The 114,430-nt window shown below is 37.0% G+C and overlaps 1 protein-coding gene across 1 annotated transcript; it reads right to left on the bottom strand.

Annotated features, from left to right (window-relative positions):
• Window positions 1-3,846: 3,846 nt before the first annotated feature.
• LOC111149383 (guanine monophosphate synthase) lies at window positions 3,847-107,604 on the bottom strand. Its single transcript, XM_022506405.1, has 16 exons — window positions 107,530-107,604; window positions 85,085-85,266; window positions 81,085-81,199; window positions 74,168-74,265; window positions 70,585-70,688; window positions 62,679-62,872; window positions 62,245-62,410; window positions 22,913-23,064; window positions 22,262-22,435; window positions 20,712-20,817; window positions 18,246-18,361; window positions 15,501-15,626; window positions 10,583-10,698; window positions 6,711-6,841; window positions 5,596-5,768; window positions 3,847-3,969 (listed from the first exon to the last, which is right to left on the bottom strand). The coding sequence occupies exons 1-16, from the start codon at window positions 107,602-107,604 to the stop codon at window positions 3,868-3,870; spliced, it is 2,130 nt and encodes a 709-aa protein (XP_022362113.1). The 3' UTR covers window positions 3,847-3,867.
• Between the last annotated feature and the right edge of the window lie 6,826 nt (window positions 107,605-114,430).

Here is a 114,430-nt window from a genome sequence, read left to right on the forward strand (position 1 = left end):
AGTGGAGAGATTTAAAACTATCAATAATTGGGACCTGTCAAGATTCTAATTTAATTGATTTAACTGTGGAGTCTAGACATTACACAGACTTAATTCCTCAGGTAGTAATAAAAGGCATCCAGGGTTGAGAACCACTGACAAAAGATCAGAGTTGGGTCAACTACCTGGGTCTCTTCAACACAGAAGACTAAGTTTGAGAGTTGGCATTTTGGCACTCTTTGAAGGGGAGAGGAGATTCCAAATCTCTTCACCAGTCATTAAATGAAATGGTCAGGAATATAAGAGCCAAGGATACCACCATTATTGTTGTCAAAGTCCTGAAGTGGTAAAAAACAAAAACAAAAAAAAACGGATACCCTGTTCCCTGTATCACCTGCATGGCTAACCTACTTCAGTAGGAACAAGGCAGGGGCCCTTTCCAAGGGTAGAGACATCAGCTTATATTCAGTTTTCTATTACTTTCTGAATTTGGGCCAATGAAGGGAATACCCACTGAGGTAATAGCAAAGGTGTGTCCTTACCACATTCCAATGAAAATTCAGGGAACAGTAGGAGACAGGAGGTGGGTATGGAGAGTAGTGGAGAGGAATAATAAGAAACAAAACAAACAAACAAAAAAACCAGGGGTACAATACTGGGCATGACAGAAACTACTACTCTCTTATTTTAAGTAAGGAGAGGATTTAAACTTTGGAAATAATTTATCCCTGTTGGGTCAATTATACAGGGAGAGCCTCCTGTTAAGCCTCACCTCAAAAGGCCTTAGAGCACTACCTCTTCAACAGAGAGAAACAGAAAAGCCTAGATTCTAGCTCCAGCGCTGCCAACAATTAGCTACAGATAACTGACAGTGGGAGACTTTGCATTCTATTAATGGATATTGTCCTAGTGTCATGGTCACAACAGTAAGATTCTCAAGTAGTCCAATTTTGCAGATCTATATTACGTCTTCAAAAAAACAAGGTAATTAATATTTGACTTTACAATGTATTCTGATGTTTACCTTTGACAGGGTAAAGTAGTATCTGATGTTGAAAGAACTTGAAACATAAAACCCTCAATTTCTCCATTCTGTCTCCTGCTATGCTTTTCTTTGTTGTTTAAGAAAAAATTATGGCTGGATTTGATGTAAATTTAATCCAAATGTCTCCTCTTACAGATAAAGAAACAGAAATCACTTAACCGTTCCCACAGCTGTTTAACGGCAGAACAAAAGCACTGAGGATGGACAGTCCCGCCTACCTAATCTGAATGCCCTCATTCTTGAGGGACTTGATTCAATTATACAGTAAAATAGGCTATCAGGAGATAAGCCCAAACAGTGAGGAAAAAAACTTTAATGATGCTTGTTTGGGTACACGCAGGCAGCTACCTCAGGATAAAGGGGCAGCAAAAGACGGGAAAACAGTGTAACCCATCTCCCAGGTACATCTAAAGACCTACCTTCAGAAATTATGCCAGGCTATGTTATCTCCAAAACAGCTGATGATTATAGATGGCATCATTAAGGTGAAACTGGGTCCTTGAAAATTCCTTTGTGTCTGCCAATTTGGGGAATAAATGATGCTTTGACCTGCCCTACCTACTCCTAATCAATATGAAGAAACAAAACATGTTTAATTTGATGGGAATGCAGTCATAATCTACCAAGGATCATATTTCATTCTGAATTTCATTAGGTAACCATTACTAGCTGAACTTGTTTCCTAAATGGAGAATGGACTATAATCTTCCCTCAGTTGCTTGGATGACATACTGTGAAGATACACAGTAATACTGTACAACACAAAACAAAAAGTACTTTTGCAAAGGAAGAGGGGGTTCCAAATTTTAGGGAATTTACAAAATCAAAAAATTAACATTTTTTACTATGTCATATCAGGATGTGTTCTGGAGAGACCATTTTTTCCCAGTATTAAGGATTATAAAAAGAGTTTAGCACACAAAGATCAGGAAAACATCAAGTTAAGAAAGTTTAACTGTTTTTCACATCAAAATTTCTCAGTTTGAATATAATGTACACCATGACTTTCCAAGACAGAAGGACAAGCAAACAGCGCTTTCCCAACTTCCATGACCATCTAACCCTTCTGACAAGGATCAGCTCGGTGGAGCAGTGTTCCATAGAACACACGCTGGAAAGAAAACATTCTTACTATATATTCTTCCTACTCTCCTATTTGCTCGAACACAAAATCGCAAGAAAATTCTGCTAGAAGAGGAATTTTTTCACATAAATGTATTTGTAAGCCTTTTAGAGGTTATCTATTCCAGCTCTAAAGTTACATGACTCCAAATCCGTTATAGCTTACATATCTTCTTTCCAAAAGGCCAGTATGAGTATCTCATCATCAGGACAGAAAGTGAACCCTTCAAGTTCTGTAGAAGTCAAATACTCCTTTGTTTCAGGTACAGATATCCGTTAAAACAGACAAAAGCTCCTCCCTTGCTGGTCTGGAAATACAGTGTTTATGTCCTCTAGGCCAGCCAAAATAAAAAGTAGACTTCTGGCATGCATAATTTTACTGTTTAGCTAATACTGAATCCCAAACAAAATTTTGTACCTGATCAATACAAAGGATCTTGAAAATAAAAGGCAGCAACCTGAGATGGGTTTGGTATGACACCAGAAATTAATCTGCTATAAGTCAATCACACCTCAATTTTTTTAAAAAAGGAAGAAAAACTCATTAATGTTCTTAAATAGCAACAGCTAAAATATTGAAAAATGGTTGTAGAATTTAAGTCTAGTACTATTTTTATAGTGCTTATATGAATGTAATAATCTGGTAGATCTGGTAGACACCAGTGGCAATGGCAAAGAGTCCTAGTCAAGTTCTTGAATCTTACAAATGATAGAAGATTACAAGGTGTGCCGATATCTTGCATGGACTGAGACTGGTGACAGTCTTCTGAGCAGTGAGTAATAAATTCACTTACAGATTACATCTAAGAGTTCATTTTACAACTCTTTACTAGATAGTCTAAGCTGCAGGCATGTGTAATGGTTTCTGTGGTCTCAGAGCTGGCCCTCTGCCCAAACGAGATCAAAACACTGACTTTATGCTACACCAGAGACAGCCTCTTCTGGGGAAGAGAACAGAAACTTCGTCACAAGGCCACAGGAACTGGCACCATGGGTGGTGGGGGCGATAAAGCTCCTCATGAGTGAACAGGCTGACAGTGAACACTATGGCATCTATGTGGGACAGGACTTGAAAACATTTTAAACTAAGACCAATCATAGCTTCTTTCTCCCACAGCTGTGATGTTACAAATTCGAAAGTACTTCAACAAATTCCCAGTGTTTTCCATCTTAAGGGAGCTTACATTTGATAGCCACAGTGTCCTGCAAAAGGGGCTGGAACAGCCCACCTACACCTTATCTCCTCCATCCCTCACCCCTATCTTCAGAGGAGTAAGGTTACTTATAAGCAAATTCAGATTCTCTGAAAGACATACATACTAACTCACACTAGTAAATAATGGGTGTTTTCTAACAGCTCTTAGAAACTGGCAAGGGGACAGAAGCCTATTACTACCCCCAAAGTCACCCACCTTCATACATCTTCATTGACAGAGACATTAATAGCAACAGTGAATTTATACATAAAGAACAAGTGAGGCAAAGGCAAAAGCAGTGCCGATCTGAGTGTAGGCAATGGTGCTTTGATTATACCCGTACAAGTGCTTCAGTTCCTTTTAGTCATCCCCAACTCAGCTCTTAAGCCGTAGATTTTTGCTGTAGAGAACTCAGATGTGATGCAGCCGTTCAGTAACTCCTTTCACAGTACCGCATGTCAATACTGGGAATGGTTTTTAATCAATTTAAACTGAACACAATACTTTAATAGAACAAGAAGTTTATTACTCCCACTCGGTAGTTCCTGGGGGCTTTGATGTTAAGTCATACATAATTCGAGAAATACCAGGAATCTTCTTAATCTCAGTGACCATCTTTAACACCACCTGTTATAAAACAAAGATCATAAATAGAAGAGCCAGGATCCAGGGCATGTCCAACAGACCTAGAAAGCTTCCATTTACAATTAAAATGTGATTTTTATTATCGTCCTCTATGTATATGGTATGGTCTCTGATTAATATTATGTAGTGAACCTAACTTCCTTCTATAGATTTAAGTGAATTAACTCAGTACTACTCAAAGTGTAGTCTGCAAACAGTTGCCAGTATGCATTTTATGTTTATTACTAGTCCATAACAAGTGTTTAGAAACACTTACAGCAATTTGAAACTGCTGTGACATCCAAACACCTTATACTATGTATTAAAAGCCAGTGCTTCACATATATTCTGTGCCTAAAACATACAAGTCTGAGGCCAGCACAGGGGCACATAATGCACTTTAATAACAATCACTACCAAGTGTCAAAGAGGAGAAGGCCCGGTCACTTGAATGGACAGAGATATGGCAAATTTGAGCTTAAGGGGAAACAAACTCTAAGTAAGCCCCACTCCTCAACCTAGCTATGTAGCTATAACCAGAGCCTTGCTTTAGAGAACAGAGCAGAGGTCCACCTAATAAAGTCTCACTTTGATTTTCATTTGCTACTATGCAAATAGCTCTCTGGAACACTCCAGGGGACAGAGAACAGGAGACGGAGATGGTGATCAAAACAGTTGGCAGTTGGAGCACCTGGGTGGCTAAGTCAGTTAAGCATCTGCCTTCCGCTCACATCATGATCCCAGTCCTGGGATGGAGCCCTATATTGGGCTACCTGCTCAATAAAAAGCCTGCTTCTCCCTCTCCCTCTGCCTCTGCCCCCTGCTCAAGCTTGCTCTTTCTCTGCACTCAAATTTAAAAAAAAAAAATCTTTAAGAAAAAAAAAAAGTTGGTAGCAAGCAGAGCATTAAGTGATTCATGGATGTCTAGCCACCATGGTATCAAATCTCACCCATATAACTCTTCTTCACTACCAGGGTTTTCTCCTTTACTTGGAAAATACTATTTATAAAGTAGAGGTTGGCAAGATTAGATAGAAATGTACATTAGAAGTGGTTACTCCACACAGTAATCAGACATTTAGGGGAGTATAATAAATTTAAGGTCTTTTCTAGAAAACTATTATAATTATTTTTTTTAATTTTAATTCAATTAGCCAAGTTAAAGTACCTCATTAGTTTTTAATATAATTTTCAATGACTCACTAGTTGAGTATAACACCCAGTGCTTTATTTATTTGTGGAGATTTAAAAAAATAATAATTATGTGGAGAATAAAAAAAATAATAAAAGCCTACAGGAGCCTGGTGGCTCAGTCAGTTGAGTGTCCTACTCTTGATTCTGGTTCAGGCTGGGATCCCAGGGTCGTGGGATAGAGCCCTGCCTTAAGCACCCCCCGCACCCCCGACACACTCCTTTCAGGCTCTATGCTCAGTGGAGAGTCTGCTCCTCTCCCCCTCGCTGTGCCCCTCCCCCCACCACACACACATATGCTCTCTAATAAATCTTTGAAAAATAAAATGAAAAAGCCTATCTTATAAACAGAAAACCAACCCCAGAAATAACAATTCTATCACAGCCTATTCCATTCACCATATTATAAAATGCACATGAGAAAAATATATAAGTTACCTCTACAGGGATTTCATTGCCAGGTGTTGCAAGTATACCAGTCATGAAATCACTAGTAATAAAGGTTCGAATAACCACAGATCTCTGGCATGAAGGCTGCTTCTGAAGTGGGTCCCGATCAAAATGCAATGGTGTCAAAATCACTGGCATCTGGCTAATTTTCCCAGCATACCCTAGAAAAAGGAAGTAAACATGTAGAACCAATGATCACACCATGGAAAAAGCACTCTAACCCAGTTCCATTAAATCCTCCCAGATAATATCTAAACTCACATACATAAACATACCAGTTAAGACTGTCATCATGCATGTTTTCAACTACTGTCATATTTGTAAGTAAACTCAACCACAAATATAAACAACAGAATTTGATAATTGCAGTGATGTTACAGTGATGAGATATATATGTAAGTCCATTCTTGTTACTCAAGGAAGTTATGGCCTACAATGCAAACACTGAATTAGCAAATTGTAAACCACTGTCCCTATGAGAAATATAAAGATTCTTGCCAAGCCTCTAGTCACATTTTCATCAACCAATCAATACATAACCTTGTTTTATGTGTATTTCTGTTTAAAGACACCCTATTATTTATTCTAGATTCATTAACTTTGAACTCACAGCCAACAGCACTATAATTCATACATGAATAAAGCTTATCTAACCCACACATTTTCTCTATAAGGCACATGACAGCCCTCCTGTGCCGAGAAAACTAGACAGCACCTCAGCACTACACCTGGGGGACATTTCAAACAGTAAAATCAGAAACAAAAAGCACAGAAATGCAAAAAAATATGGTACTGAATAAACTACAAAAAAGACACTTGTTTATAGTATGAGTGAAAAAAGAGAATATATATATAAAACCTCAGCTGGGAACAATGGGAGTCAGGTGTCTCAAATTTTTTGCTTATATGTACATATCCACAAATGACCATAAAGGTGAAAATTTTTATAACAGCAGGCAATATCACAGACCAATCCATAGAAATGAATAATAAAAATAAAAGCATCCAAAATTCAAACTCGCATCCTCCTAACTAGAAATCATAATGCCACATTTCCAAATTCTAGTTAGAGCATGTAGTAATAAACAAAATGAACAACTTACCAGACTCCCGGAGAATAGTATGGGCCTCAAAGTCAGCTTGGCGTAAAGTACTGAGCACCCCTGTTGTCAAGAAAGTGGGAGTAACATCTGTAGGAGGTTCTTTAACTGGTGGGCCAAATATATAGACAACTCTAGAAGGGGAGGAGGTAAAAATTATAGAGAAATGACATTTTAGTAGAAAAAGCAAGGAACATAGAATATCATTCTTGGGGTACCTAGGTGGCTCAGTGGGTTAAAACCTCTGCCTTCGGCTCAGGTCATGATCCCAGGGTCCTGGGATTGAGCCCCACATTGGGCTCTCTGATCAGCAGGGAGCCTGCTTCCTCCTCTCTCTCTCTGCCTGCCTCTCTGCCTACTTGTGATCTCCGTCTGTCAAATAAATAAATAATAAATTTAATAATAATATAATAATAAAATAATAAAATAATAAATAAATATTTTAAAAAAATATATCATTCTTTCTGTTAATTCTGCGGCCCCTCTCTCACCCACTTCAAATCACCACATGGGTAGGATAGGATATAAGATTATATATACAGGGGTACCTGAGTGGCTCTGGCATCTGACTTTGGCTCAGCTTATGATCTCAGGGTCCTGGCATCGAGTCCTGCATCAGGCTCCATGCTCAGGGGGCAGTCTGCTTGTCCCTCTACCCCACCCCCCACTCATACTCTGTCTCTCTCTCAAATTAAAAAAAAAAGAATGATATACTTTTTTTTTTTTTGAAAGAGACCATGCACACTTGGTGGGGGCGGTGCAGAGGGAGAGAATCTTAAGCAGGCTCCACACCCAGCAAAAAGTCCAACACAGAGCTCGATCCCACAACCCTGAGATAATGACCTGGACCGAAATCAAGAGTCAGACACTGAACTGACTAAGCCACCCAGCTGCCCTAGGATATAAGATTATATAAGGTTCTATGTTCTATGTACCTTCCTGAAAGTGTATTCTTCGGAATAATAGTATCTCAGAATATACAAAGATATAGGGGATTATCACAATTCTCTTTTCATACGATGTCCTAGGCTGATGTGTATCCCCCAAACTTCATGTCCATCTGGAATCTATAGGTTAAAAATAGGGTCTTTGCAGATGTAGTCAAGTTAAGATATGGTCATAATGGATCAGGGAGGCATAAATCTATGAAGGTGTCCTTCTAAGAAGAGAAATTTGGAAACAGACAAAATAGAGAGGGCCATGTGAAGGTGAAAACAGAGACTGGAGTTATATTGCCACAAGCCAAAGACTGCCAGTAAATGCCAGAAACTAGGAAGAGTGAAGGAAGGATCCTTCCCCAGAGCTTTATGCCCTAGAGAGCATGGCCCTGCTAACACCATGACTTCAGACTTCCAGCCTCTAGAACCATGGGAAAATAAATTTGTCTTAAGCCTCCTGGTGTGTGACAATTTGATATAGTACCCTAAGAAATAAACACACATAAGCCTGGGGAAACACTGAGTTGAACAAGTAAGTAGGTTGTTTTATGCCAGAACTTCAGAAACTATATGTACGAAACCTCCAAGATAAGGCTACAATGCATTTCCCAATTTGACTTTTTTTTCGCTTTGTGAAACACTGATCTCAAAGAAAGATTCTCTTTTCCCCATTATTTAAAATGTTACCAAAACAGAACTTGGTATCCTACTATTTGCTTCTAAAAGGAGTAACTCACTACTTCTTTAACTAACATCTGTTTGAAAGGTAGGAAGATATACTGCAGGTGTTAATAAAAGTAACGTTTAAAAGAACACAACTTGAGGAAATTATGATCAGATAATTACAACTCAAGAGGAATCCTACCGCTGGTAGGGAGGATCTGTTCCACAACCTTCCCCCAGAAAACAAGGGCCAGTCAGGATATAGATATGAATGCATCCTAGCACTCCCGACTTGGACTCCAGCCAGCACACAATCATCCCCTTTCTCTAGTCCTTTCTGTCTTAACCAAAGAAAATACATGTCTCTTGGCAAGTTCTACAGCGAAGCTTAATTTTTTTTCTTTTTTCTTAATATGTACTTGGAATAAAATCATAAAGAAAACAGCATCAGATAAAAACCACACTACCACCAACTAATTCATTGCCTCCTCCCAAACATACTATATAGCAAGTTTTTGTCCCATGTACCAAATGCTATACTTCTTTCTACTAAACAATACAGTCCCTGGAGTTCATAAATGATCCTTCAAGGATAAAGCAACTTGGAAAAAGAATGCCACGAACTTGCTCTCATGTTCATAGAATGCACAGGAATAAATCATCTTTCACATTGTACAGGACAATAAAACTGCAGCAGACCTTCTCTACACAAAGATTCCACAATGCAAATTAGGACAAAACTTGGCAAAAATAGAAAAAAATGTTTTTAATCATTTAAATTCCAATTCCCAAAACAGACCCTAGCAAAGAAATCTAAAGACTCTTAAGGCTTGCTAGGTTCGTAAATCTATTTTTTTGTTTGTTGGTTGTTAGACTTTATTTTTTTAGGGGGGAGGGATATTTGGGAAAGTAAGGAGGAACAAATGTGGGAAAAAGAAAACAGGCAGAAAAACCAGCATATAAAAGGACAGAGAAAGTTTAAACAAGGGTGAAGGACCTGTGGCAAAAGAAAAATAGAGAGATGAAAATGTAACAATGTTGTGAAATGAAAAACAGAAGCAGTTGAGTCAAACTGAGGGAAAGGGAATGTTCTGTATGACCTAAAAAGTTTATTTAGATATCACACATTCTCTAGAAGATCAATAATAAACCATTATTTTAACCAAGGCAATGAATTCCATTCAAAATAGGCAATTACAAATTTACCATTATTTATTAATAATTCACTCTTCTCAGTGTATTGATGGTGCTTCTGTAGGCCTTAGATTCATCACAGTAATAAGCCTTTCAGTGGGCATGTTACTACCAGCAAAAAACTGACTTCCCTCTGACTCCTTGTCTCAAAGGACAAACTATACACACCCTGCTGGGTGAACACAAATAAGTAGGTTCCTAATTCCTGTAGCAAACTTGAGTAAACTGAAACCTCAAGTAACTATTTTTGGTTAATTGTTTAATATTCATGAGGAAAATAAAAAAGTAGACAATGGTGAAATGAGAACATCTAATCAGCAATCTGGTGTGAGATTTTCTGAATTCTATATGGGACAGTGCAATGGAGCATTACACATAGATTATAAATCAGCTATAGACACATCCAACATTAGAAATTACCACGCAAGTGAAAGAAAAACTGGACCAGAAAAGATAAATTCTACATGTAGTAGAGTCATATGCCTTTTTCTTTTCTTTGATTTCCCCTGCGGTTATTATTAAATTAACCAAGTCTCTATTGGTAATTCTATCACCCATACATATTCCTTCCAGTGGAAGAAAACATACTACCATAAAACCAATAGCTAGGGGCGCCTGGGTGGCTCAGTGGGTTAAATCCTCTGCCTTCAGCTCAGGTCATGATCCCAGGATCCTGGGATCGAGCCCCACATCCGGCTCTCCGCTTGGTGGGGAGTCTGCTTCCCCCTCTCTCTCTCTGCCTGCCTCTCTGCCTACTTGTGATCTCTAAAAAAAAAAAAAAAACCAATAGCTAGTATAAGCACCTAATTTGGAAGATAGGTTTTTAAAGTGTCTTTAATATTTAATACTTAATTTTTTTTAATTTTTCCTATTTTTTGTTTAAAGAAAAGCAAACTTTTTTATTAAGCAGATGACTGGTGATAAAGGAACAGAACACAAGGTATTACTAAGTATCTGCTCAATTGTTACTTATGTGCATACCTATATCTATACTTTGAGTCTTCTGGTCTCTCCATAATGGGAACATCTTAAAAAATACACCCTTCTGTTTCACCTCACCTTTTGCCCTGTAGAACATACCTGTTAATGTTGTGACACATGCGAGGTATAAGTCTAGCCAGGAAAATAAGAGATTCCCAGTCAGGCTCATCTTTACTAGAGATTCCACACACGTAACTGTAGGAACGACAGTCACCCTGAAAATAAAAATACGGTCAATAATTTTTAATGGTTTTCTAAAGCCAAAAGATGGACTGGAAAATATTTCATGCATGGTAACACCACTGACAACTTTTTTGGTTGTTGTTTTTTTTAAACGAAAACCTATTTGAATATATAAGTATATATGAATATTTCTCTAATGATATAAACCCTAAATTAAAATCCCATATTAAATTCTACCTAAATCAGTTCAGATACAAAGAAAGTGCCATGGTAATATTAAAACTTTATTCAAACATGCCAGAGGTGCACTGGGATTTCATTCCAAGTATCTGCCCAAATGTATACAGCCAGCACACTTAATTTGGCAGATAAGATCTGCCCATGTTCTACCTCAACATAATAAAGGTTATATATGAAAAAAAACACAGCTAACATCATGCTCAATAGTGAAAACTGACAGCTTTTCCTCTGAGAGCAGGAACAAGACAATGATGTCCACCCCTGCCACTTTTATTCAATGTTGTACTGGAAGTCCTGACTACAGCAATCGGAGAAGGAAAAAAAATAAGAGGTATCAATAGTGGTAAAGAAGTTAAGCTGTCACTATTTGAAGACAACATGATGTTACACAGAGGAAATCCTAAGGACTCCACCAAAACTACTAGCAGTAATAAATAAATTCAGTAAAGTTGCAGGATACAAAATTAATACCCAGAAATCAACAGCATTTCTATACACTTAAAATGAAAAAGCAGAAAGAGAAATTAAGAAAATAATACCATTTACAACTATACCAGAAAGAATTACACCTAAGGATAAACTTAACAAAGAAGTGAAAGAACTGTAACTATGAGAACTATAGAACACTGATGAAAGAAATTGAAGAGGACACAAATGGAAAGATACTCCATGCTCATGGATTAGAGGAATTACTACTGTTAAAATGTCCATACTACCCAAAGCAATCTACACATTCAATGCAATCCTTACCAAAATACCACCAGCATTTTTCACAGAACTAGAACAAATAATACTAAAATTTGTATGGAACCACAAAAGATCCTGGATAGCCAAAACAACCTTGAGAAAGAAGAACAAAACTATGGTATTACAATTCCAGAATTCAAGATAAACTGCAAGACCACAGTAATCAAAACAGTATGATGCTGGCACAAAAACAGGCACATACATCAGTGGAAAAGAACAGAGAAGGCAGAAATAAACCCACACTTATATGATTAATTAATCTATGACTAAGGAGGCAAGAATATGCAATGGGGAAAAAAGCAGTCTTTTCAATAAATGGTACTAGGGAAGGTGGACAGCTAGATCTAGAAGAATAAAAGTGGACGACTTTCTAACACCATATACAAAAATAAACTCAAAATGGATTAAAGAGGGGCACCTGGGTGGCTCAGTGGGTTAAAGCCTATGCCTTCAGCTCAGGTCATGATCCCAGGGTCCTGGGACCGAGCCCTGTATCGGGCTCTCTGCTCAGTGGGGAGCCTGCTTCCTCCTCTCTCTCTCTCTCTCTGCCCGCCTCTCCGCCTACTTGTGATCTCTCTCTCTCTCTCTGTCACATAAATAAAATCTTAAAAAAAAAAAAATGGATTAAAGATCTAAATGTGAGACCTGAAACCACAAAAACTCTAGAAGAGAACACAGACAGTAATTTCTCTGATATTCGCCATAGTAAACATTTTTCTAGATATTTCTGAGGCAAGGGAAACAAAAGCAAAATTAAACTATTGGAACTACATCAAAATAAAGTTTTTGCACAGTGAAGGAAACCATCAACAAAACCAAAAGGCAACCTAGTGAAAGAAGTATTTGCAAAATGATATATCCAATAAGGGGTAATATCTAAAATATGTAAAGAACTCACACAACACCAAAAAACCCAAACAACTGAATTAAAAAATGGACAGAGGATCTCAATAGATATTTTTTCAAAGACCTACAGATGGCCAAAAAAGACTCATGAAAAGATGCTCTGTATCACTAATCATCAGGGACATGAAAATCAAAACCACAATGAGATATCCCCTTATACCTGTTAGAATGACGAGTATCAAAAAGACAAGAAATTAAGTGTTGGCAAGGACGTGGAGAAAAAGGAACCCTTGTGTACTGTTGGTGGGAATGTACAGCCACTGTGGAAAACAGTTTCTCAAAAAATTAAAAATAGAAATGCTGTATGATCCCATAATTCTACAATTCTACTAATGGGTATATACCCAAAGAAAATGAAAGTAAAAACATTAAGTCGAAAAGATATATGCACCTCTATGTTTACTGCAGCATTATTTACAATAACTAAGATATGGAAGAAATTTAAATGTTCATCATAAATGAATGAATAAGGAAGATGTGGTAGATACACACATACACACACAGAGAATACTATGCACCCATTAAAAAGGATGAGGGGTTTTTTTGTTTTGTTTTTTGGGTTTTTTTTTTGTTTTGCCATTTGCAAAACACGGATGGAGCTAGAGGATATTATGCTATGTGAGGTAAGTCTGACTGAGAAAGACAAATACCATATGATTTCACTCATATATGAAACCTAAAAATCAAATAAACAGCTAAATCAGACCATGAACACAGGAATAAACTGATGATTATCACAGGAAAGGGAGGGGTGGGAGGACGGGCAAAATGGGTGAAGAGGGAGAGATACAGTTTTCCAATTAGAAGATGACCAAGCACAGGAATAAAAGCCACAACATAGGGAATACAGTCAATGATATTATAATAGGGATATATTGTGACAGATGATAGCTATACTTGCAGTAACAAGCACAACACATAGAGAGGTTGAACCACTATGTTGTACACCTGAAAATAACATAATATTGTGTGTCAACTATACTCACACACACACAAAAAACTATTAAAATGAAAAAAGATCTACCCATGTTTATTAGGTGGATATTCTTAAGTATTCTTAAGTCAGAGATAAAAATAATTTCATAAACATTTACTATAAATTTCTTTAAAAATGAACCACTGAAAGTTAACTTAAAAATAAGTTAACTTATTAACTACTACTACCTACTACTAATCTCTGTCAAATAAATAAATAAAATCTTTAAAAAAAAGAATAATCTACTTGTAATGGCATGCAAAGATAAGAAATTCATGATGTCAAGTTTAAATGAAAAAAGATGACAATGCACATCTATAATTCCTTTATTTTCTTTTTAAAATTAATGTTTCTGGAAGGACACATATAACACAACTGGAGAATAGGTGAGGGAAAATTACTCTAAATGTACTGGATTTTTACTTATTTTTTTTATAAGTATGGTTTATTTTGGTATTTAAAAAATAAGGTTCATTGCTACACTAATCAGGAACTATGATTTTTTTTTTCTGGGCTTCCAAGGGTCTCACCTTCAAAAGCTTAAGACTAGAATAAACGAAGATATCTAACAACAAAAGAAACTTTTGTTTTGATGGTAAAAGTAAATAAGCTTCATTTTTAAAGAAATCATTCACCTAACATATTGCTTCAAACATCTATTCTTCTAACATTATTATCTATAATAATTACCTAAAAGGGGGAATAGGTAACTAATTCAACTTCCTGCCTAGCAGGAGTTAATATACAGTTGGAAGTTTTCTGTAAGAGATCTACTTAGGACTGGAAAAACTTTTACACATCAAATACCTTATCTGTTCTTCTATTTTTATACAGTAGGGTAATAGCTGCCTGTAAGTATCACAACATAAACTTCAAAATGAATCTGCATATAATGAGATAACCAAACACCACTGAAAGAAAATTATTTCTACAATTCCAGAAAGGGTTATTTTAATAGTGATTTAAAAAGAATATACGTAGCTTTCACATACAGCCTTTATAAAGAGGGGAAGAGGAAACAAGTTCAAAATAAGTGGACCTATCAAAATACCTTAAAGGCAACGATGAATTTTTATTGTCTCATTTACAAAAGAGCTACATGGATTCAGGAGAAGAAAGAATTTAAACTGATGACTCAACTTCATGTATTTAAGAAAAAGAGTATACTTACTAAATTTCAGATGAATAATCTCTAAAACAGAGCTAATTTCTTCCCATACATAAGGAAGGCCCAGTAACTAGCATTCATACCATTTTAAGTTGAATTACTGAAACCTTTTCTAGTTTTCATTTAACTAAAAACCCTAAGGGAATAGAAACTTTCCTCTTCCCTACCCACCCAAGCCTCTCCCCAGAAACTCACCTGAGGATCATATAAAGGAGAATTTAATATAATCTATTTATAAATAACATTTTGAAAGTAAAAACTGTATTATCTGCACATGCTTTTACAATTAAGAAAGACAGAACCATAAATACAAAAATGTTAGTTATACATGATTACAGCTAAGAGAGAACATGTTGAAGAGGCAGAGAGCACAGGTTTAAGGAATACACAAGCTGAGAGTAAGACCTAAATAGTGTAACATGTTCAACTGGGGGCATTCTTGCACTTAAGTCTTCTAAAGTCACAGTACATTTTCACACCAAGAAGCATACATGAGGACATGACTTCTGGGTACCTGCTCTTCAAGGCAGAAGCAAGCAAGTCAAGCCCATAGTAAACCACTGTGTTAGTATCTGCTTTTGGTTAGAGATGACAATGTTCCCCAACTACAAAATCTTAGCCTCAATATGTAGTTTCTATAACCCTAAACACTCTATAAAGTACCACCTTTTCACATTTCTAAATTTGGTGTATATACTTTCATATTTCATTTTCCTAAGTCACTCCTATATCAACATTAGTGGAAAGAATAAACTGCAAAAAGTTATGTCACAGATCAATGAATTCACCGAACTCACCTGCACACCTACAGTTTTAATCGGCAGCAGGAAGGCATTCAATGAATGCAAACTTGTAATTTGCATCAGCTTCTCCTGATCCTCTTCCGTTGTACAAGCTTTGACTCTTTGTAACAGTGTATGCGGCTGAGAAAACCAAACAGACATTTCTTAAGGTTTCAAAAGATAAGGTATTCTTTAGGTATCTGTTACTGTCTCATGTATCTACACTTACTGGTTTACAGCAGTAGATCCTATCTGATATTTTCTCTGACTTGTGTGTGCTATGCAGTACATCAAAATTTCACTCCTGAGAGCCAGGGCTATGAGAAGTCAAGTATCAGGATAAGAAACACAGATTATATGAAGTATACACTTCAGGGATTTAATCCTGTCAGTGGCAAGGGACATACCTCACATGAGTTAAACCTTTTCCTTATAATAAAACTTCTTACCATAAAATCACTCTGTCAAAAAATTAATATATGGGGTGCCTGGGTGGCTCAGTGGGTTAAGCTTCTGCCTTCGGCTCAGGTCATGATCTCAGGGTCCTGGGATCAAGCCCCACATCAGGCACTCTACTCAGCGGGGAGCCTGCTTCCCCTCCACCCCGCCTGATCGCTCTCTGTCAAATTAATAAGTAAAATCTTCTTAAAAATTTTTTAAAAAATAAAAAAAATTAATATATCTCCACCAACTTCCTTTTTTTTGGTGTATTAACCTGGTATATGCTCTCCCATTCTTTTACTTTGAGTCTATCCTTAGGTAAACAGACTATAATTAGATTTTACTTCTCAAACCAGTTTGACAATCTATGTCATAACTAGAGATGTCAGACCGTTTAACTAACTGTAGGTTAATAATATGATTGGACTTCATTCTACCATTTTATTCAGTAGTTTCTATTTGTCCCAGTTTTTAGGGCTTTTTTCCCCCCACATTTTTCTAAATTATTTCTCCCAGCTCATTTATTTTCCTTCTACTGGTTTTGAAGTTAAACCCTGTATTTTTCTTTTTTCAGTAGTTCCCTCTAAGTGTTAACATGGATACGTAACAGAAGAGAATCAACCTCTCTATCCTCCCAGCACACAATACAAGCATTTTGAATACTTTAACTCCAATCAATTTCCTGTGGCTTACATGTTATTTTAGCTGTATATTGTTATAATATTTTTAAACACACAAAATTTGAGATTACTTTTATTATATAGCCCGTGTTTGTTTCGGGCTGAGAACCACTGCCCTTAGTTCCTTAAGTAATGGACTGTTGACAGTAAATTCTGTTTATCTACAAATGTCTTCATTTGCCCTAGTTCTTAGAAGACGGTTCATCCCTTCCTTATTCAGGATTATTTTCTCATGGCACTCTGAAATCTTCATGTTTTTACTGTGCTTTCAGTATAATCGTCTTTCCTTCAAAGGATAAACAACCTTTCTCCTGCAGCTGTTTTGTCTTTGGCAGTCAGCAGTTTTGCTAGGTATACGAACTAGGGAGATGTGTTACATTTCCTGAATCTGAGGCATGGTGTCTTCACCAGTGTGGACAACTGTCTATTATCTCCTCCTGGACCTAAGTTAATATTGACCTTTTCATTCTATTTTAACCTCTTCTCTATATATTTTCTCTCTGATGCTTTATTCTGATTTCTGGATAATTTCTTAACACCTGTCTTTGAGTTCATTACTTCTTTAGCTGTTATTTTTTTATTTTTTTTAAAGATTTTATTTATTTATTTGACAGACAGAGATCACAAGTAGGCAGAGAGGCAGGCAGAGAAAGAGAGCGGGAAGCAGGCTCTCCGCTGAGCAGAGAGCCAGACGAGGGGCTCAATTCCAGGACCCTGAGATCATGACCTGAGCCGAAGGCAGAGGTTTAACCCACTGAGCCATCCAGATGCCCCTCCTTAGCTGTTTTTAATTTCAGTTATTTTCATTACTAGAACTTAATTTTTTTCGAAGCTGCCCAAGTCATTTTGATAGTCTTTTACCATATATCTCGTTCTTACTATCAACTGCTTCTCTTAATTCTACATACCTTACACTAACTCCAGTATCTGAAGTGTTTGAGGACCTTGTTCTGCCAGTTTTTTCTTCCACTAGCTCTCATTCATTTACCTTACTTCTATATATATTTTGCAATTTTTTAAGTTCATATATACTTATTGGAACTCTATATGTGGGGATCTTGCTACATTCCTAAGCCTGACACCTGGAAGCACTACCAACCAAGGCCCACTTTCGATTCTTAGCCTGAAGTTTTTCAGACAACAAATGAATTTCAGCACCAAATCTACAGGACTAGGAGACTTTTACATTCATCCTTAGATTGGAGTAAAAAATGCTACCCCTTATTTTCTTGCAATATATATAAAATACATTTTTTAACGATTTTAAGTAATTTCCACACCCAACATGGGGCTCAAACTCATGACCCCAAGATCAAGAGTCACAAGCTCTACCAACTGAGCCAACCAGGGACCCCTAAAATACTTTTAAACTCCCCTTCATATCTAGAATTTTTAGGGATTCAAGGCTTATCTGTTATAAGGCTAAAAAAATAAGTCTACATTTCCAAGTCTTTGTAGAATATTTTCTTTATACTCATTTAACATGTTAAATTACCCTGAATTTTCAAAAAATGAAACTAATAGAATTCATTGTAAATACTAGAGTGCTACAAGAATCCTTATTTACTCAATTCCTTATACTGATGAACTGTGACTATTTAAAGCTCTTATAATATATAAATTCAATGCAAATTATTACCTTCTTAACACTTGCAGAAAAATCAGCTACTATTTTCAAAATATTGTTGGTTTCAGGAAAGTCCTTACAAATATAAGGTTCTTCAGCACATATTACTCTGATTGCCAGGCCAGGACCTAAAGAGAACAATAACAATGATATTTAATATAAATAAATTACATATTTAATATAAAAATATCAGTTTCCAAATATGAAATCCTTCCAAAAATTAAAATCCATTGGCCATTTTAAGTTTTTTCTAGTTTTACTGAGATATAACTGACACATAACCATTGTAAGTTTTTTTTTTAAGATTTATTTATCTATTTGAGAGAGGGGGAGGGGCAGAGGGAGAGGACCCCAAGCAGACCCCCTGCCAAGAGCAGAACCCAACTGGGGGGCTGATTCTACCATCCTGAGACTATAACCTGAGCTGAAACCAAAAATGGGAGGTCCAACCAACTGAGCCCCTCCACTTTGCTTTTTTTTTTTTTTTAAAGTGTTTTACTTCAAATAGTTTTCCATCCAACTCACCATTTTTTAGAATGCTTTAGCTCTTTTTACAGCAATAATTTCTATGTCCTATTTTTGGTAGTCCATGTATTAAGTGTCACAAATTTTCCAATAAATATTAATTCACAATATATGCACCCATCTTTTTAAAACTTATTTTTTTCTTTCTAAAACTTATTAAAAGAATTTTTAAATATATAGAAAAGTAAAGAGGACAGTGTAAATGAATCACCTTATTATTCATCACCCAGGTTCAACTACCAACCTAATTTTAGGAAGAAGATTGTGGTTTTATAAAAAAAAAAAAAAAAAAAAAAAAAAAAAATTACAAGAGTGTCTAATTCCAAAAATGTGAACTGGTATTTCTATTTTACCAAATACTTAAAAGGATGAAAACGTAAGATATGCATGGGTCTAAAAAAAAGTGGACTCTACTTCTTTACTATAACAGAAAAGGTATCCTGTGAGATACCTGGTTACAGATAAAACCTTAGCCATCTTCCATTAATTCCTCAGTTTCATTCTTCATCTATAGGATAAACAGCTTAATAAAGGTAAGTAGTATGCCTATTTTTTTTTAAAGCACCAAAATTTTTTCCAAAGAAATCTTACATTAAAAAAAAAAAAAAAAAATCCAATATGTAAAAAGACTTTTAAAAGTCAAGTAACCCGAGTGCAATGATGACCAAAGGACCACTTGGCTCCCTCCATTACATTCATACACAATCTTTTGCCGACACACAGATTAGAGACTGAACATCTTGAATTCCCAGATTTGAAGTTTATTGATACAAACAGCACTAATCACCTTTGTAACACTGCTTATAGGACCAATATGATATTTAAGAGTACAAGCTCTGAGGTGAGACTTTCGGTGCTAGAATCCCAGTTCCAAACCTAATCTGCATTAACTTTTGGTGAACTGGGCTTTTCCCCCCAAATTTCCATATCTATAAAGCAGAATCATCCTAGTTTTATTTTGAGAATCAAATAAGACAGTATGTGTAAAATATTTAGCAGAATGTCTAGCACATACTAGTACTTAAAAATTGTTAACTTTTACTATGCTTAATTAGACCACTCAACTCATCACCTAGTGACTATTATAAAGAGCCAGAAACTGAGGTACAAGACGAACCCAAGCTCAAGAACTTATAACAAAAACAATTTAAGACTCTCAGTCCTAACTTTAAATAAATACCACCTCTAATAAGTTATTTTTCTATATGATAGCAGCAAATGACTATTTTAATTGAGTATTTTTTATTTGTTCATGAACAAGTTACATACAGCCCTATGCAAAGAAGTAATTCCTCCATTCAGATAAATCAACCATAGATTAGGATTTCAGAGAACCACCTTGTCTTTAACCTTGTCTTCCATGAAAGGCATCATGGTATAGTAGAAAGAACATATAAATTGCAGCTCTAACACTAAGAATTGTATGGCAATACAGGGCACCTGGGTCGCTCAGTCTGTTAAGCATCTGACTGATTTCGGCTCAGGTCATGATCTCAGGGTTGTCATATCAAGCCCCATGTTGGGATCCACACTGGGTGTGGAGGTTGCTTAAAATTCTCTCTCTCCCTATCCCCCTGCCCCTCCCCCTGCTCACTCTAAAATAAATAAATAAAATCTTAAAAAAAAAAAAAAAAAAGACTTGTGTGGCAATGTTATTAAAATTTCTCTATGCTTTGTTTTTCTCATTTGATGGCAACATTATAAGCCAGACTCACTGATACAATACAAATACAAATACAAATACAATGGAAAATAATTATGTAAGAAAATGAAGTATACACAATAGGTACTAAGAATTTTGTTCCCTACCCACCCTTTCCTTTTTCTAAAGTTACATATTCCCTGAGGTAACTGCTTCAAAATTGTCTGAATTGATTTTTCTTCAACATGGAAGTCTAATGACAAATCGAGCAATTCAATTCTAATTTTTTTTTTTTTTTTTTTTTTTTTTACCTGGAAACGGATGCCTGGAAACTAACTCTTCCGGAAGTCCAAGTTCTCTGCCTAAAATTCTTACTTCATCCTTATGAAAATCTTTCAGAGGTTCTATTACTTTTCCCTACAGAGGGAAAAGCCAATTAATCAAATGGGTAATGAAAAAGACATGGTAAATAAAGAATAATATATTATTGATCTCTCCTGTTGATTTTTTAACTAAGGTGAAAGATATTTTTTAAAATTTCATATCTTAAAGTATGTCCTCCTACTGTTCATAAGGAATTAGATGAACATTTTACTGACCTTCGTACTTCTCTCTGAAACACATTTTAAACATAAACCTTTCAAATGTAAGTAAATCAGAGCAGTCCTACCCACCATCTCTGATCTAGTTCTCATTAGAATACAAGGCAATTAGAAATCATACTAGTGTCTCAAAATTAAAGCTCTCCAAATGATACCATTAAGTGAAAAGACACCTATTCCTATTTGATAAAGGATCTATAGAGTGTATAAAGAACACTTACAATTCAGTAATCAAAAGATAAATAAATCAATTAAAAATGTGCAAAAAATCTGAACAGATATTTCTAAGAAAATATACAAATGGCCAATAAGCACCATGAAAAGATGCTCAACATCATTAGTTATTAAGGAAATGCAAATCAAAATCACAATGAGATACCACTTCCCATCCACTAAGATGCCTAAAATAAAGACAGATGTAGCCATCTTCATGAATGTGAATTACAAAAAAAAGACAGAAAATAACAGTTGTTCTTAAGGTATAGTATATTGCTGGTGGATTGTAATAAGATATAACTGCTATGGAAACATTAAGAAGTCCCTTTTAAAAATTAAAAATAGAACAACCATGGGGTGCCTGGCTGACTCAGTCAGTAGAGCATACAACTCTTAATCTTGGGGTTGTAAGTTCTCAAGCCCCATAATGAGTAGAGAGATTACTTAAAATCTTACAAAAACAAACAAACAAACAAAAAACTATCGTATGATCCAGCAATACTGCTTCTTGTATATAACAAACAAACAAAACCTGAAAACAGGGTCTTCAAGGATATTTGTCAACTCATGTCCACAGCAGCACAATTCACAATAGCCAAAAAGTAGAAGCAACCCAAATGTCCACTGACAGATAAATGGATAAACAGAATGTGTATACACATATAATAAAATATTATTTAGCCTTAAGAAGAAGAAAATCCTGTCACATGTTACAACATGGATGAACCTTGAGGACCTATGCTAAATGAAATAAGCCAGTCACAAAAAGACAAATGATTTCACTTTTATAGGGTATCTAAAGTAGTCAAATTCATGGAGACAAAAAGTAGAATGGTGGTTACCAGGGGTTGGGAAGAAGGAAAAGAGAGTACCTGTTGTTCAAGGGATATAAAGTTTCAGTTTTATAAAATGAATAAGTTATGGAGATCTGTCTCACAACAATACAAATATACTTAACATTACTGAACTATACATTTAAAAATGGTTCGGGGCAGGGGGGTGGGGAAGAAAGACTTTATGGCAAAGTTCTCATAAGCTTTTACCTCTTCTCTCAACTTTCTGATAAGCTCTGTGTCATTGTGATGGGTTTTGATGAGGTCAGCTTTGCCACTTGCAACAAGGGATGCACTTTCAATTAAATCAGGACGTAAAGTACCTTGGGCAAGGAAAACCTCCTCTGGTTTCAGGTTCATTTCTCCAATTACTTCATTAGCAATCTATAACCAAGAGGAGTAAAACAGTCTTTTAAGAGATGAATCTTTAAAAAAGATAGCATAGTCTTTTTTTATACTTTCAACAAGATTTCTCAGAATCCTTTTGCAATATTGACCAAGAGATAAAATCCATACCAACTCCCAAAGTAAACTCTTTCAAGAACATATACTTTAGAAAGATTCATAAAGATAGGCAAACATTCAAGAGCCTGAAAACTAGCCACTGAAATACCCAAAGAATTAAAAAGTCTAGTATCAACTGAAATACCTATTCTTAAATAGTTAAATAAAAGGCTGACAACATAAGTATACGTGTTTTTTAAAACCAGTCAGTATAACAGTAACATGCACTAAAGTACTTAATCAAAAAAAAAAAAATCAAAATTAGTCAGCAAATGATTATTTGACATAAGGACAAGAAAAAACACATACTAAAATTCACATCGAAAACCGTACAAATTGTGGATATTATAAAGGCACCTTAACAAAAGTATCCCCAATAATTTTTCTTTTCTCTTCAGGACTTGTTGTCATATTTAATGTTTTGCTAATTCTTTTTCGTGGAGTTCTATCTTCATCTGATATTGGTAGAGTTGTTGTTCCGTTGTAGAAAGAATGAGCAGCATTTATCACTGAGGAAGAGAAGAGAAGCACATTTTAAAACTAGTAGAAGATTTTAAACAACATAAATAATGGCTTAAGCTACAGAAAGAAAACCTAGATGGATGCTTTGATCACCCCTTACCTTGGCTACTATTTGAGAACTACCAATAAACCACAATTAATAGAGTCCAGACACAGAAACTCACTAATTTTGTGGGGTTTTTTGAGAATCCTGTAGCATTTGGTAATCTAAGGCCATGATATCATAAATTATGCCGTTGCTTTCCCTGTATTCAGTGCCCCACAAGAACAAAAAGCAAAAGCCAAAGGAAGAACCATAGCCCCAAGGGAACTGAAAGTAGTGGTACATACAGTGGGATCGAAGTCCTCCAAACTGCACTAGCAATCACTGGCTATCCTATTATTTTTTAAGAGCAAGGTACTTAAAAACTTACTAAGATCTCTACTTGGTAGTAAGGCTGAACAACTGATGAACTTTACTGAAATACAGAGGGCTATTTCACTGGGGGACACCAGTGAATTTGTAGTTTCTCTTAAACTGGTCAATTACCCCAGAAAAGACACCTCCAATCTCCTGCCTATCAGCACCTGATAAGGAAACACCAGAAGTGGCAGGGAGAGAGTCATCATTCATTATACAGATTTTTGCTTACTCCTACTGTTTTTAATGTAGAATCTTATTCCTATCCTCAACTATGCCTGGTATTGCTATGCCCAAGTCCAAAGTTTCTTTTATGTAGCCTCTTTAAAGAATAAATCCTGGGGCGCCTGGGTGGCTCAGTGGGTTAAAGCCTCTGCCTTCGGCTCAGGTCATGATCCCAGGGTCCTGGGATCGAGCCCCGCATCGGGCTCTCTGCTCAGTGGGGAGCCTGCTTCCTCCTCTCTCTCTGCCTGTCTCTCTGCCTACTTGTGATCTCTATCTGTCAAATGAATAAATAAAAAAAATCTTAAAAAAAAAAAAATAAAGAATAAATCCACAGTCTTCCAATAGGGAGGGATAGCAGCAATTTAGTCCTCTGTTAAGGAAAAGAATCTCCTCAGATTTTCAACCAATCTGTTTTAGGCTCACCCAGAGGACCACATCACACAGGGAAGCCAATGTTTCCAAATCTTGAGCCTCCCCACAAGTCCTGCTTTTGTTAGTTTCCTCCCCTTAGCAATGTATTACCAGATATGTCTCCTAAGACAAGGGAAAGGAAAGCAAAAATAAACTACTGGGACTACAACAAAATAAAAAGCTTTTGCATCAACAAAATGAAAAGGCAACCGACTAAATGGGAGGATATTGCAAAGGACGTATCTGACAAGGGATTAATATCCAAAATATATAAGGAACTTATACAACTCAACAGCAAAAACACAAATAACCCAATCAAAAAATGGACAGAGTACCTGAATACACTTATCTCCAAAGAAGATATACAAAAGGCCAACAGGCACATAGAAAGATGCTCAATATCACTACTTATTAGGGAAATGCAAATTAAAACTGCAGTGAGATAACACCTCATACCTGTTAGAATGGCCATCACCAAAATGATGAGATAATAAACACAGACGAGGATGTGGAAAAAAGGGAATCCATGTGCAATGTTAGTAAGATTGTCAATTGATACAGCCACTACAGAAGAGTTCTGGAGGCCTCCGGGGGGGTCAGTCAGTTAAGTGTCCAACTTGATTTCAGCTCAGGTCATGATCTCAGTGTTATGAGATAGAGTCCTGCATTGATCTCCATGCTCAGCGTGGAGTTTGGAGTTTGCCTGAGATTCTCTCTCTCCCTCTGTGTCCCCACCAACCCCTCCACCCCAGCTCACACTCACTCAATCTTTTAAAAAAAAAAAAAAAAGGAGTTTTTGGAGGATCCTCAAAAAATTACAAATAAAACTGCCATGTGATCCACAATTCCACTTCTGGAGATATATCCAAAGAAAATGAAAACACACGAAAAGATAACTGCACTCCCATATTCTTAGTGGCATTATTTGCAATATCTAAGATATGGAAACAACCTAAGTGTCCATCCATGTATGAATAAAGATGATACACACACACACACACACACACACACACACACACGGGAAAATTATTTTCCCATAAAAAACAAGGAAACCTACTCTTTGTGATAAAATGCATGGATCTTAAAGGCATTATGTCAAATGAAATAAGTCAGACAAATACTGTATGACCTCACTTATATATAGAATCTAAAAAATCAAACTCATAGAAAGAGATCAGACTTATCAGAAGTGGAGGGTGAGGAGAAGGAGAATTGGAAGAAGGTGGTTAAAAGGTACAAACCTCCAGTTACAAGATAAATAAGTACTAAGGCTGTATTGTACAACATGACAATTACAGCTAATACTGCTGGTTGATTCACAGAAAAGTTAAGAGTGAATCCTAAGAGTTCACATCATAAAAAGAAAATGTTCTTTTTTATAAGATGGATGTTAACTGACACTGCTGGGATAATCCTTTCAAAATATATTGCAAAAGCTAATCATCATGCTGTACCCTTAAACTTATCTCAATAAAACTAGAAAAAAAAAAGTGACTAGCTCTTCACTTCTCTTCTCTGTATAAGCCTTTCAGATTGTAAAGTAATCTGTACATCCATAGCTGTTGTAGGAAGACTTGGAAATTCTCATACATAAATAATATTATGGATAGGAAAAGAGTACTAAAAAAGAATGAATGCATAGAAGAGAACAGAATGATAGATGTAATTCTATTGATTTTTTTTATTGATTTGATTTTTTGGAATTTCTACTGATTTCATTTTTAAAATTTATACTGGGACCCATCTTGAAACAGATAATTAAAATGTAAAAGTAAAATAATTATAAGTTTATTGGAAAACCTGTGCTTCTTTGGGTGTTTTTTGTTGTTGTTGTTGTTTTTAAGATTTGAGAGTGTGTGTGTGCCTATGTGAGTGCACACAAGGGCAGGGGTTGGGGTGGAGGGATGAAAGGCAGAGAGAGAGAGAATCTCAAGCAGACTCCCCACTGAGTGTGGAAGAGGAGACAAGGCTTGTTCCCACACCCCTGAGATCATGACCTGAGCCAAAATCAAGAGCTAACTGGGGCACCCAGGCACCCTTTGAAACCTGTACTTGGTTAAGACAATGAGCTCACTCAAACCATAGGCTAGATATGATTTGTCAAGTAAGTCCTCACATATAGACTTTTCTGGGGACTCATCAATACCTTTGACCTGAATTCCAAGCTTTTTGAGGGCCTCTTCTACAGACTGGCTTTCTCGTTTCCTCATAAAGCCATTATCAATATGCACAGCAATGACTTGATCTTGGTTCAAAGCACGATTCAGCAAAGCTGTACAAACTGTTGAGTCTACTCCACCGCTGAGTAAAACCTACAAGGTGAAATTAAAAGAAAAATCATGTTGAATACAATAAACAAGAAAGTAAAATAAAATAAAAACTATCAGCTTAAATCAGTACCTTTAAAAACATCGTTTTTATCGAAAGTAGATGTAGTAATTCAAAAAGCGCTCTGAAACAGTGCAACTCACAAAACATCCGATCACCCTGCCAGCATTTAAGGGTTATGGTGATGAACCCAGCTCTGAGTTCTAACATTATTGACATAAATTTGTAGACTTTCAGATGTAAATTCCTTACCAAAACTTTTGATGTGCCTACTCTTTCTTTGATCTCTCGAATGCACTCGAGTTCTCTGTTCTGCACAGTGAAGGTCCCACTGCACCCCGCTATATCATAGAGGAAGTTCTTCAGGATTACTTTCCCATTTTCTGTAAGGCCAACTTCAGGGTGGAACTGTGCTCCATATAATTTTTTAGATTCATTTGCTATACCTTTATAGAGAAAATAATCACAAATTAAAAATGTTTTCATGTGGAAGACTCAGCTAAGTACCCATATTAATTCCTCACAATTTCTTCCTCTATAAATGTAAAAACTGATACAACTTAGTGCATTTTTAGCTACAGGGAAAAAAAAACGTAAAACAAACAAAAACTACATAGCCACAATTTTTCTTTAAAGGTCTTTGGGTACCGATTAGTGAACTATATAGGACAGTGAACTAGGTTCTACAGAGATTACCTCATAGTCCTTTCACTTCTCCACCATGATTACTTTATTTAATACAATGATAACTCAATTTTGGCTCTCAGTCCCACAGGGCTTCCATATGCAATATGCAACTATCAATTTTATGTATTAGAAAATCCTCATGTATTAGGCCTGTCAGAATATTCTACATATTCCTTTCTTAGATACTATTAACCACAAAAGTAACTTCATGGATTTGACTAATGTGTTTCTGACAAATTACGGATTATTTACTAAGCAAAAGATGATAGACTAGATGTTTTACCTATATATGCATTATCCCTGTTTACGGCTCTGAGATGTCAAGAAACTTATAACTGGTTAAGTAGTTAAACCATGCCGAGCAAGCTCCCAAATTCATACCCATTCTACTATACAAAGGAATCTCATATTTTCTTTTTTCTTTTTTAAAGATTTTATTTATTTACCCGACAGAGATCACAAGTAGGCAGAGAGGCAGAGGGGGGAGCAGACTCCCCACTAAATAGAGAGCCTGATGCAGGGCTCGATCCCAGGACCCTGGGACCATGACCTGATCCAAAGGCAGAGGCTTTAACCCACTGAGCCACCCATGCGCCCTCAAATTTCCTTTACTTGGGTTCTAGGATACCTCTCTCGGTTCATTTATTTCACTGTCTGCTCCTTCTTAATCTTTGTTGTTTCCTTCTCATCTTACTCATCTCATGAAAGTTGCCCAATACTCACTCAGCCCTTAAATCTCTTCTCTATACATTAAGTGATCTGCAACTGTCATAACTTTACATTCTACCCATATGATGGTACACCCCCAAATATATACCTCCAGCCCAATTTTCTACTCTACAGTCTAGACTCCTATATACAACTGCTTACTCATACCTTTTTTCCTATGTGTAATAAGGCATCTTGAATTTTTTTTTTTTTTTTGGCATCTTGAATTTAATCCACAAACTTGCATGACTGCATTCTTTCCCTTCAGGTAAACAGAAATTTAAACTTTCTGGATGGTTGTACAAAAAAACCTGGGAGTTAAAACTCAATTATACCCTTCTGTCCCCACTCCAAATGCAATCCAACAGCAATTTCTTTGTCTCTGCTTTCAAAAGATATCAGAATCCAATCTCATTTAAGACTAAAATCCAGGCACCTGGGTGGCTCAGTTGGTTAAGCAACTGCCTTCAGCTCAAGTCAGGATCCTGGAGTCCCGGGATCAATTCCCCACTGGGCTCCCCACTCAGAGGGGAGTCTATTTCTCCCTTTGACTCTCCCCCCTCTCATGCTCTCTCTTTCTCTCTCAAATAAATGAATAAAATCTTTAAAAAAAAAAAAAAAAGGAAGATTAAAATCCTATCCAACATCTTTTCCAACCACAATGGTAAAAAACTAGAAATTACAAGAACAAAACTAGAAAATTCACAAACTCACAGAGATTAAAAAACACGCTCCTGACAAAGGAATGGGTCAAAGGATAAATCAAAAGAGGAAAAAAAAGGCAAATAAAAATGGAAACATAACACCCAAAACTTATGGGATGCAGCAAAAACAATTCTAGGAGGGAAGTTTATGGCAATTAATAATTACACCAAGAACAAAAGATCTCAAATAAACCTAGACTTCAACAAAAGAACTGTTATAACAAATAAACAATTTCAGTAAGGTTGTGGAATAGCAAATCAACATACCAAAGTCAGTTGTGTTTCTGTAAGTTAAACTACCAGAGAAATTAAGAAAACCTTCCCATTTTCAATAGCACCAAAACAATAGAATATTTAGGAACAAACTTAACCAAGTAGGTGAAAGATACTCAAAACTCTAAGACAATGATGAAAGAGACTGAAGGCACAAATAAATGAAGTAATATCCTATGTTCATAAATTAGAAGAAACTGATAAAATGTCCATTCTACCCAAAGCTATATACAGATTCAATTCAATCTCTATCAAAATTCCAATGGCTTTTTCATAGAAATAGAAAAAAGGAATCCTAAAATTTGTATCAAACCACAAAAGACCTCAAAGAGCCAAAGCGATCTTGAGGAAAAAAAAGCAGGAGGCATCACATGTCCTGATTTCAAACATTAAAAAACAATAGCCATCAAAACAGTACAATATCGGCATAAATACAGACACAGAAACCAAAGAAACAGAATCAAGAGCCCAGAAATAAACCCTTGTATGTATGAGCAATTTACAACCAAGAAGCCAAGTATACACAATGAAGAAAGGTAATTCTTCAACAATGGTGCAAACCAGACAGCCACATACAAAAGAATGAAACTGGATCCCTACCTTATACCATATACAAAAATCAACTTAAAATGATTAAAGACTTAAACACAAAACCTGAATTCACAAAACTCCTAGAAGAAATCACAGGGGAAAAGCTCCTTGACTTAGCATGTCTTAGCAATGATTTTTGGATTTGACACCAAAAGCAAAGGCAAAAGAAGCAAAAATAAGTGGGACTGTATCGAATTAAAAAGCTTCTGTATAGGAAAGGAAACCACCAACAAAATGAAAAGGCAACCTATGGAATGGAAAAAAAATCTTTGCAAGCCACTAAAAGGTCAATATACAAAATAAATAAGGAACTCATAAAACTTAAAAAAAAAAAAAAAAACCAACAACCCATGGCCCAATTTAAAAATGGGCAAAAGACTTGAATAGATCTACAAAAACTTGGAAGACCTACAAATGACTAACACATAGGTAAAAATGCTCAATATCACTAGGCATCAGGAAATGGAAATTAAATCTACAATGATGTCCTCTCCCACCTGTTAGGACGTCTATTAAAAAAAAAAAAGAAGAAGAAGAAGAAGATCAATGCTGGCAAAGAGGCAGAGAAAAGGAACTCCTTGTAAACTGCTGGTGGGATATATATAAACTGGTATAGTCACTAAAGAAAAGAGTATGGAGGTCCCACAAAAAATTAAAACTAGAATTACCATGTGATCCAGCAATTCTACTTCTATGTATACACCCAAAGGATATGAACTCGTTATCTCAAATAGATGTCTGTATGTTCACTGCAGCATTACTCACAACAGACATGACATGGAAACAAGCTAAGTGTATATCAATGGATGAATGGATAAAGAAAATTTATATACATAAACACACACATAACATACATATACAAAATGGAGTATTATTCAGCTTTTAAAAAGAAGGAAACCCTGTCCTTTGCAACAACACAGAAGAACCTGGAGAGTATTAGGCTAAGTGAAATTAGCCAAAGACAAATACTGTACGGTATTGCTTATATGTGGAATCTTAAAAAAAATAAAAAGTTGGACTCAGAAATAGAGAATAGAAAAGTGATCACCAGGGCCTGGCTGGGGGAGATAGGGAGAGGTGGTAAAAGGGTACAAACTTTCAGTTGTAAGATGAGTAAGAATAAAGTCTGAGGACCTAATTAATAATATGGTGACTGTAATTGATAACACTGTATTGGGTAATCTAAATTTGCTGAGAAAACAGAACTTAAATGTTATCACACACAAAAAAGGCAAATATGTGAGGAGATGGATGTTAATTAATTAATTAATTCCATGAGGAAATCCTTTTCTTATGTGTACCTATATCAAATCAACACATTGTATACTTAATACCTTACAATGTTGTCAATTAACCTTAATAAAGCTAAAAATTTTTTTAAAAGGTTGAGAGAGGGGGGAAAAAATAAAACTAGCCACCTAGAATTCTGTACCCTGAGAAATTATCCTTCAAAAGTGAAGAAAAATAAAGACTTTTTCAGACAAGCAAATACTGAAGCTGTTTGTAGTCAGCACACTGGACTTTTAAGAAATGACAAAGGAATTTCTTGAGAGAGAAGGAAAATGATAATGGTCAGAAACTTTAGTCTACATAAAGAACATCACTCAAAGTTCCTGGCTCACAGATCCCAAAACCTTTGGAATTTCTAAGAGATGAGAGCGTAACAGTATCTCTCATATTAGTAAGGTGACTTTTGGAAAGCACCTAAGAATAGGGGCTGGTTGCCAGGGGAGATAACCATGTGATTAGAGGCTTGGAACTTTCAGTCTCAACCTCCTGGCCTCCATGGAGGGGAGAGGGGCTGGAGGATGAATCAATTACCAAGAAGCAATGATTTAATCAATCATGCTTATGTGATAAAGCCTTCATAAAAACCCAAAAGGATGATGTTTGGAGATCTTCCAGGTTAGTGAACACGTGGAGTTTGGGGAGAATGGTGCACCTGGAGAGGGGATGGAAGCTCCATGTCTTTCTCCATTCTCTTCCATCTGGCTGTTCCTGAGTTGTATCCTTCTATGATAAACCAGGGATCTAGTGGTAAATGTTTCTCTGAGTTCTGTGAGCCACTCTAGAAAGTTAACTGAACCGAGAAAGAGGTGATGCGAACCTCTGATTTACAGCCAGTTGGTAAGAATATAAGTAACTTGGACCTCTGACTGGTGTCTGAAATCCAAGTAGGGGGGTCACTGGAACTTCCAATCAACAGCTGCTCAGTCAGAGGCACAGGTGATAGCCTGGGCTTGCAACTAGTGTATGAAAAGTGTGTGGGTAGGGAAGGGGGGATGATCTTGTGGAACGCAGCCCTCAATCCATGCAATCTAATGCTACCTCTGGGTACAGAATGTCAAAACTGAGATGAGCTGAAGTGACGGCTCAAATACCATACTGGTGTATAAGAACTGCTTGTTGGTGAGGAAACCCTCCCCAACCCTCCCCACACTCTGGAAATTGCTCTCAGAACACCAAAAGACCAACAAAAACAGTGCTTAGAGGGAAATTTTCAGCACTAAATACATATATTAGGAAAAAAGAGATTTAAACACAATAGCCTAAACTTCTACTTTAAGAAATGAGAGAAGAGGGGCAAATTAAATCTAAGGTAACCAAAAGAAATAATAAAAGTTAAACAGAAATCAATGAAACTGAAAACAGGAAATCAACAGCAACCACCACCACCACCACCACCAGCACAAGCTGGTTCTTTGAAAAGATCAATAAAATTGACAAGCCTCTAGCCAGGTTAACTAAGAAAAAGGGAGAGGACACAAATTACTAATGTCAGAAATGAAAGAGGAGACATCACTACAGGTCCCATGAACGTTAAAATAATAAAGGAATACTATGAATAACTCCATGTCCACAAATTTTATAACACAGATGAAATGGACCAATTCTTTGAAAAAAGACAACTTACCAAAACTCACATAATAGATAATTTCAATAAGCCTCTATCAATTTTAGAAGTTACATGATCTGATTCAATAGATGCAGAAAGGCATCTGAAAAAAAATCCAACACCCATTCACGATAAAAACTCCCTGTAAACTAGGAATATAGGGGAACTTCCTTAACGGGATAAAGAATATCTTCTAAAATCCTACAGCTAAAATCATACCGAATAGAAACTGAAAATTTTCCCACTAAAATCAGGAACTAGGCAAGGATGTTCCCTCTCCCCACTGCTTTTCAACACCAAATAAAAGTCCTAAATGACGCAATAAGAAAAGGAAGTCAAAGGTATCCAGGCTGAGAAAGAAGAAATAAAGCTGTCTTTGTTCACAGATGACATAATCATCTGTATAGAAAATCTGAAGGAAAGAAAAAAAATCAACAGAAAAACTCCAGCAACTAGTATGTGATTACAGCAGGGTTGTAGGATGTAAGGTTAATACACAAAAGCTCACAACTTTCCTACATACCAGCAAAGAACAAGTGGGATTTGAAATTAAAAACAATTTCAAATAAATGAAATATTAAGGCATAAATCTGACAAAATATGTACAAGATCTGTATGAGAAAACAATCACTCTTGACCACTTCCACCTCTACCACACTATTCTTTACACTGCTGTCTCCTCTCCTGATTGCTGCAGGAGATTCCTAGCTGATCTCCCTACTTCTACATTTGACCCTTTCTCTTTTCTCCTCACTATGGCCAAGGTAATCCTGAAAGCAGATGATGAGTAAAGCCAACAATTTCATAGTGGCCTCAAATGGCCTGTGTCCTGGCCCCTGTGATAACCTCTCTAACCTCATCTTCTACTACTCTCTTCCAACCATGTAGACTTCCTTGCTGTTCCTCAAACACGGTCCCATCCCAGGAGCTTTGTACTGCTATTTCTTCTTCCCCCAAATATCTAGAAGGGTCAGCACCTACTTCCTTCATGTTCAGTATCATTTTATAGGAATACCTTCCCTGAATATCCTATATAAAACAGTAACAACCTTAATCATACATACTCTGTCTGCAACACTCTTCTCTTCCTGTATTTCTTTTCAATGCACTTAAATGCTATCTGACACTTGACATATTCTGTATTTGTGTATTAGCTGTCCCATCACTCCCCCCAACTAGAATGCTGAACAGAGATTTCTGTCCACTTTGTTCATTTCTTTACCCTTGGCACCTGGAAATGTTACTGGCACAAAGTAGGCACACAAATATTGGCTGAATGAATACAAATACGTAAGCCCTCTACCACTGTTAATCTTAAAAACATTTCAACTTACTGTTTAGTGGTGTTTCAAACAAAAAGAACTTTATTGATAAATCCATTTTTTTTTTTTTACTGACTTCCAGGATTATTGGTTATTATTTACACAACAACTATTCAAATAAGCAAGTCAAAAAATCACAAACTGCCAGAAAATCAATTCCTCTTCCTCAAAAAAGAAGAGAATAAAAATGGCTTTAAAGTACAGATTGGCGGGGTGCCTGGGTGGCTCAGAGGGTTAAAGCCTCTGCCTTTGGCTCAAGTCATGATCCCAGCATCCTGGGATCGAGCCCCACATCGGGCTCTCTCCTTGGTGGGGAGCCTGCTTCCTCCTCTCTCTGCCTGCCTCTCTGCCTACTTGTGATCTCTCTCTGTCGAATAAATAAATAAAATCTTTAAAAAACAAAAAATAAAAAAATAATAAAGTACAGATTGGCAAAATTTCTACAGAGGACTAAATCGTACAAATTTTAGGCTCTATGGGACACATGCATACAGTTCCTGTCTTTTATTATAACCCTTTAATAACATAACAGTCTATAAGCTAGATTTGACCCACAGCTCACAGTTTGCCAACCCTGCATCAGAGAAACATCCTGAATGCTTAGTCTGGTGTTTCACAGATGTCTAAGATATATGCCTATGTATACCTAAGAAAGGCATTTAAAAACCCAATTATGAATAAAAAGCACACTAGAAAAACAGACAATTCTCAAATTTTTCCTGGGCCATAAAAGTGGTGTTTTACATCCAGAGAACTTTTATTAGAATGAACATTTTTTAAAGTATTTCGGAGAAACCAGTGACTTCTAAATAATCTAATACTAAATTCCCTTCATAAATTAATATTTGATCCTATGACATTAACAATAACTTTTAGAAATAAAAAAGTAGGAAACAGTACCTCAAAGAGAAACATATTCTTAGACTCTTCAGGTAAGTTTTTTAAAATGAAATCTGCAAAAGTTTTAAAATTTTCACCTGCCACAATGTTCCCAGAACGTGCCACAACCTTGAATCCATCAGCCACTTTGTCTACACTATCTCCATGGGTAAGCAAAACAATTTCTTCCTTCTGAAGACCCCTAAACATACAAAAAATAAAACACAACACAGAAATATCTTAAAAACATGGTCAATGGGATCTTATGCTTTATTTTTTCCAACTTTATTGAAATATAATTGATCTATACCACCATGTAAGTTAAAGATGTACAATATGATATTTTGCTATAGATAATGAAATAATTACCACAATAAAGTTAGTTAACACATACCTTACACATCACATAGTTACTATTTTTTTATGTATGTGGAAGAACATTTAAGACCTACTCTCAGCAACTATTAAGTATACAAGACAGTGCTGTTAACTATAGTCACCATGCCTGATTATTAGATCCCCAGAATTTATTCATCTTATAACTAAAATTTGTTCTTTTCCTTTAAAATACTAACTCACCATATGTGTAAATCAAAAAAATAGAAAAAATGTAGGAGTGCAACACGGTTAGAATTTAAATTTATTCTATGCATTATAAATAAAGCCAATAGGAGTACTAAATCTCAAAAAAGGCAATCTGTAAAAATTGAAAACTGAAAAAATATATATTTAAAAGTTGGTGGTATAACCACATGCATAAAAAATTATTTCAAGAAGCTACAAAATAATAATTTCAACATTTTATCTCTACTAGGATTTATCTGAAGAACAAAAGGCATTTCAGAGATCTAAACATTCGGTAGTTTTGTATCAGAAAACTATAGTACCAACACTGATGTTATTTTACACCTATATATAGGATAAATATATGCATGTTATAGGTCAAAACAAATATTAAATAATTAGGAATTGAGGTTTTTTTCAGCCTTAGAGTAAGGAGATACAAAAATCAAAGTTATAAGATAAAAACCCATAAACTTTCATTTTAAATGGAATTAAGAGTATACACGGATTTTGTTTTCTCTGTAAGAATATATACTGACTAACTTTACTCACTAAAAAGGCCTAGAAACAAAGACAACCCAGTAGCAATGTGGACCTCTACTTCTCATGCCAAATGAGTTAAAGGCATGGTTTAAAGATGATATAAGTAACATTTATCAAATGCAACATGTGGACTTTCTCTCGATCCTGATTCAAACAAATCAACCATAAAAAGATATTTCTTACATTATGAGAAAATCTGACAGAGGACTGAATATTAAATATTGAGAAGTAAAAAAAAAAAAAGTAAGTTAAAAATAAAGCAAGAAGATAAACTACATTAAAGCCAAATGGATGTTTCATGTTTACTAGTGTTGTCATCGTTGTTGCTTAGGATTAATGCAGGTTGTGAATGAGTTCCAGAATTTTACAACTAGAAAGACAGAAAAACTTTAAATTTTAACCAGATCTTTAGATATCAAGCTTCTGCAGTAACATACCACCATGATGCCTAAAATGGTTTTCAAGACTAGTCACTTTAGATACAGAAGAATGTAAGCAGAACCTCTCCATTATGAAATGGAAGAAGCACTGGATTTCAAGTTCATTTTGGTAATGAGTAGCTTCAGTTCATAAGATTATTTTGAGCCACCATGGCTTTTTTATTCATCTTTATTAATCTTGAAAAACAAGAATCTTTGAACAGATATACTTATTTTTGCTCTACCTCAAAATTAAAGAGAAGCCAGTCACAGCCAGTTTTGTATATAAACTGGGATATCTCCATTTCAGATATTAAGTTTATAACTTTGCTTTTAAAATTTCTTATCTGTCCAATTTGGAGGAAACTATTCATTAAGAATTAATTTAGGCGGGGCGCCTGGGTGGCTCAGTGGGTTAAAGCCTCTGCTTTAGGCTCAGGTCATGATCCCAGGGTCCTGGGATCGAGCCCCGCATCGGGCTCTCTGCTCAGCAGGGAGCCTGCTTCTTCCTCTTTCTCTGCCTGCCTCTCTGCCTACTTGTGATCTCTGTCTGTCAAATAAATAAATAAAATCTTTAAAAAAAAAAAAAAAAGAATTAATTTAGGCACAAGTATGTTAATAAACAAAACATACCTATAACTAAAAATAATTAGCCCAATTAAAAGAAATGATAACAATAAGTAACTGTATAATAGACTTTAGGAATCACTATGTTGTACACTTGAAACTAATGCTAACATTGTATCAACTATACTTCAGTTATAAATAGATAAAAGTAAATTTCTTGGATTAACACACAAAGAAAGGGGTAACTGGCTCACTAACTGACATCACCTTGCATTTAATGCAGTTAGAGGGAAATGTAATTTTAAAGTAAAAATGAAATTTAAGGGGTGCCTGGCTGGGTCTGCCAGTAGAACATGCAACTCTTGATCTCAGGGTTCTAAGCTTGAGCCCCACCTTAGGTGTAGGATTGCTTGAAATCTTTTAAAAAACAAAAATTATGGGACGCCTGGGTGGCTCAGTGGGTTAAAGCCTCTGCCTTTAGCTCGGGTCATGATCCCGGGGTCCTGGGATTGAGCCCCACATCAGACTCTCTGCTCGGCGGGGAGCCTGCTTCCCCCCTCTCTCTCTGCCTGCCTCTCCGCCTACTTGTGATCTCTGTCAAATGGATAAATAAAATCTTTAAAAAAATTATTAAAAATGAAATTTAAGTCAAAATGAAGCAAGACAGGGGACATCTGACTGACTCAGTCAACAGAGCAAACAACTCTTGATTCTGGGGTGTGAGTTTGAGCCCTACACTGGACACAGAAATTATTTAAAAATTAAAAAAAAAAAAAAAAAAGGCAAGTGAGTAATCCTATCAATAGGCCAGTAAAATGAGCTTTACCCAAAACACGGAAACCCTCCCCCCCCCCCCCCCCCCAAAAAGCTTCTAGTCCCCCGGAAAATGAAAGAAAAAGCAGCCTTTTTTTTTTTTTTTTTTTTTTTTTTTAAGTCAAGCAGAAGATAAATGTTTCCAGGAAACTAGTGATTAGCTCATCCACCAATTTTTAAATAGATTAGAGCTAAAGCACCTAATCTGTTGTTACCTAGAACAAAAATCAATTAATACATTCACTTTATTAAAAGATAGTACACTAGGTATAGTTATGCTCAACACAGAGAAAGTGAGAAGGAGGGAAACATAACATATATTTAATAATGACTCCAACAAATTGGCTGTTTGCCAAGTACCGAGCAAACTATGAGGGAAGAGATATACACACACATTTGGTATATGCAAGAGTTTAAAACATTACCCATTTGCCACTTCTGGCACATTAATGTTTAGAATCACACTCCAAAGAGTGAAAAGGAAAAACTACAAATGCTGGCATCATGGTATGCAATCCCAAACAGGGATCCAAGAATGCACAGGTGCTTTTAAGTTATGTCGTAAGTGCTTTCCTTATCCCTACTAGCATCACCACCATCCTCTGCCACCATGACACTCAAACGGAAAACAAATATGACAGTTACACCTCTGACCACTAGTGTGGTCTTAATTTGTCTAAGAATTATGAATCTCTAATTCTTAAGAATAACAATCCCAACTTTAAGTCAGTCACTCTACTAACTGTTCTTACACATCTAAAAATATTTATAATACCTGAACAATGAGCACGTGTTGTCCACACTAATACTGAAGACTCCGTCTTCTCTAACACTTTTTTTGTGCACAGTACCTCCAAATACCTTATTCATCATCTGTTCAAAGAGAAAATAAGTTGACTTTAATATGAACCAAAAAGAATTACCCAATCATTTTATTATGCTAATTTAATAACTTATATTCCTGTTTGCAGGATATCTGCTATGTTCATGCCCCCAAAATAAAAGAGTTAGATAAATGTAGATAACTTGGTATTATTAAATGTAATTATACAGTTATTAAGAGGAATAGTTTTAAAACAAAACTAGATTAGAAATCTGACCTGAGGTTAATTTCTATTAAATACTGGCAGATTTTCCATTTAGTGCACTTTAATTCATCTGTGAAAAATAGGCATTTAATACTTACACCTGGGCTTAATTTAAAAACCTTTTAAAAGGTACTCTGAGCTTAGAAAAAGCTAGAGCAGGTGATAGGAAGAGCTGTGGTATTAAAACTAAGCAGGTACAAATTTCTCCAAGTAATCCACCCTTTGGCCACAAAGGAACAGTCTGAAAGCCTGCAGAGGCTATGCTATGGAGAGAGCATTGGCAAGAAAATCTGGTCTTTCAATTAAACTCATCTGTATAAATTCCATATACCTACAGACACTTATATCAAATTATCTCTTCATTCTGCCCCTCCTTGTGCCAATCAACCTTCTTATTTATCATTCACATGTGCCCGACACGCCCCATCCAACACCAAATAAACACACACAAAATTTCTACAGTCGTTAATTCTGCCTTGATATAATCACCACGACTCATCTTGATATATCTGTTCCACATCATAAGATACCTGCCATAACCGTGCAAGATACAAGCTGACCAAGCTTCCAACAAAAAGGCAGGCACAGGGCTAAATAAGTGTTCATTCTTATAATGCACAGTGGAATATCCTTCAAAATCATCAGCAAATGCTGCCCTCTACATTCTCCTCTTAAGACACTGACAATAAAGGGGCGCCTGGGTGGGTCAGTGGGTTAAAGCCTTTGCCTTCGGCTCAGGTCGTGATCCCAGGGTCCTGGGATCAAGCCCCACATCAGGCTCTCTGCTCCACAGGGATCCTGCTTCCCCCTCTCTCTCTGCCTCTCTGCCTACTTGTGATCTCTCTGTCAAATAAATAAAATCTTTAAAAAAAAAAAAAAGACATTGACAATAAAGGTTATTGCAATAAAGGTTGGGTTAAGTTCAGCAGGGAAAAAACCTGTTAACCCATTTAGCCCAGTACTTCACAAACAAAAAACCCAAACTCAGGTTATCAAATACTTTCTGAAGCACATTTTAGGAACACTGCTACAGACTAACTAGTCCCCCTGCCTCTAGTCACTTCTCTTCTTCTCCCCTATTCTGTACTCCAGCCATTTAAGTTAGTGTAATTGCCAAAACAGACCATGTTCTCTCCCCCTTGTCTTCAGGTCTCTTCACAGTCCCAGAGGCCTAACAAAGTATGTGGCCCAAAGTAGTTATTAAAAGTTACTAAATGAAAAATTAAGTGGGGCGCCTGGGTGGCTCAGTGGGTTAGAGCCTCTGCCTTCAGCTCAGGTCATGATCCCACAGTGCTGGGATCGAGCCCCGCATCGGGCTCTCTGCTCCTCGGGGAGCCTGCTTCCTCCTCTCTCTCTGCCTGCCTCTCTGCCTACTTGTGATCTCCGTCAAATAAACAAAATTTAAAAAAAAAAAGAAAAATTAAGTGCTTTCTTCTATATACTCAGTGAACCCTATGTAACTCTACCTCCCTTAATTTGCTGTTCTTAATTAGAAGACAGCTGAATGATCAAGATAAGTAAAACTGTTGGAACTCAATACAATCTAAAAGTCCACAAAATCTAAACTAAATGCTTTTACAAAGCCAAGGGCTTGCAATAAAATTTAAAGCTATCTCACCTGTTCAGAACCATAAGAGACTCAGTCTCAGGAAACAAACTGAGGTTGCTGGAGGAGAAGGGGGTGGGAGGGATAGGGTGGCTGGGTGATGGACACTGGGGAGGGTATGTGCTATGGTGAGTGCTGTGAAGTGTATAAGACTGATGAATCGCAGACCTATACCCTTGAAACAAGTAATACATTACATGTTAATTTAAAATAAATAAGTAAATAAATAAATATATAAATAACAACCCCAAAAAAAGAAGGCTTTCCTGTGTATTTCCAGTTCTTAACTATGCTACTTATGGTTGAAATGCAAAGAGCTGAACAACCAGCTAAGCTTGTGTTTGTGGGAGGAAGGGATAACTTTATGTATAATGAAACAATTTGCCTTCTCAAATTTTTGTTTTAATATTCTACTTTAACCTAAGGAAATGGTTCTCAGTATGGATTCCTCATAAACCCAATGTCCTAAATGCCTCAAAAGAAAACGCATGTAGTACTCCAGATCCACCATCCCAATCAGATCAGCTCCTCTGTCTTGTCAGTTTTACAATAAGGTTTAGAGTTCAGAATGAAGAATGGAAAGAAATTCCCTTTTAAATAAAAGTAATTTGACAAAAATCTTGTAAGACAGTGTGAGAAGAAACCAAACACTTATGATAAACACTTATGATATGCTTTCATAGAAAGCAAAAAAAAAAAAAAAAAATTACAACAATGAAGAGACAAGTCACAATCTAAAAGGTATCTGCTATATATAATTGGCTAACGACTGGCATCTAGCATATACAAACACAGTAAGACAGTGTAACAGAAAAATGAGCAAAACTCTTAAACATGCCTTTACAGTAAAGCAGTATTACTGGCAAATAAACATACAAATTCTACAATAAGAAGGAAAACAAACATTAAGAGTACAATGTGATCCCATTTAACACCTCTTCAGAGAGGCAAACACAAAAAGAAATCTGACAATGTTAAGATTTGACAGGGATACGGAGCACAAGGAATTTTTATAGACAGTTGTGGCAATGTAAATTAGAGGAAAATATAACCTAGTGAAGCCAAGATTCAGCATTTTAACTCAAGGTTACCCTGGAGAAAAGTTTGAGTATGTATAACACCAGAAGACAAATACAAAAATATTTGTGGCAATATTGTCTGTGATAGCAAAAAATGAAAAAGATCAGCAATACTAACAGTGAAATATATAATTAATCTGTGCTATTTAAACAATAAATTCAATAGTGAAAATGAGTAACTTAAAATTAAATGTATTAACATGAATGAATCTTAAAACCAAAGCTCATGGGGTGCCCGGGTGGCTCAGTTGGTTAAGCGATTACCTTTAGCTCAGGTCATGATCTTGGGGCCATGGGATCGAGACCCACATCAGGGTCCCTGCTCAGCGGGGAGCCTGCTTCTCCCTCTTCCACTCTCCCTGCTTTTTCTCTCTCTTTGTGTCAAATAAATAAAATCTTTAAAAAAAAAAAAAAAACCCAAAGCTCGTAATAATACATGCAGGATTTCATTTATAAAAAGGTCAATGGGCAAAACTAAATACGTTACTTAGAGATATAAATTTATGTATAAAGCTGTAAAGGGAAAAAAAGGGAATGAATAACAAAATTCAGGGAAAGTGCTGCCTCTGGTAAGAAAAGAGAAGAACAACATGAATGGAGAAAAATATAAAGAGTTTCAAAAGTTCTACTAATACTCTTATTTCTTACTCTGCGTGAGGGGATATAGAGATAAAAGGAGCAATGGGCAAGACAGACTTTTTTCTTCTAAAGAAAAGAATTACCAGAAAGCTATTAAAAAGGCTCTCACCAGTGAATGGGAAAGATGGTACATAAGAAATTGAAATATAATAAAATTTCAGGATGCTACTGGAAGTAAAAGCAAACACTAGAATGAAACCTTTGGTGCTAAACTTACCCAACTAACAGTCACTAAGAAATGGCCTTTAAAAACAGCATATTAGCTAGAGGGTGTCCTCTACACCAATATTTCATGGAAAGACAATTATTATCTAAAGGATATTTTATTTTATTTATATTATATTATTATATTTATTTTATTTTATTCAGCCTATTTTATTGTCCTAATATATGTAAATTCAGAGGACAGAAGGCAAACGGTTTTACATACTTAACATGAGTAGGCCTACCTGGGGCTACCATAAGATCTCTACTGAATGAGAGACGAGGGAGGCCTTACAATTACATAGGGGACTGGAAAAAGGGAGAAACAGTCACTAGCACTTAAATTAAGCATCATTTTCCAGAAAAAAAAGATATGTGAGACTCTTCCTTACAGAATGTTGTAATACCTTTCAGTACACTAAACATTTAACTTAAGTTGTGCTACATGATTAATACTGACTACTCTGGCATGGGAGATCAATAAATTATCTAAAAACTTTACATCCTAGGGCGAAGGTATATTTAAGGAAAAAAAAAAAAGCCAACCAGTTTCCAATGTTCAACTCAATCAGGATGTAGGCTCTTCTAAGTAAATGTATTCATTAGAATACTATATAAGAATATCCAAAGTAAGTTATTACCCAAGTCAAATTCATAATCCCACCACTTCACTTTTCAGAGAACTTTACCAAGAGAAAAAGAGTCTTTTACTAGAAAATGCTTGTTGCCTAGAGAAGAAAATATCCATTGTTGTAGCTTTTGTACTTCATACATCACATATGATCAGTATTTTCCTCTAAATCAAAGTGGAAAACTATAATGAACAATTAGCAAGAAATGAAATCTGGTAAAGCTGTTTTACAGAGGAGTGATTCCTAATATTCTGCTTTTGTATCATGTATTAGAACAATAAAAATATTCATTCCTAAGCAAACACTGATCTTTATTTTTTTTTCTTTGCTGAATGCTCCAGAGCCAGATAAAAGAAAATATACCAGTCTGCTCACTTTCTACCTTTTAAACAGCCTCCTTCTGTACAATATTCATATTAAAGCTCAGCAATTTCAACCATATTGTTTAAAAAAAAAAAAAAAGACTCCGTTTTGCTCGCTTACTAAAATTTCAGATTATCTTCAATCCGAGGACTTGAAACAACTTAGTCATTGGGAAAAAGAACACATCATCTTAAGCCACATATATCTGAAATCAAAAGTTAATGAACAATTCTCTATAATCAATTAGGGAGGACCAGAGTATCATGATGAAATTAAAAAGGTGATATTTTAATTAACACCAATTCCATTTGGTCAGTTAGGATCTTACAATTAGATATCCCACTTGTATTCTGACCCTGTCTTCCCTTCTGATTTAGTACAGGCTAAAGCAAAACGGTAGGCAAAAGGAAAGAGATCAAGATCATTCACAAACAAATGAATCCAGTCACTACATTTATTTGGCTATTCTTGTCACAGCAGAGAATTCTGAGTTTAAAAAGAAAAAAAAAAAACTACCTTGCTTCTGACACTAGAAAAGGCAAAATACTATAACATGTCAATCAACAATTATATTACTCAGGGAATACTATCCCAGCTAGCTCAATTTTCAGATGATATGGTTAAGTAAGATATATTGTAAGCAAAATGATTTTCTAGTTGAGATAACTTTTAACAATCACTAGGGATAACTTTTCTTAAATGTACTTATTTCTATTCCCACCTCCTTAGGAAACAGATCTTACTGAACAAATCATTCTAAGCAAGAACTTAGCATATTACTGGCTCAGTATTATCTTTCTATCATCTTACTCAGTAATCACATTCTACTTGTCCAATAAACCTATACTCCTCTAAAAAGGTAACAAAGCAGCCAAAACAGGTTTCTAAACACTTAACTTAGAGAAGAATAGTTTTATACCTAGACCTCAGTCCCTATTTATTCTTGTTTTTGATACGATTCTAAGGTATCCATACTCATTAACGATACAGTGGAGACACCTGGCAGACACCATCGTAACCAACTAATCAAAACTAACATCACCTGTCATGGCACACACTGACATCACGTGCCTTCTAATGAGCTGCTCTGAGAAGAGCACAGCCTCGCTTCTGAGCTACCCCTGCCAAAAATACATTACCTGAACCTAACAAGGAGGAAACATCAAATAAATCAAAACTGAAGGATAATCTGTAACTGGAATGTCTTTTTTTTAATGTCAAGATCATGAAAGAAGAAACGACTGAGGAATAAAATAAAATAAAAATAAAGAAGTCTAATAAAGAGACATGACAACTAAATATAACACATGATCCTAGACTGGACACAGTATCTACAAGGGACATTAAGGAGACAAACAGTGAAATGTGAATGCTGCCTGTGGATTAGAGGCAAAACTGAATCAATGTTAACTTCCTGATTTTGATATCTGGACTGTGGTTACATGGGAGAGAGCCCTAGTTCTTGGGAAATACAACAAGTGACAGGACATCATGTGTGCAACTTATCTTCAAATAGTTAAAAATGTCAACAGCAAGGAGGGCACCTGGGTGGTTCAGTCGGTTAAGCATCCAACTCTTGATTTTGCCTCAGGTGATGATCTCGGGGCGCGGGGTCATGGAATCAAGCCCCCCCGCCCCCCAACCTTGGGACTCTGCACTCAACACGGAGTCAGCTTGAGATTCTCTCACTCTCCCCTCTGCCCCTCCCCTGGCTCATGCACACAAGCAGGCTTGCTGTCTCTAAAGTAAATAAATAAATCTTTTTTAAAATGTCAACAGTGAGGGAGTTGAGTAAAAATATAGAGGAGCTCTGTGCACTATTTCTGTAACATGTAAATTTGAATGTCTAAGTTTTTTTTAAAGGACGGTGTTATGTTGTATGCAGAATATAGTTAATTCTCTAAAAACAGATTACCACCCAGGTCAGTTCTGCCATACTGCTATAACATTTGTAAACAATTGCAACATGCACAAATTAGCTCACCCATTAACTGAAGTACTCTAAAGACAGAAAATATTAATACAACAAGAATCACAAACAGAATAATCAGGTCAACTCTCAAGGCGAATTCACAGATGTACCTGCATGCCATAGCAAATCCCAAGGACAGGCTTGCCAATAGTGAATATCGCTGGGTCAAACCAGGGAGCATCTTCTGCATACACAGAATTAGGTCCTCCAGAGATGATAACTGCACTGTGGATTTAAGGAAGAGAGTCAGTGAAGAATCCACTAACTGCTCACTTTTATCCCGAAGTCCATGCCCTCTCTCCCTTGAAGCACTGAGGGAGACTCAGTACAGATGCAAAGATTCTGTTATGTTTCCAGTATCCTGTAGCAGATCCAGCCTCCTACACAACTCAATCACCTGTACTCTGCTTCACTGCAATGTGTGAAAGTCCATCAACTCAACATTCGCTTGTTAATAAGTACAAACTTCAAATACATAAACACTAATGTTTCTAGCTGTAAAGGTTTAGCATGAATTTGTTTTGTCCTCTGCATTAACGAAGGAGAAATGAAAATTCTAAATGGAGACAGAGAAAACAGGTCTTCCGGGAAGCAAGGAGTAGAGCAGGTCTAAGGAAGACCCTGGATGACACAGAATATAAATAACCTAACTTTGTCGCTGAAAACCTATCCAGCACTCCCAACAGGTGTACTTGAGACCCAGGAAAAGAAGCTGATATATGAATTTTGCCCATATGTCATTCTCTCAGAACCCAGATCAGTATTCTAACTTAAATAGATTATAATTTATAGAGCATTCTATGGGTTAACTTGGGAGTCAAACTATTACGAAAAGTCTCCAAACTGAGGCCTATGCTCTTCACGTGGCCACTGACAGATCTAATCTGGTCCTCAGCATACACTCAAAGGATTGAGAACATTTTAGTATTACGAATTTTACATAAAAATCCAGATTTCTGGGTTTCCTTTAGGAAGATGGGGAAAATATCTAGCAGCACTTGACCTTCATTCATGGCTACAAACAACTGGAATCACAGAGAGACCTGAACCTTCAGACTACTGCTCCCCAGTCTGCCACACATGCCCTCTTATACAATAGAGGCATACCTACGCTCATCACTTAATCTAAAGTATCCTCGAACTCATTTGAGATTTGAGTTTTGCAGGAATCCTGATTTATCTACATTCCTAAAGGACAATGCATTTTAATATCTAACCAAAATCTTACAAATTTAGGCAATTCACTTTATAATTAGCAGCTGCTTGCCATATAAAAATGCACAAACTAGGGGCACCTAGGTGGCTCAGTTGTTAAGAGGCTGCCTTCGGCTCTAGTCATGATCCCGGGGTGCTGGAATCAAGCCCAGCATCGGGTTCTCTGTTCAGCGGAAAGCCTGCTTCTTCCTCTCCCACTCCCCCTCTGCTTGTGTTCTCTCTCTTACTGTCTCTCTTTCTCTGTCAAATAAATAAATAAAACCTTTAAAAAAGCATACACACATGCACAAACTACAGGCTTGTAATACATCTAGAATGATGTACTAGTCAAATTCATAAAAATTATTCAGCAAGATTGGACATTTTAAAAAAAATATAACAATTCAAGTGAGTTCAAAGGCCCCACTCTTTGAGCTTTGTATTGCTAACTTGAATTATGCTATTCATCATGTTTGTTAGTCTATCTCCTGCAAAAGAAACTAAAGACAACCAACTCAGATGATAAATGTAACATCTTTAAGATAACAATCCTAAAAGGGTGTAGTTAGCCTTAAGGGTAGATATGCAACTCAGGTCTTTAAAAATGCATAACCTAAATTCCCTAAAACATACTTAATAAACAAGACCTCTGAATTTCAGTATATTATACTTAGTTTTATAAAAGATAACCACCATGGGACTGCCCAGCATCCCCCATTAATCTGCTAAACAACTCAGGACTGTAAGATTCTTAAGACTATTAAAAAGAAAAGGGAATGGACTTAGTGAAGGATGAAACTCAAGCAGTACTTAAGCCAATTATGAAAATTCTTATCTCAATAACTCTCAAGGAAAGCTAATCACTCTTTCTGAGTCTTCTAGTTCTACCCTGCAATTATTTTGAAACTAACTTGCAATTACAAAGCCAATAAAGCCACAAGGCATTCCAGGTAGGAATTTTAAGCAGGTCAAACTTCTAAAAACAAGTAGGTTAAGAGGTCTCTCCTCTCATAATACTAATATTCTAGGAAAAGGATGATCAACTAGGTATCTTAGCAGGCAGGATTATAGTAAGCAAAGCCACAGGGCTATAGTTCCTACACTCCTACACAGAAAGAACCCAAGCAGAACACAGAAAGACACAAGCAGGACCTAGGAATTGTGTATAATCAGGTGGTAGGAAAAACAATTAGCATTCTATTGCCAAGTATTTGACTACTTTATTCTTTTTTTTTTTTTTTTTAAAGATTTTATTTATTTGACAGAGAGAGAGAGCACAAGCAGGAGAGGGAGAGGGAGAAGCAAGTTCCCCACTGAGCAAGAAACCCAATTCAGGACTCGATCCCAGAATTCTGGGATCATGACCTGAGCCGAAAGCAGAGGCTTAACCATCTGAACCACCCAGGTGCCCTTTGGCTACCTTATTCTTAAACATTTAGCCTGGCTTAGTCTGCTGAAGACTTTTTTTTTTTTTTTTTTTTTTTTTTGAGTGAAAGGAATGAAGGAGCTTAGGTATGACAGGGCCATTCAGAATTCTCACAGTTTTTTGATTCCCTAAAACTGGTTCTCACTGGCAAACATGAGACAGTCGCATTAGAGAAGCTCAAGGGTCCCTTCTTACTTTAAAGAGTCTACAGTTTAAAAGAGACGACTGTTTTTAACTGTTGCCTTAAGACTACGACACAGTTAAATTTCAACCTGTCTTTTCTGCTTTCCAATTCACTCTATTTCAGAAACAAGAATCACAGGATAAACAGGTCTATGAAGCCTTTAAATGTTAACCATTTCTCTAATGGAAAAAAATTATGTTTTTGAGAAAAATTAAATATACTATATTTGGGAAGAAATAGAGCATTAATGTTTAAGACCCAATTAAAGTTACAAACTGCAGCTGTTTGCTTTTGATAACACTCTAATAAACAAAGAGCATCAATTCCATGAGAAAATGCATAGCATTAACCAGAAATTGTTAAAGGAAGAAACTAATATAAGTTGGCTATCATTTTGACTAGTTCTGAGTATGTAAGTTATTGAATTAGACCTTATATTAGACTTGAGAAACCTTTATAATTTTAGAAACTTAGTCTCCTGGGGGATGCCTGGGTGGCTCGGTCCTTAAGCCTCTGCCTTCGGCTCAGGTCATGATCCCAGGGTCCTAAGATTGAGCCCTGCATCACTGGGCACCCTGCTCAGCGGGGAGCCTGCTTCTCCCTCTCCCACTCCCCCTGCTTGTGTTCCTTCTCTTGCTGTGTCTCTGTCAAATAAATAAATACAAACTTTTAAAAGAAGAAAAAAAGAAATTTAGTCTCTTGGGATAAGAGGCAAAAGAGACACAGTGAACACAGAATTCTTCTCATTTAGGTATTCTGGCCACTGTATATATTCCTTTGGTCAAATGTTCTGGGATGAATGAATGACCATAATAGCCAAATACAAGTCTGACCCAAAAAGCCCAAAAAATATAAAATATTCAAATGAGAAGTTCTTAAAACTATGCAATTAAAACCAAGGCAATCTTTTTAACTAAAAAAATTTCCTTTAATTTTGTTTTAATCAGAACTATAGAAGAAAATTTTCTGTAAAACCATTTCATGTCTTATTTTCATATAAAAAATTCAGTGACCAGGGCACCTTGGTAGTACAGTTATTTAAGTGTCTGACTCTTGGTTTCAGCTCAGGTAGTGATCTAATGGTCCTGAGACAAAGCCCCAGGTCAGGCTCCACACTCAGCATGGAGTTGGCTTAAGACTCTTCTCTCCCTCCCTGCCCCACCACCTCTCCCCATTCCTACCTCAAATGCACCCTCTCTCTCAAAATAGATCTTTAAAAAAAAAAAAAAAAAATTCAGTGCTCAAGCAAATAAAAAATTCCACAATCTAAGCTCAATCTCATAGAAAATAGAAGTGAAAGGGCTACCGGAATCCTTGCTCTTTTATGGCAAATGCTGGGGTTTCCAAGGGAAAGATTTCTGACTGCACAAACAGTTCTCTCACTCTTCGATCTATGACTTTCCCATACTGGGCACCAGCATCCAGAATGACAACAGCTCCTTCATAGTGGTGGCAGCCATCCTTAAGGTCTCCTCCAGCATTCTCCAGCTGCAAATATTAAAGAAAATGTCCTCTTAGTTATATAAATTAGAGCCCCTTTTAAAAAAAGTGGTCACTGTCAGCTCCAAAAACATACAGAACCAAAAAACTATTAACTTATACATATCCGTTCGTGGGCATACACAAACACTTTAATGAAAGCCAGCGTTTACTGACTATGTAATATAGTCACTTTATGTATAAAAGCATCTTAGATATATTATCTAACATGGTAGGCATACAACCCAGCTATGCCAAAATATAGTCCTATTTTATGCCTGCTATACTGGCATTATTACTAACAGGGCCTCCTTTGAATCTCAAAAGCATCCTAGCTTGAACCATGAATTATATATGGTCACCCTATATAACAGTCACAGCATTCCTATGAGGGATATACTGATGAGGAACTGAAGTTTGCTGCCAGAATATAAGCATGCTCAAATTCACTTCATCAGGATTTTTTTGCTTTACCAGAGGAAAAGGCTATATATATACAGATATATATACACACACACATACATATATGTGTATGTGTGTATATATCTATATCTATGCATCCAACCCATAACATTAGAATTTTAAAAAGGTTTTTTAATCTTATCTCTGTCACCTATACATCGATAAGGCTTTTCTGGAAAGCAATTTGGCAAAATGTAAAATTTTTAATTATGTGTGCTGGAATAGTTACCTGGAACTAGCTTCAAATTATTGTAAGAGTAGGTAGATGTGGATGAAACAAGACTGTTTGCCTATGCACTGAAATCACCAAAGCTGGATGATACATACAGTCTTCATTTCAGCTAGCTTCTACTCTGTTTTTGTACATTTTACATAAGACAAAACTTTAAAAACATGTATGTACTCTGGAAAAACACTTGCAGGAAGCATATAATCTAATCCCATTTTAAAATATTTCATCAACAATGTATATATACAAGTATGAAGAAAAAACATAAACAGATATACACAAAAATATTAACAGCAGTTGTGTCTAAGCAATGAGTTACAGGTGAACCTACAATTTTTCCTTCTCATACTCTTCAGTATGTTTTAAATGTTTACAATTAACATTTTTGGGGATCCCCCCTCCAGCTGTAAAATTTGCACATAAAAAAGCGTAAACCTGTCTTTCAGATACTTACATATCTGAAATCTGAAATTATGTATCTGTAGCCATGCCTCTTCCTTTTCGATTTATGAGAAAAAATAAATGCAGACCTCACAACATCACTAACATTTCTGCTACAGTAATGAAAAAAGCAACAATCACAGCTATCTTATAGAGGACGATTTGTGAGAAGATCCGAACCACAGGCCAGAAAGAACTACTCTGATCACAACCATATGAATACTGAACAGTGTAGAAAAATCAGATCACAGAAAGAAGTCCATTAAATATATCAGAGTACAAGAAATGCTAAAACTTTTTCCTTTCAAACCTTTGTCCTTAGTCTACACACAAACGCACATACTACTCTTTAAAGAATTTATCTAAAATTCCTTAATCTTAATCTATTTTTTTTTTATAAAGAATAGAAAGTGTTGGGGTGCCTGGATGGCTCAGTTAAGTGTCCAACTCTTAATCTCAGCTCAGGTCTTGATATCAGGATAGGGAGGTCAAGTCCTACAGGGAGCTCCATGTCTAGTGGAGGAAAAGAAGGCAGGAGGAGAAGTGGGGAGCAGAGCAAAGAAAGAAAGTTTTGGGGAGCCTGGTTGGCTTGATCGATGGAGCACATGACTCTTGATCTCATAGTTGTAGTTTGAGCCCCATGTTGGCTATAGAGATTACTTAAAAATTTTTAAAGAGTGTTTTTGAAGGACTACTTTGTTAGTATGTAAATTTCTCAGATTTCAGTTCCTTTATTACTGTCAAAGTTTTTGCCAAATCAGTACAACCTGTTTTTGTTTTTTACATTGTAGGCAGAGTTCTCACTTTGCATGATTCTGACATGAATAAATTTCAGTTATCACAGTTTATATCAAGGTTAGTTAACTAATATCAGTCTGTAACAAGGCTCAAATTTCAGTTACCATATATTAGCTGTAATTACACTAAGTACAAATTTCGCTATCAGCTCTTCAATCCATAAACCACCACATAAATAACAAATATGATGGTCAATGATCAATGTGTCCTTTCTTTTAGAGTTTACTGCAATTGGATACTAGAAAACAAATAGCCAGAGAACAGCTGTATTAACTACTTGTTGCCCAGTGATAAATCCACATGACATTTTACACCTATGAATAATCCAAAGTGGGGGTAGACCAACAAAAATGAAAGTACAGCAAAAAAATGAAAACTTTTACACTGGAAGTGAAATATGAATCCACTGTGAATGAAGTTACAGAAGAAATTGCGGGCCATGGCAGTGCTGACACTGCTGTGGTTTGAGTGCCTCTAAATGTGCAGCCAGAGGAACTTCGTTAACTTATCAATTATCAATGGACAAAGCAACTGTGATGAAAAGGATTACAATGTCCCAGAGAAAGTAACTCCAGGAAAATCCTTCACATTAAAGAAACTCTTGGAAGGGCGCCTGGGTGACTCAGTTGGTTAAGTGTCTGCCTTTGGCTCGGGTCATGATCTCAGGGTCTGGGATCAGTTCCCACAGTTGGGAGCCTGCTTCTCCCTCTGGCCCTGACCCCACTTGTGCTCTCTCTCTATCAAAAGTAAATAAATAAAATCTTTAAAAAAAAAAAAAAAAAAAAAAACTCTTGGACATATTTCATGACATTTCAATCGTAAAGAATAAAAAGTCAAAAGCCAACAAGGCATAGAAAAGATGCAAAGGAAAGCACTATTCAAACTACTCTTGATTCATATTTCACAAAGAAAACAATTCTCACTGTGTTTTAACTTATACTAAACAGTTACAGTATTTTATTTCTCTATACTTGTATAATTAACAGGAAGATTTAATGTTTTAATGAAATATTTGAAAGGTCGCAAACATCGTAATCTTTCCACTGATTAAAATTGCTTTGCATGATGAGCACCCGGGTGGCTCAGTTAGTCATCAGAGACTTTTTTAAGATTTTATTTATTTATTTGAGAGAGAGAGTGCACAAAAGCAGGGGGAGCAGCAGGCAGAGGGAGAGGGAGAAGCAGGCTCCCCGTGGAGCAGGCAGCCCAATGTGGAACTTGATCCCAGATAGGAGCCAAAGGCAGATGTTCAACTGACTGAGCCACCCAGGTGCCTCTAAGCATCCAAATCTTGATTTCACCTCACGATGTCATGATGTCAAGGTGGTGAGACTGAATCCTGCAACGTGCTCTGTGCTGGGCAAGGAGCCTGCTTAAGATTTTCAGGGTGCCTGGGTGGCTCAGTCAGTTACACGTCGGACTCCTAGGGTCAGCGCACGTCATGATCTCATAGGTCGTGAGATCAAGCCTGCATCAGGCTCCACACTCAGCAAGGGTTCTGCTTGAAGATTCTCCCTCTGCCCCTCCCCCAACTCTTCTGCATGTGTGCAAATGCACGCGTGCACATGCACATGCTCTCTCTCTCTCTCTAAAAAGAAAGAAATAAATTACTTCTCCTGGTTTCAGCTTGCACAATCATTTTTATGGTCATTCTACTATTATGTAGTGAAGACTGTTGTCTGTATTTCTTTGAATCAACTTATTTTTACTTAATTGAATTTTTAAAGAAAAACATAACTGTTTTCTCACCAGTTTTTGAAAATGTTCAATCATATGACATCAGAGGTCATTGAGGAAATACTGAATCCTTGGCACATTCTTTCTACCTCAGCCATCAACTTGCCTATCTGGCACAAACTTCAACGACTCAGGGGGAAAAAGCAAAAAGGTCACCCGTAACGTAAGCAAAAGTTCCTTTCCCTCAAAACCTAGACTCCATTTACTCCTACTTCAGATTTATAAAGTTTGATAGACTTCCAAACCTTAACAGATTAGAAAAAGGACCCTAATGAGAAAAGAAACTGTTAGTCACTTCAATAGTAGAGATAAACAAAATTCAACACTACACAACAGAAAAATCTATTATGTATACAATTAAAAAGTAAACACAGGGATACCTGGCTGGCTCAATCTGTAGGGTACGCAACTCTTGGTCTTAGGTTGTAGAGGTTACCTAAAAATAAAATCCTTAAAAGAAAAAGAAACACAAAAGCCTAAAAGGTTCACACCCCTCTCAACTGACTCAAGTCATCATAATAAAGTAAATAATGGGGGTGCCTGGGTGGCTCAGTCTCTAGGCGTCTGCCCAGGGTCCTGGGATGAGCCTTGCATCTGTCTCTCTGCTCAGCCAAGAGCTTGCTTCTTCCCCTCCCAATCCCCCTGCTTGTGTTCCCTCTCTCGCTGTCTCTCTGTCAAATAAATAAATAAAATCTTAAATAGATAAATTTTTTTTAATTTTTTTAAAAAGTAAAAGATGTTCATAAACGTAACTTTTAAGACATTAATAAACAATATTAAGAAAACAAACCATATCAGTACCCTAATTTAACAAATAAGGCAAAAGAATCTGACAGATTATCCTAAGATGGAGATGGAATCATTTTGGGATCTTCCTGAATTTCCATGTATCACTGAACAACTAGACAGCAAAACCAAAAACTAAATGACAATTTATCTCCCCAAATCAATCTGGTTGGAATAAACTACCATTATTACAAACTGCAGTGTAACAGCATTTGGGTGGGAAACAACCCAGTTTCACTGAATAACTCTGAGAAAAGAATTCCAAGATAGTCAAACAGGTACTCAGTAAAAAGCACAGGGGTCAGGGCGGCAGGTGGCTCAGTCAGTTAAGTGCCTGACTTTTGTTTTCAGCTCAGGTCATGATCTCAGGGCCCTAAGATTAAGTCCCAATTTGGGATACAGACTCAAGTGGGGAGTCTGCTCAAAGATTTCTCACTCTGCCCCTCCCCCTACACATGCACACTCTCTCAAATAAATAAATAAATCTTTATTTTTAAAAAAGAAAAGAAAAGAAAGCACAGGGGTCCATTCAACTACAGCAGTTGCACTGGGAGAAGGTGTGCATACCCAATAGTACAATGGGTAGCAGGAGACCCAAAGTAAGGCTTAAAGGGATGGAAGGAGTTTAATCCCCATGAACCTCCTCAACTAATGGACCAGGTTCCCTTCTAGAACAAGGCTCACAAATGAGGACCAACTGCTAGGGGCAGAATCAAAATTAAGCAGGACAAGGGCAAGGAAGAAGGAAATAGAAGGGTCAAACTAAAATAGCTGGAAGAGGGGCGCTTGGGTGCTCAGTCACTAAGCATCTGCCTTCAGCTCAGATCATGATCCCAGGGTCCTGGGATTGAGCCCAGCATGGGGCTCCCTGATCAATGAGAGGCCTGCTTCTCCCTCTCCTACTCGCCCTGCTTGTGTTCCCTCTCTCCCTGGCTAGTTCTCTATCAAATAAATAAATAAAATTAATTAATTAATTAATTAAAATAGGGGGAAGAATTAGAGCAAGGAATCCTCAGAAAACAAGCTGCCATAACTTTAACGGAGGAGGGGGCTCTATAAAGCCATAAAAGTTATCTGAATTGAAATTGCTTCTAAAAACTCAGCAAAATTATATTCACATACAAGAGAAAAAAATTTTAGAAGTCAAATCCCATACAAAGTTACTCAAAATAAAAAAGAGAGAATAAGGAATAAAAACATCTCTACAAGAGCAAGCCAAAAAGGGAAACAACAGATCAAAACTGGAAAGTATAATTTCTAAGTGAACTAAAAGATATTAAGAAAATTATACGAGGCATAAAAGATTATGAATCAAAATTAGACTATGAACCCAGAATGACCAATCTCAAGAGTCTAAGAGTCTGTTTCTTGGTTTGCCTTTCTTTTTTCCCCTTTCGCTCATTTGTTTTGTTTCTTAAATTCCACATAAGAGTGAAATCGTATGTATTTGTCTTCTCTTATTTTGCTTAGCATAATACTCTCTAGCGTCATCCACATAGCTGCAAACGGAAAAATATGGACTGCTTCACAAATTTGCGGTCATCCTTGCACAGGGACCATGCTAATCTTCCCTGTACCAACATATATCCTTAACAAATTACTGGGCTTTAAAGAAAACAAACCTTACAATATTTTGGATAAAAAGCACACATGCCTCATAATTCACTCAACTATACATTTGTTGTGTGTACTTTTCTGTATCCATATTTTATTTTATAATAAGATTTTTAAAATAAAACAAAAAGGAACTAACATTTACTTCACACCTAGTATTTCATGTGCTTTACATATTATCTTATTCATGATATGTATTTCTATTTTACAGATGAAGAAAATGAGACTAACTGTATCCCTTGCCTAGGGACACAATGGCAGAAGCAAAAGGTAAATGTAGGCCTTTCAAACCCCAAAACAATTAACACTATAGAATTAAAGTGGGTAAATATTCACTATATTGGAAGACTACCTTCAAAGTTATCTTAATTTCTAATATTTTGGTACTTAAAAGAAGTAAGCTTTAATACTTTAGAAAGTTTGCTTACATGAATGAGATAATATTCTGCTGATGTCTGAGAAAAGTAGTATTACCCTATATAAATGATTTTGGAAGTTGAATTTCATCAGTACTAAACTTATTCAGGTATTTGCTCTTCAAAAAGACACTTTAGTAAACTTCAGTTGCCAAAATAAGTTTTAGGATTAAAAGAGATTTTAAGACACCCCCCCCACCACCACCACCACACACACACAGACATTTTAGTCATCTGAAATACTCAACTACCCAGAATAATCCTTTCATTTCCAGAAGGCGACTGGAAGTAGCATATTTACTTATTTAATCTCACCATACCTATAACTCAGGAAAAATTACATTTTCTTCACAGAATTATCTAACACCTTAGGTACTTTAGAAACATCAACAAACTTCACTGGAGGTTTTTCTTTTTTTTTTCTTTTTTTTTAAATTAACATATAATGTATTATTTGCTTCAGAGGTACAGGTCTGCAAATCATCAGTCTTACACAACTCACAGCACTCACCACAGCACATACCCTCACCAATGTCCATCACCCAGCCACCCTATTTCCTCCCACCCCCTTTCACTCCAGCAACCCTCAGTTTCCTGAGATTAAGAGTCTTCTTTATGGTTTCTCTCCCTCTCTGGTTTCATCTTGTTTCATTTTTCCCTCCTTTTCCCTGTGACCCTCTATCTTGTTTCTCAAATTCCTGGCATCAGTGAGATCATATAATTGTCTTTCTCTGATTGACTTATTTCACTTAGCATAATACCCTCCACTGAAGGTTTTTCTTAAGAAACTATCATCTCACATACAACACTGAATGAAGTTGGAGCCTTCAATTAAAGGGCTAAGTCAAAGAGTTAGACTCTCCAGCTCTTGACCTTATCATATGTTTGTGTTCTACCCTTTTTTTATTTTTGAGAAATTCTAAACCTACAGAAACCTACAGAAAGGTTGAAAATATGGTATAGGGTGCCTGGCTGGCTCAGTCAGAGGAGCATGTAACTCTTGATCTTGGGGTTGTGAGTTCAAGCCCCACCCTAGTTGTAGAGATTACAAAAAAAAAAAAATAATAATAATAATAATAATAATAATAATAAAATAAAATAAACTCAAAAATATTTTAGATTTAAATAAACTTTAAAAAAAGCTATGGCACAATAACCCCCCCGTCCACCTAAATTCAACAGTAGTAACATTCTGCCACATTTGCATTATTTCTATCTATATATACTTCTTCCTCTGAATTACTGGAAAATAAATTATAGATATCTCTCTTCCAAAAAACCTTCGCAGCATGTACTTACTTCCTACCAACAGAGACATTCCCTTATATTACTACAATACACAATCACACCCAATAAATTTAACACTAATGGTATCTACACACGAATTTCCTTAAATGTCACCACTAATGTCCTTTATGGTTTTGTTTTGTTTCATTTTGCAGACTGTAGAGCGAGAGCACACAAGCAAGTGTGGGGAGGGGCACACGGAGAGAGAGAAAATCCGGAAGCAGACATCCCCATCCATTGAGGGTGGAGCCTGATCCTAGGACCTTGAGATTATGACCTGAGCCCAAATCAAAGTCTGCCACTCAACCAACTGAGCCACCCAGGTGCCCCTGGCTTTTTTGTTTTGTTTTGAATTCCACAACCCTATCAAAAACCACAGACTCTATACTCACACTGTCATGTCATTGTCTCCTTTAATCTAGAACTATCTATTCACCTTTTTACAGTCTTTTAGGACATGGACATTTTTTTAAAAATTCAAATCAGCTTTTTGTAGAATATGCCTCAACCAGGATCTATTTGCTGCCTTATGATTAGATTCCAGACAAACTTTTGGCAACGATCTTACACTGGTGATATAACTATGCCTCTTCCTAATAAAACACAATGGCAAGGACACAATGTCATTTTGTTCCACTATTGATGATCCAGACTTTGATCAGTTCATTAACAAGTCTATGTGCTTAAAAGTTAAAAAAAAAAAAAAAAAATCTGATTTTAAGTCTTCCCCTGCTTAAAAATCCTACAATGATTTCCCCTCAGAATAAAGTTCAATTAAATCCAAAATACCTTCCAAGCCCTATAAAGCCTTGATCTAATCTTTAACCTAAATTGCTATTTAAACACCCCCATGATCCCACAGAGGGTAATGTCCTCTTTAGCTGAAAAATCCCAACATGGATAAATCAATCTCAGACATGCCAACTGAAAGAAGCCAGACATCTCTAAAATCACACTATATCTTAAATTTTCTATTAGCTCAGTGACACAGCTGTCACTGCCATGGCCATAGTTATGTACAATTTGACATAAAATCCCTCAAGGGAAAGAGATTCCCTGGAGTCTCAGAAAACTTCCCTTAAAGCAGAAAGATGCCCCAAGGATTAAGCAAAAGAAATATAGCTGAGCTTGGCTGAAATTCATCTAGAATAGATATTCTGAAGCTTTATATAACTCACCAAGTATGTCACTTCTCTATGTATTCTATAAACACTGAGCAAGACCCCTGGAGAGTATAGTGGCCTCTTACCCTAGTAGTATCACTGGACAAGTGCACCCCTTTAACATTTAAAAACCACTTGAAGGAGGACTGAATTCTGGTTACTACCTAAAAAACTTCCATTGACATCTTCTGGTAAGATCAAGGAAGTACTAGCACCAAAACTTGCAGAATGAGTCATCAATGGCCTGGAAAAAAATTCCAGAAGTAACTGAGCACTCTCAAGAAATGGTGAATCATCAAAACTCTTGATGGCATAGAGATGTGTGGAAAAACAGTTCTTAGACAACTCAGATCAAAAACTAACTTAAAAGTGTCAGACTAAACATGCAGAAAGCTTAAAAAATATCAAAACTAGTTCATATCTTTTTAATTGTACATGGTATATAATTCTCAAAAAAGTCTAAATCTTTTATGATATATATAAAAAATTCTAGGTGCAATTATTGAATACAGGTGACAGTTATGTAGCAGTTCATTTTATGTATATGTATGTATAGGAAAGAAGTTTGACCACATGCTTACATCTGTTTAGCTGGTTAGGAGCTTTATATTTAAAGCCTTTGCTCTACTTAGGCATGTTTTTTAAACAACTTTTTTTTTTTAAAGACTTTATTTTTATTTATTTGACAGACAGAGATCACAAGTAGACAGAGAGGCAGGCAGAGAGAGGAAGGGAAGCAAGCTCCCTGCAGAGCAGAGAGCCCAAATCGGGGCTTGATCCCAGGACCCTGGGATCATGACCCGAGCCGAAGGCAGAGGCTTTAACCCACTAAGCCACCCAGGCGCCCCAACTTATACATGTTTTTAATATTCTATATGTAACATTGTATCATTGGCCCTAATTCTTCACCATTCCCTATATCCATGCCATTCCTCATATGACTTTGCAGTTTATCTTGTTTTAGGCAGAATGTATTTCCTCACTCTTGACACCGCGCTCAACCATGAGATTTGTTTTGACCACTATAATAAGGGCTGAAATGGTGATTCTACTTGCATCCTGTGCGTCTGCCATTATGAAAACACCATCAACCTAGTAGTCCCAATAGACAGGTGACAATAGTGGAGCTCAGCAATGCTGAGCTGACCCACAAACCTGTCAGCACTAAATTAATTCACATGTCCTTCTGAAAATTTTTAATACCACCTAAAGTGAAATTTTACAAAAACTGTTTAACACCAAGGCATCCATGGCAGGTTCTCAATCTGTAACATACTATGATTCTGCTTTCCCTAGCCATATATAGTAGAAATACTTAAGAATACAAGGCAAAATTATTCAAAATGGCTATAATCATGCTTAGCTCTCTATGACCTTGTCCTTAAGATACACATTATACTGATTCTCTAGCTTTAGAAATTTAAAATATAAATGCATACTTATCTTTTTTTAAGGGGGTAACTAATAAAGGAAAGACATCAGGGAAAAGGAACCACTATTAATTAACCTCTGGAGAGGTAGGCCTGGTGAACCCAAGATTTACCATACCAGGATAATATGCCTCACGAACAGAAAGAAAAGTTCTTATAAAACACCTGAAAATAGTTTTTATATGCAAATACTGCACTAATGCCAAGGCTGCATTAAGAAAGAAAGAAAGAAAGAAAGAAAGAAAGAAAGAAAGAAAGAAAGAAAGAAAGGGGAGCCTGCTTCCTCCTCTCTCTCTGCCTGTCTCTCTGCCTACTTGTGATCTCTATCTGTCAAATGAATAAATAAAAAAAATCTTAAAAAAAAAAAAATAAAGAATAAATCCACAGTCTTCCAATAGGGAGGGATAGCAGCAATTTAGTCCTCTGTTAAGGAAAAGAATCTCCTCAGATTTTCAACCAATCTGTTTTAGGCTCACCCAGAGGACCACATCACACAGGGAAGCCAATGTTTCCAAATCTTGAGCCTCCCCACAAGTCCTGCTTTTGTTAGTTTCCTCCCCTTAGCAATGTATTACCAGATATGTCTCCTAAGACAAGGGAAAGGAAAGCAAAAATAAACTACTGGGACTACAACAAAATAAAAAGCTTTTGCATCAACAAAATGAAAAGGCAACCGACTAAATGGGAGGATATTGCAAAGGACGTATCTGACAAGGGATTAATATCCAAAATATATAAGGAACTTATACAACTCAACAGCAAAAACACAAATAACCCAATCAAAAAATGGACAGAGTACCTGAATACACTTATCTCCAAAGAAGATATACAAAAGGCCAACAGGCACATAGAAAGATGCTCAATATCACTACTTATTAGGGAAATGCAAATTAAAACTGCAGTGAGATAACACCTCATACCTGTTAGAATGGCCATCACCAAAATGATGAGATAATAAACACAGACGAGGATGTGGAAAAAAGGGAATCCATGTGCAATGTTAGTAAGATTGTCAATTGATACAGCCACTACAGAAGAGTTCTGGAGGCCTCCGGGGGGGTCAGTCAGTTAAGTGTCCAACTTGATTTCAGCTCAGGTCATGATCTCAGTGTTATGAGATAGAGTCCTGCATTGATCTCCATGCTCAGCGTGGAGTTTGGAGTTTGCCTGAGATTCTCTCTCTCCCTCTGTGTCCCCACCAACCCCTCCACCCCAGCTCACACTCACTCAATCTTTTAAAAAAAAAAAAAAAAGGAGTTTTTGGAGGATCCTCAAAAAATTACAAATAAAACTGCCATGTGATCCACAATTCCACTTCTGGAGATATATCCAAAGAAAATGAAAACACACGAAAAGATAACTGCACTCCCATATTCTTAGTGGCATTATTTGCAATATCTAAGATATGGAAACAACCTAAGTGTCCATCCATGTATGAATAAAGATGATACACACACACACACACACACACACACACACACGGGAAAATTATTTTCCCATAAAAAACAAGGAAACCTACTCTTTGTGATAAAATGCATGGATCTTAAAGGCATTATGTCAAATGAAATAAGTCAGACAAATACTGTATGACCTCACTTATATATAGAATCTAAAAAATCAAACTCATAGAAAGAGATCAGACTTATCAGAAGTGGAGGGTGAGGAGAAGGAGAATTGGAAGAAGGTGGTTAAAAGGTACAAACCTCCAGTTACAAGATAAATAAGTACTAAGGCTGTATTGTACAACATGACAATTACAGCTAATACTGCTGGTTGATTCACAGAAAAGTTAAGAGTGAATCCTAAGAGTTCACATCATAAAAAGAAAATGTTCTTTTTTATAAGATGGATGTTAACTGACACTGCTGGGATAATCCTTTCAAAATATATTGCAAAAGCTAATCATCATGCTGTACCCTTAAACTTATCTCAATAAAACTAGAAAAAAAAAAGTGACTAGCTCTTCACTTCTCTTCTCTGTATAAGCCTTTCAGATTGTAAAGTAATCTGTACATCCATAGCTGTTGTAGGAAGACTTGGAAATTCTCATACATAAATAATATTATGGATAGGAAAAGAGTACTAAAAAAGAATGAATGCATAGAAGAGAACAGAATGATAGATGTAATTCTATTGATTTTTTTTATTGATTTGATTTTTTGGAATTTCTACTGATTTCATTTTTAAAATTTATACTGGGACCCATCTTGAAACAGATAATTAAAATGTAAAAGTAAAATAATTATAAGTTTATTGGAAAACCTGTGCTTCTTTGGGTGTTTTTTGTTGTTGTTGTTGTTTTTAAGATTTGAGAGTGTGTGTGTGCCTATGTGAGTGCACACAAGGGCAGGGGTTGGGGTGGAGGGATGAAAGGCAGAGAGAGAGAGAATCTCAAGCAGACTCCCCACTGAGTGTGGAAGAGGAGACAAGGCTTGTTCCCACACCCCTGAGATCATGACCTGAGCCAAAATCAAGAGCTAACTGGGGCACCCAGGCACCCTTTGAAACCTGTACTTGGTTAAGACAATGAGCTCACTCAAACCATAGGCTAGATATGATTTGTCAAGTAAGTCCTCACATATAGACTTTTCTGGGGACTCATCAATACCTTTGACCTGAATTCCAAGCTTTTTGAGGGCCTCTTCTACAGACTGGCTTTCTCGTTTCCTCATAAAGCCATTATCAATATGCACAGCAATGACTTGATCTTGGTTCAAAGCACGATTCAGCAAAGCTGTACAAACTGTTGAGTCTACTCCACCGCTGAGTAAAACCTACAAGGTGAAATTAAAAGAAAAATCATGTTGAATACAATAAACAAGAAAGTAAAATAAAATAAAAACTATCAGCTTAAATCAGTACCTTTAAAAACATCGTTTTTATCGAAAGTAGATGTAGTAATTCAAAAAGCGCTCTGAAACAGTGCAACTCACAAAACATCCGATCACCCTGCCAGCATTTAAGGGTTATGGTGATGAACCCAGCTCTGAGTTCTAACATTATTGACATAAATTTGTAGACTTTCAGATGTAAATTCCTTACCAAAACTTTTGATGTGCCTACTCTTTCTTTGATCTCTCGAATGCACTCGAGTTCTCTGTTCTGCACAGTGAAGGTCCCACTGCACCCCGCTATATCATAGAGGAAGTTCTTCAGGATTACTTTCCCATTTTCTGTAAGGCCAACTTCAGGGTGGAACTGTGCTCCATATAATTTTTTAGATTCATTTGCTATACCTTTATAGAGAAAATAATCACAAATTAAAAATGTTTTCATGTGGAAGACTCAGCTAAGTACCCATATTAATTCCTCACAATTTCTTCCTCTATAAATGTAAAAACTGATACAACTTAGTGCATTTTTAGCTACAGGGAAAAAAAAACGTAAAACAAACAAAAACTACATAGCCACAATTTTTCTTTAAAGGTCTTTGGGTACCGATTAGTGAACTATATAGGACAGTGAACTAGGTTCTACAGAGATTACCTCATAGTCCTTTCACTTCTCCACCATGATTACTTTATTTAATACAATGATAACTCAATTTTGGCTCTCAGTCCCACAGGGCTTCCATATGCAATATGCAACTATCAATTTTATGTATTAGAAAATCCTCATGTATTAGGCCTGTCAGAATATTCTACATATTCCTTTCTTAGATACTATTAACCACAAAAGTAACTTCATGGATTTGACTAATGTGTTTCTGACAAATTACGGATTATTTACTAAGCAAAAGATGATAGACTAGATGTTTTACCTATATATGCATTATCCCTGTTTACGGCTCTGAGATGTCAAGAAACTTATAACTGGTTAAGTAGTTAAACCATGCCGAGCAAGCTCCCAAATTCATACCCATTCTACTATACAAAGGAATCTCATATTTTCTTTTTTCTTTTTTAAAGATTTTATTTATTTACCCGACAGAGATCACAAGTAGGCAGAGAGGCAGAGGGGGGAGCAGACTCCCCACTAAATAGAGAGCCTGATGCAGGGCTCGATCCCAGGACCCTGGGACCATGACCTGATCCAAAGGCAGAGGCTTTAACCCACTGAGCCACCCATGCGCCCTCAAATTTCCTTTACTTGGGTTCTAGGATACCTCTCTCGGTTCATTTATTTCACTGTCTGCTCCTTCTTAATCTTTGTTGTTTCCTTCTCATCTTACTCATCTCATGAAAGTTGCCCAATACTCACTCAGCCCTTAAATCTCTTCTCTATACATTAAGTGATCTGCAACTGTCATAACTTTACATTCTACCCATATGATGGTACACCCCCAAATATATACCTCCAGCCCAATTTTCTACTCTACAGTCTAGACTCCTATATACAACTGCTTACTCATACCTTTTTTCCTATGTGTAATAAGGCATCTTGAATTTTTTTTTTTTTTTTGGCATCTTGAATTTAATCCACAAACTTGCATGACTGCATTCTTTCCCTTCAGGTAAACAGAAATTTAAACTTTCTGGATGGTTGTACAAAAAAACCTGGGAGTTAAAACTCAATTATACCCTTCTGTCCCCACTCCAAATGCAATCCAACAGCAATTTCTTTGTCTCTGCTTTCAAAAGATATCAGAATCCAATCTCATTTAAGACTAAAATCCAGGCACCTGGGTGGCTCAGTTGGTTAAGCAACTGCCTTCAGCTCAAGTCAGGATCCTGGAGTCCCGGGATCAATTCCCCACTGGGCTCCCCACTCAGAGGGGAGTCTATTTCTCCCTTTGACTCTCCCCCCTCTCATGCTCTCTCTTTCTCTCTCAAATAAATGAATAAAATCTTTAAAAAAAAAAAAAAAAGGAAGATTAAAATCCTATCCAACATCTTTTCCAACCACAATGGTAAAAAACTAGAAATTACAAGAACAAAACTAGAAAATTCACAAACTCACAGAGATTAAAAAACACGCTCCTGACAAAGGAATGGGTCAAAGGATAAATCAAAAGAGGAAAAAAAAGGCAAATAAAAATGGAAACATAACACCCAAAACTTATGGGATGCAGCAAAAACAATTCTAGGAGGGAAGTTTATGGCAATTAATAATTACACCAAGAACAAAAGATCTCAAATAAACCTAGACTTCAACAAAAGAACTGTTATAACAAATAAACAATTTCAGTAAGGTTGTGGAATAGCAAATCAACATACCAAAGTCAGTTGTGTTTCTGTAAGTTAAACTACCAGAGAAATTAAGAAAACCTTCCCATTTTCAATAGCACCAAAACAATAGAATATTTAGGAACAAACTTAACCAAGTAGGTGAAAGATACTCAAAACTCTAAGACAATGATGAAAGAGACTGAAGGCACAAATAAATGAAGTAATATCCTATGTTCATAAATTAGAAGAAACTGATAAAATGTCCATTCTACCCAAAGCTATATACAGATTCAATTCAATCTCTATCAAAATTCCAATGGCTTTTTCATAGAAATAGAAAAAAGGAATCCTAAAATTTGTATCAAACCACAAAAGACCTCAAAGAGCCAAAGCGATCTTGAGGAAAAAAAAGCAGGAGGCATCACATGTCCTGATTTCAAACATTAAAAAACAATAGCCATCAAAACAGTACAATATCGGCATAAATACAGACACAGAAACCAAAGAAACAGAATCAAGAGCCCAGAAATAAACCCTTGTATGTATGAGCAATTTACAACCAAGAAGCCAAGTATACACAATGAAGAAAGGTAATTCTTCAACAATGGTGCAAACCAGACAGCCACATACAAAAGAATGAAACTGGATCCCTACCTTATACCATATACAAAAATCAACTTAAAATGATTAAAGACTTAAACACAAAACCTGAATTCACAAAACTCCTAGAAGAAATCACAGGGGAAAAGCTCCTTGACTTAGCATGTCTTAGCAATGATTTTTGGATTTGACACCAAAAGCAAAGGCAAAAGAAGCAAAAATAAGTGGGACTGTATCGAATTAAAAAGCTTCTGTATAGGAAAGGAAACCACCAACAAAATGAAAAGGCAACCTATGGAATGGAAAAAAAATCTTTGCAAGCCACTAAAAGGTCAATATACAAAATAAATAAGGAACTCATAAAACTTAAAAAAAAAAAAAAAAACCAACAACCCATGGCCCAATTTAAAAATGGGCAAAAGACTTGAATAGATCTACAAAAACTTGGAAGACCTACAAATGACTAACACATAGGTAAAAATGCTCAATATCACTAGGCATCAGGAAATGGAAATTAAATCTACAATGATGTCCTCTCCCACCTGTTAGGACGTCTATTAAAAAAAAAAAAGAAGAAGAAGAAGAAGATCAATGCTGGCAAAGAGGCAGAGAAAAGGAACTCCTTGTAAACTGCTGGTGGGATATATATAAACTGGTATAGTCACTAAAGAAAAGAGTATGGAGGTCCCACAAAAAATTAAAACTAGAATTACCATGTGATCCAGCAATTCTACTTCTATGTATACACCCAAAGGATATGAACTCGTTATCTCAAATAGATGTCTGTATGTTCACTGCAGCATTACTCACAACAGACATGACATGGAAACAAGCTAAGTGTATATCAATGGATGAATGGATAAAGAAAATTTATATACATAAACACACACATAACATACATATACAAAATGGAGTATTATTCAGCTTTTAAAAAGAAGGAAACCCTGTCCTTTGCAACAACACAGAAGAACCTGGAGAGTATTAGGCTAAGTGAAATTAGCCAAAGACAAATACTGTACGGTATTGCTTATATGTGGAATCTTAAAAAAAATAAAAAGTTGGACTCAGAAATAGAGAATAGAAAAGTGATCACCAGGGCCTGGCTGGGGGAGATAGGGAGAGGTGGTAAAAGGGTACAAACTTTCAGTTGTAAGATGAGTAAGAATAAAGTCTGAGGACCTAATTAATAATATGGTGACTGTAATTGATAACACTGTATTGGGTAATCTAAATTTGCTGAGAAAACAGAACTTAAATGTTATCACACACAAAAAAGGCAAATATGTGAGGAGATGGATGTTAATTAATTAATTAATTCCATGAGGAAATCCTTTTCTTATGTGTACCTATATCAAATCAACACATTGTATACTTAATACCTTACAATGTTGTCAATTAACCTTAATAAAGCTAAAAATTTTTTTAAAAGGTTGAGAGAGGGGGGAAAAAATAAAACTAGCCACCTAGAATTCTGTACCCTGAGAAATTATCCTTCAAAAGTGAAGAAAAATAAAGACTTTTTCAGACAAGCAAATACTGAAGCTGTTTGTAGTCAGCACACTGGACTTTTAAGAAATGACAAAGGAATTTCTTGAGAGAGAAGGAAAATGATAATGGTCAGAAACTTTAGTCTACATAAAGAACATCACTCAAAGTTCCTGGCTCACAGATCCCAAAACCTTTGGAATTTCTAAGAGATGAGAGCGTAACAGTATCTCTCATATTAGTAAGGTGACTTTTGGAAAGCACCTAAGAATAGGGGCTGGTTGCCAGGGGAGATAACCATGTGATTAGAGGCTTGGAACTTTCAGTCTCAACCTCCTGGCCTCCATGGAGGGGAGAGGGGCTGGAGGATGAATCAATTACCAAGAAGCAATGATTTAATCAATCATGCTTATGTGATAAAGCCTTCATAAAAACCCAAAAGGATGATGTTTGGAGATCTTCCAGGTTAGTGAACACGTGGAGTTTGGGGAGAATGGTGCACCTGGAGAGGGGATGGAAGCTCCATGTCTTTCTCCATTCTCTTCCATCTGGCTGTTCCTGAGTTGTATCCTTCTATGATAAACCAGGGATCTAGTGGTAAATGTTTCTCTGAGTTCTGTGAGCCACTCTAGAAAGTTAACTGAACCGAGAAAGAGGTGATGCGAACCTCTGATTTACAGCCAGTTGGTAAGAATATAAGTAACTTGGACCTCTGACTGGTGTCTGAAATCCAAGTAGGGGGGTCACTGGAACTTCCAATCAACAGCTGCTCAGTCAGAGGCACAGGTGATAGCCTGGGCTTGCAACTAGTGTATGAAAAGTGTGTGGGTAGGGAAGGGGGGATGATCTTGTGGAACGCAGCCCTCAATCCATGCAATCTAATGCTACCTCTGGGTACAGAATGTCAAAACTGAGATGAGCTGAAGTGACGGCTCAAATACCATACTGGTGTATAAGAACTGCTTGTTGGTGAGGAAACCCTCCCCAACCCTCCCCACACTCTGGAAATTGCTCTCAGAACACCAAAAGACCAACAAAAACAGTGCTTAGAGGGAAATTTTCAGCACTAAATACATATATTAGGAAAAAAGAGATTTAAACACAATAGCCTAAACTTCTACTTTAAGAAATGAGAGAAGAGGGGCAAATTAAATCTAAGGTAACCAAAAGAAATAATAAAAGTTAAACAGAAATCAATGAAACTGAAAACAGGAAATCAACAGCAACCACCACCACCACCACCACCAGCACAAGCTGGTTCTTTGAAAAGATCAATAAAATTGACAAGCCTCTAGCCAGGTTAACTAAGAAAAAGGGAGAGGACACAAATTACTAATGTCAGAAATGAAAGAGGAGACATCACTACAGGTCCCATGAACGTTAAAATAATAAAGGAATACTATGAATAACTCCATGTCCACAAATTTTATAACACAGATGAAATGGACCAATTCTTTGAAAAAAGACAACTTACCAAAACTCACATAATAGATAATTTCAATAAGCCTCTATCAATTTTAGAAGTTACATGATCTGATTCAATAGATGCAGAAAGGCATCTGAAAAAAAATCCAACACCCATTCACGATAAAAACTCCCTGTAAACTAGGAATATAGGGGAACTTCCTTAACGGGATAAAGAATATCTTCTAAAATCCTACAGCTAAAATCATACCGAATAGAAACTGAAAATTTTCCCACTAAAATCAGGAACTAGGCAAGGATGTTCCCTCTCCCCACTGCTTTTCAACACCAAATAAAAGTCCTAAATGACGCAATAAGAAAAGGAAGTCAAAGGTATCCAGGCTGAGAAAGAAGAAATAAAGCTGTCTTTGTTCACAGATGACATAATCATCTGTATAGAAAATCTGAAGGAAAGAAAAAAAATCAACAGAAAAACTCCAGCAACTAGTATGTGATTACAGCAGGGTTGTAGGATGTAAGGTTAATACACAAAAGCTCACAACTTTCCTACATACCAGCAAAGAACAAGTGGGATTTGAAATTAAAAACAATTTCAAATAAATGAAATATTAAGGCATAAATCTGACAAAATATGTACAAGATCTGTATGAGAAAACAATCACTCTTGACCACTTCCACCTCTACCACACTATTCTTTACACTGCTGTCTCCTCTCCTGATTGCTGCAGGAGATTCCTAGCTGATCTCCCTACTTCTACATTTGACCCTTTCTCTTTTCTCCTCACTATGGCCAAGGTAATCCTGAAAGCAGATGATGAGTAAAGCCAACAATTTCATAGTGGCCTCAAATGGCCTGTGTCCTGGCCCCTGTGATAACCTCTCTAACCTCATCTTCTACTACTCTCTTCCAACCATGTAGACTTCCTTGCTGTTCCTCAAACACGGTCCCATCCCAGGAGCTTTGTACTGCTATTTCTTCTTCCCCCAAATATCTAGAAGGGTCAGCACCTACTTCCTTCATGTTCAGTATCATTTTATAGGAATACCTTCCCTGAATATCCTATATAAAACAGTAACAACCTTAATCATACATACTCTGTCTGCAACACTCTTCTCTTCCTGTATTTCTTTTCAATGCACTTAAATGCTATCTGACACTTGACATATTCTGTATTTGTGTATTAGCTGTCCCATCACTCCCCCCAACTAGAATGCTGAACAGAGATTTCTGTCCACTTTGTTCATTTCTTTACCCTTGGCACCTGGAAATGTTACTGGCACAAAGTAGGCACACAAATATTGGCTGAATGAATACAAATACGTAAGCCCTCTACCACTGTTAATCTTAAAAACATTTCAACTTACTGTTTAGTGGTGTTTCAAACAAAAAGAACTTTATTGATAAATCCATTTTTTTTTTTTTACTGACTTCCAGGATTATTGGTTATTATTTACACAACAACTATTCAAATAAGCAAGTCAAAAAATCACAAACTGCCAGAAAATCAATTCCTCTTCCTCAAAAAAGAAGAGAATAAAAATGGCTTTAAAGTACAGATTGGCGGGGTGCCTGGGTGGCTCAGAGGGTTAAAGCCTCTGCCTTTGGCTCAAGTCATGATCCCAGCATCCTGGGATCGAGCCCCACATCGGGCTCTCTCCTTGGTGGGGAGCCTGCTTCCTCCTCTCTCTGCCTGCCTCTCTGCCTACTTGTGATCTCTCTCTGTCGAATAAATAAATAAAATCTTTAAAAAACAAAAAATAAAAAAATAATAAAGTACAGATTGGCAAAATTTCTACAGAGGACTAAATCGTACAAATTTTAGGCTCTATGGGACACATGCATACAGTTCCTGTCTTTTATTATAACCCTTTAATAACATAACAGTCTATAAGCTAGATTTGACCCACAGCTCACAGTTTGCCAACCCTGCATCAGAGAAACATCCTGAATGCTTAGTCTGGTGTTTCACAGATGTCTAAGATATATGCCTATGTATACCTAAGAAAGGCATTTAAAAACCCAATTATGAATAAAAAGCACACTAGAAAAACAGACAATTCTCAAATTTTTCCTGGGCCATAAAAGTGGTGTTTTACATCCAGAGAACTTTTATTAGAATGAACATTTTTTAAAGTATTTCGGAGAAACCAGTGACTTCTAAATAATCTAATACTAAATTCCCTTCATAAATTAATATTTGATCCTATGACATTAACAATAACTTTTAGAAATAAAAAAGTAGGAAACAGTACCTCAAAGAGAAACATATTCTTAGACTCTTCAGGTAAGTTTTTTAAAATGAAATCTGCAAAAGTTTTAAAATTTTCACCTGCCACAATGTTCCCAGAACGTGCCACAACCTTGAATCCATCAGCCACTTTGTCTACACTATCTCCATGGGTAAGCAAAACAATTTCTTCCTTCTGAAGACCCCTAAACATACAAAAAATAAAACACAACACAGAAATATCTTAAAAACATGGTCAATGGGATCTTATGCTTTATTTTTTCCAACTTTATTGAAATATAATTGATCTATACCACCATGTAAGTTAAAGATGTACAATATGATATTTTGCTATAGATAATGAAATAATTACCACAATAAAGTTAGTTAACACATACCTTACACATCACATAGTTACTATTTTTTTATGTATGTGGAAGAACATTTAAGACCTACTCTCAGCAACTATTAAGTATACAAGACAGTGCTGTTAACTATAGTCACCATGCCTGATTATTAGATCCCCAGAATTTATTCATCTTATAACTAAAATTTGTTCTTTTCCTTTAAAATACTAACTCACCATATGTGTAAATCAAAAAAATAGAAAAAATGTAGGAGTGCAACACGGTTAGAATTTAAATTTATTCTATGCATTATAAATAAAGCCAATAGGAGTACTAAATCTCAAAAAAGGCAATCTGTAAAAATTGAAAACTGAAAAAATATATATTTAAAAGTTGGTGGTATAACCACATGCATAAAAAATTATTTCAAGAAGCTACAAAATAATAATTTCAACATTTTATCTCTACTAGGATTTATCTGAAGAACAAAAGGCATTTCAGAGATCTAAACATTCGGTAGTTTTGTATCAGAAAACTATAGTACCAACACTGATGTTATTTTACACCTATATATAGGATAAATATATGCATGTTATAGGTCAAAACAAATATTAAATAATTAGGAATTGAGGTTTTTTTCAGCCTTAGAGTAAGGAGATACAAAAATCAAAGTTATAAGATAAAAACCCATAAACTTTCATTTTAAATGGAATTAAGAGTATACACGGATTTTGTTTTCTCTGTAAGAATATATACTGACTAACTTTACTCACTAAAAAGGCCTAGAAACAAAGACAACCCAGTAGCAATGTGGACCTCTACTTCTCATGCCAAATGAGTTAAAGGCATGGTTTAAAGATGATATAAGTAACATTTATCAAATGCAACATGTGGACTTTCTCTCGATCCTGATTCAAACAAATCAACCATAAAAAGATATTTCTTACATTATGAGAAAATCTGACAGAGGACTGAATATTAAATATTGAGAAGTAAAAAAAAAAAAAGTAAGTTAAAAATAAAGCAAGAAGATAAACTACATTAAAGCCAAATGGATGTTTCATGTTTACTAGTGTTGTCATCGTTGTTGCTTAGGATTAATGCAGGTTGTGAATGAGTTCCAGAATTTTACAACTAGAAAGACAGAAAAACTTTAAATTTTAACCAGATCTTTAGATATCAAGCTTCTGCAGTAACATACCACCATGATGCCTAAAATGGTTTTCAAGACTAGTCACTTTAGATACAGAAGAATGTAAGCAGAACCTCTCCATTATGAAATGGAAGAAGCACTGGATTTCAAGTTCATTTTGGTAATGAGTAGCTTCAGTTCATAAGATTATTTTGAGCCACCATGGCTTTTTTATTCATCTTTATTAATCTTGAAAAACAAGAATCTTTGAACAGATATACTTATTTTTGCTCTACCTCAAAATTAAAGAGAAGCCAGTCACAGCCAGTTTTGTATATAAACTGGGATATCTCCATTTCAGATATTAAGTTTATAACTTTGCTTTTAAAATTTCTTATCTGTCCAATTTGGAGGAAACTATTCATTAAGAATTAATTTAGGCGGGGCGCCTGGGTGGCTCAGTGGGTTAAAGCCTCTGCTTTAGGCTCAGGTCATGATCCCAGGGTCCTGGGATCGAGCCCCGCATCGGGCTCTCTGCTCAGCAGGGAGCCTGCTTCTTCCTCTTTCTCTGCCTGCCTCTCTGCCTACTTGTGATCTCTGTCTGTCAAATAAATAAATAAAATCTTTAAAAAAAAAAAAAAAAGAATTAATTTAGGCACAAGTATGTTAATAAACAAAACATACCTATAACTAAAAATAATTAGCCCAATTAAAAGAAATGATAACAATAAGTAACTGTATAATAGACTTTAGGAATCACTATGTTGTACACTTGAAACTAATGCTAACATTGTATCAACTATACTTCAGTTATAAATAGATAAAAGTAAATTTCTTGGATTAACACACAAAGAAAGGGGTAACTGGCTCACTAACTGACATCACCTTGCATTTAATGCAGTTAGAGGGAAATGTAATTTTAAAGTAAAAATGAAATTTAAGGGGTGCCTGGCTGGGTCTGCCAGTAGAACATGCAACTCTTGATCTCAGGGTTCTAAGCTTGAGCCCCACCTTAGGTGTAGGATTGCTTGAAATCTTTTAAAAAACAAAAATTATGGGACGCCTGGGTGGCTCAGTGGGTTAAAGCCTCTGCCTTTAGCTCGGGTCATGATCCCGGGGTCCTGGGATTGAGCCCCACATCAGACTCTCTGCTCGGCGGGGAGCCTGCTTCCCCCCTCTCTCTCTGCCTGCCTCTCCGCCTACTTGTGATCTCTGTCAAATGGATAAATAAAATCTTTAAAAAAATTATTAAAAATGAAATTTAAGTCAAAATGAAGCAAGACAGGGGACATCTGACTGACTCAGTCAACAGAGCAAACAACTCTTGATTCTGGGGTGTGAGTTTGAGCCCTACACTGGACACAGAAATTATTTAAAAATTAAAAAAAAAAAAAAAAAAGGCAAGTGAGTAATCCTATCAATAGGCCAGTAAAATGAGCTTTACCCAAAACACGGAAACCCTCCCCCACCCCCACCACCAAAAAAGCTTCTAGTCCTCTGGAAAATGAATGAAAATGCAGCCTTTTTTTTTTTTTTTTTTTTTTTTTTTAAGTCAAGCAGAAGATAAATGTTTCCAGGAAACTAGTGATTAGCTCATCCACCAATTTTTAAATAGATTAGAGCTAAAGCACCTAATCTGTTGTTACCTAGAACAAAAATCAATTAATACATTCACTTTATTAAAAGATAGTACACTAGGTATAGTTATGCTCAACACAGAGAAAGTGAGAAGGAGGGAAACATAACATATATTTAATAATGACTCCAACAAATTGGCTGTTTGCCAAGTACCGAGCAAACTATGAGGGAAGAGATATACACACACATTTGGTATATGCAAGAGTTTAAAACATTACCCATTTGCCACTTCTGGCACATTAATGTTTAGAATCACACTCCAAAGAGTGAAAAGGAAAAACTACAAATGCTGGCATCATGGTATGCAATCCCAAACAGGGATCCAAGAATGCACAGGTGCTTTTAAGTTATGTCGTAAGTGCTTTCCTTATCCCTACTAGCATCACCACCATCCTCTGCCACCATGACACTCAAACGGAAAACAAATATGACAGTTACACCTCTGACCACTAGTGTGGTCTTAATTTGTCTAAGAATTATGAATCTCTAATTCTTAAGAATAACAATCCCAACTTTAAGTCAGTCACTCTACTAACTGTTCTTACACATCTAAAAATATTTATAATACCTGAACAATGAGCACGTGTTGTCCACACTAATACTGAAGACTCCGTCTTCTCTAACACTTTTTTTGTGCACAGTACCTCCAAATACCTTATTCATCATCTGTTCAAAGAGAAAATAAGTTGACTTTAATATGAACCAAAAAGAATTACCCAATCATTTTATTATGCTAATTTAATAACTTATATTCCTGTTTGCAGGATATCTGCTATGTTCATGCCCCCAAAATAAAAGAGTTAGATAAATGTAGATAACTTGGTATTATTAAATGTAATTATACAGTTATTAAGAGGAATAGTTTTAAAACAAAACTAGATTAGAAATCTGACCTGAGGTTAATTTCTATTAAATACTGGCAGATTTTCCATTTAGTGCACTTTAATTCATCTGTGAAAAATAGGCATTTAATACTTACACCTGGGCTTAATTTAAAAACCTTTTAAAAGGTACTCTGAGCTTAGAAAAAGCTAGAGCAGGTGATAGGAAGAGCTGTGGTATTAAAACTAAGCAGGTACAAATTTCTCCAAGTAATCCACCCTTTGGCCACAAAGGAACAGTCTGAAAGCCTGCAGAGGCTATGCTATGGAGAGAGCATTGGCAAGAAAATCTGGTCTTTCAATTAAACTCATCTGTATAAATTCCATATACCTACAGACACTTATATCAAATTATCTCTTCATTCTGCCCCTCCTTGTGCCAATCAACCTTCTTATTTATCATTCACATGTGCCCGACACGCCCCATCCAACACCAAATAAACACACACAAAATTTCTACAGTCGTTAATTCTGCCTTGATATAATCACCACGACTCATCTTGATATATCTGTTCCACATCATAAGATACCTGCCATAACCGTGCAAGATACAAGCTGACCAAGCTTCCAACAAAAAGGCAGGCACAGGGCTAAATAAGTGTTCATTCTTATAATGCACAGTGGAATATCCTTCAAAATCATCAGCAAATGCTGCCCTCTACATTCTCCTCTTAAGACACTGACAATAAAGGGGCGCCTGGGTGGGTCAGTGGGTTAAAGCCTTTGCCTTCGGCTCAGGTCGTGATCCCAGGGTCCTGGGATCAAGCCCCACATCAGGCTCTCTGCTCCACAGGGATCCTGCTTCCCCCTCTCTCTCTGCCTCTCTGCCTACTTGTGATCTCTCTGTCAAATAAATAAAATCTTTAAAAAAAAAAAAAAGACATTGACAATAAAGGTTATTGCAATAAAGGTTGGGTTAAGTTCAGCAGGGAAAAAACCTGTTAACCCATTTAGCCCAGTACTTCACAAACAAAAAACCCAAACTCAGGTTATCAAATACTTTCTGAAGCACATTTTAGGAACACTGCTACAGACTAACTAGTCCCCCTGCCTCTAGTCACTTCTCTTCTTCTCCCCTATTCTGTACTCCAGCCATTTAAGTTAGTGTAATTGCCAAAACAGACCATGTTCTCTCCCCCTTGTCTTCAGGTCTCTTCACAGTCCCAGAGGCCTAACAAAGTATGTGGCCCAAAGTAGTTATTAAAAGTTACTAAATGAAAAATTAAGTGGGGCGCCTGGGTGGCTCAGTGGGTTAGAGCCTCTGCCTTCAGCTCAGGTCATGATCCCACAGTGCTGGGATCGAGCCCCGCATCGGGCTCTCTGCTCCTCGGGGAGCCTGCTTCCTCCTCTCTCTCTGCCTGCCTCTCTGCCTACTTGTGATCTCCGTCAAATAAACAAAATTTAAAAAAAAAAAGAAAAATTAAGTGCTTTCTTCTATATACTCAGTGAACCCTATGTAACTCTACCTCCCTTAATTTGCTGTTCTTAATTAGAAGACAGCTGAATGATCAAGATAAGTAAAACTGTTGGAACTCAATACAATCTAAAAGTCCACAAAATCTAAACTAAATGCTTTTACAAAGCCAAGGGCTTGCAATAAAATTTAAAGCTATCTCACCTGTTCAGAACCATAAGAGACTCAGTCTCAGGAAACAAACTGAGGTTGCTGGAGGAGAAGGGGGTGGGAGGGATAGGGTGGCTGGGTGATGGACACTGGGGAGGGTATGTGCTATGGTGAGTGCTGTGAAGTGTATAAGACTGATGAATCGCAGACCTATACCCTTGAAACAAGTAATACATTACATGTTAATTTAAAATAAATAAGTAAATAAATAAATATATAAATAACAACCCCAAAAAAAGAAGGCTTTCCTGTGTATTTCCAGTTCTTAACTATGCTACTTATGGTTGAAATGCAAAGAGCTGAACAACCAGCTAAGCTTGTGTTTGTGGGAGGAAGGGATAACTTTATGTATAATGAAACAATTTGCCTTCTCAAATTTTTGTTTTAATATTCTACTTTAACCTAAGGAAATGGTTCTCAGTATGGATTCCTCATAAACCCAATGTCCTAAATGCCTCAAAAGAAAACGCATGTAGTACTCCAGATCCACCATCCCAATCAGATCAGCTCCTCTGTCTTGTCAGTTTTACAATAAGGTTTAGAGTTCAGAATGAAGAATGGAAAGAAATTCCCTTTTAAATAAAAGTAATTTGACAAAAATCTTGTAAGACAGTGTGAGAAGAAACCAAACACTTATGATAAACACTTATGATATGCTTTCATAGAAAGCAAAAAAAAAAAAAAAAATTACAACAATGAAGAGACAAGTCACAATCTAAAAGGTATCTGCTATATATAATTGGCTAACGACTGGCATCTAGCATATACAAACACAGTAAGACAGTGTAACAGAAAAATGAGCAAAACTCTTAAACATGCCTTTACAGTAAAGCAGTATTACTGGCAAATAAACATACAAATTCTACAATAAGAAGGAAAACAAACATTAAGAGTACAATGTGATCCCATTTAACACCTCTTCAGAGAGGCAAACACAAAAAGAAATCTGACAATGTTAAGATTTGACAGGGATACGGAGCACAAGGAATTTTTATAGACAGTTGTGGCAATGTAAATTAGAGGAAAATATAACCTAGTGAAGCCAAGATTCAGCATTTTAACTCAAGGTTACCCTGGAGAAAAGTTTGAGTATGTATAACACCAGAAGACAAATACAAAAATATTTGTGGCAATATTGTCTGTGATAGCAAAAAATGAAAAAGATCAGCAATACTAACAGTGAAATATATAATTAATCTGTGCTATTTAAACAATAAATTCAATAGTGAAAATGAGTAACTTAAAATTAAATGTATTAACATGAATGAATCTTAAAACCAAAGCTCATGGGGTGCCCGGGTGGCTCAGTTGGTTAAGCGATTACCTTTAGCTCAGGTCATGATCTTGGGGCCATGGGATCGAGACCCACATCAGGGTCCCTGCTCAGCGGGGAGCCTGCTTCTCCCTCTTCCACTCTCCCTGCTTTTTCTCTCTCTTTGTGTCAAATAAATAAAATCTTTAAAAAAAAAAAAAAAAACCCAAAGCTCGTAATAATACATGCAGGATTTCATTTATAAAAAGGTCAATGGGCAAAACTAAATACGTTACTTAGAGATATAAATTTATGTATAAAGCTGTAAAGGGAAAAAAAGGGAATGAATAACAAAATTCAGGGAAAGTGCTGCCTCTGGTAAGAAAAGAGAAGAACAACATGAATGGAGAAAAATATAAAGAGTTTCAAAAGTTCTACTAATACTCTTATTTCTTACTCTGCGTGAGGGGATATAGAGATAAAAGGAGCAATGGGCAAGACAGACTTTTTTCTTCTAAAGAAAAGAATTACCAGAAAGCTATTAAAAAGGCTCTCACCAGTGAATGGGAAAGATGGTACATAAGAAATTGAAATATAATAAAATTTCAGGATGCTACTGGAAGTAAAAGCAAACACTAGAATGAAACCTTTGGTGCTAAACTTACCCAACTAACAGTCACTAAGAAATGGCCTTTAAAAACAGCATATTAGCTAGAGGGTGTCCTCTACACCAATATTTCATGGAAAGACAATTATTATCTAAAGGATATTTTATTTTATTTATATTATATTATTATATTTATTTTATTTTATTCAGCCTATTTTATTGTCCTAATATATGTAAATTCAGAGGACAGAAGGCAAACGGTTTTACATACTTAACATGAGTAGGCCTACCTGGGGCTACCATAAGATCTCTACTGAATGAGAGACGAGGGAGGCCTTACAATTACATAGGGGACTGGAAAAAGGGAGAAACAGTCACTAGCACTTAAATTAAGCATCATTTTCCAGAAAAAAAAGATATGTGAGACTCTTCCTTACAGAATGTTGTAATACCTTTCAGTACACTAAACATTTAACTTAAGTTGTGCTACATGATTAATACTGACTACTCTGGCATGGGAGATCAATAAATTATCTAAAAACTTTACATCCTAGGGCGAAGGTATATTTAAGGAAAAAAAAAAAAGCCAACCAGTTTCCAATGTTCAACTCAATCAGGATGTAGGCTCTTCTAAGTAAATGTATTCATTAGAATACTATATAAGAATATCCAAAGTAAGTTATTACCCAAGTCAAATTCATAATCCCACCACTTCACTTTTCAGAGAACTTTACCAAGAGAAAAAGAGTCTTTTACTAGAAAATGCTTGTTGCCTAGAGAAGAAAATATCCATTGTTGTAGCTTTTGTACTTCATACATCACATATGATCAGTATTTTCCTCTAAATCAAAGTGGAAAACTATAATGAACAATTAGCAAGAAATGAAATCTGGTAAAGCTGTTTTACAGAGGAGTGATTCCTAATATTCTGCTTTTGTATCATGTATTAGAACAATAAAAATATTCATTCCTAAGCAAACACTGATCTTTATTTTTTTTTCTTTGCTGAATGCTCCAGAGCCAGATAAAAGAAAATATACCAGTCTGCTCACTTTCTACCTTTTAAACAGCCTCCTTCTGTACAATATTCATATTAAAGCTCAGCAATTTCAACCATATTGTTTAAAAAAAAAAAAAAGACTCCGTTTTGCTCGCTTACTAAAATTTCAGATTATCTTCAATCCGAGGACTTGAAACAACTTAGTCATTGGGAAAAAGAACACATCATCTTAAGCCACATATATCTGAAATCAAAAGTTAATGAACAATTCTCTATAATCAATTAGGGAGGACCAGAGTATCATGATGAAATTAAAAAGGTGATATTTTAATTAACACCAATTCCATTTGGTCAGTTAGGATCTTACAATTAGATATCCCACTTGTATTCTGACCCTGTCTTCCCTTCTGATTTAGTACAGGCTAAAGCAAAACGGTAGGCAAAAGGAAAGAGATCAAGATCATTCACAAACAAATGAATCCAGTCACTACATTTATTTGGCTATTCTTGTCACAGCAGAGAATTCTGAGTTTAAAAAGAAAAAAAAAAAACTACCTTGCTTCTGACACTAGAAAAGGCAAAATACTATAACATGTCAATCAACAATTATATTACTCAGGGAATACTATCCCAGCTAGCTCAATTTTCAGATGATATGGTTAAGTAAGATATATTGTAAGCAAAATGATTTTCTAGTTGAGATAACTTTTAACAATCACTAGGGATAACTTTTCTTAAATGTACTTATTTCTATTCCCACCTCCTTAGGAAACAGATCTTACTGAACAAATCATTCTAAGCAAGAACTTAGCATATTACTGGCTCAGTATTATCTTTCTATCATCTTACTCAGTAATCACATTCTACTTGTCCAATAAACCTATACTCCTCTAAAAAGGTAACAAAGCAGCCAAAACAGGTTTCTAAACACTTAACTTAGAGAAGAATAGTTTTATACCTAGACCTCAGTCCCTATTTATTCTTGTTTTTGATACGATTCTAAGGTATCCATACTCATTAACGATACAGTGGAGACACCTGGCAGACACCATCGTAACCAACTAATCAAAACTAACATCACCTGTCATGGCACACACTGACATCACGTGCCTTCTAATGAGCTGCTCTGAGAAGAGCACAGCCTCGCTTCTGAGCTACCCCTGCCAAAAATACATTACCTGAACCTAACAAGGAGGAAACATCAAATAAATCAAAACTGAAGGATAATCTGTAACTGGAATGTCTTTTTTTTAATGTCAAGATCATGAAAGAAGAAACGACTGAGGAATAAAATAAAATAAAAATAAAGAAGTCTAATAAAGAGACATGACAACTAAATATAACACATGATCCTAGACTGGACACAGTATCTACAAGGGACATTAAGGAGACAAACAGTGAAATGTGAATGCTGCCTGTGGATTAGAGGCAAAACTGAATCAATGTTAACTTCCTGATTTTGATATCTGGACTGTGGTTACATGGGAGAGAGCCCTAGTTCTTGGGAAATACAACAAGTGACAGGACATCATGTGTGCAACTTATCTTCAAATAGTTAAAAATGTCAACAGCAAGGAGGGCACCTGGGTGGTTCAGTCGGTTAAGCATCCAACTCTTGATTTTGCCTCAGGTGATGATCTCGGGGCGCGGGGTCATGGAATCAAGCCCCCCCGCCCCCCAACCTTGGGACTCTGCACTCAACACGGAGTCAGCTTGAGATTCTCTCACTCTCCCCTCTGCCCCTCCCCTGGCTCATGCACACAAGCAGGCTTGCTGTCTCTAAAGTAAATAAATAAATCTTTTTTAAAATGTCAACAGTGAGGGAGTTGAGTAAAAATATAGAGGAGCTCTGTGCACTATTTCTGTAACATGTAAATTTGAATGTCTAAGTTTTTTTTAAAGGACGGTGTTATGTTGTATGCAGAATATAGTTAATTCTCTAAAAACAGATTACCACCCAGGTCAGTTCTGCCATACTGCTATAACATTTGTAAACAATTGCAACATGCACAAATTAGCTCACCCATTAACTGAAGTACTCTAAAGACAGAAAATATTAATACAACAAGAATCACAAACAGAATAATCAGGTCAACTCTCAAGGCGAATTCACAGATGTACCTGCATGCCATAGCAAATCCCAAGGACAGGCTTGCCAATAGTGAATATCGCTGGGTCAAACCAGGGAGCATCTTCTGCATACACAGAATTAGGTCCTCCAGAGATGATAACTGCACTGTGGATTTAAGGAAGAGAGTCAGTGAAGAATCCACTAACTGCTCACTTTTATCCCGAAGTCCATGCCCTCTCTCCCTTGAAGCACTGAGGGAGACTCAGTACAGATGCAAAGATTCTGTTATGTTTCCAGTATCCTGTAGCAGATCCAGCCTCCTACACAACTCAATCACCTGTACTCTGCTTCACTGCAATGTGTGAAAGTCCATCAACTCAACATTCGCTTGTTAATAAGTACAAACTTCAAATACATAAACACTAATGTTTCTAGCTGTAAAGGTTTAGCATGAATTTGTTTTGTCCTCTGCATTAACGAAGGAGAAATGAAAATTCTAAATGGAGACAGAGAAAACAGGTCTTCCGGGAAGCAAGGAGTAGAGCAGGTCTAAGGAAGACCCTGGATGACACAGAATATAAATAACCTAACTTTGTCGCTGAAAACCTATCCAGCACTCCCAACAGGTGTACTTGAGACCCAGGAAAAGAAGCTGATATATGAATTTTGCCCATATGTCATTCTCTCAGAACCCAGATCAGTATTCTAACTTAAATAGATTATAATTTATAGAGCATTCTATGGGTTAACTTGGGAGTCAAACTATTACGAAAAGTCTCCAAACTGAGGCCTATGCTCTTCACGTGGCCACTGACAGATCTAATCTGGTCCTCAGCATACACTCAAAGGATTGAGAACATTTTAGTATTACGAATTTTACATAAAAATCCAGATTTCTGGGTTTCCTTTAGGAAGATGGGGAAAATATCTAGCAGCACTTGACCTTCATTCATGGCTACAAACAACTGGAATCACAGAGAGACCTGAACCTTCAGACTACTGCTCCCCAGTCTGCCACACATGCCCTCTTATACAATAGAGGCATACCTACGCTCATCACTTAATCTAAAGTATCCTCGAACTCATTTGAGATTTGAGTTTTGCAGGAATCCTGATTTATCTACATTCCTAAAGGACAATGCATTTTAATATCTAACCAAAATCTTACAAATTTAGGCAATTCACTTTATAATTAGCAGCTGCTTGCCATATAAAAATGCACAAACTAGGGGCACCTAGGTGGCTCAGTTGTTAAGAGGCTGCCTTCGGCTCTAGTCATGATCCCGGGGTGCTGGAATCAAGCCCAGCATCGGGTTCTCTGTTCAGCGGAAAGCCTGCTTCTTCCTCTCCCACTCCCCCTCTGCTTGTGTTCTCTCTCTTACTGTCTCTCTTTCTCTGTCAAATAAATAAATAAAACCTTTAAAAAAGCATACACACATGCACAAACTACAGGCTTGTAATACATCTAGAATGATGTACTAGTCAAATTCATAAAAATTATTCAGCAAGATTGGACATTTTAAAAAAAATATAACAATTCAAGTGAGTTCAAAGGCCCCACTCTTTGAGCTTTGTATTGCTAACTTGAATTATGCTATTCATCATGTTTGTTAGTCTATCTCCTGCAAAAGAAACTAAAGACAACCAACTCAGATGATAAATGTAACATCTTTAAGATAACAATCCTAAAAGGGTGTAGTTAGCCTTAAGGGTAGATATGCAACTCAGGTCTTTAAAAATGCATAACCTAAATTCCCTAAAACATACTTAATAAACAAGACCTCTGAATTTCAGTATATTATACTTAGTTTTATAAAAGATAACCACCATGGGACTGCCCAGCATCCCCCATTAATCTGCTAAACAACTCAGGACTGTAAGATTCTTAAGACTATTAAAAAGAAAAGGGAATGGACTTAGTGAAGGATGAAACTCAAGCAGTACTTAAGCCAATTATGAAAATTCTTATCTCAATAACTCTCAAGGAAAGCTAATCACTCTTTCTGAGTCTTCTAGTTCTACCCTGCAATTATTTTGAAACTAACTTGCAATTACAAAGCCAATAAAGCCACAAGGCATTCCAGGTAGGAATTTTAAGCAGGTCAAACTTCTAAAAACAAGTAGGTTAAGAGGTCTCTCCTCTCATAATACTAATATTCTAGGAAAAGGATGATCAACTAGGTATCTTAGCAGGCAGGATTATAGTAAGCAAAGCCACAGGGCTATAGTTCCTACACTCCTACACAGAAAGAACCCAAGCAGAACACAGAAAGACACAAGCAGGACCTAGGAATTGTGTATAATCAGGTGGTAGGAAAAACAATTAGCATTCTATTGCCAAGTATTTGACTACTTTATTCTTTTTTTTTTTTTTTTTAAAGATTTTATTTATTTGACAGAGAGAGAGAGCACAAGCAGGAGAGGGAGAGGGAGAAGCAAGTTCCCCACTGAGCAAGAAACCCAATTCAGGACTCGATCCCAGAATTCTGGGATCATGACCTGAGCCGAAAGCAGAGGCTTAACCATCTGAACCACCCAGGTGCCCTTTGGCTACCTTATTCTTAAACATTTAGCCTGGCTTAGTCTGCTGAAGACTTTTTTTTTTTTTTTTTTTTTTTTTTGAGTGAAAGGAATGAAGGAGCTTAGGTATGACAGGGCCATTCAGAATTCTCACAGTTTTTTGATTCCCTAAAACTGGTTCTCACTGGCAAACATGAGACAGTCGCATTAGAGAAGCTCAAGGGTCCCTTCTTACTTTAAAGAGTCTACAGTTTAAAAGAGACGACTGTTTTTAACTGTTGCCTTAAGACTACGACACAGTTAAATTTCAACCTGTCTTTTCTGCTTTCCAATTCACTCTATTTCAGAAACAAGAATCACAGGATAAACAGGTCTATGAAGCCTTTAAATGTTAACCATTTCTCTAATGGAAAAAAATTATGTTTTTGAGAAAAATTAAATATACTATATTTGGGAAGAAATAGAGCATTAATGTTTAAGACCCAATTAAAGTTACAAACTGCAGCTGTTTGCTTTTGATAACACTCTAATAAACAAAGAGCATCAATTCCATGAGAAAATGCATAGCATTAACCAGAAATTGTTAAAGGAAGAAACTAATATAAGTTGGCTATCATTTTGACTAGTTCTGAGTATGTAAGTTATTGAATTAGACCTTATATTAGACTTGAGAAACCTTTATAATTTTAGAAACTTAGTCTCCTGGGGGATGCCTGGGTGGCTCGGTCCTTAAGCCTCTGCCTTCGGCTCAGGTCATGATCCCAGGGTCCTAAGATTGAGCCCTGCATCACTGGGCACCCTGCTCAGCGGGGAGCCTGCTTCTCCCTCTCCCACTCCCCCTGCTTGTGTTCCTTCTCTTGCTGTGTCTCTGTCAAATAAATAAATACAAACTTTTAAAAGAAGAAAAAAAGAAATTTAGTCTCTTGGGATAAGAGGCAAAAGAGACACAGTGAACACAGAATTCTTCTCATTTAGGTATTCTGGCCACTGTATATATTCCTTTGGTCAAATGTTCTGGGATGAATGAATGACCATAATAGCCAAATACAAGTCTGACCCAAAAAGCCCAAAAAATATAAAATATTCAAATGAGAAGTTCTTAAAACTATGCAATTAAAACCAAGGCAATCTTTTTAACTAAAAAAATTTCCTTTAATTTTGTTTTAATCAGAACTATAGAAGAAAATTTTCTGTAAAACCATTTCATGTCTTATTTTCATATAAAAAATTCAGTGACCAGGGCACCTTGGTAGTACAGTTATTTAAGTGTCTGACTCTTGGTTTCAGCTCAGGTAGTGATCTAATGGTCCTGAGACAAAGCCCCAGGTCAGGCTCCACACTCAGCATGGAGTTGGCTTAAGACTCTTCTCTCCCTCCCTGCCCCACCACCTCTCCCCATTCCTACCTCAAATGCACCCTCTCTCTCAAAATAGATCTTTAAAAAAAAAAAAAAAAAATTCAGTGCTCAAGCAAATAAAAAATTCCACAATCTAAGCTCAATCTCATAGAAAATAGAAGTGAAAGGGCTACCGGAATCCTTGCTCTTTTATGGCAAATGCTGGGGTTTCCAAGGGAAAGATTTCTGACTGCACAAACAGTTCTCTCACTCTTCGATCTATGACTTTCCCATACTGGGCACCAGCATCCAGAATGACAACAGCTCCTTCATAGTGGTGGCAGCCATCCTTAAGGTCTCCTCCAGCATTCTCCAGCTGCAAATATTAAAGAAAATGTCCTCTTAGTTATATAAATTAGAGCCCCTTTTAAAAAAAGTGGTCACTGTCAGCTCCAAAAACATACAGAACCAAAAAACTATTAACTTATACATATCCGTTCGTGGGCATACACAAACACTTTAATGAAAGCCAGCGTTTACTGACTATGTAATATAGTCACTTTATGTATAAAAGCATCTTAGATATATTATCTAACATGGTAGGCATACAACCCAGCTATGCCAAAATATAGTCCTATTTTATGCCTGCTATACTGGCATTATTACTAACAGGGCCTCCTTTGAATCTCAAAAGCATCCTAGCTTGAACCATGAATTATATATGGTCACCCTATATAACAGTCACAGCATTCCTATGAGGGATATACTGATGAGGAACTGAAGTTTGCTGCCAGAATATAAGCATGCTCAAATTCACTTCATCAGGATTTTTTTGCTTTACCAGAGGAAAAGGCTATATATATACAGATATATATACACACACACATACATATATGTGTATGTGTGTATATATCTATATCTATGCATCCAACCCATAACATTAGAATTTTAAAAAGGTTTTTTAATCTTATCTCTGTCACCTATACATCGATAAGGCTTTTCTGGAAAGCAATTTGGCAAAATGTAAAATTTTTAATTATGTGTGCTGGAATAGTTACCTGGAACTAGCTTCAAATTATTGTAAGAGTAGGTAGATGTGGATGAAACAAGACTGTTTGCCTATGCACTGAAATCACCAAAGCTGGATGATACATACAGTCTTCATTTCAGCTAGCTTCTACTCTGTTTTTGTACATTTTACATAAGACAAAACTTTAAAAACATGTATGTACTCTGGAAAAACACTTGCAGGAAGCATATAATCTAATCCCATTTTAAAATATTTCATCAACAATGTATATATACAAGTATGAAGAAAAAACATAAACAGATATACACAAAAATATTAACAGCAGTTGTGTCTAAGCAATGAGTTACAGGTGAACCTACAATTTTTCCTTCTCATACTCTTCAGTATGTTTTAAATGTTTACAATTAACATTTTTGGGGATCCCCCCTCCAGCTGTAAAATTTGCACATAAAAAAGCGTAAACCTGTCTTTCAGATACTTACATATCTGAAATCTGAAATTATGTATCTGTAGCCATGCCTCTTCCTTTTCGATTTATGAGAAAAAATAAATGCAGACCTCACAACATCACTAACATTTCTGCTACAGTAATGAAAAAAGCAACAATCACAGCTATCTTATAGAGGACGATTTGTGAGAAGATCCGAACCACAGGCCAGAAAGAACTACTCTGATCACAACCATATGAATACTGAACAGTGTAGAAAAATCAGATCACAGAAAGAAGTCCATTAAATATATCAGAGTACAAGAAATGCTAAAACTTTTTCCTTTCAAACCTTTGTCCTTAGTCTACACACAAACGCACATACTACTCTTTAAAGAATTTATCTAAAATTCCTTAATCTTAATCTATTTTTTTTTTTATAAAGAATAGAAAGTGTTGGGGTGCCTGGATGGCTCAGTTAAGTGTCCAACTCTTAATCTCAGCTCAGGTCTTGATATCAGGATAGGGAGGTCAAGTCCTACAGGGAGCTCCATGTCTAGTGGAGGAAAAGAAGGCAGGAGGAGAAGTGGGGAGCAGAGCAAAGAAAGAAAGTTTTGGGGAGCCTGGTTGGCTTGATCGATGGAGCACATGACTCTTGATCTCATAGTTGTAGTTTGAGCCCCATGTTGGCTATAGAGATTACTTAAAAATTTTTAAAGAGTGTTTTTGAAGGACTACTTTGTTAGTATGTAAATTTCTCAGATTTCAGTTCCTTTATTACTGTCAAAGTTTTTGCCAAATCAGTACAACCTGTTTTTGTTTTTTACATTGTAGGCAGAGTTCTCACTTTGCATGATTCTGACATGAATAAATTTCAGTTATCACAGTTTATATCAAGGTTAGTTAACTAATATCAGTCTGTAACAAGGCTCAAATTTCAGTTACCATATATTAGCTGTAATTACACTAAGTACAAATTTCGCTATCAGCTCTTCAATCCATAAACCACCACATAAATAACAAATATGATGGTCAATGATCAATGTGTCCTTTCTTTTAGAGTTTACTGCAATTGGATACTAGAAAACAAATAGCCAGAGAACAGCTGTATTAACTACTTGTTGCCCAGTGATAAATCCACATGACATTTTACACCTATGAATAATCCAAAGTGGGGGTAGACCAACAAAAATGAAAGTACAGCAAAAAAATGAAAACTTTTACACTGGAAGTGAAATATGAATCCACTGTGAATGAAGTTACAGAAGAAATTGCGGGCCATGGCAGTGCTGACACTGCTGTGGTTTGAGTGCCTCTAAATGTGCAGCCAGAGGAACTTCGTTAACTTATCAATTATCAATGGACAAAGCAACTGTGATGAAAAGGATTACAATGTCCCAGAGAAAGTAACTCCAGGAAAATCCTTCACATTAAAGAAACTCTTGGAAGGGCGCCTGGGTGACTCAGTTGGTTAAGTGTCTGCCTTTGGCTCGGGTCATGATCTCAGGGTCTGGGATCAGTTCCCACAGTTGGGAGCCTGCTTCTCCCTCTGGCCCTGACCCCACTTGTGCTCTCTCTCTATCAAAAGTAAATAAATAAAATCTTTAAAAAAAAAAAAAAAAAAAAAAACTCTTGGACATATTTCATGACATTTCAATCGTAAAGAATAAAAAGTCAAAAGCCAACAAGGCATAGAAAAGATGCAAAGGAAAGCACTATTCAAACTACTCTTGATTCATATTTCACAAAGAAAACAATTCTCACTGTGTTTTAACTTATACTAAACAGTTACAGTATTTTATTTCTCTATACTTGTATAATTAACAGGAAGATTTAATGTTTTAATGAAATATTTGAAAGGTCGCAAACATCGTAATCTTTCCACTGATTAAAATTGCTTTGCATGATGAGCACCCGGGTGGCTCAGTTAGTCATCAGAGACTTTTTTAAGATTTTATTTATTTATTTGAGAGAGAGAGTGCACAAAAGCAGGGGGAGCAGCAGGCAGAGGGAGAGGGAGAAGCAGGCTCCCCGTGGAGCAGGCAGCCCAATGTGGAACTTGATCCCAGATAGGAGCCAAAGGCAGATGTTCAACTGACTGAGCCACCCAGGTGCCTCTAAGCATCCAAATCTTGATTTCACCTCACGATGTCATGATGTCAAGGTGGTGAGACTGAATCCTGCAACGTGCTCTGTGCTGGGCAAGGAGCCTGCTTAAGATTTTCAGGGTGCCTGGGTGGCTCAGTCAGTTACACGTCGGACTCCTAGGGTCAGCGCACGTCATGATCTCATAGGTCGTGAGATCAAGCCTGCATCAGGCTCCACACTCAGCAAGGGTTCTGCTTGAAGATTCTCCCTCTGCCCCTCCCCCAACTCTTCTGCATGTGTGCAAATGCACGCGTGCACATGCACATGCTCTCTCTCTCTCTCTAAAAAGAAAGAAATAAATTACTTCTCCTGGTTTCAGCTTGCACAATCATTTTTATGGTCATTCTACTATTATGTAGTGAAGACTGTTGTCTGTATTTCTTTGAATCAACTTATTTTTACTTAATTGAATTTTTAAAGAAAAACATAACTGTTTTCTCACCAGTTTTTGAAAATGTTCAATCATATGACATCAGAGGTCATTGAGGAAATACTGAATCCTTGGCACATTCTTTCTACCTCAGCCATCAACTTGCCTATCTGGCACAAACTTCAACGACTCAGGGGGAAAAAGCAAAAAGGTCACCCGTAACGTAAGCAAAAGTTCCTTTCCCTCAAAACCTAGACTCCATTTACTCCTACTTCAGATTTATAAAGTTTGATAGACTTCCAAACCTTAACAGATTAGAAAAAGGACCCTAATGAGAAAAGAAACTGTTAGTCACTTCAATAGTAGAGATAAACAAAATTCAACACTACACAACAGAAAAATCTATTATGTATACAATTAAAAAGTAAACACAGGGATACCTGGCTGGCTCAATCTGTAGGGTACGCAACTCTTGGTCTTAGGTTGTAGAGGTTACCTAAAAATAAAATCCTTAAAAGAAAAAGAAACACAAAAGCCTAAAAGGTTCACACCCCTCTCAACTGACTCAAGTCATCATAATAAAGTAAATAATGGGGGTGCCTGGGTGGCTCAGTCTCTAGGCGTCTGCCCAGGGTCCTGGGATGAGCCTTGCATCTGTCTCTCTGCTCAGCCAAGAGCTTGCTTCTTCCCCTCCCAATCCCCCTGCTTGTGTTCCCTCTCTCGCTGTCTCTCTGTCAAATAAATAAATAAAATCTTAAATAGATAAATTTTTTTTAATTTTTTTAAAAAGTAAAAGATGTTCATAAACGTAACTTTTAAGACATTAATAAACAATATTAAGAAAACAAACCATATCAGTACCCTAATTTAACAAATAAGGCAAAAGAATCTGACAGATTATCCTAAGATGGAGATGGAATCATTTTGGGATCTTCCTGAATTTCCATGTATCACTGAACAACTAGACAGCAAAACCAAAAACTAAATGACAATTTATCTCCCCAAATCAATCTGGTTGGAATAAACTACCATTATTACAAACTGCAGTGTAACAGCATTTGGGTGGGAAACAACCCAGTTTCACTGAATAACTCTGAGAAAAGAATTCCAAGATAGTCAAACAGGTACTCAGTAAAAAGCACAGGGGTCAGGGCGGCAGGTGGCTCAGTCAGTTAAGTGCCTGACTTTTGTTTTCAGCTCAGGTCATGATCTCAGGGCCCTAAGATTAAGTCCCAATTTGGGATACAGACTCAAGTGGGGAGTCTGCTCAAAGATTTCTCACTCTGCCCCTCCCCCTACACATGCACACTCTCTCAAATAAATAAATAAATCTTTATTTTTAAAAAAGAAAAGAAAAGAAAGCACAGGGGTCCATTCAACTACAGCAGTTGCACTGGGAGAAGGTGTGCATACCCAATAGTACAATGGGTAGCAGGAGACCCAAAGTAAGGCTTAAAGGGATGGAAGGAGTTTAATCCCCATGAACCTCCTCAACTAATGGACCAGGTTCCCTTCTAGAACAAGGCTCACAAATGAGGACCAACTGCTAGGGGCAGAATCAAAATTAAGCAGGACAAGGGCAAGGAAGAAGGAAATAGAAGGGTCAAACTAAAATAGCTGGAAGAGGGGCGCTTGGGTGCTCAGTCACTAAGCATCTGCCTTCAGCTCAGATCATGATCCCAGGGTCCTGGGATTGAGCCCAGCATGGGGCTCCCTGATCAATGAGAGGCCTGCTTCTCCCTCTCCTACTCGCCCTGCTTGTGTTCCCTCTCTCCCTGGCTAGTTCTCTATCAAATAAATAAATAAAATTAATTAATTAATTAATTAAAATAGGGGGAAGAATTAGAGCAAGGAATCCTCAGAAAACAAGCTGCCATAACTTTAACGGAGGAGGGGGCTCTATAAAGCCATAAAAGTTATCTGAATTGAAATTGCTTCTAAAAACTCAGCAAAATTATATTCACATACAAGAGAAAAAAATTTTAGAAGTCAAATCCCATACAAAGTTACTCAAAATAAAAAAGAGAGAATAAGGAATAAAAACATCTCTACAAGAGCAAGCCAAAAAGGGAAACAACAGATCAAAACTGGAAAGTATAATTTCTAAGTGAACTAAAAGATATTAAGAAAATTATACGAGGCATAAAAGATTATGAATCAAAATTAGACTATGAACCCAGAATGACCAATCTCAAGAGTCTAAGAGTCTGTTTCTTGGTTTGCCTTTCTTTTTTCCCCTTTCGCTCATTTGTTTTGTTTCTTAAATTCCACATAAGAGTGAAATCGTATGTATTTGTCTTCTCTTATTTTGCTTAGCATAATACTCTCTAGCGTCATCCACATAGCTGCAAACGGAAAAATATGGACTGCTTCACAAATTTGCGGTCATCCTTGCACAGGGACCATGCTAATCTTCCCTGTACCAACATATATCCTTAACAAATTACTGGGCTTTAAAGAAAACAAACCTTACAATATTTTGGATAAAAAGCACACATGCCTCATAATTCACTCAACTATACATTTGTTGTGTGTACTTTTCTGTATCCATATTTTATTTTATAATAAGATTTTTAAAATAAAACAAAAAGGAACTAACATTTACTTCACACCTAGTATTTCATGTGCTTTACATATTATCTTATTCATGATATGTATTTCTATTTTACAGATGAAGAAAATGAGACTAACTGTATCCCTTGCCTAGGGACACAATGGCAGAAGCAAAAGGTAAATGTAGGCCTTTCAAACCCCAAAACAATTAACACTATAGAATTAAAGTGGGTAAATATTCACTATATTGGAAGACTACCTTCAAAGTTATCTTAATTTCTAATATTTTGGTACTTAAAAGAAGTAAGCTTTAATACTTTAGAAAGTTTGCTTACATGAATGAGATAATATTCTGCTGATGTCTGAGAAAAGTAGTATTACCCTATATAAATGATTTTGGAAGTTGAATTTCATCAGTACTAAACTTATTCAGGTATTTGCTCTTCAAAAAGACACTTTAGTAAACTTCAGTTGCCAAAATAAGTTTTAGGATTAAAAGAGATTTTAAGACACCCCCCCCACCACCACCACCACACACACACAGACATTTTAGTCATCTGAAATACTCAACTACCCAGAATAATCCTTTCATTTCCAGAAGGCGACTGGAAGTAGCATATTTACTTATTTAATCTCACCATACCTATAACTCAGGAAAAATTACATTTTCTTCACAGAATTATCTAACACCTTAGGTACTTTAGAAACATCAACAAACTTCACTGGAGGTTTTTCTTTTTTTTTTCTTTTTTTTTAAATTAACATATAATGTATTATTTGCTTCAGAGGTACAGGTCTGCAAATCATCAGTCTTACACAACTCACAGCACTCACCACAGCACATACCCTCACCAATGTCCATCACCCAGCCACCCTATTTCCTCCCACCCCCTTTCACTCCAGCAACCCTCAGTTTCCTGAGATTAAGAGTCTTCTTTATGGTTTCTCTCCCTCTCTGGTTTCATCTTGTTTCATTTTTCCCTCCTTTTCCCTGTGACCCTCTATCTTGTTTCTCAAATTCCTGGCATCAGTGAGATCATATAATTGTCTTTCTCTGATTGACTTATTTCACTTAGCATAATACCCTCCACTGAAGGTTTTTCTTAAGAAACTATCATCTCACATACAACACTGAATGAAGTTGGAGCCTTCAATTAAAGGGCTAAGTCAAAGAGTTAGACTCTCCAGCTCTTGACCTTATCATATGTTTGTGTTCTACCCTTTTTTTATTTTTGAGAAATTCTAAACCTACAGAAACCTACAGAAAGGTTGAAAATATGGTATAGGGTGCCTGGCTGGCTCAGTCAGAGGAGCATGTAACTCTTGATCTTGGGGTTGTGAGTTCAAGCCCCACCCTAGTTGTAGAGATTACAAAAAAAAAAAAATAATAATAATAATAATAATAATAATAATAAAATAAAATAAACTCAAAAATATTTTAGATTTAAATAAACTTTAAAAAAAGCTATGGCACAATAACCCCCCCGTCCACCTAAATTCAACAGTAGTAACATTCTGCCACATTTGCATTATTTCTATCTATATATACTTCTTCCTCTGAATTACTGGAAAATAAATTATAGATATCTCTCTTCCAAAAAACCTTCGCAGCATGTACTTACTTCCTACCAACAGAGACATTCCCTTATATTACTACAATACACAATCACACCCAATAAATTTAACACTAATGGTATCTACACACGAATTTCCTTAAATGTCACCACTAATGTCCTTTATGGTTTTGTTTTGTTTCATTTTGCAGACTGTAGAGCGAGAGCACACAAGCAAGTGTGGGGAGGGGCACACGGAGAGAGAGAAAATCCGGAAGCAGACATCCCCATCCATTGAGGGTGGAGCCTGATCCTAGGACCTTGAGATTATGACCTGAGCCCAAATCAAAGTCTGCCACTCAACCAACTGAGCCACCCAGGTGCCCCTGGCTTTTTTGTTTTGTTTTGAATTCCACAACCCTATCAAAAACCACAGACTCTATACTCACACTGTCATGTCATTGTCTCCTTTAATCTAGAACTATCTATTCACCTTTTTACAGTCTTTTAGGACATGGACATTTTTTTAAAAATTCAAATCAGCTTTTTGTAGAATATGCCTCAACCAGGATCTATTTGCTGCCTTATGATTAGATTCCAGACAAACTTTTGGCAACGATCTTACACTGGTGATATAACTATGCCTCTTCCTAATAAAACACAATGGCAAGGACACAATGTCATTTTGTTCCACTATTGATGATCCAGACTTTGATCAGTTCATTAACAAGTCTATGTGCTTAAAAGTTAAAAAAAAAAAAAAAAAATCTGATTTTAAGTCTTCCCCTGCTTAAAAATCCTACAATGATTTCCCCTCAGAATAAAGTTCAATTAAATCCAAAATACCTTCCAAGCCCTATAAAGCCTTGATCTAATCTTTAACCTAAATTGCTATTTAAACACCCCCATGATCCCACAGAGGGTAATGTCCTCTTTAGCTGAAAAATCCCAACATGGATAAATCAATCTCAGACATGCCAACTGAAAGAAGCCAGACATCTCTAAAATCACACTATATCTTAAATTTTCTATTAGCTCAGTGACACAGCTGTCACTGCCATGGCCATAGTTATGTACAATTTGACATAAAATCCCTCAAGGGAAAGAGATTCCCTGGAGTCTCAGAAAACTTCCCTTAAAGCAGAAAGATGCCCCAAGGATTAAGCAAAAGAAATATAGCTGAGCTTGGCTGAAATTCATCTAGAATAGATATTCTGAAGCTTTATATAACTCACCAAGTATGTCACTTCTCTATGTATTCTATAAACACTGAGCAAGACCCCTGGAGAGTATAGTGGCCTCTTACCCTAGTAGTATCACTGGACAAGTGCACCCCTTTAACATTTAAAAACCACTTGAAGGAGGACTGAATTCTGGTTACTACCTAAAAAACTTCCATTGACATCTTCTGGTAAGATCAAGGAAGTACTAGCACCAAAACTTGCAGAATGAGTCATCAATGGCCTGGAAAAAAATTCCAGAAGTAACTGAGCACTCTCAAGAAATGGTGAATCATCAAAACTCTTGATGGCATAGAGATGTGTGGAAAAACAGTTCTTAGACAACTCAGATCAAAAACTAACTTAAAAGTGTCAGACTAAACATGCAGAAAGCTTAAAAAATATCAAAACTAGTTCATATCTTTTTAATTGTACATGGTATATAATTCTCAAAAAAGTCTAAATCTTTTATGATATATATAAAAAATTCTAGGTGCAATTATTGAATACAGGTGACAGTTATGTAGCAGTTCATTTTATGTATATGTATGTATAGGAAAGAAGTTTGACCACATGCTTACATCTGTTTAGCTGGTTAGGAGCTTTATATTTAAAGCCTTTGCTCTACTTAGGCATGTTTTTTAAACAACTTTTTTTTTTTAAAGACTTTATTTTTATTTATTTGACAGACAGAGATCACAAGTAGACAGAGAGGCAGGCAGAGAGAGGAAGGGAAGCAAGCTCCCTGCAGAGCAGAGAGCCCAAATCGGGGCTTGATCCCAGGACCCTGGGATCATGACCCGAGCCGAAGGCAGAGGCTTTAACCCACTAAGCCACCCAGGCGCCCCAACTTATACATGTTTTTAATATTCTATATGTAACATTGTATCATTGGCCCTAATTCTTCACCATTCCCTATATCCATGCCATTCCTCATATGACTTTGCAGTTTATCTTGTTTTAGGCAGAATGTATTTCCTCACTCTTGACACCGCGCTCAACCATGAGATTTGTTTTGACCACTATAATAAGGGCTGAAATGGTGATTCTACTTGCATCCTGTGCGTCTGCCATTATGAAAACACCATCAACCTAGTAGTCCCAATAGACAGGTGACAATAGTGGAGCTCAGCAATGCTGAGCTGACCCACAAACCTGTCAGCACTAAATTAATTCACATGTCCTTCTGAAAATTTTTAATACCACCTAAAGTGAAATTTTACAAAAACTGTTTAACACCAAGGCATCCATGGCAGGTTCTCAATCTGTAACATACTATGATTCTGCTTTCCCTAGCCATATATAGTAGAAATACTTAAGAATACAAGGCAAAATTATTCAAAATGGCTATAATCATGCTTAGCTCTCTATGACCTTGTCCTTAAGATACACATTATACTGATTCTCTAGCTTTAGAAATTTAAAATATAAATGCATACTTATCTTTTTTTAAGGGGGTAACTAATAAAGGAAAGACATCAGGGAAAAGGAACCACTATTAATTAACCTCTGGAGAGGTAGGCCTGGTGAACCCAAGATTTACCATACCAGGATAATATGCCTCACGAACAGAAAGAAAAGTTCTTATAAAACACCTGAAAATAGTTTTTATATGCAAATACTGCACTAATGCCAAGGCTGCATTAAGAAAGAAAGAAAGAAAGAAAGAAAGAAAGAAAGAAAGAAAGAAAGAAAGAAATTCAAAACCCAGCCTTATTAAATCCCAAGTGCTTCCAATTCTGTTTTCATCAGCTTTACTGTCAAATTATTTTTTTTTTATTTATTTCAGAGAGAGAGAGTGCACAGGCTTGCATGCAAGCAGGGGGAGGGACAGAGGAAGAGGGAGAGCGCGAATCTCAAGCAGACTATCCACTATGCATGGAGTCCAACACAGGGCTCAATCTCATGACCCTGAGATCAGGACCTGAGCAGAAATCAAGAGACGTTTAACTGACTGAGCCACCCAGCCACCCTCAAATTATTTTTGAATTTAAAATTCAGATTGTTATTATTAAATAAAGAAGTTGTTCATTCCTACTGGTACATGTTTATAAAGCCAATCTAAAAGTAGCCTGTCTGCCCACAAACCACATCCTACTTCCATTAAAATACAGCTGAACAAGGTACTTTTCAAAATACCCTTAAGGACAAAATATTATGATGCAATTTTTTTTTTAAAGATTTTATTTATTTATTTGACAGACAGAGATCACAAGTAGGCAGAGAGGCAGGCAGAGAGAGAGGGAAGCAGGCTCCTCGCAGAGCAGAGAGCCCGACGCAGGGCTCAATCCCAGGACCCTGAGATCATGACCTGAGCCGAAGGCAGAGGCTTTAACCCACTGAGCCACCCAGGCGCCCCGTATGATGCAATTTTTTTTTAAGTTTATTTTACTCTACCAATGTTTATCTCTTCTAGGCATCAAGATTATTATAACCTAAATATTCTAAACTGTACAAAATAAAAATACCAAAACCTATTAGGGTCTATCCTCTGACCCAGTAATTCCACTTCTAGGTTTATCCAAAAGTAATGAACATCTATGTCCACAAAATCTGGAAACAGTCCACATGGCCATCAACATGTGAATGGAATAATTCTAGCATATCCTATAGTGGAATACTACACAACAATAAAAATGAACTACTGATACAATAACATAGATCAATCTCAAAAACATTATGCTGAGTGAAAGAAGCCAAAAATCACTATACGGTTCCATTTATATAAAGTTCAAAGCAGATAAAACTAATGTCTGACTATAGAAATTGGAACAGTGGTTGCTGCTGAAGGAACCAAGGGACATGCAAGAACTTGGGAGTGACAGAAATGGTTTTTATCTTGACTGGGGTAGTGGTTACACAGGTATATACATTTGTCAAAATTCAAATTGTACACTTAAAGATCTAAACAATTTGCATATGAACATTTTACCTCAATAAAAACAAGCAAAACAAAATACTTACTAGTGACCTTTTTCAAACCATGTGTCTCCACAAACTGAAAAACAATGTTACAATAAGCAATTGTTTACCCTCAGCCTTCAGGAGCACCAGATGGTAGAGCCCAGCCATGGTGTCAAAAACAAGGCCAAACTTCAAATCTAAGAGCCACTCCATTACAAAACCAAAATCTACCAGGTTAAATCCATTTAAGTGGATTAAGCATCCAATTAACCGTCTATTAAAAGTTTATACTTTTATTCCTAATTACCTTTAATTTCCTTTTAAAAGGTTATCTCCTCAGACTAACACTGTAAGTCTGGTGCCTTATTTCATCCAATCAGATGTCAGGAGTTGGGAGGACCATATCTCACAGTTCATGACAATAATGCAACAACATGAAAATGCTATAACTTACATAAATTATAATTTATATAAATTATAACTTAGGATCTCACAACAAAAATGGATCAAAGACTTAAACATAGCTAAAGCTACAAAGCTTTTAGAAGAAAACATAGACAATTATACAAGATTTAAGGTCATCAGTAAATGCTCCTAGGAGGCAAACTATAAAACAGACTCTTACCTATAAAGAACAAAAAGGATTGCTAAATGGGAGGGTGAAGGATGAGCTAAATGAGTGATGGGTATTAAGGAGGCACTTGTGATGAGCACTGGGAATTATACATAAGTGATAAAACACTAAATTCTACTCCTGAAACTAGTATTAGGCTATATGTTAGCTGGAATTTAAAAAAAAAAAAAAAAAAAAAAAAGAACTTGGTGGGGGGGGGACGCTCTTTAAATGAGATACCAAAAGACAAGTGACAAAAGAAAATAAGTTGAACATCAAAATTGTAAGCTTTTATATATCAGAAGACACCATTAAGAAAGTAAAAACCCAGAGAATGGCAGAAAGTATCTGCAAAGCATATTTCTGTTAAGAAACTTGTCACTAGGGGAGCCTGGGTGGCTTAGTGGGTTAAATCCCCTGCCTTCGGCTCAGGTCATGATCTCAAGGTCCTGGGATAGAGCCCCACATCTGGCTCTCTGCTCAGCGGGGAGTCTGCTTCCCTTCCTCTCTCTCTGCCTGCTTCTCTGCCCACTTGTGATCACTGTCTGTCAAATAAATAAATGGAATCTTTTACAAAAAAAAAAAAAAAAAAGGCTATTAAAAAAAAAGAAACTTGGGGCACCTGGGTGGCTCAGCAGGTTAAAGCCTCTGCCTTCGGCTCAGGTCATGATCCCAGGATCCTGGGATCGAGCCCCGCATCAGGCTCTCTGCTCAGCAGGGAGTCGGCTTCCTCCTCTCTCTGCCTGCCTCTCTGCCTACTTGTGATCTCTGTCAAATAAATAAATAAAATCTTAAAAAAAAAAAAAAGAAACTTGTCACTAAAATAAAGAACTCTTATAACTCAATAAGAAGACAAGTAATCTACTTTCAAAAATCAGCAAAGATTTGAACAGACATTTCCCCCGAGAAAATATACAAATGGACAATAAGCACATGAAAAGATGTTCGGGGCACCTGGGTGGCTCAGTGGGTTAAGCCTCTGCCTTTGGCTCAGGTCATGATCTCAGGGTCTTGGGATCGAGCCCTGAGTCGGGCTCTCTGCTCGGCAGAGAGCCTGCTTCCCTTTCTCTCTCTGCCTGCCTCTCTGCCTACTTGTGATCTCTCTCTCTGTCAAATAAATAAATAAAAATCTTCAGAAAAGATGTTCAACATCATTGGTCATTAGGGAAATGCAAATCAAAATCACAATGAGATACCACTTAATACCCACTATGATGGCTATAATCCAAAATACAAGTGTTGCAAAAATGTGGAGAAATTAGAACCTCATGCACTCCTGACAGAAATGTAAAATACTGCAGCTGCTTTGCAAAACAGTTTGACTATTCACCAAAAGGTTAAATATAGAATTACTACATGACCCAGCAATTATATCCCTATGTATATACCAAAAAGAAATGAAAACTTATGTCTACACAAAAACTTGTACAAGAATATTGAGAGCAGGGGAGCCTGGGTGCCTCAGTGGGTTAAAGCCTCTGCCTTCAGCTCGGGTCATGATCCCGGGGTCCTGGGATTGAGCCCCATATCAGACTCTCTGCTCAGCGGGGAGCCTGCTTCCCCCTCTCTCTCTGCCTGCCTCTCTGCCTACTTGTGATCTCTGTTAAATGGATAAATAAAATCTTAAAAAAAAAAAATATTCATAGCAGCATTATCCATAATGATTATCCATATCATTATCCATTATCCATAATACCATATGGATAATACCATAATATCCATAATGATTATCCATAATACCCAAAGAGTATAAAAACCCAGTGTCCATCAAATGATGAATGGGTAAGTAAAAGGTGGTATATCCATACAACAGAATATTATTTGGTAATAAATAAGGTACTTAACACATGCAAAAGAAAGATGAACTTTGAAAACACTACACTACATAAAAGAAGCCAGTCACAAAAGACTACTTACTGCAAGATTCTAGTCATATAAAATGTTCAGAATAGGCAAATCTGTAGAGACAAAACATATTAGTAGTTGCATAGGGCTGGGAGAGAAAGGCAGGCCAGGAAACAGGAGGACTGATTGCTAAAAGGTACAGGATTTATTTTGGGGGTGATGAGAATGTTCTAAAATTAACTGTGGTTGATGGCTGTACAAATCTGTGAGTACATTAAAAACAACTGAACTGTGCCCTTTATACAGCACAACTTTATGATATAGGAGTATCTCAATAAAGCAGTTATAAAAATATTTTTTTAAGAAAAGTAAAGAGTGGAATCTAGGTGGTATACCTAAATGCTGACTAAAATTTCTTTTAACTTGTCAGTTTGAAATTTTTCAGAAAATGTTAAAGGGGGAAAAATTACAGCATTAAAAAGTTTCACTATTACCAACAAACATACAAAAACAATGATTTATCTGTAAGTATTTTTACATTCATCTAAATTTTCCCAAATTAGTTAGGGATTCTTCATCCAAAATTTGTTCAAAGCTGCATTTTACAATACTGGAGTCTTAGATTTATATTCATAATGAGACTTAGAGGATAAAAATTACTTAAAACTAGTTCTCCCCAATTACAGACAAGGTGAAAGTGATTTAAATTTACATAGATCTCATTTAAGTTTTAAGAGACAAAAAGAATTCTGTCCTCCTGTGACAAACAAGAATAACAGAATTTTGCAGGTCCAAGCAGCTTTAAAAGTTTGGGGAAACATCCCCTGCAAATGTTATGGTAGCTTAGAGCAGATTATTTTACCTGTTGGTCAATTTCAACAGTGCTGGTTCTTACCTTTTAGAAAACAAGTAACTTGACACTCAGTTTTTAAGAATTTCATAAACTCTTAGTATAGTTACTAATTCAGAAATAATTATTCTAATATACACATTAGGATTAAATTTTAGCCAAAGTTTAAATAGATGTCACTGTTGAAATCAAGATCCAAACTCAGGGCAATATGTGCTCTATAACTGGAGTGACCATATGGCCCAGTTTGCCAGGACTGTCCTAATTTACAAGTTATTCCCACACCTATCCATTTATCTCAGAGTCTTAATTTTTTAAGATGTTAATTTTTAATCTATGAATAACTGCATTAAAGTAACATAGGATGGGGTTTGTTACACTTTCACTTTATACTCCCCACCTTCTAGTTCTGCAGAGTACAGGTATAATGAACACAAAGTTCTCACTTCTAACTTCAGGTTCAATCTGAAAGCCAACCACTGATATCCCATTTCTTTTTCCAGATCCTTTCCTAATAAAATGAAGTACACTTGGACAGGGACATCTAAGGGTAGATAATCCAGCCTTGAGTGCCACAGCCATTGGTCAGCTTGCAAGATGCACCAAACCTCAGGCCACCATCATCTGGTCACTGGGAAATATGAATAAGGCATCTGTAAAGTATATGTTCCTGTGCATGATGTCCAGAGAGAGTAATTTGAGCATTCTTGCTACAAGAGTTTTGCCATTTATTTACTATATTGTATAAAACCACAAGTATTTCTTTTCTTTGGTAATATTTTATTTTACATCAATTATCATTAATTTTTAGCAATTCCTTTTATGTTTAAGTGCCCCAGCTTAGACAAAGAATTATAAGGTCACACTACTATAACCAAACACCTTGCTCCCTATGACATTATAATGTACCATATTAGGGAATGCACACACAACTATATAAAACATCTCCTTGGTCCTCAAAACAATGACCGTGAACCTGTGGCAAGGGTCCACCACTAGAAAACCAACTAACACCACATTACTACTATAGCAGAGCTATTTTTTTGAATCACTGTGATTCTTAAGACAATACAGAAACTTTTCTATTTCACAATAAGAATGAAAAAGGTATTCTACACAACCCAGAATTATACATGCTATACAAAGATTCAAATTTCTATGAAATGATTACTTTTCTGTTGATTCACAAAGATCTTCAGAATTATGTTTTATCCCTAAGGACTTTATTCATTTTGAGTATCTAAACAGTCTAGGTTAGTAGGAAACATGAAGACACACTGTAAGCACCATGACAGAGGTAAATTTTATTCTTCTGTATAGCAAATAAGTATTCACGACATTAAATAGCATCCTTTGAAATAGGAATTATTAAACAGCCTTTTAAAAGTATCAAATACATTTGAACAAGTCTACATTTTAAAAAAAAATACTTAAAAGACAATTATCTTCCCTAAGTAACAAGTTGGCCCAGATAAAGACAAGGCTATCTGAGGTTCCTGGAGGAATTTCAAAACCTTCCAAGTCTAACAGGAAAGAAAAAAAACTATTTCTTCTGTCTGTAACAGCTCTTACATTCTAGATGAAGATTTTTTTTTTAAGGTGGGGGAAGGGAAAAAAGACAGGGAGGTAAGTGTGAAGGGGAAAGGGACAGACTCTCTTAAGCAGGCTCCCTCCCCAGCGCAGAGCCCGATGAGGGGCTCAATCTCACAACACTGAGATCACAACCTGAACCGAAATCAAGAGCCAGACGCTTAACCAACTGAGCACCTAGATAAATATCTTAATATCTGAACAAAATCTGAAGCAGGAGAAAAAAAAAAAAAAAAAAAAACCTTTGGCCTTTAAATAAACGTTCTATAAAGTTATCATAAAAGGGCAGTTGTTTAATACTCATGCATCCCAGGTAAAAAATCTTATCTCTCAATTCAACTCAAAAACTTTAATTTAAAGGGGCGCCTGGTGGCTCACTCATTTAAGCATCTGCCTTCAGCTCAGGTCATGATCCCAGAGTCCTGGGATCCAGCCTTACCGCTCGCCCGGCTCATGCTCTCTCTGTGTCTCACTTCTTTCTTTTTCTTTCTTTCTTTCTTTTTTTTTTTTTTTAAAGATTTATTTATTTATTTATTTGACAGAGATCACAAGTAGGCAGAGAGTCAGTCAGAGACAGAGAAAGGGAAGCAGGCTCCCCGCTGAGCAGAGAACCTGATAAGGGGCTGGATCCCAGAACCCAGGATCACCACCAGAGCCAAAGGCAGAGGCTTTAACCCACTGAGCCACCCAGGCACCCCTCTGTCTCACTTTCTCCAATAAATAAAATCTTAACAAAAAAATAAAATTTGTTTTGTCTTATTTTAAAAAAAAAACATATTTAAAAATGCCAATTTTAAAAGTTTAACAGATGTCGTTAAAGATTCTATATCACACGCAATCAATTTATAAAACACCTTTAATTCAAGTATGATTTACCCTAGTCAACATCTCAGTAAAGGTGATAGAGCAGGTCCCTCCAGAGTCTGAGGCTTAGATAAGGCCAAAAAGTGGGAAACTTGACAAGTAGTCCAAGTAGCCCAGAACAATATTCTGATAACCCTGCCTTAATAAAACAGAAAATAGTTACTATGTCTGATACTTGACCTATATATTATTCATATATAACACAGAGTAGCCATAAAAAAAAGTTTTAAATAAACCATTACATAAAATCTTAACTTCTTAATTACATTATCTCAACTCCTTAACTAAGAGAACTATAACATCTGCTTTGGATAATTAATCAGCCCAAATGTTTTTATAGATTTTAGGTCTCTCCCTAATTTCTATCGTGCAAAAATGTCATTTTAGAAAATCCTGATACAAATTGAAATGTACCAGAATAGGAATCAAAATCAGCTCTTTCCTCCCACTTTAATTTACGAACCAGGATTTACACAGAACTTTCAGAGTCAAATTGATGTACAAAGCAAGCTTGGGCACAGTACTTATATTTCACTCCAAAGGGAAGGGTGGTTCAGTGGTAAACTATGGAAGAGAGATGCCTACTCAGATTTCCAGGTGGATCTCTTAAAAATATCTTATTTCACCTAATTTATTATGCATATTATCTCATGTTTACACATCTCTTTACTTGAAATGTTTCTTATGATCAATGACGTATCGTAGTTTAACTGTAGGGAGTTTTTTCCTCAAGAGTACATGAAATAATAATAGATTTGATGAAATACGTTATTTCCCTGATGACTCCTCCTCAAAGTGCTTCCAATTCAGTTCACATCTAATTGTTACTCCCAAACACAAAAACTAAACAACAAAAAAACAACACATGCTTGAGTATGCTATAAAACATAAAGGACCTTGAAATAAAATTAACCAGCAATTCACTTGAGGCTTTTTAGACTCTCCTTAAAAAGCAAGTTAAAACAAAAATATCAACTAGGAAAAAAAAAATGATGTTCTATACTCCTGGGACAAACAAATTTGGAAACTGAGTCTTGAACTTAATTTTGTGAAAATACCCTTCTCAAATCACCATATATCTTTCAAAGTCTATAAATTAGGTTTGAGTCCTCCTATTAGTACAGTCATTTCCTCCACTAGCACAAAGATAAGTTTTAAGTCTCAAAATAGAAAAATGCTTTGCAAGTGAGCTAATGTACAGGAAAAAGCTGTACAATGAGGTTTACATTAGCTTCTGAGGTCCAAAACGCCAAGTTTGACTGTCTTCATTTCCCTTTATAATCCTGAGAAAAGAGCTTCACGTAGTCTACGCATTAATTTTCTCGATTTGAAAGAACATATCAGGGGCGCCTGGGTGGCTCAGTGGGTTAAGCCTCTGCCTTCCGCTAAGGTCATGATCTCAGGGTCCTGGGATTGAGCCCCGTATCAGGCTCTCTGCTCGGCAGGGAGCCTGCTTCCCCCTCTCTCTGCCTCTCTGCCTACTTGTGATCTCTCTCTCTCTCTCTCTCTCTCTCTCTCTCTCTCAAATAAACGAAATCTTTAAAAATAAAAAATAAATAAATAAAAGAACATATCGGTACCTTATCTTTTCTCATTTGTTCAACCAATAGTTTTTTAATGTTTGGAAAGTACTAAGCAATCTTAGTAAGAGAGAACCTACTAATAATGTGACACTTAGACACCACCGTTTAAAGAGAACACCACCTGAATAAGGTAACTATCTGACTTGGAACACCAGTTCCCACCTGACTTTTAAAATCCCACACACATGAATAAAATTTAAGTAATTTCTTAAAGCCAGGCTCTAAACAGTGTGCAGGAGATACATCTTGCTCAAGTTAATCTCCAGTTCAAAACTATGCATTTATCGCAGACAAAATCGACTTTGTGAGGGTCTGAAAACTCCAAGCCAACGAAAATTTCAATACTGAAGTGAAAGCGAAGGTGCTCCATTCAGAAGCGAGACCAAAGAGGAGGGTCTATAGAAAAAAGTGAGTTGGAAGCGACGAGAAGCGCAGCGGCGACCCAAACGTGCTCTCCCCACATCAAGTTGGCAACTTTTCCAACACCCCGGGACTCCCCAGTGCCCCAGCCCTCGCAACGTGGTGGCCGCGGCTCACGTCCAGGAGAGGGCTCGCCACCGCGGGGAGCGGATCCACCGCAAACAAACGTGCCAAAGCAGCAGCTAGCAGCTAGGGGCGGGGTTAGACCCAAGCTGCTGCCCTCGGAGAAGGATGGGGGGGCTGCAGCGGGGGGAGCGACCCTCGGGTCACCGGCCCTGACCGGGGACTGACCGGAGGACCGGGGAGCGCGGGAGAGGAGGGAGGGCTCCAATCACGCGGCCTCGCCGAGGGCCGGCCTCGCCGCCGCGGACCCCAAGGCCGGCGTTGGGGTACGCGGAGGGCCTCACCGAGGGCAGGCGGGAAATGGGGAGGCGGGAAGACTGGAGGCCAGCACAGCTTAAACGCCGCACGCGAGGCCCCGACCCTGCCTTGCCTTCCGCGGACCCCAGGAGGTCCACAGAAGGCCCCCAGCCTCCGAAGGGACGGGGTGAGGGCTGAGGAAGCAAACACACACACCCGCTTGCCTCCCAACCTCCGCCCTCCGGCCGCGCTCCTCGGGCTCCCAGCCCCACAGCGGAGCGGGGGAGGCGAGGGCTAGCGGCGCGGCCGCGGCAACTGACGCCCTCCCCGACGCCCGGAGACGAGCGGGCGCAGGAACCCCGACACGCAGACAAAAATCAACAAAGCACCTGCCGCTCCCGAGGAGAAAACATGCCACAGGCCCCGACCGGGGACTCTCCGACGCGCAGCTGCCCGGGCCGCAGGGCTGCGCAGACGGCTGGGGGGAGGGGGGTCGAGCGGTGGTTCCCTGGCCCCGAAGCTTCGCCTACGCCCGGAGGCGGTGGGGCAGGGAGCCCCGCGCCAAAGAACTGACCTTGGAGTCTCCGTTGCACAGAGCCATCGGGGCCGGGGCCGGGGCCGCGGCAGCGGTGGCCACAGTATGAGACGGGGCGGGAGAGGGCCGGCGGGGTTGACGCCGTGGGCTGAGGCTTGAGGAGGAGGCCTGGTTTTAGAAGCGGGAGGGCGCGGAGAGGAGCTAGCCGACTGCGAGGCGCCGAATCTAGCAGCAGCCGCCGAGCGCGGGCCCCAGCGCCGCGGGAGAGAAGACCAGCAGCGCGCACGCTGCCCCCGCCTCCTGCTTCCGCCCCGGCCGGCCACTGGGAGGAGCCAGAGCCCGTTTGGTTAAGTAGCCAAACCGCGGACACCCGGCAGCGGCCGCGGAGGCCAGATAAGCCCGCCTCGGGAGGAGGGGCCTTCGAGTCCGGCCCCGCCCCCCAAGTCCTTTCCCGCCGCCGAGGTCAGCCTCCGGGAAAATAAACCCGCTGCTTCTCCGGCCCGCCCGCCCATGGGAAGAAGGGCCTTCGCCGTCCGGCCCCGCCTCCGCCGCCAAAGTCCGCCCTCCAGGAGGAACCCCACCCGCCTCCGCCTCCTCTAGTCCGCCCTTGGCGGGGAGGAGTCCCCACCCAACAGCCCGGCTCGCGTCCCGCCCCCGCACCGGGCAAGGGGCCAGGCGAGGAGGAGGAGGAGCCCAAGACTGTCGGCCCCTCCTCCGCCGCGAAGGCCCGCCTCTGAGGAAAACCCAAGCCTCAGAAAGCTTTCAGTAGGCTTGCGGGCCGGCGTCTTTGGACCTCTGTTAGCGGCTGGGGGAGCAGAGTAGGAAGCCTCCCGAGAGCTGGGCCCCTGGGGGAACTCTTAGCCATTGTCGCGGCCCCATCTCAGGTTGTGGGGCATGGGCAGCCAAGGCTACTGGGAAGGGTTTCGTCGTGACCTCTCAAGGGATGTCAAAGTGAAATTTGATCATGTGGGTCCGCAAAAGTTCTACAGGGGGTGCAGAATTTCCAAAAGGAAGAGGTTTGCGAGCAGCAATCTGGTGGGATGCTGGGCCAGGGAACTGGCCATGAAACTATGCACAGCGCCCAGTGTTTTTATCCAGATGGTTTGTGGGAAAGAGGCTACAGTCCTTCCAGCCACTCCTTGGCTACCGGCAAGATCAGGTATTACTTTAAATTTGGTCACCTGGGAAACTAAATCGGGGTTGGAGAATAAATAACACTTGGAACAGCTTCCAAATTCACAAAGCCTTTTAACAAATATTCAATTACTACGATACAGCCATTTGCTGAGCTCATGCTATGGGTCAGGGTCCAAGTACCAAGGAGCTAGAGTAAGACAACCCTGACTTACAAGAACTCTTTATTCTAAGCTATTTCATGAAGGTAGTGAGGTAGGATTTACGTTCTTGCCCACTTTTTTTTTTTGTAAGATTTTATTTTGTTAGTTACAGAGAGATCACAAGTAGGCAGAGAGGCAGGCAGAGAGAGAGAGGGAAGCAGGCTCCCAGCTGAGCAGAGAGCCCGATGCAGGGCTCGATCCCAGGACCCTGAGATCATGACCTGAGCGGAAGGCAGAGGCTTAACCTACTAAGCCACCCAGGCGCCCCTCTGCTTTTAACTAATAAAGAAATTGAGGCTTAGTGAGGTAATGTGCCTCTCTGCCTCTCGGAATAGGAGGTAGGGGGTACTTGATCTGGAAAAGGATAGACAATTTATTACCATCGGGAACAAAAGTTCCAAAATCCATTGACCGCTGAGTCAATGTATTTCACTTACCCTTTTTTGGGCTGAAAAGGGGATACTTGAAGTTTCTAACGCCATGGATACTGTGCTCTCTTGGTAGGTCTGCATGAGCGTCAAGAGACTAGTGTAGTAACCAATAGGAGAGACTCAGCTTACATCAATATCCACGCAGAATGGAATGGAATGGAATGTGATGTGCCAGCGTTAAGGATTGGCTAAAGCCCAACTATACTAGATAATACCTATTTTAAATATATTCTAGTGGTCACCTGTGTTTGTTGCTAAGGTACCAGGATCCTTATATCTAAAGTTCTTCTGCAGCTTTTGACTCTATTGACCCCTCCCTTGTTCTTGAAACTGGATTTCTCTTAGTATATCATAGAAGTGTCTTTTCTCCTGTAAGATTGTTCTTGGTCTTTTTGTTTTGTTTTGTTTTTAATGATAATTGATATTGTTTCAGTCACCTTTTCTTGCCCCTCTTTCTGTATCTGTCCTACAAGAGGAAGCTTATGTATCGCTTTTCCTCAATATTTCCATTCCCTACCCTCTTCTCATCTTACTCTTCAGCTGTGTTTCTTTGGGGTACTTGTTTAAAAATCAAAACTAGGGGCGCCTGGGTGGCTCAGTCGCTTGAGAATCTGCCTTTGGCTCAGGTCATGATCTCTGGGTCATGGGACCCCCCACCTGCTTGGTGGGGAATATGCTTCACTCTCTGTGCTCTCTCTTTCTCTCAAATAAATAAATAAAATCTTTAAAAAATAAAATAAAAATAAAAACTAGTTTTAAAATATCCTTTAATAGGCTCTATGACAGCTCTCTCCTCTGAGTTCCAGATACATGTTACTCTGCAAATCCCCAGTCAAATGCTCAATGGCATGTTGGGCCCTAAATTCAACAAGTCCAAAACAAAATTTCTCAAATTTCTGTACCCAGTTTCACTGAAACAATGACATTAGAGGGAAAACATTCAGTCTTTCATCCATAAGCTGTAGGTTTTTCATAGATTCCCTTTATCAAGTTGAAGTTCTCCGCTATTCCTGTTCTGCTGAGAGTTTTGATCAGGAATGGATGTTGTCAAATGCTTTTTCTGTGTCTGTTGAGATTATTATATGGCTTTTCTTTTTTCAGTTTGTTAATGTGGTAATTTATATTGATTGGTTGATTTTTAAATGTCAAGCTAGCCCTACATTCTTGGAATAAGCTTCAAGTAATCGTGATATATTTTCCTCTTCACTTTTTAAGAGGGAGGTATTTTAGAGAGGGGGAGAGCACCTGCCGGCAAGTGTGTGCATGTGCACAAGTGAGTGGGGGAAAGGGCAGAGGGAGAGAATCCTCAAGCAGACTCTGCTGAGTGTGGAGCCTGACTCAGTCCAGTGTCACAGTCCTGAGATCATCACCTGAGCCAAAACCAAGAGTCAGATGCTCAACCAACAGAGCCACCCAGGCATCCCTATATATTTTCCTTTTTATATACTGAATTTGATTTGCTAAATCTTGCTTTCAAATTTTTGCATCTATGATCATGAGGGATATTAGCTTGCCATTTTGTTGTAATGTCTTTAACTGGATTTGTTATCAGGGTAATGCTGGCCTCAAAGAATAAAGTTAAAAGTTTGTGTAGAATTATTCTTTCCAGAAGAGTTAGTATAGAATTGTTCTTTCTTTCTTAAATGTCAGGTAGAATTCACCAATGAGGCCATCTGAGCCTAAAGTTTTCTTTGTAATAAGGTTTTTAACTCAAAGTAAATTTTTAAAAGATATAGGGCTCTTCAGGTTATCTATTTTTTCTTGACTGAGCTTTGGCAATTTGTGTCTTTCAAAGAATTTGTCAGTTTTGTCTAAGTTGTCAAATTCATAGACAAAGTGTTATTCATAATATTCTCTTATTATCCTTTTAATATCTAGACTTTGTAGTGATATCAAATTTCTCATTCCTGATATTGGTAATTTTGCTTTCTGTTTTTCCTCAACAGTCTGTCTAGAAAGAAGTTTACCAATTTTATTGATTCAAAGAACAGCTCTTAGTTTTATTTACTGTTTTCTGTTTTCTGTTTCATTGATTTCCACTTTAATCTTTATTTCCTTTCTTCTTCTTACTTTGTGTTTAGTTTGCTCTTTTTCTAGTTTTTTAAGTTGGACTCTGAGATCATCAATTTGAGATCTTTCTCCTCTGTTATTATAGGTATTTAGCTCTATAATTTTCCCCCTAAGAACTACTTTACTGATATCCCACAGATCCTGATATATCATATTTTCATTTTCATTTGATTCTAGACAGTGTCTAATTTCTCTTTTGATTTCTTCTTTGATCCAGGGGTTATCTAAAAGTGTGTTATTGCATTTCCAAATATTTGAGGATTTTTCAGAGCTCTTTCTGTTATTGGCTTCTAAGTTAATTCTATGGTGATTAGAGAATATATTTTACATGACCTGAATCCTTTTAAATGTATTGAGGTTTGTTTTATGGCTCAGAATATAGTCTGTCTTGGTGAATGTTCTGTGTGTACTTGAAAAGAATGTGTATTCTGCTGTTGTGTAGAGTGTTGTATATATGGCAAATAGGTTAAGTTGGTTGATAATATTGTTCAAGACTATTCTTGATGATTTTCTGTTCATTTATTCTATCAGTTATTGAGAGAGGGGTTCTAAAATCTCTATAATTGTGATTTTATCAACTTTTTATACTTCTATCAGTTTGTGCTTCATGCATTTTGAAATACTATTATTAGGGTCATAAATGTTCAGAATTGTTATTGATTACTTTATTATTATGAAATGACATTCTGTATCCCTGGTATATTCTTTATTCTGACATTTGTCCAATATTAAAAGAGCATGCCTGGGGTGCCTGGCTGGTACAGTTGGTAGAACATGTGACTCTTGATCTCAAGGTCAGGAGTTCAAGTGTTACATTGGGCCTAGAACTTACTTTTAAAAAGAAATAAATAAAATAAAATAGCATACCTGCTTTCTTGACTGCTTATTTGTATGATCTATCTTTTGCAACTCTTTAACCTGTTTCTGTATTTATGTTATGTTTTAAAGCGTTTTTTTAAAGGCAGCAAATAATTGGATCTTGTTTTTTTTTTGTCTGATCTGCCAATTTCTTTTAATTAGAGCATTTAGACTATTTACATTTAATGTGACTATTAATAGTTATGTCTATATTTTAGAAATTCTCAAGACAGTAAGCTGGGGCAATGGAAGGGCTCATCTCTTGTTTCCTGTCTCTCAGGGTTCACTGTCCTTTAATGTTTGATATTCAGTATTTCAAAACCATTGTTTCATTTATTTTGTCTCACTTTTTATTGTTATTGTTGTTGTTTCAGCAGGAGGGTAAATCCAGTTCCTGATACTCCATCTTTGGCAAAAGGGGGAAGTCTGGAAACCTCTTTTAATGAGTCATTGAAGTATCTTGAACCTATAAGTCCTTTACCTGTCTCATACATAGTTTTGTTAAGGGTGAAAATTATCCGGAATTCAGAACAACATAGGCAACAAAGACTAGTGATGTTGATACTTCTAAATGTAATTTTGTAGTTTCTGAAACTAACACATTTTTTAGATAACATTTGATAAAATCCACAGATAGAAATTTCACATGACTTTTCAGATTTGGTGAGTATCATATTATAAAATATTTACTTCAGGTATAATCCAAGGTCATTTCATCTCTCAAACTGAAATATTTTAAACCTTCCATTACAAAAATTAACTTTAAAGTTTATAAAAAATATTAGATGCCAACTTAAAATATGGAAGAAAGTATTTAGTATTTCAAAATCCTTTTAGGATGATATGTGAATTGTTTGTTTTGTAATTAAAGACAACTGTTTTAAAATAATTTTGGGGAGCACCTGGGTGGCTCAGTCAGTTAAGCATCTAAGTCTTGGTTTCGGCTCAGGTCCTGATCTCAGGGTCATGGGATTGAGCCCTGCATTGGGCTCTATGCTGTGTGGAGTCTGCTTGAGATTCTCTCTCTCCCTCTCTCTCTGCCCTTCCTGCTCATGCTGTCTCTCTCTTTCTCTCTCTCTCTCTCTCTCTCTCTCTCTCAAATAAATAAATAAATAAATAAATAAAATCTTTTAAAAAATTATTTTGATCATATATCCCTTGCTTGGAATCTTCTTAATAGTTCTCCATTGCTCTCAGGATGAACTTAAAACTTCTAAGCATTGCTCATTTGGTGTTTGTCTTGAGCTTTGGCTATCCCCTGTTTACCTTGTTTCCTTCTCTCTTACCACTACCCCTTCTTTCTACTCTAGCCATAGTGCTTTAGTTCCTTAAAAATGACATATTCTCTCTTGACTTAGGCCTTCTGCACATAAATATCTTCTGTCTAGAATATTTCTGTTCCCCTCCCCCAAACTCTCTTTTCCTTTTTTGTGCTCTCATATCCCTTTCCCTTTCATTAGTACTCACTACCCTCTACTATATTTACTTGTCTCTGTGCACAGAAAAGTCCAGGAAGTAGTATGATCCCAGTAGCAATGAGCTAACCAAGCCACCAGATACTGGTTTCTAAATACTATTCAATAAGAGGAACTATGTCTTCTTGGAGAAAAGGCTGATTTTGGGGGCAGAGGAGGGACAGGATGACCAGGAAAATCTTTTGGGGCCAGAAAGTAAGGACCTACTCAGAGAATAATGGGGCCATGTCGGAGGGATACAGAAGTCAGTTTGAAAGGACTTTTACTAGCCAAATCTGGGATAATATATCAAAATAAAAGATTGGTAAACAAATTACATCCACTGATTAGATTAGGGGCCCATCAGTGTATGATGATATAAATAAATGGATGATTAAATAGACAGAAAACCCTTCCTTGGATGGTTGATTAAATAGAAAACCCTTTCTTGTAATACAAGGAACAAAGTCAACTAATAAAAGTCAAAGGAATAATTGAATTATAAAATAATCATTTTGGGGATGCCTGGGTGGCACAGTTGGTTAAGCCGCTGCCTTCAGCTCAGGTCATAATCCCAGGGTCCTGGAATCGAGTCCCACATCAGGCTCCTTGCTCGGCAGGGAGCCCGCTTCTCTCTCTGCCTCGTCTGCCACTCTGCCTGCTTGTGCGCTCGTGTGCACTCTCTTTCTCTCTCTCTGACAAATAAATAAATAAAATCTTTAAAAAAAATCATTTTGCAACCTTCATAGAAATAATAAATTCAGGCAAGAAACATCAATGGATGGCAAAATTTATGGATGAAAGATGGATCCAGAACAGGTTTTATTTACATTGTCTCAAAGTATCTCCCTACAAAATAATCATACATGGAAAAAGAGTAACTTTATTGTGGAGAAACCTGAAGGTACGTCCTTATTCAAGTGATTGAAGTTAACATCAACAGTAGTGGAACAAATAAACATCATACATTATCCGATGAATGCAGTGAACCAAGCACCGAATCACTTCAGTGGTCTTGCCTATAATACATAACCCAACTGTGAGTAAACATCAAGCAAATCCAATTGGAGGGACATTCCACAAAATAATGAGTCTACAGTTATTCCAGTTATCTATTGGTTTGTAACAAACACCCTAAAACCTAGTGGCTTAAAACAACACTATTTATTTTGCTACAATTTGGACAAGGTTCAGCAGGGATAGCTCTTCTCAGTTCTAAGCTGTCATCTGGTACAGCCCAGAGCCTGGCTCCACTCGGCCTCAGCTAGAGTGGCTTAAAGGCTGGGAGCTAGAATCATGTGAAAGTTTTTGCACTCACACCTGTGACACCTGATCTGGAAGACTCACACAACTGAGGGTTGGAACAGTTGCAGCCCCTCTGACTCTTCATCATCACAGATTTAGGGTAACTGGATTTTCTGCATGTCAGCCCAGGACTCCCAGGGAGTGTGTATATGTGTCTGTGTGAAAGAGAGAGCCAGATAGAAGGTTATATGGCCTTTTTAACCTAGCCTCATAAGTTACACAGGTCTACTGCTCTATATTTTGTTCATAGACTGAGGCACAGCAATTGTCTAGATTAAGAGACAGAATTCTAGAAGAGCATGTGGAACTGGAAATGTGGTGCAATGCTCAGAAAAATACAATTAGCATAGTCATCTTAGAAAATGAAGGTCATGGGAGGGCTAAGGAACTATTCTAGATTGAAGGAGAGTAGAGAAATGACAACTGAGTAAATACATGCTCCTGGATTGAATCTTCTTGCTACAAAGGGTATTGTAGGATAACTGGCAAAACTTAAAGGCCCTCTGTAAGTGAAGGATATATGCGAGCTCTTTGTACTGTTATTGCAACTTTGCTATAAGTTTGAAATCACTTCGAAATTTTAAAAGACAACATACACCATAGAATTTCACTGTTTAAAAATCTAGCAGTTAGAAGTGCCTGGGTGGTTAGTCAGTTAAGGGTCTGCCTTCAGCTCATGTCATGATCCCAGGGTCCTGGGATCGAGACCTATGTCAGACTCTCTGCTCAGTAGAGATTCTGCTTCTTCCTCTCTCTCTGTGTGCTCTCTCTAATTAATAAATTAATAAATATTTTTTTAAAAATCTTGCAGTTAATCTTTTCACAAAGGAATAATTATGATAAAAATAACCACACATATATGAGACATTCCTATCTTTAAACATACTGTTTTGTTCAAGCAGAAGACCATTGAATAAACCTCCTAGAACACTTCATATGCTGAGGCACTATTATAAATTATTACATATATGAGCACATTTAATACAACGATCTTATGACATGGGTACTATCATTATCTCCTTGTCATCTTAATTTGTGATTGAGAAAACTGAGAGACAAATTAACTAGCATAAGGTTATATAGCCAGTAAACCAGGAAACTGAGATTCAAAACAGGCGAACTGACTCTAGCCTTTTTATTGTTCATTAAGCATTCAAAATACACTTTGCAAAATATTCTTTAAAGCCACAAGTATCACTGTGTATATATTTAAGCAGACT

This window comes from Enhydra lutris, unplaced genomic scaffold, assembly GCF_002288905.1.
Source record: "Enhydra lutris kenyoni isolate GAN:26980312 unplaced genomic scaffold, ASM228890v2 scaffoldscaffold2, whole genome shotgun sequence".
NCBI lineage: Eukaryota > Metazoa > Chordata > Mammalia > Carnivora > Mustelidae > Enhydra > Enhydra lutris.

Excerpts from the sequence above, each read along its gene's own strand:
- LOC111149383 (XM_022506405.1), bottom strand. The coding sequence starts at position 107,604 with ATGCAGACCTACCAAGAGAGCACAGTATCCATGGCGTTAGAAACTTCA. Across the intron at positions 74,266-81,084 it reads GGATTTGCTATGGCATGCAG|ATGATGAATAAGGTATTTGG; the intron begins GTACATCTGTGA and ends CTCTTTGAACAG. Across the intron at positions 62,873-70,584 it reads TTCTGGGAACATTGTGGCAG|GTATAGCAAATGAATCTAAA; the intron begins GTGAAAATTTTA and ends TTCTCTATAAAG.